Below are 144179 nucleotides of genomic sequence, written 5' to 3' on the forward strand. Positions count from 1 at the left end.
GAACCACAGAACACATCTCAGTACCAATGCTTTGTGGCTGATGTTTTGGTCACTTTTGAATGTTGGCTGTGCTTTCACACTCGTGGTAGCATAAGACGGACTCTAAACCCACACAAGTGGCTCAGGTAGTGCAGCTTTTCCAGGATGGCACATCAATGCGAGCTGTGGCAAGAAGGTTTGCGTAGTGTCTAGAGGATGGAAGCACTACCAGGAGACAGGCCAGTACACCAGGAGACGTGGAGGGCAACAACCCAGCAGCAGGACCGCTACCTCAGCCTTTGTGCAAGGAGGAACAGGAGGACCATTGCCAGAGCCCTGCAAAATGACCTCCAGCAGGCCACAAATGTGCATGTGTCTGCACAAACAGAAACCGACTCCATTAAGATGGTCTGAGTGCCCGATGTCCACAGATGGGGGTTGTGCTCACAGCCCAACACTGTACAGGACACTTAGCATTTGTCATAGAACACCAGGATTGGCAAATTCACCACTGGCGCCCTGTGCTCTTCACAGATGAAAGCAGGTTCACACTGAGCATATGTGACAGAGTCTGGAGATGCCGTGGAGAGCGATCTGCCTACAACATCCTTCAGCTTGACCAGTTTGGCAGTGGATCAGTAAGGGTGTGAGGTGGCATTTCTTTGGAGGGCTGCACAACCCTGTGTGCTCGCCAGAGATAGCCTTAGGTACCGAGATGAGATCCTCAGACCCCTTATGAGACCATATGCTGGTGCGGTTGGCCCTGGGTTCCTCCTAATGCAGGACAATGCCAGACCTCACGTCACATTGCACCAGACTGTCCAGGAGTTGGCGGATGCTTTAGTACAGGTCAGGGAGGAGATCCCTCAGGAGGCCATCCATCGCCTAATCAGGAGCATGCCCAGGCGTTGTAGGGAGGTCATACAGGGACGTGGAGTCCACACATATACTACTAAGCATCATTTCCAATATATATATCTTTATATTTCATAGAGAGAAAGATAGATTAGCCAGTAATTCATTTGTCTGCTTCTGTAAAATCAATGCAAGAGCCGACAGGATAGACGACATGGTTTACATACAGTAAATCCATGCAGAATAGGTAGACATATACGTATTCTTACCAATCCAATTAGTAGTGTGTGTGTGTGTGCAAATTAGGGGACATGTATGTAATCAATAAAAGATTCTTTTGTGTGGGAAAAGGAAAGTCAGCGACTGGGGGTAGATATTAACAGCCCAGGAAGGGACTATGGTTATTGCACCCTCCTCCCCCCGGCTAAAAACATCTGCCCCCAGCCGCGCCATAAATGGCGCATATGTAAGATGTGCCAATTCCATCACTTAGCCTTGCTCTTCCCACTGCCCTGTAGCGGTGGCATATGGGGTAATAGTTGGGATATTGATGTCACCTTTGTATTGTAAGGTGACATCAAGCCGGCTTAGTAATGGAGTAGTGTCAATAAGATACCTATCCATTACTAATCCTATAGTTGTTACAGGTTTAAATAAAGAGACAGCCGGAATAAAGTTTGTTAATGAAATAAAACACTAAACACAGTTTCCCATCTTTATTATTCAGCTAATCCATGTGACGCCTTCGATCTCCTGTAATAAACATAAAATAAAGCAACAATATACCCATACTTGTCTGCGTTGTGTCCCACGCAGTAATCCATACCTGGAGAAAATACAGTTTGCAACTGCAAACAGCGCTAAGATGCGACAACCCTGGCTGCAAACTACTGGTGAATGAATAGGATGCTGCCGATGCAGCATCAGTGACTAGCGGTGCCGTCACTGATGCTGCCCTCCCTGTCCCTGCCAGCCTGACCCACGCTGAACTCTGGAGCGTGGGAAAATGCCTGTACATTCTCATAGGTTTTATATGTTTTATGGCCAATGTGAACATGTGTTTATGTGCTGCATGTGTACCAACTTAAGTCAAGCTCAATTTTTGTGTTTTTTCTTTGTATTATTACATTCTGTGCAAGTTGTGGTGTGGCCTCCTTTTTCTGAGCTGGAGATTGTATATAAAGCTCCCCCAGGATGGTGTTCTACTGGTTGGGCCCAGTCCTGTTGTCTGCCCTTATTCACACTGAGGTCAACATTGACACCTGGTAAGGTTTTTAATATTAGACAATGTAGGACTGTCCCGATCAGAGTTACCTTGTCGTGATGGGATTGCTTTTATGTTATTTTTGATCAAAACCTGAATCACTAAAAACTGTGGTTTTAAAACGATGTGTATTACAATGTGATTTTAACACAAGCTTTTACATAGAGAGAACTGCTGTATGTAAAAGCTCATGTTAAAAACGCATTGCATACGGATACTAGATGCGAAGAAATCGCATTGCATACTGATTACACAAGGATCACCATACAGAGAACACTTGTGCGATTCTCAGCCGTCAAAATCGGACCGATTTTTTGTACGTTGAGTGTGACTCCCGGCCTAAAGAAGAACAAAGTCCTGGAAGTGCTGATATGGCCACCACAGTGCTCTGATCTCAACATCATCAATCTAGGATTACATGATGAAATGGAAGGATTTTCTCCATCCTACATCCACAGATCAGCGGTTAGTTTTGCAAGATGTTTGGAACAACCTTCCTGCTGAGTTCCTTCAACAACCATGTGTCTGACTGCTGCCTGACAGCCAAATAAATCGAAGCAAGATCGGAACACAGTGCACGAATTGGCCAGCGCCTCTCCCACTGGCACACTCAAATCAGGAGAGCTGCCGGCCAGTCCATGCACCGCTTTCCGATCTCCCTCCGAGTTATATGGCCATCTACCTGTGCTCTTAGTTTGTATCTAGAAGTGATGCTGTTTTGACTGCTAAGGGCAGTCACACCAAATATTGATTAGATTTAGGTTTCTCAGTTGTTCACTCACTTTGTATTTTGTTAATTCATAAAAATAAACTACTGTTTCTATTTTTGAACGCATTCTTACTTTGCAGCATTTTCCACTCTAAAACATTTGGACAGTATGATGTGTGCGTGTAAATATAATATATTTCTATCTGTGGTGCCCAATCAGCCCTGGCGTCACGGTCCCCGCCTCTCATTGAGCAGGAAGAGGAAGTCCAGGATTAGCTGCAGCCTGGACTTCCTCTATATGTTCAATTTGACCAAAAGCAGAGACAGTGACACCAGCACTAATTGGGGCGCCAGAATCACGTTTCACAACACCACACGAAAGGCCCAGGAAAAGCGAGTACTGACACCGCAGGAACGGTACAGGAGGGGAGTATAGGCTTTATTTTTTATGGGGGCCAAACATTTTGATGAAGAAGGTGTTGTCCTAGTAGTGGAAAACTCTTTTGAGGGGTTCTATGTCTCCAGAAGCATAAGCTGGGCACAATATACAGGTGCTTCTCACAAAATTAGAATATCCTCAAAGTGTTAATTTTTTTTTCAGTTTTTCAATACAAAAAGTGACACTCATTATATGAAGTCATTACAGAGTGATCTATTCCAAGTGTTTATTTCCGTTAATGTTGATGATTATGGCTTACAGCCAATGAAAACCCAAAAGTCATTATCTCAGTAAATTAGAATACTTTATAACACCAGCTTAAAAAATGATTTTAAAATCTGAAATGTTGGGTCTACTGAAATGTATGTTCACTAAATGCACTCAATACTTGGTCAGGGCTTCTTTAGCATCAATTACTGCATCAATGCGGCGTGGCATGGAGGCGAACAGCCTGTGGCATTGCTGAGGTGTTATGGAAGTCCAGGTTGCTTTGATAGCAGCATTCAGCTCGTCTGCATGGTTAGGTCTGGTGTCTCATCTTCCTCTTAACAATACCCTATAGATTCTCTATGGGATTAAGGTCTGTCGAGTTTGCTGGCCAATCAAGCACAGTGATACTGTTGTTTTTAAACCAGGTATTGGTACCTTTGGCAGTGTGGACGGGTGACAAGTCCTGCTGGAAAATGAAATTTCCATCTCCAAAAAAGCTTGTCAGCAGGGGGAAGCATGAAGTGCTCTAAAATTTCCTGGTAGAGGAATGCGCTGACTTTGGTCTTGATAAAAAAACAAAAAAAAAAAAAACAGTGGACCTACACCAACAGATGACATGGCTCCCCAAACCATCACTGATTGTGGAAACCTCACACTAGACCTCAAGCAGCTTGGGTTGTCTGTCTCTCCACTCTTCCTCCAGACTCTGGGACCTTGCTTTCCAAGTGAAATGCAAAACGTACTTTCATCTGAAAGCAACACCTTGGACCACGGAGCAACAGTTCAATTCTTTCTTACCTTGGCCCAAGTAAAACGCTTCTGGCGTTGTCTATTGGTCATGAGTGGTTTGACACAAGGAATGCGACACTTGTAGCCCATGTCCTGGATACGTCTGTATTGTGAATCTTGAAGCAATGACTCCAGCAGCAGTCCACTCCTTGTGAATCTCCCCAAATTTTTGAATGGCCTTTTCTTAATACTTTCAAGGCTGCGGCTATCCCGGTGGCTTGTGCACCTTTTTCTACCACACTTTTTCCTTCCATTCAACTTTCCATTAACATGCTTAGATAGAGCACTCTGTGAACAGCCAGCTTCTTTAGCAATGACCTTTTGTGACTTATCCTTCTTGTTGAGTGTGTCAATGTCTCCCTTCTGGGCATCTGTCAAGTCACCAGTCTTCCTCATGATTGTGGAGCCTACTGAAACTGATTAAGGGACCTTTTAAAATGCTTAGGAAGCCTTTGCAGGTGTTTTTGTTAATTATTCTAATTTACTGAGATAATGATTTTTGGGTTTTAATTGGTTATAAACCATAATCATCAAAATTAACAGAAATAAACACTTGAAATAGATCACTGTGTAATGACTATCAAATATATGAGTTTCACTTTTTGTATTGAAGAACTGAAATTAATTTTTTGACCTTCTAATTTTGTGAGAAGCACCTGTATTAAGTACTCAGCTGGCATGTAAGGCTACTTTCACACTAGCGTTGTTGGCTGCACGTCGTGATGCGTCGTTTTGGTGAAAAAACGCATCCTGCAAAGTTGGCTGCAGGATGCGTTTTTTTCCCCATAGACTAACATTAGCGACGCATTGCCACACTTCGCAACCGTCGTGCGACGGTTGCGTCGTCTTGTGGCAGACCGTCGGAACAAAAAAAGTTACATGTAACTTTTTTTTGTGCGTCGTGTCCGCCATTTCCGACCGCGCATGCGTGGCCGGAACTCCGCCCCTCCACCCCGCAACTCACAATGGGGAAGCGGATGCGTTGTAATAATGCATCCGCTGCCCCCATTGTGCTGCGTTGTCACAGGATGCGTCGATACGTCGGCCCGACGCACTGCGACGGGCCGACGCTAGTGTGAAAGTAGCCTTAGTGTTGCAGAGTAAAAACTGCACACTGTGCACTTGTTTCTTGAAAACACCTGTAGAGTCAAAATAGTTCCTACATCCATACATGAATTTCCAGGAGTGTAATTCAACATCACTTGAGGTAGGGTTTCTGATGTTCTGGCACTGGGGGCTCTAAGGACTCGCTCACAATATCGTATAACATAGACGAGTGCTACAGTGGGGCAAAAAAGTATTTAGTCAGTCAGCAATAGTGCAAGTTCCACCACTTAAAAAGATGAGAGGCGTCTGTAATTTACATCATAGGTAGACCTCAACTATGGGAGACAAACTGAGAAAAAAAAATCCAGAAAATCACATTGTCTGTTTTTTTAACATTTTATTTGCATATTATGGTGGAAAATAAGTATTTGGTCAGAAACAAACAATCAAGATTTCTGTCTCTCACAGACCTGTAACTTCTTCTTTAAGAGTCTCCTCTTTCCTCCACTCATTACCTGTAGTAATGGCACCTGTTTAAACTTGTTATCAGTATAAAAAGACACCTGTGCACACCCTCAAACAGTCTGACTCCAAACTCCACTATGGTGAAGACCAAAGAGCTGTCAAAGGACACCAGAAACAAAATTGTAGCCCTGCACCAGGCTGGGAAGACTGAATCTGCAATAGCCAACTAGCTTGGAATGAAGAAATCAACAGTGGGAGCAATAATTAGAAAATGGAAGACATACAAGACCACTGATAATCTCCCTCGATCTGGGGCTGCACGCAAAATCCCACCCCGTGGGGTCAGAATGATCACAAGAACGGTGAGCAAAAATCCCAGAACCGCGCGGGGGGACCTAGTGAATGAACTGCAGAGAGCTGGGACCAATGTAACAAGGCCTACCATAAGTAACACACTACGCCACCATGGACTCAGATCCTGCAGTGCCAGACGTTTCCCACTGCTTAAGCCAGTACATGTCCGGGCCCGTCTGAAGTTTGCTAGAGAGCATTTGGATGATCCAGAGGAGGTTTGGGAGAATGTCCTATGGTCTGATGAAACCAAACTGGAACTGTTTGGTAGAAACACAACTTGTCGTGTTTGGAGGAAAAAGAATACTGAGTTGCATCCATCAAACACCATACCTACTGTAAAGCATGGTGGTGGAAACATCATGCTTTGGGGCTGTTTCTCTGCAAAGGGGCCAGGACGACTGATCCGGGTACATGAAAGAATGAATGGGGCCATGTATCGTGAGATTTTGAGTGCAAACCTCCTTCCATCAGCAAGGGCATTGAAGATGAAACGTGGCTGGGTCTTTCAACATGACAATGATCCAAAGAACACCGCCAAGGCAACGAAGGAGTGGCTTCGTAAGAAGCATTTCAAGGTCCTGGAGTGGCCTAGCCAGTCTCCAGATCTCAACCCTATAGAAAACCTTTGGAGGGAGTTGAAAGTCCGTGTTGCCAAGCGAAAAGCCGAAAACATCACTGCTCTAGAGGAGATCTGCATGGCGGAATGGGCCAACATACCAACAACAGTGTGTGGCAACCTTGTGAAGACTTACAGAAAACGTTTGACCTCTGTCATTGCCAACAAAGGATATATTACAAAGTATTGAGATGAAATTTTGTTTTCTGACCAAATACTTATTTTCCACCATAATATGCAAATAAAATGTTAAAAAAACAGACCATGTGATTTTTTCTCAGTTTGTCTCCCATAGTTGAGGTCTACCTATGATGTAAATTACAGACGCCTCATCTTTTTAAGTGGTGGAACTTGCACTATTGCTGACTGACTAAATACTTTTTTGCCCCACTGTATCTGATGTTCTCCCATGCCGTTTATAGACTTTTCTATATCTTTGATAAAGGTTTGCTTGACATCACTGACTGTTGGGGTAAGCTCACATTAAGCGTTTTTTCTGCAGAAAAACCTGATCTCTTAACAGGAAAAAGTGTATGTTTTCCTTTTTTTTTCCCGCAGCGGTTTTCATGCGGTTTTTGTGGCGGGTTTGGCATGCTAGATTTGTCTCTTGTGCATGCTGATAAAGTTTAGTGCAGAAAAAAAAGTCTTATTCCACATAATCAGATTTTGGCACAAAAAAAACACAGTAAAATATGATACCTGCAGGTTTTTTTTTCACCCATTCAAGTCAATGGGTGAAAAACGATGAAAAAACGCTGAAAGAAGCGACATTCTTCAAAAAACATGCAAAACACAAAATACCAATGACAAAAAAACCAAGCTGTGTGCAGGAGATTTCTGAAATCTCATAGGCTTTGCTGGTACTGTAAAACCAAGTTGAAAATTAACACAAAAAACGCAGCAAAAATGCCTAACGCTGATTTTGGACCACATTGCCACTGAGAGTGCCGGGTTCTTTTCTATATATTGAAGGATTGGGACCCTATCCGAGCACCAACCATTTGCAGGAGTGCCGTACTTCTTTACAACACCATAAAGTACAATGCGTCAGGAAAAAACAGTCTCAGAATCACTGGGATATGTGGAAGCGTTCCAGAGTTATTACCTCATAAAGAGATATGTCATATTTGAAAAATCTGGTATGGACAGGAAGGTGAAAACCGTATTTGATGGGAGGGATTAATGGCATATGATATGTCAGAAATGCCTACAAGGTAAAATAAAGGAATCTTAAAAACAATTGGGATTGAAAAGAAATTTTATTCAGACATTACAGAAAGCACATTGAAAAGAAAAACTGAAGTACTTACTGGTACAATTCTATGCTAATCCCTCTCCATACAGTATATGTCCGAAATATTTCAAGGCTTTTATTACCATGGATGAATTGCCAGCAGGAATGGTAAGGTGGTACCATGCCGTTCTACATATATAGTCTGATGGAAGCAGAACTGCTCAGAAGAGATGCCAACGAAAGCCGGGTAATCACGTGTGATCCAAGGTACATGACACGGACCAGTGTAACTTACGTGGCGGCTTACACCATCTTTCTATAGAATTCACAAGATTGGAGGAATTCTATTACGATCAGTAAGAAAAGTAATAGACCACGTCAGTAAAGCTGCTTGTACTTACCGTGTGTGACAAATGCACACTGTGCAATCACAGTGCAAAGAATTACATACACAGCAACGTATATTCAAACGCTCCTGCAACAGAAAAAAATGCCAGAATCCTTCAGTAAGCCAGCCCGACATGTACGTGATCAAAATGGAAAACGCAGAAAAATAAAATACACCATAAAATGTAAACGTGTCAAATTTTCAGTTTACGCTGGATCCACAGTTCGTGCTTTTTTGCATTCACAGTCTGTCCTATGAAAGTATTTAGGAAAACATGTAATATAACTATAGTCCTATACACCGACATTTAACTCCACATAACCTCTTCATTGTAGCTCCCCTTTAACCCCTTAACGACCAAAGGTATTTCAGTTTTTGCATTTTCATTTTTTTGCTCCACTTCTTCCCCGAGCCATAACTTTTTTATTTTTAAAATGGTCATGTGAGGTCTTGTTTTTTTGCAGGATGAGTTGCACTTTTTAACGACACCATTGGTTTTACCATACAGTGTACTGGAAAACGGGAAAAAAATTCAGAGTGTGGTGAAATTGCAAAAAAAAAAAAAAAAAAGTGCAATTACCGTTTTGGGTGGTTTTTTTTTTTTACCATGTTCACCAAATGCTAAAACTGACCTGTCATTATGATTCTACAGGTCATTGCGAATTCACGGACACCAAACATGTAGGTTCTTTTTAAAGTGGTGATAAAAAATCCAAACTTTGGTAACAAAAAAAAAAAAAAAGGTGCCATTTTTCGAGACCTGTAGAGCTGCTCTTTTGCTGTGCTCTCTCACAAGGTTCATTATGGGTAAGATGACCTGATCCCCATCCACTATTCTTATTCATGTGGTTTATTTTAGCTTCCATATATATTTCTCTGTACTGGGTTAATATAAATTACAATAACACTACTCTAAGACCACTGAATAGGTCACTTATGCGACGCTGTCATCTTTGGGCATATATTATGGATACTAGACTTTTGGCATACACAGTCCATAGGGACATTAGGCCATTTTGACTTATCCATGGCCTAGACTTTTTTATGTGAGATTGCATTTTTGTGCCATTCTGTGCCATCACATTCTCCCTGTAATACTTTCCATTCTTTGTTATTGCATTATTATGTCTTTGTATATACAGGGTGGGCCATTTATATGGATGCACCTAAATAAAATGGGAATGGTTGGTGATATCAACTTCCTGTTTGTGGCACATTAGTTTATGGGAGGGGGAAAACATTTCAAGATGGCTTGTGACCATGGCGGCCATTTTGATGTAGGCTATTTTGGATCCAGCTTTATTTTTTCCAATGGGAAGAGGGTCAAGTGACACAGCAAACTTATTGAGAATCTCACAAGAATTACAGTGGTGTGCTTGGTTTTAACGTACCTTTATTCTTTCATGAGTTATTTACAAGTTTCTCTCTGTTTACAGCCATTGACATGTTGCAGAGGTTAACACGTGTGGAATGGATAGAAATGCAAAACACTCTACCCAAGAAAACGGTCACCATTCCCATGTTATTTACATGTATCCATATAAATGGCCCACCCAAAAAAGTTTGGCTCATCACTGAACATAATGTTCTGAGTAAACTGAGGGTCCTGTTCCAATTTTTGTTTTGCCCATTCTGCTAGTTCAGTGCGCCAATCTGGCATCAGTCGAACATCCCTTCGGCGGATATTAGCTACTCACATATGGCACCCTTACAAAATCCAGCTGCTGGAGCATCTCAATGAGGATGACCCAGATCGGCACGCTGAATTTGCAGAATGGGCAAAACAACAATTGGAACAGGTCATGGCCAAAAATGACACTCGTGCAGTGTTGTGACATGTGACGCCGGAGCCCAATCAGTGCTAGCGCCCATGTCTCCATCGTCAGACATTTGGAGCATGAAGAGGAAGTCAAAGATCAGATGCAGCCCGGACTTCCTCTTAATGTTCAAAACGTCCGAAGGCGAAGCCAGTGACGCCAGGGCTGAATGGGCGCCGGCATCATGGGTCACAACACCACATCACAGCCCTGGGGAGAGCAAGTGCTGACACCGCTGGAACGGTGCCGGCACAGGAGGCGAGTATTGGCTTTATTATTTTATCGGGGCCAAAGATTTTGATCAAGAAGGGGTTGTCCTAGTAGTGGACAACCCCTATAAGAGTAATTTTAGGCCATGCTCTCAGATGAAGGTAGCAAAAACCTGGTGACCGATTCAAGTGTTAAATATGCACCAAAAATGCATAATTAAAGGGAGAAACCATTTAAAAAGTACAAGAATTGGAGCAGATTGCTATTGTGCATTTTCAAACCGACTCCTATAGTAAAATAGCTGTGGGAAAGAAAAGCTTTTTTTTTTTTTTTTTTTTTTTTAACATGTGAACATGGCCTTAACCCCTTACCGGCATCGGACGTACTATACCGTCCGATGCCGGCTCCCCTGCTTTGATGCAGGGCTCCGCGGTGAGCCCGCACCAAAGCCGGGACATGTCAGCTGTTTTGAACAGCTGACATGTGCCCGTAATAGGTGCGGGCAGAATCGCGATCTGCCCGCACCTATTAACTAGTTAAATGCCGCTGTCAAACGCAGACAGCGGCATTTAACTACCGCTTCCGGCCGGGGGGCCGGAAATGACGTCATCGCCGACCCCCGTCACATGATCGGGGGTCGGCGATGCATCTGGATGGTAAAAAAAATTCGAAACGCCAGAATTACGTTTTTTTGGTCGCCGCGACATTGCATTAAAATGCAATAACGGGCGATCAAAATAACGTATCTGCACCGAAATGCTATCATTAAAAACGTCATCTCAGCACGCAAAAAATAAGCCCTCAACCGACCCCAGATCATGAAAAATGGAGACGCTACGAGTATCGGAAAATGGCGCAATTTTTTTTTTTTTTTTAGCAAAGTTTGGAATTTTTTTTCACCACTTAGATAAAAATTAACCTAGTCATGTTTGGTGTCTATGAACTCGTAATGACCTGGAGAATCATAATGGCAGGTCATTTTTAGCATTTAGTGAACCTAGCAAAAAAGCCAAACAAAAAACAAACTTTTTTTGCAATTTCACCGCACTTGGAATTTTTTTCCCGTTTTCTAGTACACGACATGCTAAAACCAATGATGTCGTTCAAAAGTACAACTCGTCCCGCAAAAAATAAGCCCTCACATGGCCAAATTGACAGAAAAATAAAAAAGTTATGGCTCTGGGAAGGAGGGGAGCGAAAAATGAACACGGAAAAACGAAAAATCCCCCGGTCATGAAGGGGTTAAGGAGTAACCATCGTTTTAATTTTTATTTCATAACTCAATAGTAGGCAGGAAAATAAGCAACTTTGTAATATATTTTTAGCAGAAAAAAATCTGATTCTTTCTTCGCCTGGACCTGGACTGATCATTCATTCTGTTTTCACAGGTAATATCTGTTTTGAGGGAATACAGATTTTCCCATTACCAAGATCGAAGATGACAGCTGGCGCTCAGAGTCCAATGGAAATGTCAGGAGAACGTGTCTGCCTCCAGCTCCCTCCTTCTGCCCGCACCATAGCATTTTGTTAGCACTAACTGTCATCTCAGTAATGGTAAACTATCTTCACCGAATACAGATTTTACTCATGAACTGAGAGTGAAAGATCAGTCTAGGCCAGTGTTTCCCAAACTCCAGCCCTCACGGACCCCACGGGTCATGTTTTGAGGATTTCCATAGTGTTGCACAGGTGAGACAATTCCTGATGCCTTGATGATACTTCCACTACTTGAGCAATGCTAAGGAAATCCTAAAAACATGACCTGTGGGGTCCGTGAGGATTCGAGTTTGGGAAACACTGGTCTAGGCAGAGAGAGAAGCACATGAAATAAAAAGGAGTTACTTTTTAATTCTCAATTATTAGACCTGCAGAACAAACTTCTTGGTTTATTTTTAAACTATATACCTTGGTGAAATAAAATACATAAAATCTTTATATATTGTATGGCGAGCAGCACATTTCCCTCCGCTATGGTCCATCAGGTAAAATGACAGCAGCCCGTTTTTTCTCTGCACAAGAATACTAGTTCTATGGATGCGAGATAAAGTAAAGTAAGACGGAAGGAGGTTTGGAGACCACCATATTATACATGAAGTTGTAATATTCCGTCATTACAGAGTAACCTCGGCTAGACCTAAAGCAGGCGAGACAAAAGTTTGGAATTAACACACAGGTTTTATTCAAAGACAGTGTACAAACAAATAACACAAGTTGTTCCTGCCAGTTGTTGTCATGGATTATGAGAGCTCTACCATGGCTGCCATAGTGAATACCTTTATTACTGGCTTATACAATTCAGAGTTGACAATGCCCCATATCGTTAATATTCCTGCTCAGGTGGCAATTTTCCTACTTGAAAAGAACCAAAAGAATGAGTCAAATCCACAAATTGAACAGAATCCACTTCAAAAAGTTGTCTGGTCTGGTTTTGCTGGAAAAGAAGTGTTCCTAAAATTTGCCAACCCTACACAACAGAAGTAACATCTTACTAAACCACCCATCAAAGGGGAGGTCTGGTACTTTTGTAAACCTTGGTTTACCCTTAAATAGGTCATCAATACCAGATCAGGTGCAACACCCGGGACGCCAACAAATCAACAGTTTTCAAAGCTGGTGACTGGCGAATATCCACCACCTATTTGGTGAATGGCGGACTTTCAGTACCCTGCTGTGGCCACCATACAGTTGATGGAGCTGTACTGTTCCGCTCTACAAGTGATCATATCCGGCACCATGAAGAGCTGATCGGTGTGGGTGCTGGGTGTCACACCCCACTGATTTGGTATTAATGACCTATCCTAAGGATAAGCCATGAATATAAAAGTAGCACATAAGCGCTTTAATGTAAGGTGCCACTTCTATTGCACAGGGTTAGTAAATTTTAGGTAAATGCCCAGCAAATATGATGCTACATGTAAAGGATATTGTGCAAATGAGAGCATCTGTCACATGTAGGATAAATAGTGGGCATAATCTAACTAGATGTACAATAATTACACTGTGTTCCAAATTATGATGCACAAAATTTAGGAGTGATAAGGTTAGAATTTTTTTGTTTGCTCTTTTAAATTCATTGATGGTGATGTGTGTCAGGGCTCTTTATATCACTGAAAGCAATTGCAGATACCTGTGCAAATTAGTTTGGCAGGTGTGTCCAAATAAAGGCAAGACTACTTAAGATGGCTGTTCCACATTATTTGGCCAAAATGGGAAAGAAAAAGGATGTGTCGGCTGCTGAGAAGCAACAAATTGTGGAGTATTTAGGTCAAGGCATGACATTGCCAAGACACTTCATCGTGATCATTGCACAATCCAGAAACATGTAGCTGATTCCCAGCACACACGTGTGCGTGCCGATAAGGAAAAATTGAGGACTCTTTCCAACAGGCAATTGCGTAAGGTTAAAAGAGCAGCTGCAAAAATGCCTTCATAGCAGCAGACAAGTTTTTGAAGCTGCTGGTTCCTCCAACGTCCTCCTTCAGAGGTTTGCAGCTGTGCGTAAGCCATCCTGTCGACCACTTCTATCCACTGCACACAAGCAGAAACGGCTCCAGTGGGCCAAACGATACATGAAGACTGACTTCCAACCTGTTTTGTTCACTGATGAGTGCCGTGCAACGCTCAATGGTCCAGATGGATGGAGCGGAGGATGGCTGGTTGATGGACACCCCATGAAAACACGGCTAAGGCGCCAACAAGGAGGAGGTGGAGTAACGTTTTGGGCTGGAATCATGGGGAGAGAGATTGTCGGCCCCTATATGATCCCTGAAGGGGTAAAGATGAACTCCATAATGTATGTGGAGTTTCTAAAACTACACTTCCTGCCATGGTTCAAGAGGAAGAACCGTGCTTTCCGCAGCAAGATCATTTTCATGCATGATAATGCACCGTCTCATGCTGCAAAAAACACATCTGCATCTCTGGCTACTATGGGCATAAAAGAGGACAAACTTATGGTGTGGCCACCATCTTCCCCTGACCTCAACCCCATTGAGAACCTCTGGAGCATCATCAAAAGGAGTGTCTATGATGGCGGGAGGCAGTTCACATCTATGCAACAGCTCTGGGAGGGTATTCTGTCCACATGCAAAACAATTGAAGCAGAAACCATCCAAAAACTGACAAATTCAATGGACGAGAGAGTTCAGAAGCTTCTTTCGAACAAGGGGTCCTATGTGCAAATGTAACATCACCTAGAATAAAGTTTTCACTTGAAAACTGTTTGATTTCATTTTGTAATAAGCTGATAATGCTTATAACTTCACAATTGACCATTTTTTTTGTTCAAAATTAAAAAAGGTTGAAAACTCTACATTTTGAGTATTTATTTTTTTTTAAAGATACTGTTTTCATAGGCAGTTTGTTCCAAAACATTGCAATTATACTAGAATAGTAGATGACTGGAAAATAACAATGACTGCAATTCAGATAGGTAATTTAGAGAAAATATGAGGAAATATTATTTGCATAATAATTTGGAACACAGTGTACATGTGCTGACGAATGCTGCAAAATATACTCCGAATGCAGTTTCACATTAAGACATTAAAATGTATTCAAATTCATCAACGGCGAAAAGAATGAACAGCGTAACTGGTGTACTTCCGAAGTGATCCAATAATGTTGAAAAAAGGCAAAGAAAATTGTGTAGATAAACATCAGCTCCGTCACATTAGCTACATACACATGGAAAGGAGGACAAGGCACAGTTAAGGTTATTAGGAATATTGATGAAGGTTTACCAAAACTAGCGCAAAAAAAAAACAAAACAAAAAAAAAAACACATAGAAACCAGATTTCAGCTCATTTTCTAATGGCCCATAGCAACTAGTCAGATGCCAGCTCTTATCTGGTACCTATGGGCCGCAAGAACATTCCAGCTCTCCTTTTCTAGTGGTCATTAGCAGCCAGTCAGATTCCTGCTCTCATTCCCTAGTGACACAACTATTCAGATTTCAGTTCTCACCTTCTAGTGGCAGTTCGGACAATAAAAAATGCAAAGCTTCGCTTTTCCTTAGCGTCACTGTTGGTAAATCTCCCTAATTATTTCAAGGTGCAGGTGACCGTGGGGAAATTATTGCCGTTTCGTTAATACACTTCCATAAAGGTCAAGAAGGCAACTTCAATTATGTAATTCTGGGCAAATGTAGGGTGGCTAGAAAGGCATGATGGGACTTCTGCACACTTTTTTTTTTATATCCATATGTAATTCGATAGTAGTGATGATCGAACGTGCTAGGATGATGTCTTATCCGAGTACTCTTGGGTGTTATCTGAGAATCTGGGCGTGCTTGTACACTACCGTTCAAAAGTTTAGGGTCACTTAGAAAGGTCCTTATTTTTGAAAGAAAAGCACAGTTTTTCCCAATGAAGCGAACAAAAAATGATTCAGAAATACACTCTATACATTGTTAATGTGGTACATGACCTAGCTGCAAACGTCTGGTTTGTAATGCAATATCTTCATATGTGTATAGAGGCCCACTTCCAACAACCATCACTCCAGTGTTCTTACGGTACTTTGTGTTTGCTGTGTAAGAAGGCTAATGGATGGTTAGAATACTCTTGTGCAAGTAGGTTAGAACAGCTGAAAACAGTTTGGCTGATTAGAGAACCTATAAACCTGACCTTCCTTTGAGCTAGTTGACAATCTGGAGCATTACATTTGTTGGTTCCATTAAACTCTCAAAATGGCCAGAAAAAAAGAACTTTCATGTGAAACTTGACAGTCTATTCTTGTTCTTAGAAATGAAGGCTATTCCATGCGAGAAATTGCCAAGAAACTGAAGATTTCCTACAGCCATGTTTCCGCCCTATGTCTGGCTGCAGTGATAAAGTCACTTACAGTACATTCACGTTACCTCTGCGGGGATGTAAAAAGATAAATGGGGATCAGCGGCAGGGAGGAGTTGCAGTGGCAGGGGACAGACTAGGTAACCAAGGTAATTAGGTAAAATTATTCCTAAAAGTATTATTCTCAACACACTTATCACAACTAAAGTAGGAATAAATTATTCCATTCTCGGATCATAGTGTCCGCTCACAGCGGAGACAAGAAAGCAAGGCTTGATTCTCATATGTTAGACATCACTAGCACCAAAAGACCCTACTGATTTATGGTCCACCATTTTACGGAAGGCATAAGTATGTAAGGCCCCTTTCAAACATCGTTTTTTTGCCATCAGTCGCAATCTGTCGAATTTTGAACAAAACGGATCCGGCGACTGATGCCGCCGGATCTGTTTTTCTCAGAGACTTGTATTAGCGACAGATGGCCTCACGTTTCATCTGTTTTTCGCCGAATCGGTCAAAAATTGTTTGTCCAGTGGCCGGAGACAACGGACAAAGTAACGTTTTTTGTGTCCGTCGAATAAACGGACAGCGACAGATCCGTCGCCGTCCGTCGTTTGCTAGAATGGAAGCCTATGGTGCCGGATGCGTCAAATGACGGAATCCGGGGTTTTTGTTTTTTGTTTTTTTTTTTAACTGAGCATGCTCCAATTTTTTTAGGATCCAATTAGCTGGATCAGCTGGTCGGATCCGGCGAAAAACAGATCCGTCGCATCAGTGTTTCACAATCTGTGACAGATCTGTTTTTTTTCAAAAGTCGACGGATTGCGACTGATGGCAAAAAACGGATGTGTGAAAGGGACCCGAGTCATGCATGATGGAATTTCCAATGAAGGCTACAATGCAAATACAAAAAAAAGCCTTAGAGAATGTATCAAATGGTAGAGGTCCCATTCCAAACTGGACCCACCCTGTTTAACAAGCTTATTCTCCTCTGTTCTGTTATCAGAAATCTTCAGCTGCAGTATTAAATAACTTTTATTAAAGAGACAGGAATGTATATTTGGCTGGTTTTCTGCCACTGGTGTTCTAGAAATGAAGACCCTCACCCAAATTGCAAAATTCAGACATACGCACGGATATTAGTATCAGGAGGGGAAAAAAAAGCAATCACATAGTAGAAGGGTCCCTTGAAATATTCCACATATTTGATATCAGCTAGGAGGTTAAAATGGTCCTGGAAGATAAATAACTCATGACGGTTGAAATAAAAATACTTTTCAGTGTGAGATTCTACAGTTACTGAAAAAATTAGGAAAAAACTAAGTTATTTTACATATAAATTCATCAACTCTTATGTACAAGACAAGTCATTGCCATATTTACAAGATGCCCATGAACACAAGAAAAGTCATGTTCATGGTGCTATAGAATTTTTACACTTTTTAATTAATTAACAATTAAATGAACTAAAAAAGAAAAAATGGACTCTGTGACCTTCAAGTTGCGTCAGGAAGATAAAAGATGTGCCATATTGATGGGTGGGTGGTGACTCGCTTCCTCTTCATGATCAAACGTATAGCTCTTATATTACACGGAAGAACGTTTGTATATTAGGCGGATGCCATGGTCCATCATCCACCTCGGTAGATGGAGGTTAGTCGCTGCAGTTCTTTACAATTATCCATGGATATTGACTCTGCTTTCAGTTTTAGTCTATTGTCCCGGTAGACCTTTGCTGCATGTATTAAATCCGCTTCTAAAGCAAGAACACAAAAATCATAAAAGGAATAACCAGGTAAGGAACATTACATTTTAACATCTCAAATGTAAGACACAAATATTACAAAGAATTGGTCACCAGTTTTCTGCTACTTCATCTGAAAGCAAAAATGATGTAGGGACAGAGACCCTGATTCCAGCAATGGATTACTTACTGGGCTGCTTGCTGCAGTTTTGATAAAATCACTTACCTGCCGCAGATTTACGAGCTCTCTGAATGCTCAGCTCTGTATAACCCCACCAATGTACAACACCACTCACTTACAGTTTTCGGTCAGTGGAGGGGTTACACAGAGCTCATGAATATGGAGGACTACATGACAGTGATAATCTCCTGCTGATAAAAGGGATTTAAAAAAAAATTACAGTAAGCAGCCCAATGAGTGACATATAGCTGGAATTAGGGTCTCTACATTATGCTGCGTTCAGATTATGTGGTAAAAATCTGGTGACAAATTCCCTTTAAAGGGATTGTCAAGGCACGTACTAGTGATGACCTACTGTATCCTCTGGATAGGTAATCAATATCAGATGGGTGCAAATTGTTTTGTAGGACCTGGTCCAGCAGTCATGTCAGTAATTTATAACCGCTGGAGAGGAGCCTTCCTACCTGCCACCATTTGCGGCTCTTCTTTTGATTTGCCAGCCTGGCGCAGACATGTGCATCATGCCGCAAAGATGATATCGCACCAGTCCAGCTAAACAAAAGAGGAGCTGGGGACGCCGTAAGATTAGAGGTTGCTCTCAAGGCTCCCGTCTGGCAGCCAAAGGTTACGGACGTGGACAGATTTACAGAATGGGTCCTATGAGCCACTTCACACTCTCCATTTGGGATTCCCACATCCAACACCCCCATTTATCACCTATGCGCTTGGTCAGCAGCCAAATGGAAACATTGCAAGGGTCTGCCGCTGCCGGAGACTATAGATCAGCCCCATTTGTAGTGAATAGGTGCTGATGTCCAGTTTGTGGCATCAAACAGAGCTGTGCTGTAGAGCCCGGTACAAGAGCTAATAACAGGTCACCAATGGGGGGTGCTAGATACCGGACCCTCATCAATCTGATATTAATGGGCTATTCAAAAGGCTAGATCACCAATGTTAGAAGCCCAGATAGCTCCTTTATGTATTCTCATTTAAGGCACATTCACAGCTTAATGCATGTGGTGTTATTTTATGTACTGTTTATTACCGTTTTATTTTGGTTGCTATACTGTGAGGACCTGGGTTAGCAGGGAACATGTGAACTCTATGTTATCTACGAATAGGTCACGATTAGTGATCTGTATACAAAAGATGTGCAGAGAAGGTGTACACAGCCGCAGAACCTAGATCAGTGAAAGCCAGACCCTGCTGATGGTACATGGCCCATGCCATGAGCCGGTTACTTTACACAGTGCTCGGGATGTGGTCCTGGCCTTTACAGTGTGCTAATAATGGGAGTCCCGATGGCGCTATTAGAATTCATCAGCATTTTCACCAAGAGGAGGGTGGTTTCAATAGTGAAAACTAATATAAAACAGTAAATGAACAATACGTACATCAGGAGGAGACTTGTATTGTTCATGATTATTGTGCCTGTTTTTATTATGTACTCCCCTTTTCACATGTAAATCGCCATTGAATAAATGGCACTATAATAATAAATAATATCTTCATCATTTGATGACTTATCATTTCAGGCACTATGGCTCTGTCAGGAGGTCCATTCGATTCCTGTGTTTATTAGCATTCAGACAGAACCCCTGACGTCACTGCAGAAATGCAGTATGAACAGGTCCTATCTAAACCAATCGGTAAGATAAGCCTTCGATGTGCAGATTCCCAAATGTGGGCAGAACAACACTACATGTTGTCAGATCCATCTCATGTAAAATCGGTTTTCAGGCTGGTTTCATAAAGTATTCTAATTTACTGAGATAATGACTTGTGTTTTCATTGGCTGTAAGTGATAATCATCAACATTAACAGAAAGAAACACTTGAAATAGATCACTCTGTAATGACTTCATATAATATATGAGATTCGCTTTTTGAATGGAAGAACTGAAATAAATTAACTTTTTGAGGACATTCTAATTTTGTGAGATGCACCTGTATATCTAAACCTTCAGGTAACTTTTCAGAACAAGCAGTCGTGTGTATACATGAGGAATTATGCCATTTCTGTTCATTATAGCCTGCATTTTCACCAGCTTTCCCCTCTGCTGACTACTGATAATAGATGGAGACAACATAGTACACAGACAGGGATTTCGGCATTTCTTAATGTAGCAGATGTTCAGCATCAGCACGGAGTATTATACAGTACTACTGAGCAGTGCAGCTGTGAATCCAGCTCTGGGATAAGCTAGAACACCTGCTAGCAGCAGCACCACAATCCATTTTACTGTTTGAATCTCCAATGCCACTTTCTCTGTTCCTTTCTCCTGTTACCTCTCTTTTCCATAGAATTTAATAGAAACTAGAACCCAATACTTCAGCCAATTGGTATGCGGTCTGGTCTTGAGCAAGAAAAATTCTGCAGTTGTTCAGAATGATGATGAGCTCAGAAGGCAGTGGGACAGGAAGAAGTGGCTCATAAGTGTAGAAAGAAGATGATTTCTTATAATTGCTTACACTATACATATATGCAAAGTTTGTTCAAATGACAGTGACCATTTAAATCCAGGACACAGATATATTTGTGTGTTAGTACAGATAGTGGCTGGTAACATTCCCATAGCTCTGTAACAGCATCCTAGAGAGATGTCTGTGGTGAATAGGTGTTGGGTGGGTCACCTAGAAATATGTCCCCTTCCATGTTTTACACAGCACGCTAGAACGCTGACAGGCACTTACTCTGCTGTCTTTCCCGCCAGCAGTTATTCCGGACATTGGCCACATAATCCTCTTCGATGTTCTTCTCCAACTTCTTTAGTAACATCCCACTGTATTCGGACTGAAAGTCCTTGCTGACATAATAAGCTACATGAAGATTTTCGGTCACACGCTTCATGGTTTGACCGCTGTAATGAGAGAGGCACACACTTAACACCGTCACTTCAGTGTTTATCTCTTCAAGACCAAAACTCTTATTTTAAAAAGTACAGAAAATTCAAAAACATATGCCGCCCAAGAAAAATTAGTAAGCACCCCAAAATAATAGAATTTCCACACAAAACAGGCAGCCAGAGAGACCTTTACTGAATGAATGCAGGTTGGGAATATATATATATATATATATATATATATATATATATATATATATATATATATATATATATATATATATATATATATATATATATATATATATATAATATTTTTATTTTATTTTTTTCAGTTTTTTTATTGTATTTTTTTTGTCTTTGGACAGAGAAATGGATCCCATAAAGAGAAGCAAAGATCCATAGATAAAAATGCCTTATTGTCATCTGACATTGTATATCTGTATGGAAACTAAAGCTCCCAAAATAACATCGTAGGATTGTGCGTATATTACAGGGAACCTGATACCAGTAACTTCTGCAGGCAATTACAATACTGTTGGGCGCTAAACTATACGTTTTGCTGTATAGCACAGCCTGCAGCCATAAACATGGTAGAAAGGGAGTATTCCAGAGTAAGCCTTATTAGCAGAGCTTACATGTGGATTAGTTAACCACTAATATCAAACCTGTAGCTGGTGAACATTGGAATCTTATCACCATCGTTTCATATCCTTTTACCCTCCCCTTCTTTCTTTTAACATCTCCTTCTTGGCTGCCGTTTTCCTTCTTTTTTGGAGGCTTTTGCCCTGTCTTTTTAAATTATTTTAGTCTCTGGAATTGTGTTTATAATTGAGCCAAAAAAAAAATTATTTATTTTATTTTGAATAGCTTCTGGTCAACTGGGGCTGCCCTCCCATATGACTTAATTGACTTTTTTTTCTTTAGGGAGTTGTAAGGGTTAAAAGTTAAACAGCGATTTCTCATTTTTTCAACAACTTTTATAAAACCATTTTTTGTAGGGACCACATCATATTTGAAGTCACTTTGAGAGGCTTATAGGATTTAAAATACCCAAAAGTGACACCATTCTAAAAACTACACCCCCCGAGGTACTCAAAACCACATTCAAGAAGTTTATTAACCCTTCAGGTGCTTCACAGGAATTAACGGAATGTGGAAGGAAAAAAATAACATTTAACTTTTTTTTCCACATAATGATCTTTTAGCAACATTTTTTTTATCTTCACAAGTGTAAAAGGAGAAAATGGACCACTAAAGTTGTTGAACAATTTATCCTGAATACACTGATACCCCATATGTGGGGGAAAACCACTGTTTGGGCACACGGCAGGGCTCGGAAGGGAAGGAGCGCCATTTGACTTTTACAAACCAAAATTGGCTGGAATTGAGATCGGACACCATGTCCCGTTTGGAGAGCCCCTGATGTGCCTAAACAGTGGAAAACCGCCACAAGTGACCCCATTTTGGAAACTAGACCCTTCAAGGAACTTATCTAGCTATGTGGTGAGCACATTGAACCCCCAGGTGCTTCACAAAAGTTTAGAACGTAGAGGCGTGAAAATAAAAATTTACATTCTTTCCCCAAAAATGATCTTTTAACAACAATTTTTTTATCTTCACAAGTGTAAAAGGAGAAAATGGACCACTAAAGTTGTTGACCAATTTATCCTGAATACACTGATACCCCATATGTGGGGGGAAACTACTGTTTGGGCACACGGCAGGGCTCGGAAGGGAAGGAGCGCCTTTTGACTTTTACAAACCAAAATTGGCTGGAATTGAGATCGGACACCATGTCCCGTTTGGAGAGCCCCTGATGTGCCTAAACAGTGGAAAACCGCCACAAGTGACCCCATTTTGGAAACTAGACCCTTCAAGGAACTTATCTAGCTATGTGATGAGCACCGTGAACCTCCAAGTGCCTCACCAAAAATTATAACGATGAGTCGTAAAAAAAAAATAGAACACATTTTTTCCACAAAAATGATCTTTAGCAATGTTTTTTTTGTTTTCCCAAGGGTTATAGGACAAAATAGAAAGAAAAAAATGTTGTGCAATTTTTCACGAGTACGCTGATACCCCATATGTGGGGAAAAACCACTGTTTGTGCGCATGGCAGAGCTCGGAAGGGAAGGAGCACCATTTGGAATGCAGACTTAGATGGATTGGTCTGCAGGCGTCACGTTGCATTTGCAGAGCCCCTGATGTACCTAAACAGTGGAAATCCTCCACAAGTGACCCCATTTTGAAAACTGGACCTCCCAAGGAATTTATTTAGATATGTGGTGAGCACCGTAAACCTCCAAGTGCCTCACTCCACAAGTGACCCCATTTTGAAAACTGGACCTCCCAAGGAATTTATTTAGATATGTGGTGAGCACCGTAAACCTCCAAGTGCCTCACTCCACAAGTGACCCCATGTTGGAAACTACACAGTGTGTTGTGTCAACAGGGTATAAACTAATTTTTATTAATTTGTGGACGTGTGGTATGCTTTGAAGCAATCCTTAATGCAAAGGCCAGGTTTCTCAGGGCAGGTTTCACAATGGTAAATTGTGTCCTTTCGGATTCCCCTCTTGGAACATACTCTGCACCGTTTTTGTGATCGTCCTGTCCTCGCTGTTTGGGGAACCTGTCCTGGGAAATGTTGACCTTGGACAATACGGGCACTATCAGATTCAGAAGTACTGGGACCCTCACCTCCCTGAGTGCCAAACATTAGGGCCTTGATGACTACCTCCTGAAACTGAAGGAAGGTCCCCGTATTGCCTGCAGATCGGGACAGCACAAAAGCATTGTACAGTGCCATCTGTACAATGTGCACGGCCAATTTTTTGTACCATACGTAAGCTTTTCGCATGGCACTGTATGGTTGGAGGACCTGATCCGAGAGATCCACACCCCCCATGTACCGATTGTAATCCAGGATACAATCTGGCTTTGGGACTTGTGTTGTGGTCCCACGAACAGTGACAAGGGTGCTGTTGTCACGGTGTATGGTGGTCAGGATAAGGACATCCCTTTTGTCCTTATACTTAACCACCAGCATTATGTCGCTGCATTTGGCTCTGCTTTCCCCTTTTCTCAGCGTTTGCCCAATTAGCGGCTTAGGGAGGCCTCGCTGATTTTTTCGCACGGTGCCACATGCAGCTGTACCTCTGGCAGAGAGGGCCTTGAAGAGTGGGATGCTGGTGTAAAAGTTGTCAATATAAAGGTGATAACCCTTATCCAGCAGTGGGTGCAGCAATTCCCACACAATTTTCCCACTCACCCCCAGGATGGGGGGGCATTCAGGGGGGTTAATCTGGGTGTCCTTACCCTCGTAGACCCTAAATCTGTGGGTGTACCCTGAGGTACTCTCGCACAGTTTGTACAGCTTTATTCCGTACCTGGACCTCTTACTGGGCAGGTACTGTCGGAATTTTAGCCTCCCTTTGAAATGAACGAAAGATTCATCAATAGCGATGTCCCTCTGGGGTGTGTACGCCTCAGCAAATTTTCTGCTGAAGTGGTCAACCACTGGACGAATTTTATATAGACGATCAAAGTTTGGATCGTCTCGGGGAGGACACTGCGCATTATCACTGAAATGCAAAAATTTTTGGATCGCTTCAAATCGTGTCCTTTTCATGGCCATGCGGAATACCGGTGTACTGTAGAGTATGTCAGTACTCCAGTATTGCCGAAGCTTTGGCTTTTTGATTAGGCCCATATGCAGCACAATTCCCCAAAATGTCATCATCTCTGCTGCATTTACGGGGGTCCATCTGGCATAAGATGACGTGGGATTTTGGGTAAAAAATTGTTGGGCATACAGGTTCGTCTGGGCCACCATAATATTTATTATTTCATCACTGAAAAAGAATTTGAAGAAGTCAATTTCAGTGAGGCCAGTCGTGTCAAACTGGATTCCTGAGCTGCTGCTGAAATCCGGAATGACGGGCTGAAAATTTTCCGGGGGTGCAATCCATACGGGATCGATTGCTGCAGGAGTTGCCTGGGTCCTACGGCGCCTTATTAGGGGTCTTTCCTCACAGGAGGAGAAGGAGGAGGAGGAGGAGGAATAGAGGAATGTGGGATCTTCCTCACTGGCTGAATCCGTGTCGGACGCAAGGATGGCGTAAGCCTCCTCTGGTGAATAGCGCCTTGTTGACGAATGGGCCATTTTTTTTTCCCCAAACCCTGGGTATGTGTGTGTAAGTGGTGCTTTTACACGTGTAATGTGTGGGGCTTGTGTATAGGGTACTCTTTATTAAAACCAATCAGAGAGAAAAAACAAGTAGTGAGAAAAAATGTAGAAGAAACAAGAAAAAAAGATGAAAAGAAAAATCAATGTAAAAAAATAAGTTTGTATAAAAAAAAAAGTATAAATTTACCCTACGCAACTAAATATTTTTTTTTACAAAAGAAAAGCGAACGCCACTAACAGTGTGACGTACGCTCCCCTAATGCACTAGAGATTATCCGGCGATAGCAGATTTTTTTTATGCACAAGACGCTACCTCCCTACCTATAAAACTCAGTACGATTTTTTTTTTTCTAAAAGATGATCGGTCGTCACTAACGCTGTGACGCTGGCTACACTAACACGCCACCACTAAACTACTCTGTACAATTTTTTTTTTCTCTAAAAAAAAAAAAAAAAGACCGGTCGTCACGAACGCTGTGACACCAGCTAATCTACGTCTAAAGGCCCCTTCACATTAAGCGACGCTGCAGCGATACCGACAACAATCCGGATCGCTGCAGCGTCGCTGTTTGGTCGCTGGAGAGCTGTCACCAGCGACCAACGATGCCGGTAACCAGGGTAAACATCGGGTAACTAAGCGCAGGGCCGCGCTTAGTAACCCGATGTTTACCCTGGTTACCATGCTAAAAGTAAAAAAAAAACTAACACTAGATACTTACCTACCGCTGTCTGTCCTCCAGCGCTGCGCTCTGCTTCTCTGCTCTCCTCCTGTACTGGCTGTGAGCCGGAAACGTCACCGCTCTGCTTTCCGGCTCACAGCCAGTACAGGAGCAGTGCAGAGCACAGCGCTGGAGGACAGACGGCTGTAGGTAAGTATCTAGTGTTTGTTTTTTTTTACTTTTAGCATGGTAACCAGGGTAAACATCGGGTTACTAAGCGCGGCCCTGCGCTTAGTTACCCGATGTTTACCCTGGTTACCAGTGAAGACATCGCTGGATCGGTGTCACACACGCCGATCCAGCGATGTCAGCAGGAGTCCAGCGACGAAATAAAGTTCTGGACTTTCTTCAGCGACCAACGATCTCCCAGTAGGGGCCTGATCGTTGGTCGCTGTCACACATAACGATTTCATTAACGATATCGTTGCTACGTCACAAATAGCAACGATATCGTTAACAATATCGTTATGTGTGAAGGTACCTTTAGACTACACTGTACTAACTACTATTATATTTTTGTAAAAGAAAAAAAAAAAAAAATTGGACGTTGCTTAGACTGCGAAGTCCGTTACACTAACTAGCTAAAAAATAAAAGTCCTGTGGCGCAGTCTCTGATCAGCAGCGATACTGATCAAAGAGCTGCGGACACAGGAAAAGCACGAATGCTCTGCGCGGGACGCCGCGCACAGGAAAAAAAGCGCAAAAAAGTGCGCAAAAAATTGAATTGGAGGGGGGTACTTGAACAGGGATGGAGGGACGTCACCAAACACTGACGCCGGCTACGCTACCTTGTTACGTCTAAAACTACACTGTACTAACTACAATTTTTTTTCTAAAAAAAAAAAAAAAAAACGGACGTCGCTTAGACTGCAATGTCCGCTACACTAACTAACTAAAAAAAAAGTCCTGTGGCGCAGTCTCTGATCAGCAGCGATACTGATCAGAGCGCTGCGGACACAGCAAGAGCACGAATGCTCTGCGCGGGACGCCGCGCACAGGAAAAAAAGCGCAAAAAAGTGCGCAAAAAATTTCAATTGGAGGGTGGGGGAGGGAGGGGGTACTGGAACAGGGATGGGGGGATGGGAAAGGGGTGGGGGAGGTGCTGCTGCTGCTGTGATCACAGGAGTCACACAGCAGGCAGATGGCAGCAGAGAGCACACAGCACGGAGCACAAGATGGAGCAGGAGATCAGCACAGGAGGCAGGAGATCGCAGGGAGGATCGCACTGGCCACCAATGGATTCTCTATCTCAGGTGACACAGAGGGGCTCAGACCACCGCTCTGCACGCCAAATCTGAGAGAAAGATGGCGTGCAGGGCGGTGATCGGTATTTTAAATTAACCCCTTTGGCGCTGATTGGCTAGAAGCTATTGTTCAGCCAATCAGTGCCATAGGGGTTAATCAGGTGAGGTGACGTGTGAATCACCCCACCTACTGTGACGGCTGTGATTGGTGCGACGTCACACAGCACCAATCACAGCCTGTCACATGCTTTTTTTTTTTTTGCAACTTTATTGTCACATCGCTGTGATTGGCTGGTCAGAATTGACCAGCCAATCACAGCGATCGCTGATGCGGGGGGGCGGTGCAGGCACCCGGGGCTGCATGCAGGGATTGTCTGCTGTCAGGAACAGCAGACACCGGAACCCGTTCACCGCGCGATGCCGCGCGGTGACCGGAAAATGGCGGCGCCGTACTAGTACTGCGGCTGGCACTAATGCAGTGCCGGCAGCGCAGTACTAGTACGGCGCATGGCGCAAAGGGGTTAAGGCTGTGTGCACACGTAGCAGATTTTTCGCTGTTTTTTGCTATAAAAACGCTATAAAACCGCGAAAAAAAACACTCACATTAAGCATCCTATTTAATAGAATGCAATCCGCATTTTTTGTGCACATGCTGAATTTTTTTCCTGAGCGGATTCGCATTCCAGAAAAAAACGCAGCATGTTCGTTAAATTTGCGGAATTGCGGGGATTCCGCACACCTAGGAATGCATTGATCTGCTTACTTCCCGCATGGGGCTACGCCCACCGGGAAGTAAGCAGATCATGTGCGGTTGGGTACCCAGGGTGGAGGAGAGGAGACTCCCTCCACGGACTGGGCACCATATAATTGGTAAAAAAAAAAAAAAAAAAAAGAATTAAAATAAAAAATCGCGATATACTCACCTCTGATGGCCCCCGGACTCTTCCTGCCTCTCAGCGCTGCACGCGGCCGCTTCCGTTCCTGTAGATGGTGTGTGAAGGACCTGCGATGACGTCGCGGATGACGTCGCGGTCACGTGACCGCAACGTCATCGAAGGTCCTGCACACACCATCTACAGGAACGGAAGCCGCTGAGGCGATCGGCTGTTTGCGGTAGGTGAGTATAACCATTTTTTTATTTTTTTTAATTATTTTTCTATCTTTTACTATTGATGCGGCATAGGCTGCATCAATAGTAAAAAGTTGGTCACACTTGTCAAACCTGTCAATCAGTTTTCCAAGCGATGCTACAGATCGCTTGGAAAGCGCTAGCATTCTGCAAGCTAATTATGCTTGCAAAACACTAGTTTTCTGCGGGAATATGCATGCCAATTCCGCATGCGATATACCCGCGGCAGGAGGCGCAGAATTGCCGCGGAAATTTCCGCGGCAATTCTGCAACGTGTGCACTTAGCCTAAATGATAGTCAGCTTCCTGAGCACGTATCTGAAATATCTGATCATCATTTTTAACAAATTATTTCATTAAAAAAATGTGCACAGAATAGGCAGAAAAGATAAAAATTGGAATATTTTAATCCCCGTTATAGACTGTTACTACACAAGCCGCTGTAGGGGAAACCTGTGCAAAGCCGTCATCAAAGCAAAAGGTGGCTACTTTGAAGAACCTAGAATATAAGACAATTTCAGTTGTTTCACACTTTTTTGTTAAGCATATAATTCCACATGTGTTAATTCATAGTAAAATCTTTAAATGAGAAGGTGTGTCCAAACTTTGGTCTGTACTGTAGGTGTATGATCATGGATTTGGATCATTGGCCGATAGTGGTTAATGAATAATATAGATCGTTCTGTTTATGAGAAGGCAGGTTATATAGCTTTTGAATCCTATGTGATAATTCATAGTTTTGATGCCTTCAGTGTGAATGTACAATTTTCATAGTCATGAAAATACAGAAAAATCTTTAAATGAGAAGGCGAATCCAAACTTCTGGTCTGTACTGTATATCATCTGACAAAACCCACTTTGATCATTATTTCCTCATACAACCCTCAAATCAAGGAGGTATAATACCGTTTTACGCTATTCCAGAAAGCATATTTTGTTGCCTCCATATTAACAAGTCTTTATGACAATATACAGATGTAACCACAAGAATAGATAAATTAATGCAACCTATCAAAACCCTTATGATGGATAATGTGGATTAACCCCTTCATGACCCAGCCTATTTTGACCTTAATGACCTGGCCGTTTTTTGCAATTCTGACCAGTGTCCATTTATGAGGTAATAACTCAGGAACGCTTCAACGGATCCTAGCGGTTCTGAGAATGTTTTTTCGTGACATATTGGGCTTCATGTTAGTGGTAAATTTAGGTCGATAATTTTTGCGTTTATTTGTGAAAAAAAAAATGGAAATTTGGCGAAAAGTTAGAAAATTTAGCAATTTTCAAATTTTTAATTTTTATTCTGTTAAACGAGAGAGTTATGTGACACAAAATAGTTAATAAATAACCTTACCTACATATCTACTTTACATTAGCACAATTTTGGAAACAACATTTTTTTTGCTAGGAAGTTATAAGGGTTAAAATTTGACCAGCGATTTCTCATTTTACCCTTCGCCATGACAGCACCCACTGGAGAGATAGGGATCCGCCCCAAGGAACAGGAAACCTACAGAGACATAAAAGGGGGCGGTCCCCCTCTCCTCCTCAGTTTAGGTTTCCTGTTCCCAGGGGACAGGATCGCTGGATTCTCCAAGGAAAATCTACAACCATACCTGGGCCTCAAGCATCCGCCTGTGCGGTCTCTGCGGGAACGGCAGGGGATGCGGTCCTGAAGCAGCGTCGGGGGAGACTCCGTTAGACGGCTCCCCCCTCGTCTGGCCGGCATGTGGGATGGCTGGGTCCATAGGGGCTGGCCGAATCCCGGTGCGACGCTGCGGGAGTGCGGCCGAAGGAGGCGCCAGACGCGGACCGGCTTATAGGAGGTCCGCGATTTGTGGCTCTGCAGCAGCGGCAGCCGGCACACCGCTCCCAGCTGCAGCCGGAATAATAGCGGCCGCACATGCGCGGAGCGGTGGAAGATTCCCCTGGCTAACCCGGAGGTAATGGTATACTTCCGGGTCACTCACACAGCGGTGAGGGGAAGCGCGGTTCGCGCAGGCGCAGTACACCGCTGTGTGGGGCTGAATGAAAAAAAAAAAAAAAAATCCGGATCTTGGCTTATAAAAAGGGGATGGTTGCAAACGCACAGGCGATGCAACATGTCGTCCCCAGGCAAGACGGTGGACCCAGCAGGGGAGCCACCCAGCAGGAGGTCCTCGGATGCCTGCTGCAGAAGCGAAGCCTCAGGTTCCAGATCCAGGAAGGCGCTTCAGCAACCTGACCCGGTACCGTACAGCATCACTGGGTGAGTGTTAAAACCCCTCTGCCTATAAAGCTGACACTCTTTCCCTCAAATCTTTTTCACCCAGGCCAAAAAGAGACAAAAATCTAAGCACAAACAGTGTGCATTATGTGACGAGCCTCTCCCAGATGCCCACCCCAAAAAACTCTGCAACCAGTGTATCACCGAAACAATGCAGAGTCCATCTATGTCAGTTACGGATATACGGGCCATAATTAGGGAAGAGTTGCAGGCCATTACACAAGCCAGTGCACCCCCTAAAAAATCCAGTAAAGACAAGGCTGTATCCAGCTCTGAGTCCGATGAGGAAGGTGTCATCCACTCAGATTCCTCACATTCATCATCCTCTTCCTCCACACAATCTGACATCGGAGGTCGAGCTTGTTTCCCCCTTGATGGGGTTGACAACCTGGTAAAATCCATCAGGAATACGATAGGTTGTGAGGATACAAAAGACGACCAAACTGCACAAGACATCATGTTTGCAGGGTTGGCAGAAAGGAAGAGAAGAGCCTTCCCAGTAATTCCTGCCGTTAAGGCACTAATAAGGAGGGAATGGGAAAAACAGGACCAGAGGGGTTTTCTCCCATCAGCCTTCAAAAGGAAGTACCCCTTTAGTGACAAGGAATTAAATATATGGACCAAAATTCCTAAAGTGGACGCAGCTGTGGCCTCCACTTCTAAACAGTCAGCCTTACCAGTCGAGGATGCAGGCCTACTTTCTGATCCTCTAGATCGAAAAGCAGAGTCGTCACTGAAAAGGTCATGGGAAGCTTCCACGGGCATATTTAAGCCAACGATTGCCAGCACGTGCACAGCTAGATCCATGCTTGTTTGGATCGACCAGTTAGATCAACAGATTGAGCAGGGGGTCTCCAGAAAAAAATTGCGGGATGCACTGCCATTAATTAGAGGAGCAGCAGCATTCATGGCCGATGCGTCAGCCGACTCTCTACGCCTCGCAGCAAGGTCAGCAGGCCTAGTGAATAATGCCAGACGTGCGTTGTGGATGAAGAGTTGGAAGGGGGATACACATTCGAAAGCTAAGATTTGTGGTATCCCGTGTGAGGGTGAGTTTCTGTTTGGAAAAGCTTTAGATGATATCCTCAAAAAAGCAAAGGAGAGGAAAAAAGCCTTCCCTGACCCCCCGATTCCTTTCTATAGGAAGACCTTTAGGAGAAGACCGTTCGGGAAAAGAACGCAAAATGAAAGACCATCACGGTGGGCCACAAAAGAGGGAAAACAGAGTGGCACTATGTTTAAAGGGCCCCCCTTCCGTAGAGACAACAAATATTAATGTACCAGTTACCCCAGTAGGGGGCAGGTTAAAAAAATTTTTTCCCCAATGGCGAAAGATTACGTCAAATTCCTGGGTTCTGAATATTATTAAAGAAGGAATGAAAATAGAATTCCTCCAAATTCCCCATAATTCTTTTGTTTTAACAGCCCTTTCCTCACCAGTTCAACAAAGGGCCCTTGAACTGGAAATCCAAAATCTCATAGTAAAAAATGTCTTAGTTAAAGTGCCGAAGGGACAAGAGGGTAGAGGGTTCTACTCTCCGTTATTTTTAATCCCTAAACCCGATGGTTCCTTTAGAACAATTATAAATCTTAAAAAACTCAATACGTTTATTAAAAATTATACGTTTAAAATGGAATCTATTAGATCTGCCATTAAACTCCTCTATCCAAATTGTAAAATGGGCGGCATTGATTTAAAAGATGCCTACTACCATCTCCCTATTCACAGCAGATATCAAAAATACTTAAGAGTGGCGGTAACTCTTGAGGGGGAGATTCATCATTTCCAATACACAGCCATGCCCTTTGGTCTCTCCACAGCTCCAAGGATTTTCACCAAAGTTATGTTAGAAGTGATGGCCTACCTCCGCCAAAAAGACACCTTAATCATCCCCTATTTGGATGATTTTTTGGTAGTTGGAAATTCGTCCGTTCAGTGTGCTGAGCGGTTAGCTGACACTGTCTCATCCCTAAAAAACTGGGCTGAATCATCAACTATGAAAAGTCCAGACTCATCCCACTTTCTCTCCAGACATTCCTAGGTTTCCTTTTAGACTCCACAAAACAAAAGTGTCTACTCCCACAAGTAAAGGTATCACTAATAGAGGAGAAAGTAGCGGCGGCCATTCAAAAACCCCAGATGTCCTTGAGGGCAGGAATGTCCTTATTAGGATCCCTTTCCTCCTGTACTCCAGCTGTTCAGTGGGCACAACTTCATACCCGAACATTGCAACATCAGATACTTCGGGAACAGAGGCAATTTTTAGGGCACCTTGAATCAAAAATAACATTATCAGGGAAAGTGTTATCTTCTTTGTCATGGTGGTTGGATAGCAAAAACTTAACGGAAGGTGTCCCTTGGGTGATAACACCATCCCACACGGTAACCACTGATGCTAGTCCCCACGGGTGGGGTGCACACATGGGGGATAAATTCTGCCAGGGAATATGGAATAAGAAGGAGATTTTAGATTCATCAAATTTGAAAGAATTGAAGGCAGTAAACTATGCACTGCGTCAATTTCTCCCACAGTTACGAGGAAACCACGTCAGAGTCTGTTCAGACAACACTACGACAGTGGCGTATTTAAACAAACAAGGCGGCACACGATCAGACGCTCTAATGTCTTCCGCAAAGAATATCTTAACCCTGGCCGAAAATCATCTATTGTCCCTCTCTGCGGTCCACATCAAAGGAGAGAACAATCAACAAGCGGACTTTCTAAGTCGACACACTCTACATCAAGGAGAGTGGTGTCTAAATCCTCACATATTCCACAAAGTGACATTATTATGGGGCAGGCCCCAGATAGACCTGTTTGCTACGGAACAGAACAGACAAGTCCAGAAATTTGCATCTCGGTTCCGTGCAGACCACCCGGACATTCTAGATGCTCTTCAAACACCCTGGCAATTCAAGCTGGCATATGCCTTCCCTCCGATAATTCTGCTTCCACAAGTAATACGGAAGATCAGGGAAGAACAAGCCAGGATAATATTGATTGCACCATTCTGGCCCAAAAGACCATGGTTCTCGTGTCTGCAGTCAATGTCAGTGACAGATCCATGGGTCCTTCCCTCAATCCCAGACCTTCTCTCTCAGGGACCTTTCTTCCACCCTCAGGTGGACAGCCTCCACTTGACGGCCTGGAATTTGAAAGGCAGATACTAAATTCCAGGGGGTTCTCAAAAGGCCTCATTGATACACTCCTGCTTAGCAGGAAACCATCTACAACTAAAATTTATACCAAGATATGGAAAAAGTTTCTTCAGTTCCATACAGGCTCAAACCCCTCTGAAGTTCCAATAAAATCTATCCTAGAGTTTCTACAGAAAGGGAAAGAATTAGGTCTGTCAGTTAACACACTAAAAGTTCAGGTGTCCGCTCTGGGAGCCCTCTATGGCCATAATATTGCGGGTAATAAATGGGTATCCCGATTTATCACGGCTTGTGAGCGAGCTACTCCGGTCCACATACCTAGAATAGCTCCTTGGGACCTAAACCTAGTTCTAGACTCTCTAACGGAACCTCCATTTGAGCCTATAGACACAATATCCCTGAAACACTTATCACTAAAGACAGCCTTCTTAGTAGCCTTAACATCGGCTAGAAGAGTCAGCGACATTCAGGCCTTGTCGATAGATCAACCTTACCTTCTCACATTTCATGACAGACTAGTTTTAAAACCAGACCCCTTATACCTTCCTAAGGTAGCAGGGAAATTCCACAGGTCACAAGAAATACACCTTCCTACTTTCTTTAAAGACCCCTCTACTCCTGAAGAACAAAAATTTCACACTTTAGATGTCAGGAGAATAGTCTTACAATATATTGAAAAAACTAGTAGTTGGAGGCAGAGTAGGGCTCTGTTCATTTCCTTTCAGGGAAGAAGGAAAGGGTATGGAGTCACGAAAGCAACATTGTCCAGGTGGATAAGAGATGCTATCCGGTTGGCCTACTCCATCAAGAATATAGAACCTCCGGAGGGCATTAAAGCACATTCCACTAGAGCCATGGCTTCCTCCTGGGCCGAAAAAGGGAACGTTCCAATTGAGGACATATGTAAGGCCGCAACCTGGTTGGCTCCTTCCACTTTCTATAATCACTACAGGCTTAATCTTTCATCAGACTCTGACCTACACTTTGGCAGGACTATCCTCAGCACGGTGGTCCCCCCCTAGGTGTTGGTCTCTGGATATCTCTCCAGTGGGTGCTGTCATGGCGAAGGGTAAATAGCCGTATTACTTACGGTAATGCTCTTTTAATGAGTCCATGACAGCACCCAGTCACATCCCTCCCTAAATAGATAAAAGCCAATGTAATTACTTCTATGAAGTTTATAACCTGATGATAGGTTGCAATATATGACTAACACTGGCGGTCCTCCGGGTACTCTGAAATTAAACTGAGGAGGAGAGGGGGACCGCCCCCTTTTATGTCTCTGTAGGTTTCCTGTTCCTTGGGGCGGATCCCTATCTCTCCAGTGGGTGCTGTCATGGACTCATTAAAAGAGCATTACCGTAAGTAATACGGCTATTTTACAACGAAATTTACAAAACCATTTTTTTTTTTTTAGGTACGACCTCACATTTGAAGTCAGTTTGAGGGGTCTATATGGCTGAAAATACCCAAAAGTGACACCATTCTAAAAACTGCACCCCTCAAGGTGCTCAAAACCACATTCAAAAAGTTTATTAACCCTTCAGGTGCTTCACAGCAGCAGAAGTAACATGGAAGGAAAAAATGAACATTTAACTTTTTAGTCACAAAAATGATCTTTTAGCGACAATTTTTTTATTTTCCCAAGGGTAAAAACAGAAACTGGCCCCCAAAATTAATTGTACAATTTGTCCTAAGTATGCCGATACCCCATATGTGAGGGGAACCACTGTTTGGGCGCACGACAGGGCTCGGAAGGGAAGGAGCGCCATTTGACTTTTTCAATGAAAAATTGGCTCCATGTCGCGTTTAGAGAGCCTCTGTGTGCCTAAACATTGAAACCCCCCACAAGTGACACCATTTTGGAAAGTAGACCCCCTAAGGAATTTATCAAGATGCATAGTGAGCACTTTGAACCCCCAGGTGCTTCACAAATTGATCCGTAAAAATGAAAAAGTACTTTTTTTTTTTTTTCACAAAAATTTCTTTTAGCCTCAAATTTTTCATTTTCACATGGGCAACAGGATAAAATGGATCCTAAAACGTGTTGGGCAATTTCTCCTGAGTACAGTGATACCTCACATGTGGGGGTAAACCACTTTTTGGGCACACGACAGGGCTTGGAAGGGAAGGAGCGCCATTTGACTTTTTTGAATGAAAAATTTGCTCCTATCGTTAGCGGACACCATGTCGCGTTTGGAGAGCCCCTGTGTGCCTAAACATGGGAGCTCCCCCACATGTGTCCCCATTTTGGAAACTAGACCTCCCATGGAACTAATCTAGATGTGCGGTGACCACTTTAAACCCCCAAATGCTTCACAGAAGTTTAGAACGCAGAGCCGTGAAAATAAAAAAATAATTTTTCTTTCATCAAAAATTATTTTTTAGCCTGCAATTTTTTGTTTTCACAAGAGTAACAGGAGAAATTGGACCTCAATATTTGTTGCCCAGTTTGTCCTGTGTACGCCGATACCCCATATGTGGGGGTAAACCACTGATTGGGCCCACGTCGGGGCTCAGAAGGGAAGTAATGACGTTTTGAAATGCAGACTTTGATGGAACGGTCTGCGGGCATCACGTTGCATTTGCAGAGCCCCTGATGTGCCTAAACAGGAGAACCCCCCACAAGTGACCCCATTTTGGAAGCTAGACCCCCCAAGGAACTTATCTAGATGTGTGGTGAGCACTTTGAACCCCCAAGTGCTTCACAGAAGTTTATAACGCAGAGCCGTGAAAATAAAAAATAATTTTTCTTTCCTCAAAAATTATGTTTTAGCAAGCAATTTTTTTATTTTCACAAGGGTAACAGGAGAAATTGGACCCCAATAGTTGTTGCCCAGTTTGTCCTGAGTATGCTGGTACCCCATATGTGGGAGTAAACCACTGTTTGGGCGCACGTCAGGGCTCAGAAAGGAGGGAGCACCATTTGACTTTTTGAACGCAAGATTGGCTGGAATCAATGGTGGCGCCATGTTGCGTTTGGAGACCCCTGATGTGCCTGAATAGTGTAAACCCCTCAATTCTAACTCCAACACTAACCCCAACACACCCCTAACCCTAATCTCAACTCTAGCCATAACCCTAATCACAACCCTAACCCCAACACACCCCTAACCACAACCCTAACCCCAACACACCTGTAACCCTAATCCTAATCCCAACCCGAACCACAACTTTAACTCCAACACACCCCTAACCCTAACCACAAGCCTAATCTTAACCCTATTTGCAACCCTAGCCCCAATTCCAACCCTAAGGCTATGTGTCCACGTTGCGGATTCGTGTGAGATTTTTCCGCACCATTTTTGAAAAATCCGCAGGTAAAAGGCACTGCGTTTTACCTGCGGATTTACCGCAGATTTCCAGTGTTTTTTGTGTGGATTTCACCTGCGGATTCCTATTGAGGAACAGGTGTAAAACGCTGTGGAATCCGCACAAAGAATTGACATGCTGCAGAAAATACAACGCAGCGTTTCCACGCGGTATTTTCCGCACCATGGGCACAGCGGATTTGGTTTTCCATAGGTTTACATGGTACTGTAAACCTAATGGAACACCGCTACGAATCCGCAGCGGCCAATCCGCAGCCAAATCCGCACTGTGTGCACATATTCTAATTCTAACCCTAACCCTAATTCTAACCCTAACCAAGGGTGGGAAAAAAAATATTTTCTTTATTTTATTATTGTCCCTACCTATGGGGGTGATAAAGGAGGAGGGGGGGGGGAATTAGGTTTTATCACAGTGATCAAAATGTACCAGGAATGAATCTGCCGGCCGGCCGATTCGGCGAGCGCACTGCGCTTGCGCCCGCCATTTTGGAAGATGGCGGCGCCCATGGAGAAGACGGACGGACACCGGGAGGCTCGGTAAGTATGAGGGGGAGATCGGAGCACAGGGGTGGGATCAGAGCACTGGGGAGCGGACAGGACGACGGAGGGGAGTGGAGCACAGGACGGAGGACTGGGGAGGAGATCGGTGGCGGTGGGGGGGCAGATCAGGTTTTCCAGCCATGGCCGATGGTAATGCAGCATCGGCCATGGCTGGATTGTAATATTTCACCGGTTTTCATAGGTGAAATATTACAAATCGCTCTGATTGGCTGTTGAAAGTTAAACTGCCAATCAGAGCAATCATAGCCACGGGGGGTTTGAAGCCCCGTCCCTGCAGATCACGTGAAATTGGAGTTAACCCTTTCACCCGATCTGCAGGGACGCGATCCCTCCATGACGCCACATAGGCGTCACAGGTCGGATTGGCACCGACTTTCATGACGCCTACGTGGCGTCACAGGTCGGGAAGGGGTTAATATGCCAATAATCAGGTTACATTTATTTTACGCCAATAACAGATACAATTTACATTCATTTGATATTTATCTTTAGTATATATGACCCTCATATTACCTGCTTTGGCACAAGTATAAATCTTTATAACTATATGCTTATCATTCCTAATATAGATCTTTTTCATGACCGGAACCTACCATGTACAATTTATGAAACCTCATAATCAATGGGTTTGTTAAAATCAGAGACAACACAGCCACCACTAATACCGTCATATCATATCAATTCAAATGAGGGCCTTCAGTCCTGAACAAAGGCCGAAAAGTAAAACCCTCATTGAGTCCATAGGGGCTACACGATCTCAACCTATGAATCCATCTACATTCCTCTTGATGGAGCATCTGATCCAAATTTCCCTTACAGGGGGGGGGACCTAATGTCAAGTGTCTAATTCCCCATATTTTCAAATTAAGGGGGTTATTACTATGTGTGTATCTCATATGTATCGATAGGGGTATATCAGTCTTTGTATTAATTGAACTGATATGTTTTGAGACTCCTCCTCAATTCTTGTCTTGTTTTCCCTACATATAATTTCGGGCATGGACACATTACTATATACACATCCCTCTTGGTCTTACAATTTATATTGTCCTTTATGTAGAATTTTTTTTATTATCCACACACTTACAAAAACTAGAAGACCTACAGGGATGAGACCCCTCCTTCCAATTCCTAGTTCCAATATCGACCTCATCTCTTTGTGGGGTGAAATGGCTGTGTGTTAGAATACCGCTAAGGTTTTTCCCCTACGATGCACAATAGAAGGATGCTCACCAGTAATATTCCTTAAATCCGGAGCAGCTCTTATAAGGGGCCAGTATTTACGCAAGATGTTATTTATTCCAGTAGCCTTTTCATCATATGTACCCATGAACCTCACAATTGACTTCTCTATCCTCCCGGGGGACACATCCAATAGACTATCTCTTGGTGTAATATTTGCCCTATTAAAGGCACGATGTAGGACCCTTTTCGGGTATCCTCTTGAAGAAAACCTTTGGGAGAGATTTTTACTTTCTTCACTAAATAGGTGATCATTAGAACAATTAAGCCTTGAACTTAGGTATTGTCCAACCGGTATACCGGCTTTCAAAGACGGGGGTTGCCAGCTTTCCCAATTTTCCTTAATATATGTGAGCCTTCATGACACATATCATGGGTAGGTGACCACCATCAGATTCTGGAGGCTTTTTTTTAATCAGATATGAAATAGGCTGACTGCACCGAGCAAGACGAAATGCTATATGTATGAGCAACCACCGCTATAGCCAAGCCAATGTTAATCTAAGGCCCCAGTATACTTTGGATTAAAGTCAACTAAATTTACAAATTCATAGAATTGAACTCGCACTTCCAACAACAATAGCAGCCTATGCGCTCTGAGTGATCTAGTATAGATCTCTGGGTGTGCATCATTTACTTTACTGTGCCTATGTAAACAGGCATACAAACAACCGGCGGTCAAATCATGCCACCAATTGGCCGGAGTAAACAGACCCCTACTCTATTCTCCCCAAAGAAAATAGAAACATTGAGCCGAGCAGACTGGGATAACAAAGTTAAAGTACTTTCACTTGGCATTGTAAATTCATGTACATCAAAAAGAACAGTGTCACAGTTTCTTGGAATAACATGTTACTTACGATCTGGGATATAGACTGTATGGAGGATTGGAGACCAATAACTGGCTAAGCAAGGACACAAGTATTAGTACAATTATAGGCAGCAGTTGTATGAGCATGGAGAAACCACCCTAAAGGGGAAAAACAAAAGACCCCTATTAATATAGATGGTGAAGCAAGGAAGACTAATATGAGGGAAAATACTTACATCTCCCCTCTCATCTTCTCTTTCGTGACCGCTGTGATGCTGATGTTGGTGGTGGTTACATGTTGTCCGTCCATTAGAAAATGTCCGAACATTTCCTGAATAGAATAAGATCCATGTGTTTATTTTCTACATTTTACTTACGGGAATTAAATGCCTTGTCAGCATGGCATCAGTGACAGTCTCTAATCGCCACAACCTCACCTTACAATGCACACCAACAGTGTGCTCTGTTGTCGGCTTGTCATTCCTAATCCGAGCCAGTGAGGGAGCGCACCATCACTGTGCATGGAGGAGAATACTGCACAGTAACAAGGAAACTCGTACTGAGCATACATCGGAATTGACAACAGATGCATGCTAGGAAGAGCAGGGACTAGCCCAGACCCTGAAATGGACATCACTGATGAACCTTCATTACAGGGTGGTGACAGAGGACATGACTGCGACTGCAGCTTGTCCCCTGATGACATCACATTTGAGTATCGCAGCATGCATTGGGGATTCTCAAATGAAGCATCATTAAAATTGAAAAAAACAAAGTAGTTAGATTAGAGAGGTAATGGGACAGACATTTTAAATTGCACAACATTATAAAAACAATTATTAAAATACCGTATTTTTCAAACCATAAGAGGTACTTTAATAGCACGCACAGTGTCAGCCACCAGCTTTCTGCTGCTACCGGAGGTCACATGTGCTGCTACTTAAAAGAATTAAATATTCACCTCTCTCCAGGCCCAGAGAGGTGAATATTCATTTCTCTTAAGTAGCAGCACACGTGACCGCCGGCAGCAATAGAAAGCTGGTGGCGGACACTGTGCGTGCTACAGTGAAGAGCAATGAATACTCACTGCTCTCTGCGCACATAGTCCCAGCATGCAGAGCGGTGAGTATTCCAGCAGCTGTGCTGATGAGATGGGGGCCCTGCATAGCAGGACAAGATGGGGGCCCTGCATAGCAGGACAAGATGGGGGCCCTGCATAGCAGGACGAGATGGGGGCCCTGCATAACAGGACAAGATAAGGGCCCTGCATACTAGTATAGGGATGAGGGGGGACCATTCCTACCAGGATAGGGATGAGGGGGGACCATTCCTACCAGGATAGGGATGAGGGGGGACCATTCCTACCAGGATAGGGATGAGGGGGGACCATTCCTACCAGGATAGGGATGAGGGGGGACCATTCCTACCAGGATAGGGATGAGGGGGGACCATTCCTACCAGGATAGGGATGAGGGGGGACCATTCCTACCAGGATAGGGATGAGGGGGGACCATTCCTACCAGGATAGGGATGAGGGGGGACCATTCCTACCAGGATAGGGATGAGGGGGGACCATTCCTACCAGGATAGGGATGAGGGGGGACCATTCCTACCAGGATAGGGATGAGGGGGGACCATTCCTACCAGGATAGGGATGAGGGGGGACCATTCCTACCAGGATAGGGATGAGGGGGGACCATTCCTACCAGGATAGGGATGAGGGGGGACCATTCCTACCAGGATAGGGATGAGGGGGGACCATTCCTACCAGGATAGGGATGAGGGGGGACCATTCCTACCAGGATAGGGATGAGGGGGGACCATTCCTACCAGGATAGGGATGAGGGGGGACCATTCCTACCAGGATAGGGATGAGGGGGGACCATTCCTACCAGGATAGGGATGAGGGGGACCATTCCTACCAGGATAGGGATGAGGGGGACCATTCCTACCAGGATAGGGATGAGGGGGACCATTCCTACCAGGATAGGGATGAGGGGGACCATTCCTACCAGGATAGGGATGAGGGGGCCATGCACACCAGGATAGGGATGAGGGGGCCATGCACACCAGGATAGGGATGAGGGGGCCATGCACACCAGGATAGGGATGAGGGGGCCATGCACACCAGGATAGGGATGAGGAGGCCATGCATACAGGGATGAAGGGGCCATGTGTATCAGGATGGGGATGAGGGGGACCGTATATACCAGGATAGGGGATATTAAGTACAGAATTGACCACAATTTTTGCTTCATTTTTTTTTTTCCTAATTTCCTCCTCTAAAACCTAGGTGCGTCTTATGGTCCAGTGTGTCTTATAGTCCGAAAAATATGGTAAATAGAGAGACATTTAGGATGAAAATCAATATTTATTTCGGACCACCCCTTTATGTCAAACATACCTGATGGGAAGCCTCCCCCAAAGAACATGTTAAACAGATCTTCTGGAGTTATATCGGCTTCGAATCCTCGGTGGTAGTCAAACCCACCATTTCTGTGGTTGCTGTGTACATGCTCCTCACTTCCAGTTAGGTCATATTGCTTGCGTTTCTCTGGATTGCCTAGTACTGCATATGCATTTCCAATCTCTGAGAAAAAGAGAGCACTAAGTAATTGGAATAATCCACTACAAAGTCACACGTTACTGTGGAGCCCGTAAGAGGCAGTCCGGTGCGCAAATCAAAGCAGAAATCGGTGCAATAAGCAGCACTTGCATAGAGGCTACACATTTACAATTACAGCACATAGTATGGCATCTATATTCCTCTGCTACATGGTAACTAGACAAATACGGTACAGAGTAGTTTTACGTAAAATACTGATGCACACACTGAATAAGGGTGGCTGCATGTTACTATTTCTGCCATTCCTCATCCCGATATGGCAAGTGGCGGATCTCCTGTAAGAACAAAGATTTCAGGCATGTTGAAGTTGAACATGCACAATCCTTTTTCACACTTAAATCGGCCCTTGAGGAGTTTGGACTGTTCCAATACACATTAAGGCTGTGTTTCCACGGTCAGGAAACGCTGCGTGTTTGATGCTGCATAGAGCCGCAGTGTCAAACATGCAATGTCCAGATGTTACAGCATAGTGGAGGGGATTTCATGAAATCCTGTCTCCACTATGCGTTAAAACAAGCATGCGGCAGACCTGCGTAAACGGACATGCGGCGCGTCTTTTCAGAATGCATCATGTCTGTTTACAATGCGGCGACGCTCTCTAAATTTCCCATAGACAATCATTAGATGCGGTAAAACCGTATCTAATGATTAGTCACATGTGTAGTAACTGCGTTAATCGAGCTTACTACGCATGTCGGCTAATTAACATATGTTGAGTTCCCTTGTCACATTTTTTTTGTAAATTAATAGCCCTCTGCGCGATGCCCAGCTGCTTACCGGAAGAGATGCGCCGGTTGTCATGTGGAATGGATTTCTCGCAGCCAGCTGATAGTACAGGTGACCGGCCATTACCCTCTCCCTGGCGGTGTAGTGTATTTCTCACGGCAAGCTTATCGCGATAAGTTCCGTGCATGTGACTGCCGAGGACGGGGTTATCTCTGGTCACCTGTACTCTCGCGATAAGCTGGCCGTGAAAAATGCATTCGACGTGACCGACGGGGAATCTCCTCCGGTAAGCAGCTCTGCTGTGTCTGGATGTCAGGCTTAGCCTGGCATCCAGATCTAGCAGAGCTGGACTCATCGTGGGACCTTCGTTATGTTGGACAACGGCGGAACAGGGAGTATACTGTTGGTTTGGTTTTTTGGGGTTTTTTTTTTTTTTTTTTTAACAGGAGATCGAGGGCTTCACAGGAAAGAGTACAAAAAAAAAAAAAGATGGTAAAACGGTGTTGTATTTTATTTCATTAAAATATTTTATTTTGGCTGTGTATTTTTTTTAAACCATTTACAAACTTTGGATTAACCCCTTTCTGACCTCGGACGGGATAGTACGTTCGAGGTCAGATCCCCTGCTTTGATGTGGGCTCCGGCGGTGAGCCCACATCAAAGCAGCGACATGTCAGCTGTGTTGTACAGCTGAATGTGCGCGCAATAGCGTCGAGTGGAATCGCGATCCACCCGCCGCTATTAACTAGTTAAATGCCGCTTTTTTTGTGAAAAAAAAGTTAAATGTTCATTTTTATTTAAACATTCCAAAAATTCCTGTGAAACACCTGAAGGGTTAATAAACTTCTTGAATGTGGTTTTGAGCACCTTTAGGGGATTCAGTTTTTAGAATGGTGTCACATTTGGGTATTTTCTATCATATAGACCCCTCAAAATGACTTCAAATGAGATGTGGTCCCTAAAAAAAAAAATGGTGTTGTAAAAATGAGAAATTGCTGGTCAACTTTTAACCCTTATAACTCCCTAACAAAAAAAATACGGTAGTTACTTACCGATAACGGTATTTCTCAGAGCCCATGACAGCACTACCAGAGAGAGGGAATCCGCCCTTCAGGACAGGAAACCTACAGGATAAAAAGGGCGGTACCTCTCTCCTGCGTCAGTTTGGTTTACATAGCATCAGAGGTCCTCCAGGTTAGTGACAACAGGAAAATATACAATTTTAACAAAATACTTATCAGGATTACACCGTGTCTAAATTAGAAACACACATTTCATATAATAAGGTGCTCACCGCACACGTGATAGGGTGGGAATAAGCAGGTGCTGTCATGGGCTCTGAGAAATACCGTTATCGGTAAGTAACTACCGTATTCTCAGTCGCCCATGACAGCACTACCAGAGAGAATTACAGAGATCATTGCTTTAGGGAGGGACCACAGCCTGCAAGACCCTTCTTCCGAAGGCTAAGTCAGACGAAGAGGCCAAGTCTAAGCGGTAGTGCCTAAAGAAGGTTGAAGGTGATGACCAGGTGGCCGCCTTGCAGATTTTGTCTATTGGTACCTCCGACCTTTCGGCCCAGGAGGTCGCCATGGCTCTTGTAGAATGCGCCTTGAGCCCCTCAGGAACTGCGTTTCCCGTGGACGAGTATGCCAAGGCTATCGCATCAGTTACCCAGCGAGCTATAGTGCTTTTGGAGGCTTTGAGTCCTTTCCTAGGTCCCTGAAAACAGATAAAGAGAGACCCTTCCTTCCTATACTGTCGGGAGGACTCTAAGTAGTGTATTAAACACCTTCTCACATCTAAGTTGTGGAACTTTTCCTCTTTTTTATTTTTAGGGTTTGGACAAAAGGAGGGAAGGATTATTTCTTGGGACCTGTGGAAATTGGAAGCAACCTTGGGTAGATAAGCGGGATCTGTTTTTAGTATTACCCTATCATCCATGATTTGTGTGAATGGAGGGTTCGCAGATAGAGCCTGGAGGTCACTAATTCTACGGGCAGATGTCAACGCTGTGAGAAGGGCCGTTTTGAGAGATAAGATTTTAATTGGTAATGAATCTATGGGTTCGAATGGAGGTTCTGTCAGAGCGGATAGGACTAAATTTAAGTCCCAGGTCGGAAGGCTTCTGATTTTTAAAGGTTTAGACCGTATTGCAGCTTTAATAAACCTTGTTACCCATGGGTTAGAGGCAATACTCTCACTGTACAATGCACCTAAGGCCGCTATTTGCACTTTTAAGGTGCTCACCGAGAGGCCCATATCTAAGCCTTTTTGCAGAAACTCTAATATCATATGTTTTGGCGACGATTCACCCCCTCCTCCAGGGCTGCGTTCCCGGAAAGCGCTGATCCCCCTTGGATCACTGAGCATGCGCGCTCTGCCCGGGACCCGGAAGTAGTACCTTCTATATCCGGTGCGGCGGCCATCTTGGTGTCCTTACACACACCACGCCACCGCTCCGAATCAGGAAGTGCCTGCTCACCGCCGAGGCACACCGGGTCCCCGAAGCCCCTACCCCAATCTGGGGAGGCGGCCGCGCTTCCCTCCGCGCACTCTGCAGCCCCATCGGACCCAGCAGCGGCAGCGTCGGATACCGCGCCAGCCGTGACAGGGGCCTCCCCGCCGTCATAGGTCGACTGGTCGGCTCCGGATCTCAGGTACCATCCTAGAGGGTTCCCTGTCAGGACAGGAAACAAAAACTGACGCAGGAGAGAGGTACCGCCCTTTTTATCCTGTAGGTTTCCTGTCCTGAAGGGCGGATTCCCTCTCTCTGGTAGTGCTGTCATGGGCGACTGAGAAATTTTGGTTCCAAAATTGTGCTGATGTAAAGTAGACATGTGGGAAATGTTACTTATTAAGTATTTTGTGTGACATATCTCTGTGATTTAATTGCATAAAAATTCAAAGTTGCAAAATTTTTGCCAAATTTCCGTTTTTTTCACAAATAAACGCAGGTAATATCAAATAAATTTTACCACTATCATGAAGTACAATATGTCACGAGAAAACAATGTCAGAATCACCGGGATCCATTGAAGCGTTCCAGAGTTATAACCCCATAAAGGGACAGTGGTCAGAATTGTAAAAATTGGCCCGGTCCATAACGTGCAAACCACCCTTGGGGGTAAAGGGGTTAAAGGTTTTTTGTTCCCCTTCATGGAAAGTTAATCTCTGGCTGTAGGCGAGTACACCGGCAAGTCTTGACACTGCTTCCCGGTGTGTGGCATTGGCCAGGTCGGCAGCTAATCGGTGAGCTAAGCAGCTCTGAGTGGGGCATTCTGCCTACATGGTAATGCCCTGCTCAGGATCACTGATTAGCTGCCACGCTGTGGACATGATAACAATGCCAGAAACTGGCAGAGACTCAATGCTGCACCCAGAGAGAGCCGCTACATGACTGCAGACTTCTGAATCATGACAGCATGTGGATTCACCGGTACTGCAGATGAGAGCGGACTATCAAGTGACCGCTTTGCATACATAGGGTCACGTGCCGACTAGACATGCTCGGCTTCTCATTTTCAATTGTTTTGAGAGAAGCGAGTCAGAATGTGACTGAAAGTATACAAATCGCATAGTTACAGTCACATAATAACCTGCTCTCACTGGCAATACTGGTGAACCCTGATAGCGTGCAGGCTTATTAGAAACAGGCAACCCCTTTCATTCCAACTGCAGCCGGGCAAGATGGGTTTCCCAAAACCAGAAGATCCCTTTATGAAAATATCAGATCCAGCATCCCTGAGGCTTTATAATGTGACCCCATTACAATATGAAAAATGATCATATAAAGACTATTGAGTCAGCCAATGATGGATGCAATGCCATCCATTCCCAATATATTCACTACTGTACTCTGAGTAAATGGGAACGAAACATACACAGCGTACGACTGTATACAAGATAATAAGCAATAGATGTCATCAGCGTGTGGGTAGCATGGAAGCGGGCATATCCTGCATGGCAGACGCTCAGGAATAGCAGTGTGTGTGCATGCGTCTATAGAGGAGGCATGCGCAATTCCTGGAAGAATAGAAGACGCCCAGCTAGCCCTTGAAGCATTCATTTTCAGATCCTGCTGTGAGGGAGCATTTGATGCTTGTACGGTGGCTCAGCATTGCAGGATCTCGGAAAACTGATCAAGTGATTAGATGATGATGGACATGCATGCTGACAAACCAGCCGCACTTACTCTTAAATGCATCCGTGGCTCCTGGAGCATGATTTTTATCTGGATGAAACTTAAGGGCAAGTTTCCGATAGGCTTTCTTCAAGTCCTCCTCTCCTGCATCTTTACTCACTCCCAGTACCTCATAATAGGTTTTACAGCACTTTATCCTGCAAAAGAAACATAAGCAGAACACATGAGAAACCAAGGATTGATCTGCAGGCTTTTCTGATAAAAGATGGCAGTGATCGATACTGAAAGAGGCCTACAGGACATGCTCCCACACTCTGCCAGGACAAGGTTAGCCATCACTCTCTATAAGGAGACATCTGAAGAGATGTGTGATCGCCAAGAGAGATCAGCAATTCCGAGGTACTCCCCAAATAGCCTGTTATTCCCCAGATCTGTGGGGTCTGATCTCTGGAGCCAAGAGCGATCCTGAGAACACGACTCTGGAACAGTGTGTGGAGCCTGGTTCCCATCTCCACGCACGGCCGACTATCTGATCGCTGGTACCTGGAGCAGAGATGCACATGCTCGACGTCTGCCATACATGGATAAGTACTGCAACTCACTTTCTACAAAAATCCCATAGGCCGTGAATGAAGCAGAGGGTGAGCATGCGCATATCCACTCTAGGTCCCAGAGATAGGACAATCAGTAAGCCATCCTCTATCCTATTTAAGGTGTCATTGAAAATCACTTCTGTGTAATCCAAATACATAACCATTGTTACTGCTGCTTTTTATTTCCCCCTTGAGGCCCTTTCTCAGTGTTCCAGTACATTATCACAAGCTGTTAAAGGGGTCCTCCACTTGTTACAATGTTCCCTTGTTAATAGGCCGATCCTGCTGGCACCCACAGCTACCAGCTGTAATCTGGGTTCAAATTCTCTACAGCGTCACCTCAGGGGGGACTGTAGTATTACACTATACTCCGCTATAGGTTATCAGTGTATGGCAGGACAGGAAAGTTCCACTAGTTAAAAACAATGTTCTATGGACTCCAAAACCTCTCTGTGCCAGAAGTGAACACTATGGGATCTTCAGAAGAGACTCTTTATACAGAGCACATCATAGGAAAAAACATAGTTCCATTCAAAAAATATTATGAAGAAATAGTCTAGTTACAGATACTCTTCTAAGGCCCTGATTGAATGATCAGCCCAAAAATGTGTCAATGGCGCTCAAGACATTCAGGGAGACAAAAAAGTGCAACGGAATGGTGCAAACAATAAATTCTGTGGAGCTAAAATGTCATCTTACCCATCTGGCATTGAAAATAAATTAAAAAACAGACCACCATAAATTCTATTACCATATTACTAATGGTGCTGTATATCAAATAGACCAACATAATTACATGTAAATTTAATAGAGCATATATCTAGTGTACAGACAACCACAATCTGCCCGGTGGCAGCCTTCACAACAGACTGCTTCACTTAAGGTACTGTCACATTAAGTGACGCTGCAGCGATCTAGACAACGATGCCGATCGCTGCAGCATCGCTGTTTCGTCGCTGTGTGGTCGCTGGAGAGCTGTCACACAGACCGCTCTCCAGCGACCAACGATGCCGAAGTCCCCTGGTAACCAGGGTAAACATCGGGTTATTAAGCACAGGGCCACGCTTTGTAACCCGGTGTCTGTCCCCCGGCCTTAGCTTCCCTGCACTGTGTCAGCGCCGGCCGTAAAGCAGAGCGGTGACGTCACCGCTGTGCTTTACGGACGGCCGGCGCTCACAGTCAGTGCGGGAAGCTGACGGCGAGGGGACAGACACCGGAATGCAAGTATGTAGTGTTTTTTTTTTTTACATTTACAATGGTAACCAGGGTAAACATCGGGTTACTAAGCGCGGCCCTGCGCTTAGTAACCCGATATTTACCCTGGTACCAGTGAAGACATCACTGATTCGGCGTCACACACGCCGAGTCAGCGATGTCTGCGGGTGATCCAGCGAAGAAAAAAAGTTCTGGCCTTTCTGCTCCGACCAACGATGTCACAGCAGGATCCAGATCGCTGCTGCGTGTCAAACACAACGATATCGCTATCCAGGACGCTGCAACGTCACAGATCGCTAGCGATATCGTTACTAAGTCGCTTAGTGTGAAGGTACCTTTACCAGAGCATTGACAGAACACAGTGGGCTCTATATTCTGGCTACCTGTAGCTGCCATTAGAAGCATTACAGGAGCTTATTGTGCACCATTAAACGTTAAAAGGGTTATACCAAGTTTGGAAGTTATCCTCTAAGGCTACGTTCACATTAGCGTTTTGCGTGTTTGCGTCGGGCGACGCATGCGTCATGCGCCCCTATATTTAACATGGGGGACGCATGGATATGCGTTGTGCGATGCATGCGGGGTTTTTTTGCCGCAAGCGTCAGGCGCAGAAAACGCAACAAGTTGTATTTTTCTTGCGTCCAAATTTCGGCAAAAAACGACGCATGCGTCGCAAAACGCAGCGTTTTTGCGTGCGTTTTGGTGCGTTTTTATTTGTGTTGTGCGTTGCGTCGCCGGCGCAGCGGCGCACAACGCAAATGTGAACGTAGCCTAACCTGTGGATAGTGAATACTTTCCTGATGGCTCCAGCATGTGCACACGTTGCGGATTTGGCTGCGGATCTGCAGCAGTTTTCCATGCGGTGTACAGTACCATGTAAACCTTTCGAAAACAAAAACCGCTGTGCACATGCTGAGGGAAAAAACATGCGGATTCACAGCTTTTTTTTTTCCCGCAGCATGTCAATTCTTTGTGCGGAACTGCAGCATTTCTGCACCCATTGACTTCAATTGCGTCAGGCCAATAAGCAGCAAACCCGCAGATGTAAAAAAGATCTGCAGTTTTGCTGCAGTTGTGGGCTGAGGCCCGGGAGGAGGGAAGTGTGTGGGCGGTGACTGTGTGCGTGTGGGGCTGTGTGCGTGCGTGCGCATGCGCGCGCGCAGGCATCGTCCGATGGGACTACAAGTCCCATCCAGCTATACCTGCTACAGTGATTGACACATTAGCCAATGATGGTAGAGTAGTAGTCCCATCATCCGGCTAATGTGTTGAATGTAAAAAAAAAAAAAAAAAAAAAAACACACACATACAGTACATATATAGTTCATACTCACCATCTATACCCAATTCCCGAAGCCATCACTCACCTGAAAAAAAGTTAAAATAAACCAACAATATACTCTCTGTGTCTGATGTAATCCAATAAATATGATTGTCCCACGACTATCTCATGTGGAGAGCTGTCACATCAGCTGATGTGTTAGCTCTCCAGGGACTCCGGGATACAATGATGGAAGGTATCCTTCCACACTGTATCCCTCCACCACGGCGAGTACAGTATAGTTCATACTGTAACTTGTGTCAGAGCTGCGTGGGAAAATTCCCACGCAGCATTGCCATAAAGCAAGACAATGAACTAAAGTAACCTCTTCAGTGATACACTGCAGGAGCCATTGTCTCCTGTCAGTGTGTCACTGGAGGCCTATAGAGCTGTCACATCTTCTGATGTGACAGCTCTATAGGGGAGATCACTGTGGGACACTCGCTATTAATTGGACTGCATCGGACAGGGAGTATACGGTTGGTTTATTATTTTTTTATTTCTTTTTAGGCAATCAAGGGCGTCGCTGGAATTAGGCGTGGTTGTAAGTATGGTGAAATTAAAAATATTAAAATACTTTTTCTGGCTGTGTCTTTTAACTCTTTCACTACTATAGGATTAGTAATTGATAGGTGTCTTATTGACGCCTCTCCATTACTAACTGGACTTAATGTCACCTTACAATTGCAAGGTGACATTATCCCCTTATTACCCCATATACGACCACTACACAGCAGTGGGAAGAGAGGGTCTAAGTGCCAGAATTGGCGCATCATACAGATGCGCCATTTCTGTGACGGCTGCAGGCTGGTGTTTGTAGCGGGGGGGGGGGCGGGGCGGGGGGGGGCGGGGCGGGGGGGGGGGGGGTTTGGCAATATTCATGTCCCCTTCTTAAAGGGAACCTGTCACCCCGTTTTTTCAGATTGAGATAAAAAATACTGTTAAATAGGGCCTGCGCTGTGCGTTACAATAGTGTATGTAGTGTACCCTGATTCCCCACCTATGCTGCGAAATACATTACCAAAGTCTCCGTTTTCGCCTGTCAATCAGACTGGTCAGGTAAGGTGGGCGTGGTGACATCGCTCTTTTCTTCCCCAGCTTTCCGTTGGTGGCGTAGTGGTGTGCGCATGTCCAAGTGCCGAATCCACTGCGCGCACGTGAAGAAACAGCGCGCGATCTGCGCTATTACCCCTGTCATCGGTGGGGGCGGCCATCTTCCTGGGGCCGCGCGTGCGCAGATGGAGTGCTCTGCTGCACGGGGCTTCAGGAAAATGGCCGCGGGATGCCGCGCGTGCGCAGATGGAGATCGCGGCAGCCATTTTCCTGAAGCCGAGATGCAAACTCGGCTTTGGGACAATGGCCGCCGCCGCGATATCCATCTGCGCACGCGCGGCATCCCGCGGCCATTTTCCTGAAGCCCCGTGCAGCAGAGCACTCCATCTGCGCACGCGCGGCCCCAGGAAGATGGCCGCCCCCACCGATGACAGGGGTAATAGCGCAGATCGCGCGCTGTTTCTTCAGGTGCGCGCAGTGGATTCGGCACTTGGACATGCGCACACCACTACGCCACCAACGGAAAGCTGGGGAAGAAAAGAGCGATGTCACCACGCCCACCTGACCTGACCAGCCTGATTGACAGGTGAAAACGGCGACTTTGGTAATGTATTTCGCAGCATAGGTGGGGAATCAGGGTACACAAAATACACTATAGTAACGCACAGCGCAGGCCCTATTTAACAGTATTTTTATCTCAATCTGAAAAAACTGGGTGACAGGTTCCCTTTAAGCTATGAATATCAGCCTTTCTGGCTATAAAATATAGGGGGCCCAACGTTGTTTTTTTGGGGAGGTCCCCCTATTTTAATGGCCAGTAAAGGCTATGCAGAAAGCTGCGGGCTGATATTCATAGCCTGGGAAGGGGCAATGGGTATTGCCCCCTTCGCATGCTCCAAATATTGGCCCCCAGCCGTCGGCTTTCCCCCTCCGGCGCAGAAAATTGTGTGGGAGCCCAAGCCATTTCCTTTTTTTTTTTTAATTAAACATTGTTCATTAATAAACATTGGCCTTGCTATTATATATCCATGGATATATCCATGAATATATATCTATAGATATAACTACGGATATATCTAGAGAGATAGAGATGTAGCCATCCATAGATCTAGCCATCCATAGATCTATAGATATATGAATAGATCTATCTATCTCTCATTCCTTCCATCTATAGGAATCAGATTGAAGGAATCAGATTGAAGGAATCAGATTGAAGGAATCAGATTGAAGGAATCAGATTGAAGGAATCAGATTGAAGGAATCAGATTGAAATAATGAGATAGATATATAGATAGATCTATAAATAATATTGATCTATGTATCTATCCGTCTATCTATCCGTCTATCTATCCGTCTATCTATCCGTCTGTGTGTAATGGAGTGTGGGTTGGACAAATGTAAAAGAGGAGGTTGGACAAGAAATTACATCACAAACCTTTTTTTTTTGTTCAATAATACATCTTTATTTAGCTTTCAAAAACGTATTAAAAAAAAAACACGCATGATAAATGCATCAAATCTGCGTGGATTTTTACCTGCGTTTTCTGCCAAGAGATGCGGATTCAGTGCGGAAAAATCGGCAAATCCGCAACGTGTGCACATACCTTAATTCTGTGTAGGATGGTCAGAAAGTCCAGCAATACCATAACAAGGCCAGACCGTTCCTCAGTTACTGAAAAATCGACATATGAATTGATATGCAAATCAGGCTGTATATCTGAAGCCTCTGTCACTACAGCTCTATTCTCCACCCAACACCTACTCCTCATGCTTGACTAATGACTTTTTTGCCATCAGCACAAAGGCTGTCAGACTAACAGGAGGAGGTGGCGCACTGGGCAGGGAATAGAGCTTGCACAGGAATTCAAATGCTTATTTCTCTACCAGAGGAACACACATGCCCATATAAATAGGCTAGTAAGCAAAATCTTGCTGACAGATTCCCTTTAAAAAAATACCGTACTTTGACAACTTTGCCTCCCAAATCTAAAAATGTTGAATCTAAATTATATTTTTTGGTTGCAATTACCACCATTTTAATTACTATATTAAGCCCTGCTGGGGAACCTAGATTTTACAAATTCTTTACATCCTGCTCATTTACTTGTTCATCTGCTTATTGACATGTGACCTGCATTTCACACATGGGTGTATGTAGCCAGCTCAGGAAGTGAGCCTACCACATAGAGGTCAGGTGTCGGCTAGGTTCACATAAGCTAACAAAACACTGAAAAGAATAAATATAACTGTGTCCATGTAAAAAAAAAAAATGCTGTTCACATGTTCATGCTTTGGAGCATTTTTTTAATAGCTTCAGGTTTCCAGAGACACCAAATGGTTAAAAAGTGACATGACCATTTTTCAGGTGTCTTCCGCTCTGAAGACACTCCATACTATACAAGTTAATGGAAAAGCTCAAAAGTTACCCAAAAAACACCAGAGAGTCTGAGAGTTTTTTCAGCTTTTCTGTTTCAAAAAACACTCTTCATTGATGAATGGAATTTTAAAAAGTCCAGAAAACAACAGTACAAAAGACAACCAAAAACCACTGGAAAAACTGTCAAAAACTGTCATGAAACACTAACAAAAAAAAAAAAAAGTTTACTGAAGCATCCCTTTCTAGAAAAACAGTGTTTTTGACCGCCTGAGGAAAAAAAAAAATGTTATGTGAACATACCTTTAGGGTATGTGCACATGTTGCAGATTTCCTGCGGATCCGCAGCGTTTTTTTCCACGCAGAAAAGCTGCAGATCTGAAGTGATTTACAGTACAATGTAAAAAAAAAAATGCTGTGCTAATGGTGCGGAAAATTCCGCACAGAAAAAAAAAAAAAAAATCGCAGCGGATTAAAAGGAGCATGTCAATTCTTTGTGCAGATCTGCCTCGTTTCTGCACCCATTCCTTTCAAATAATTTTTATTAAGCATTTTGAAATTTAATATTGTGTTTTGTAGATAATCATATATTCAACTTTCAAGGAAATAAGGGTGGAGAGAGGGCGGGAGGTGAGGGAAGTGGGAATGGGAAAAGGGTAAGAGAAACATTGTGGACATGCTGTCCAGTCATAACAGAATTTGATTAATTATTAACAATTGTTAACAGGTTAACATATATTACCTTCACAGGTATACATTAATTGTCACCTTTCCTTTTAATGTGGTAAGATGGGATATACCTCAACCCATTTCTTCCATTTCTTATCATATTTCTTATAATAGTTGTTTGCTATTGCGAAGTTCTCTTCATATGCTTTATGTAGATTAATTTGGTCTATGATTTCAGTAAAGGCTGGTAAAATTGGATTTTTCCAATGGAATGCTATAATTTGTTTAACCACTAAACAAATGTGGATTATAATAGGTCTCGCATTTGTGTCAACGCTTTCCCACTGTAAAGACAACAAGGCCATTGCTGGGGTAAAGGTACCGTCACACTTTAGCGACGCTGCAGCGATACAGACAACGATCCGGATCGCTGCAGCGTCGCTGTTTGGTCGCTGGAGAGCTGTCACGCAGACAGCTCTCCAGCGACCAACGATCCCGAGGTCCCCGGTAACCAGGGTAAACATCGGGTTACTAAGCGCAGGGCCGCGCTTAGTAACCCGATGTTTACCCTGGTTACCATCGTTAAAGTAAAAAAACAAACGCTACATACTTACCTACCGCTGTCTGTCCCCGGCGCTCTGCTTCTCTGGTCTGGCTGTGAGCGGCAGGCAGCCGGAAAGCAGAGAGGTGACGTCACCGCTCTGCTTTCCGGCCGCTGTGCTCACAGCCAGACCAGAGAAGCAGAGCGCCGAGGACAGACAGCGGTAGGTAAGTATGTAGCGTTTGTTTTTTTTACTTTAACGATGGTAACCAGGGTAAACATCGGGTTACTAAGCGCGGCCCTGCGCTTAGTAACCCGATGTTTACCCTGGTTACCGGGGACCTCGGGATCGTCACACACGCCGATTCAGCGATGTCAGCGGGACCTCAACGATCAAAAAATGGCCCAGGCCATTCCGACACGACCAGCGATCTCACAGCAGGGGCCTGATCGCTGGTACGTGTCACACATAGCGAGATCGCTACTGAGATCGCTGTTGCATCACAAAACTTGTGACTCAGCAGCGATCTCGCTATGTGTGACGGGGCCTTAACTATGATGTTATCTTTTAAGATTTTGTTGATTAGTTTTGTGGCCTGTCTCCATAGGGGTTTCACCCTTGGACACTTCCAAAACATATGTAGCAAACTTCCGTATTCTCCACATTCTCTCCAGCACAGGGGAGACCCTCCCGAAGGTAGATGGGAGAGGCGAGCCGGAGTGAAGTACCACCTTGTGATGATTTTAAAATATGCTTCTTGTAGTGTCATGCAAATATTTGATGCATAGGTGAAATGGATCGCGTTTTCCCACTGTTCTGGAGTAAATGTCGTATTCAAATCATTTTCCCATTTATTCATGTAAGATAACTTGTCAAATTTAGTGTCGCTGTTGAACCACCGATAAATTTGCTTATTACTCCAAAATAAGTAATGTTTGGGGTTTTTTAATAAATTAGTAGTAGCTTCGGAGATTTTTGGTTTTTTAATGATAAAATTTTGGGCTTGTTCTTTCAGTGTCATATAAGGAAAAAAGGCTGAGGAGGGAATTTTAAATTTTTCTTTCAAGGAGCTGAAACTGATAAATTTAACCCCATCATGAATATCGCTTAATTTTAGGATCCATTTTTCTCGCCACATGGGAGAGGGGTCAGCATTTTGGGTAAGCGTAATAATATCTATAGGGGTATTGTAGAGAAGAATTTTCTTGTTGGATCCTCTTTTCCTCTTAGAAAGTTTGTCCCATGCATATATAATGGAAGAGAAAATAGGGTGTTTAACGTGAATATTGTTGGTTCTGTTTAGAATATGGTTGAAGACTAATTCTTTGGGAGATTTATTATGATTGTGGGTAATTTCTAGATCAAGCCAATTTGGATAGTCCTCTTGCATGAACCAATATTGGCTTTGTTTGATAAGGTTCGATAAGTATAAGGCGGTTATATTGGGTAGGCCTATACCCCCAAATTCTTTGCACTTATATAATATGTTTGTGGGTATTCGGGCCCTTTTTTTATTCCAGATGAACAAATTAATTGTGGATTGTATACTGGTTAGATAAGATGTGTTGACTTTTAGGGGGAGTGTTCTTAGTATATAAGAGATTTTTGGGATGATAAAAATTTTGATAACCAATATTCTACCCCACCATGATAGGTCTTTTGTACCAAAGAAATTAAGGTCATTGTTAATTGTCTCTAAGAGTTTGTCCAGATTTTTCTTCATTATTGCCTCTAGGTTTTTTGAGATGATCGTGCCTAGATATTCTAAGTCCCCCTCTGACCAGCTTAGTGAAGATAAAATCTCAATTTTCTTTGTTTCTAAGTCGCTCAAATAAAAGGGCAAGATTGATTTATTTTCGTTAATCTTAAAAAAGGAAATTTGAGAAAGTTTTAAGGGTTTTTTGCAGTTCTGTGATTGATTCGTAAGGATCAGTCAGGATAAATATCAGGTTGTCAGCAAAAAGGCCAATCTTATACTGACGTGTTTGTGTTTTCAAACCTTTTATGTTATTGTTTTGTCTGATCGATTGCGCCAATGGTTCCATTGACAGTATAGAAAGAAGTGGAGAAAGGGGGCAACCTTATCTTGTACCATTTGATATGTCAAATAGTGCAGAAGAATAATTGTTAGTATATATTCTGGCTTTTGGCCTAGAGTAAAGTGCCATGATGCTGTTAATATATTTTTCATTAAAACCAAATTTACTTAGAACTGATGTTAGATAGAGCCAATTTAGGCGGTCAAAAGCCTTTTCGGCGTCTAAAGTTATAATTACCGTTGGCAATTTAGAGGAGTGTATCAGCTTGATTGAATTAATCAGTCTTCTAGTGCCATCTGTCGCTTGACGACCTTTGATAAAGCCGATCTGATCCTTATTTATCAATGATGGTAGGTAGGATTTGAGCCTATTCGCTATTAATTTGGAGTATATCTTCAAATCTGCATTTATGAGGGAAATTGGTCTGTAATTATTTACAACAGTCACGTCAGAATTGTGTTTGGGGATCAATATTATTGTGGATTCTAACATTTCTTCTGGGAAATTTCCTGAAGGACCAGCTATATTAAAGATTTTTTGTAAGTGTGGGGAAAGTATTTTCGTGAAGGATTTGTAGTATTCATTCCCGAAACCGTCCGGGCCTGGTGATTTAAAATCTTTGAGTTGAAGAATGGTCTTTTCAATTTCTTCTTGGGAGAATGGGGAAGTAAGGTTTTCTAAATCGTCATGGGTCAGTTTGGGGAGTTCAATTGTGGACAAGAATTTTTCAATGTCAGAGGTATTGGGTTTTGGGGTAAAAGTTTGTGACTGTAAATTGTATCATTTATTATAAAAATCAGCGAAGGAATTAGCTATGTCTTGAGGATGAGATACCGTTATTCCATTTTGTTTTTTTATTTTGTTGATCCTATTTGATTGTCTAGTCTTTTTGAATCTATTAACAATGTATCGTGTTGGCTTATTTATTGAAGAGTATTGCTTCATTTTGGAGTTTTTGACCATGGTATGGTATGATGAAAATATTATTCTTTTGAGATCCTGCCTGAGTTTTAGTAAAATCAATTTTGATTTGTGTAGAGGGGGAATTTAAATTTATTTGCTCGTTTTCCTTGTCTTTTATTTTGTTTTGAAGGTCCTCAATCTGAGTCCTAAATTTTCTTTTCCTTTTGGCAGAGATCTGTATCATGGTACCTCTTATAACCGCCTTATGGGCGCACCAATTTATGAATGGGGTTGAATCTGTAGGAGAGTTTTCTGTAAAATAATTTATTAATGATTTTTCTATTGGTAATCTATATTCAGGGTGGTGTAACAGATTAGAGTCGCATTTCCATAATGAATTTTTGTTAATTGTGTGGCCTATTTGTACTTCAGCTGATACTGGAGAGTGGTCCGAGAAGGTTTTCCTTTCTATATTAATTCTATGGAACTTGGGAAGTGTAAAAATGTCTGATAAAATTAAGTCAAAACGTGACGCTGATTGGTGAGGGTCAGAAAAATGAGAGAATTCAATTGATGTGGTGTTAAGACACCTAAAGATGTCAAATAATTCGTTATGATGGATAAAGTTGTCTAAATTGTTTGGTCTGTATCTACATAGTAACATAGTAACATAGTTAGTAAGGCCGAAAAAAGACATTTGTCCATCCAGTTCAGCCTATATTCCATCATAATAAATCCCCAGATCTACGTCCTTCTACAGAACCTAATAATTGTATGATACAATATTGTTCTGCTCCAGGAAGACATCCAGGCCTCTCTTGAACCCCTCGACTGAGTTCGCCATCACCACCTATCTATATCTATTTGGGGTGGAGGAGTCCATATTTGCGTTTGGGACCAGATTGAAATCTCCCAGCCAAATCATGGCACCTCTCTTAACTGACATGACTTTATTTATTTTGTCCAGGAAATTTATTTGACCCGTATTGGGAGCGTAGATATTGATAATTGTGCATACCTGGTTGTTTAATGAACAAATAAGAATATGGAATCTACGTTTAACATCTTTGACCTCCTCTATGGATTCAAATGAAATTGTGCCTTTGATGATTGTGATCACACCGGCTTTCTTTTTCACATTGTCAGACTTGTAAATATATGGGAAATTTTTATGTGAGAATTTTGGGTTGGCCTTGTCTTTGAATTTGGATTCCTGTATGCAAATTATTTCAGCTTGACTTTTACTTATTTCTTTCCAAAGTGTATTCTTTTGTGTGGACTATTAAGTCCTCTTACATTGTAGGATAGTAGTTTTAAGCTCATTATGATCTAAATTATATGGATGCCTATTTTGCAAACCTGTGAAGAAAATCTTAACAAACCTATACAGTGGGGCAAAAAAGTATTTAGTCAGTCAGCAATAGTGCAAGTTCCACCACTCAAAAAGATGAGAGGCGTCTGTAATTTACATCATAGGTAGACCTCAACTATGGGAGACAAACTGAGAAAAAAAATCCAGAAAATCACATTGTTTTTTTTAACATTTTATTTGCATATTATGGTGGAAAATAAGTATTTGGTCAGAAACAAAATTTCATCTCAATACTTTGAAATACATCCTTTGTTGGCAATGACAGAGGTCAAACGTTTTCTGTAAGTCTTCACAAGGTTGCCACACACTGTTGTTGGTATGTTGGCCCATTCCTCCATGCAGATCTCCTCTAGAGCAGTGATGTTTTTGGCTTTTCGCTTGGCAACACGGACTTTCAACTCCCTCCAAAGGTTTTCTATAGGGTTGAGATCTGGAGACTGGCTAGGCCACTCCAGGACCTTGAAATGCTTCTTACGAAGCCACTCCTTCGTTGCCCTGGCGGTGTGCTTTGGATCATTGTCATGTTGAAAGACCCAGCCATGTTTCATCTTCAATGCCCTTGCTGATGGAAGGCGGTTTGCACTCAAAATCTCACGATACATGGCCCCATTCATTCTTTCATGTACCCGGATCAGTCGTCCTGGCCCCTTTGCAGAGAAACAGCCCCAAAGCATGATGTTTCCACCACCATGCTTTACAGTAGGTATGGTGTTTGATGGATGCAACTCAGTATTCTTTTTCCTCCAAACACGACAAGTTGTGTTTCTACCAAACAGTTCCAGTTTGGTTTCACCAGACCATAGGACATTATCCCAAAACTCCTCTGGATCATCCAAATGCTCTCTAGCAAACTTCAGATGGGCCCGGACATGTACTGGCTTAAGCAGTGGGACACGTCTGGCACTGCAGGATCTGAGTCCATGGTGGCGTAGTGTGTTACTTATGGTAGGCCTTGTTACATTGGTCCCAGCTCTCTGCAGTTCATTCACTAGGTCCCCCCGCGTGGTTCTGGGATTTTTGCTCACCGTTCTTGTGATCATTCTGACCCCACGGGGTGGGATTTTGCGTGGAGCCCCAGATCGAGGGAGATTATCAGTGGTCTTGTATGTCTTCCATTTTCTAATTATTGCTCCCACTGTTGATTTCTTCACTCCAAGCTGGTTGGCTATTGCAGATTCAGTCTTCCCAGCCTGGTGCAGGGCTACAATTTTGTTTCTGGTGTCCTTTGACAGCTCTTTGGTCTTCACCATAGTGGAGTTTGGAGTCAGACTGTTTGAGGGTGTGCACAGGTGTCTTTTTATACTGATAACAAGTTTAAACAGGTGCCATTACTACAGGTAATGAGTGGAGGAAAGAGGAGACTCTTAAAGAAGAAGTTACAGGTCTGTGAGAGACAGAAATCTTGATTGTTTGTTTCTGACCAAATACTTATTTTCCACCATAATATGCAAATAAAATGTTAAAAAAACAGACAATGTGATTTTCTGGATTTTTTTTTCTCAGTTTGTCTCCCATAGTTGAGGTCTACCTATGATGTAAATTACAGACGCCTCTCATCTTTTTAAGTGGTGGAACTTGCACTATTGCTGACTGACTAAATACTTTTTTGCCCCACTGTAAGTGTTTAATACAAGTGGTAACAATAAATAATAAACTGGAATGTCCACTTGAAGGGGTTCACTTCAGTGAACCTGACTTCACCTGTTGGGGGAAAAAGTCCGTGTTACTCGCTCCCGAGCAACATCCTCTTTGTTGATGAACATAAACTCAATATACGTATTAAATACATAAACTCGTTACTAACAATAACAGATTAATAGAATAGTTAAACATCCTAGGGTAAGGTATAGCATTGTATCACTCAATATAAATATATCAAAACCCTTTCATGTCTTGCTGTCAGAATCAGGGTGAACTTTGTGTCGTGAATATAATGGGATATTGATGGATTTTAAGAAGTACCTGCCTTCCTCTGGGGAGTTTAGGGCGATAACATTGCCTCTGTAATTTACTAATAATTTTAGCGGGAATCCCCACTTATAAGAGATCTCATTGTCTCTGAGAGGTACGGTGATATTCTGGAAAGCCTTCCTCCCTTCGATCGTACCTCTGGAGAGATCGGCATATAATTTGAGTTTTTCGAATGGCTCAGGGAAGTTTTTATTTTCTTTAAAGTAATTTTGAATTTTTTCTTTTGTTTTGAAAAAGTGGATTCTCATTAACATGTCTCTAGGTAGATCTTTAGGAATAGTGGGCGGTTTTCGCAACCTGTGGATTCTGTCTATTTCTAGTTCTTGATCAGTCAGGGTAGGGATTATTTTTCTGAATAACTTCTTGGTGTACTCTTCCAATTTATTTGGGCCTATATTCTCAGGAATCCCCCTAATTTTGATGTTATTTCTCCGGTTCCGGTCTTCCAGATCTGCTACCTTAAGCTTTAGCTTATGCATCTCTCTGATGATGTCATTATTTACTTTTGATATATTATCTGGCCTCTCCTCTATCTTTTTAATTCTATGTTCAAATTTGTCCATCCTATTGCTGAGGAGGGATAATGATTCTTTGAACATTTTATTTTGCTTATCAAACCTTTCGTTCATGCGGTTTTCAAACTTATCCATTTTTTCTGTTAAATTAGACAGAAGTTTCCCAACAGAATTCATATCAAATCCTTGAGTATCGTCGGGGTTTGGATTACTTTTTTGGGGGTTTGGCTTGGCGGGGCTTGTATTAGGAGAGAAGATCTCTGAGACCTCGTCAGATGAATCATTAGGAGTGGCGTATTTCTCTCCTATAGCCCCTGGAGTTTTCCTCTTTAAAGATGTAGAGGAGTCCATCTCTACAAAAGTGTTTGGGAGGTTCTTTTTTACTCTGTTTGAATTGGGGAGTTTATCATAATATAATTCCTCATCGTCTTTTAATGGAGACCTGGATCTATTGGGACTTATTGTGGTTATTAAGTCCTTTGATGGATTGCGCCCAGACCCTTTGTACCTTTAGGGTTTTTGAGGTATAGATGAGGCCATGTTTAAGAATTGGGGTTTAGACGAGTTCTTGCTCATTGTTATCCCCAAGCAATAGCCTGATTTGCAGAGAGTGTCTACTTAGGACGGTCTCAGAATAAAGATTAAAGATTTTCCACAAATAGCTGCAAGGAAAGCTGGAATTGTAGACAATGTCCTCTATGTTGATCTCAGGTTAATCCTGGTGAGGCTGGCCCTGGTGTATAAAAAGTCCCCACAAAGTGGTCTCAAACAGCAAAAGTGGAGCAACTATGGAAATACCCCTGTGAGTGTGGTAATAGAAATCATCCGAATATAAACAAGCAATTAGCTGTGTCAACAGGTGGCGTATATAGTTTCACAGTAATTACAGAAGAATATGCTTAGATAATACCTAGCACCTGAGAATTAAAAAGTGCAGATTAAATCACTGGGGCATACAAATAGATTTTTCCTAACAGAGCATGCTTATATAACACTTTGTGTTTGTTAGTTAAAGGGTGCAGGTTAATTCCCCAAAACAAACAAATATCTTTCAAGAACTGATTGTTCTCCTAGAGACATGTGCTAATAAGGAAGGAACCAGGGTAGAAATAAAACTCTCCAAATAATATGACTGGATTTAGGACTTCCCAGTCAGCTTCACTAAAATAGCCAGTTACCTGGATTAGATCCTGCCAGAGACTGATATAGTAGGCTGTAGCTCTTTTGTTTTGTGAGCCCTGCAGGGCTCCTAGCTGTTTCAACAACAGTTTATGCTGCACTGGAGTCTTCCTGTCGCTCCTGCAGAGATGGCTGTCTGTGTGGTTCCACCGTTGTCCTGCACAGGAGCCGTCGGTCGTCGCTGTCTTCCCCGCTGGACCGCCGGTGTATTTTCGTTCCCAGCAGGGGGCCGGAACTTACCGCTGTTTGAGTCCGGTGGTGCTTGGATCCGGAGCCTGCGATGTGTTGACCAGCGCAGATGATCTTCTTTGCTGTCGCTGGTGTCTCTCACGCCTTCTGATCTGTCGCCGTCCACCAATAAAATGGCAGCCGTTTTTGCCCGCCTTTTGTTCCAAGGTCTGGGGGAGTGTCAGAGTCGGCTTCTGTGTGGAGCTGATATCACGTCACTGCTCCGGGTCTTCCCCGATGCTTCTGGATCGCTTTCTTCTGCCTCCGTCTTTCAATCCGGGGAGGCTTAGCACTTTATGCTAATGAGCACAGGGCGGTATATCCCCAGGGAATAGGGGAGGGAGCAGCAGCTGTGCAGAGACTGCTCCACAGTGTGTGCCTGTAGCCGTCACTTCCCTCCTCCTCACTACCAAAGCCAAAGAGGGAGTTTATAATAAAATCTGATGTTTTTACCTCAGGTCCTTTGGCTTATTAGCTGAGCCGCTTGTTAGAAGGTATTAGCTTCCTGAGGCTGGATTACCTCAACCCTGTAGTTTGAAGGCCCAAACTTTCCTAGGGCTGATTTCTAAAATTTATGTGGTAAAATTAAAATAATTTTCGGATCATAGTGACCCAGATGAGGCACTGGATAAGATCCAACCAAGGATTTGACAATAAAAACGGTTTTTAGGCGATTTTGGTTGATTATAGAGGATTTTCCTCAGGAGCTCCAGCACCGCACAACCTACACCATAGCAGTCCAGGCCACGCCCCCCTTCTGTACCCATTCCATTATAGAAATCCATAGGGGTAAAAACGCATGAAATCCACACAGAATCCGCAGTAAATTCGCAACAAAAACATCATAAAAAAAAGGGGCGGATTTTGACCTGTGTTTTCTGCTAAGAGATGCAGAATCCGCACAGAAAATTCCATAGCAAATCCGCAACGTGTGCACATACCCTTATAGCAACTATTGGAAGTAGATCTGATTGGTATTCTTTAACCGCTTCCCGACCTGTGACACCATAAAGGCATCATGAAAGTCGGTGCCAATCCGACCTGTGACGCTTATGTGGTGTCATGGCGGGATTGCGTTCCTGCCGATCGGGTGAACGGTTTAACTGAAATGTCACCCGATTTACAGGTACGGGAGGACTTGTACTTGAGCCCAGGGGACGTGGCTTTGCCCGCCCCCGTGGATATGATCGCTTCTGGTGACCCTTTTTGTCACCCCCTCAGATCTGATTGGAGCTAGTGTCCATGTGACGCTAGCTCTCCAATCAGATGTGGAGGGGCGGAGTAAAGTATGGCAGCCTTGTTCTCCAGCTTCATCCAGTCCCTGGAAGTTGAAAAGCGACGTGCCTGCATGCTGTCCTGCCGCCGATCGCCGCCGCCAGAATCAGGTACTCCCCTCTGCTGGCCTACGCTCCCCCCGCTGTCCGATTCCCCCCCCCCCCCCAAACCTCCGCTCGCTCCCCCGGTGATCACCCCCTGCGCCCACCCCCGCTGCCGGCTCTGCCTCCATCTCCTCAGCCCGCTCCTGCCCCCCCCCGCACCTGACAGCCCCCCTCTTGCCCCCGGTGATCACCCCCCCACCCTAGTGATCACCCCCTGATCACCCTATGATCGCCCCCCTGCCCCGGCAATGGCCCCCCTGATCACCCCCTGCCCCGGCGACCGCCTCCTGCCCCGCTGATAACCCCCTGCCCCGCTGATCACCCCCTGCCTACCCTGCTGATGGCCCCCCTCCCCCAACGATCACCCCCTGCCCCGGTGATCGCCCCCTCCACCCCAGTTTACCCATTAGGGTTAGAGTTGGGCTAAAGTGCGTTGGGCTAAAGTTATGGTTGGGATTAGGCTCAGAGGTATGTTAGCGTTAGGTTTGTGGTTAGGGTTGGGATTAGGGGTGTGTTAGGGTTAGGTTTGTGGTTAGGGTTGGAATTAGGGGTGTGTTGGGGTTAGGGTTCGAGTTAGAATTGGGGGGGTCTCCACTGTTTAGGCACATCAGGGGCTCTGCAAACACGACATGATGCCCGCAGACCATTCCATCAAAGTCTGCATTCCAAAACGTCACTATTTCCTTTCCAAGTCCCGACGTGTGCCCATACAGTAGTTTTCTCCCACATATGGGGTATCAGCGTACTCAGGACAAATTGAACAACAAATTTTGGGGTCCAATTTCTCCTGTTAATCTTGGGGAAAAAAATTGGGGCTAAAAGATCATGTTTGCGGAAAAAAAAATGTTCACGCCCGGGCGCTATAAAGTTTAGTGAAACACCTGGGGGTTCAAAGTGCTCACCACACATCTAGACAAGTTCCTTGGTGGGATCTAGTTTCCAAAATGGGGTCTCTTGTGGGGGAGATCCAATGTTTAGGCACACAGGGGCTCTCCATACACGACACGTATGTCAAAAGGCGCTACTTCCCTTCCAAGCCCTGCCGTGCGCCCAAAACATTGGTTTACCCCCACATGTGAGGTATCGGTGTACTCAGGAGAAATTGCCCAACAAATTTTAGGATCCATTTTATCCCGTTGCTCATGTGAAAATGAAAAAAATTGAGGCTAAAAACATTTTTGTTGGAAAAATTAAAATGTCCATTTTTTCCTTCCACGTTCCTTTACGTAGTTCCTGTGAAGCACCTGAAGGGTTAATAATCATCTTGAATGTAGTTTTGAGTAGCTTGAGGGGTGCAGTTTTTGGAATGGTGTGACTTTTGGGTGTTTTATAGGCCCCTCAAAGGGACTTCAAATGTGAGGTGGTCACAAAAAAATGGTTTTGTAAATTTTGCAGGAAAAATGAGAAATTGCTGATAAACTTTGAACCCTTGTAACTTCCTAACAAAATTTTTTTTTTGCCAAAACTGTGCTGATGTAAAGTAGACATGTGGGAATGTTATCTATTTTGTGTCACATAACTCTGGTTTAAGTGAAAAAAAAAAAAAAAAAAAATCAAAATTTGAAAATTGCAAAATGTTCAAACTTTTTGCCAAATTTCCGTTTTTTTTTTCCACAAATAAACGTAAAAATTTATCGACCTAAATTTACCACTAACATGAAGCCCGATATGTCACGAAAAAACAGTCTCAGAATCGCTAGGATCCGTTGAAGCGTTCTTGAGTTATCTATATATATCTACTATAAAATTATCTAAGGGTCACTTCCGTCCTTCTTTCTGTCGCGGATATTCATTGGTCCCGGCCTCTGCCTGTCATGGAAATCAAGTCGCTGATTGGTCGTGGCAAAATGCCAACGACCATTGCCACAACCAATCAGCGACGGGAGCAGTCCGGCGGCAACATGGCCGCTCCTTTCTCCCCGCAGTCAGCGCCCGCTCCATACTCCCCTCCAGTCAGCACTCACACAGGGTTAATGGCAGCGCTAATGGACCGCGTTATGCCGCGGTGTAACGCACTCCATTAACGCTGCTATTAACCCTGTGTGACCAACTTTTTTACTATTGATGCGGCCTATGCAATATACTACGCGCGCTGATTGATTGGTCGCGACGGGCTGGGCGACAGGCACAGTCCGGCCACGAATTGGCCCCTCCCTGCTCCCCTCCAGTCAATGCCCCCTCCAAACTCCCCTCCTCCAGTCAGCGCCCACATAGCGTTTTAGCAGCTCATTAAACGGACTGCGTTACACCGCTTATGCAGCATCAATAGTAAAAACATATAATGTTAAAAATAATAATAAAAAAACTAAACATTATATTCTCACCTTCCGGCGTCCGCGGCAGCCTTTCCTGCTCCTTGCGATGCTCCGGTCCCAAGAATGCATTGCGGCAATGACCCCAGATGACGTAGTGGTCTCGCGAGACCACTACATCATCACAGGTTATTGCCGCAAGGCATTACTGGGAACCGAGGATCACCTAAAGGCCTGGGCTGGATCCGGGGGCTGCCGGAAGGCGAGTATATAACCTTTTTATTTTAATTTTTTTATTTTTTAACAAGGATATAGTGCCCACACAGCTATATACTACGTGGGCCGTGCTATATACTGCGTGGGCCGTGAGACTCTTTTGCCCGGGGCCCTCAAAAACCTGGAGCTGGCCCTGGCTTCACTGATTGGTCGCGCCTGGCCGATTAAAAAAAAAAAAGAGGGTATCCCCATTCATTGTTGCACGAAGCCACTTTGAGAACCAATACTGAGGGTAGAAATCGCATAAGAAAGAGCCCAGGTGAAAAACGTTTTACGTTCTGTTTTCAGTTTATTCCAATGGACCAACAAATACGCGCCGCTATCAGGAAAAGTTGCCATCTTTTGCAACAAGTTAGAGATTTGTCAGAGATAGTAATGAGAGGTCCGCTTATATCTAATAAGCGTAGTACTAGATTGAGAGACGTGTTGGTACGTAATCGAATATCTGTAGACACCAATAATTGGCTTGAAAACAGTGCTCCTAAAGGTAATCACCGCTGTGGCCATTGTCCATACTGTCGCTATCACATTATAGGCCAAAGTCTCTATATAGGCCCAATCAGTCAGACAGTCAATACCTTTATATCCTGCAAGACAAAAAACGTGGTGTACGTGATATACTGTCCATGTGGACGTTTTTACATAGGTGCCTGTACATACGATTCCGCGAACATTTTAAATCGGTAAGTACAAGAAAAGGAGTACCTCGCCTCATCAGTCATATTAGAGACACTCATGGAGGAGATCCCAATGTCCTGACCTTTGCAGGAATTGAGAAAGTGACTCTACCCCCTAGGGGGGGTGATTTACATAACATGCTATTAAAGAGAGAGGCAAGATGGATTCTACGGACAGGTGCCACGGGCCCGTTAGGTCTAAATGACCGGGCCGACATGTCTATATTCCTGTGACTCTAAGGTTAGCGGGTTTCTCTATCACTATATGTACATTACATTTTTAATGTGAAATATACTAGTACATTATATGGTTATCATGGTAGCACAAATTTGCCCCGTTTTTGGCCTCCTGTGCATTGGCACTAGAAGGTCCATAACAGAAATAAGGAATGTTAATAGCTTGTCTCATTCACTTGGTTGAAATAGATGGTAGAGGTGAACGATTACAAACATTGACGAGAATGTTTGCCCGTTGATGATTTATCAGCTTACTTATAGTGGCGATTTGTAAATATTTGTGTTTTTTAATGTGTATTCATGTTTTTGAACATCACGTTTATTGTAGTGGGCGTATTTGCAGTGCGGGTGATGCGGAGGGGGAGGTTTTTACTTCCGCTCACCTATATCTCCTAGCACAGCGTGCGCTCATTTACTGACCCGTAGAAGCGCCAGGTAGGCGCGAAACGGCCGTCAGCCCCTGCCACACTCTGTACCCCTGCCGTGAAGATTTTATGTGAGTAAATAAAGACACCTGCTTCTGAAGATCGGTGAGTGCTGCCTTCTTTTTTCTCTGCATTTTTGGATTCATCGGTTTGTTTCCCGGCTATAGCACCCGACATCTGCCGGCTTGACTCCTTACTGCCAGTGGACGGACACAGTATATATATATATATATATATATATATATATATATATATATATATATATATATATATATATATATATATATATATATATATATATATATAACGGTGGTGCGGTTAGCGGTTATCTCTATTTTTGGACATATTCTAGAATACCTGATGCGTTAGAATCGGGCCACCATCGAGTTACCTCATAAAGGGACTCTGATCAGAATTGCAAAAAATGGCCAAGTCACTAAGGTCAAAATAGACTGGGTCATGAAGAGGTTACTCAAAGCGGAAGCTGGACACTGGTGTGTGTCACAACCTCCCAGACAAGAGAGGGGAGAGCAGTGAGGAGCTGCTGCTGTCACACTGAATTACAAGTGTTCTAAAGATAATAGCAGTGCACTGCCATCTCATCTTTATAGTTTATGAGGACAGGGACAGAACACATTTGTTTTATCTCCCTGGAGTACCCCTTTAAAATGCTGCCATCACTCTCTCAAGGCTGAATTTAAATGGTTTTAACAGGTGTGGGCATCTGTTCAAGCATGCATTGCCCACAGCCAACAACCACAATACAGTCCCGGGGTGCCGAGAGCATTTTATGGCAGTCGCCTGCCTACTAAAAGCATCTGTCACTGCCATCCCTTGTACTTTTATGAAGCCTTCTTAAAAGGTTACGTTTACTGGAACTTGAACACCATTTAAAAAAAAAAAAAAAGAAAATGGAATTATGCTTTTTTCAACAAATCTCCTCAGCTGGACTCCTCCCATCTTTCAATACATTATTTGGTAAAATTAATTATGTCATTCAAAACTACAATTCAATTCAGCCATATGAAGGCTTCATTTTTGCCAGATACATTGAAAAAAAAAAAAAAAAAATAGTTATGATTCTTGAAGAAAGGCAAAAAAAAAAAAAAAAAAATGATGGGTCAGATGGGAAAGGGCTGAAGGGAGAAATTGTATTAAATTGCATACCTTTTCACACCATCCACTTGGTCCTTAGTAAAGCTTTTGCCACTATCACCAGTGGTGCTGTCCTTTTCTGAACTAGTTTTATTTTGCTCCACCCCATTCGGCATTTCTGTGCATTTTGGTCCATTCCCCGTTGCTCCATGTTTTTCAAGCCTTTCTAGCAGCTCTTAGAAGAAAATAATAGTAAAGAAGGAAAGTGAGCAATGAAAGCCATAAAACACATTTCAGATTTGCTTTTAACGAGACCATTATAATGCAAAATAATCTAATTAGTAGTGATGAGCGAATATACTCGTTACTCAAGATTTCCCGAGCACGCTCGGGTGTCCTCCGAGTATTTTTTAGTGTTCGGAGATTTAGTTTTCCTCACCTGAATGATTTAGGGTATGTGCACACGTTCAGGATTTCTTGCAGAAATTTCCTGACAAAAAACCGGACATTTCTGCAAGAAATCCGCATGCGTTTTTTTGCGCGTTTTTTTCCAGAGCTTTCCCAATGCATTAAATAGCAGGAAAACCGTGAAAAATCCACAAAATTAATGAACATGCTGCTTTTTTTTACCGCAATGCGTTTTTTTTTCGCGGAAAAAAACGCATCATGTGCACAAAAATTGCAGAATGCATTCTAAATGATAGGATGCATATGTATGCTTTTTTATGCATTTTTATCGCATTTTTATAGCGAAAAAACACAAAAAATCCTGAACGTGTGCACATACCCTTACAGCTATTAGCCAGGCTAAGTACATTGGGGGGGTTGCCTGGTTGCTAGGCAACTCCCACATGTAATTCAGCTGGCTAATAGCTGCAAATCATTCAGCTGCGGTGAGGAAAACTAAATCTCCGAGCACTAAAAAAAATACTCAGACCACCCAAGCGTGCTCGAACCCTGAAACAGCTGTCTGTGGATGGATACCATGCTTGGCATAGGTGGTTTTCCTTTATTGGATGTTTTCCTTTATTGGATGCTGCCCTTCCCGTGGTTGTTCCTTCCCGGGGAAAGACCTGGCTATTCATTGCTTGCGTTGAGAAACACGTGATGGGGTCTCCGCAGCTTACTTTACATGCATTTGCATATTTCCCATAAGGGATGGGGGCAGTGTTCTGGATCACTGCGTTGAGAAACACGTGATGGTGTCTCCGCGGTGTTGGATGTTTTGGTCTCCCCGAGGTCATTCATCTGTACCTTCACAGCATAATACAAATTCTAACAGTATATTCAGTAGGACTATCAGCTGTGTATCCACCAGACTTCTGCACAACACAACTGATGGTCTCAAACCCATTTATAAGGCAAGAAATCCCACTTATTAAACCTGACAGGGCACACCTGTGAAGTGAAAACCATGCCCGGTGACTACCTCTTGAAGCTCATCAAGAGAATGCCAAGAGTGTGCAAAGCAGTCATCAAAGCAAAAGGTGGCTACTTTGAAGAACCTAGAATATAAGACATAATTTCAGTTGTTTCACACTTTTTGTTAAGTAAATAATTCCACATGTGTTAATTCATAGTTTTGATGCCTTCAGTGTGAATGTAAAATTTTCAGAGTCATGAAAACACAGAAAAATCTTTAAATGATTTGGGTGTCCAAACTTTTGGTCTATACACACATGCACATATATACACATTAAATTGGGTACAGTAGTACAATGCAGTATGTGATTTAAATGTTTTCATAAGAATTTGGGAAAGTTATGAAATGTCCTATAAATGGCTGTTCCTGATCTAGTTGAGATGAATCTGTGTTGCCCTGTATGTACATGCTCAGTACTACTCCGCAAGATGGTGGAGTGAGTGGTGGAGTCAGGCTTGGCTTACCGACTCCACAGCCTTAGATGCAACAGCAAGCAGGTAACGGGATGAGCTATGAACATTATAAGTGTAAATCCAGAGGCTGAGTACAGGCCCCATGCACTGGGATGAAAGCTCTATTACAGTACTGTACAAATAGCCATGTTCATGAAGTTTTATGCACACATATTAGCCTAATCTTTGATGAACCCACCAATATAGACGAGTTCGGACGATGGTACAATGTGTATGGGGGTCACTGACCGACCGAGGGTTGGGACAGATGTCAATCGAGCATGTCCGATTTTGGACTGCCAATCATATTGTTGTTACGGAGATAAGCCGCCAGCCTATGTGTCAGTCTGGCTTTCTCATAGAGTTGGCTGTCAGCCAAGTGATTGGCCGTAACATCATTTGACCGACAGCCATCTAATGTGTATGGTTAGCTTAAATGGAATTTTGGCCGATATAAGATATGGCCATCACCTTTCAGGGCTGATATACAGCATTCTATAATGCTGGAAAAGGTCAAAGAGCCCCGGAACCTGCACACTGCAGTACTTTGCTCTGCCATCAACAGGGCAGATAAGTACATCTGTGCTGGAGTGCGATGCCGGGGAGCCTGTGTGGATGATGCAGGGGATGCGTCATCCACACGAAGCAAGCGGGAGGGCGGCATCACAAGATGGGAGGTGCCGGACCAAGAGGAGCGACACCCCTCGGACCGGACCACCCCACAGGTGAGTATAATAAGAGTTATTTTTCTTCTCTTGCAGGACGGGTTGGGGGCTTATATACAGCATTATAGAATGGTGATGGCCCTGTAAGAGGTGGAGCTGACAGCGCTCACTGTGGTGCACTAGCTGCTCAAAAGGTAGGACTGCCAATGTGTCCACCAATATCTCCATATTTGAATGTAGCCAGCAAATAGCAGCTCAGATTGTTGGCGTTGAACTCATTCCCGTGTGACAGCTAAGACCATGCCCTACATGGCCAGATCTCTTTCTGAACAGGAGCTGAGGGATTTATGGGTAATAACTGTAGTCCTCAAATGGAATGTGTCACTATTTTTTAAGTTGGAATTTACCGTATGTAATTTTATGACTGTTTAAAATTAACTGATATTTGCTTACACAGAAAATATGACCGCCATAAGAGACAAGGTCCGTGTCCGGCCGCCACAGGAGACAAGGTCCGTGTCCGGCCGCCACAGGAGACAAGGTCCGTGTCCGGCCGCCACAGGAGACAAGGTCCGTGTCCGGCCGCCACAGGAGACAAGGTCCGTGTCCGGCCGCCACAGGAGACAAGGTCCGTGTCCGGTCGCCACAGGAGACAAGGTCCGTGTCCGGCCGCCACAGGAGACAAGGTCAGTGTCCGGCCGCCACAGGAGACAAGGTCAGTGTCCGACCACAATCTCCTGCACTGTGGCTACCTAAGCAATGAACTGGGCATGCAGAGTTCACAGCTCTAGGTAGAACCCGGAATTATTTTATTGTAGCCTTGTACATAGCTGGGTTACAATGTCCCTCTGCCACCAGTACCTACTGATCAGAGCAGAGTCATCAAATCATTGCCAGCTGCAGGTCAGATCAGTGTAGTTACCGGTGAGCACGTACCAGTCCTATGGACGAGGGTGGTGGCAGTAACTTCATCCAGCAGTGAATACACATCACTGGATGAACTTAGCTCCACCGAGCTGGTGGACTAAAACATCTAGGTAAAGTGGAGAATATTAAATGTGTCTAACAAAAAAGATTATCATCCAATAAAAAAAAATCTATACTTTATTAATACCTTATTAAAAAGGAAGCTATACATGTGTTCCTGGTGAAAAAGCAACAGTCTCAAAACAATGGCCTTCATTTATAGATAGTCCTATGTAGAGACATTAGGCCACATATAAAAACCAGAGTTTAAAAAGGTGGGTTTGGGAAGGGGAGGGAAAAATTAATGAGGAAGTTGGCACCCTAATAAAGCGTGCAAGTTTATGGCACACCCCACTCACAGTCATCTTACCCTGGTAACCCTAGATAGTCCTAAAGTTTATTGGTCAATGATTATATTATAGGCTATAATGTTGACTTGTGTATATTTCTAAACCTGTGATGGGTTCTATACCTAGGACTATCTAGGTTTTACCAGGGTAATGATTGTGAGGGGGGCGCCATAAACTTGCGTGCTTTATTAGGGGGCCAACCACCGCAATTAGGTATATTAAATGGTTCACAGGAATATTCATTGGAAAAAAAGTAAGTAGAAGTGTCAATAGTATATTTACTATCCGGATGATTTATGATCCAAAATGTACAAAAGAAGAAACTCCATGTGCATGACTATACAAAAGAAAGAACATAGGAGGAGAGTGGACTTCATAAATGTAATGCACTGTTGACTTATAAATTACATATAAGGCTACTTTCACACTAGCGTTTTCTGGCGTATGTCGCAATGCGTCGTTTTGGTGAAAAAACGCATCCTGCGTTGTAAAACTGCATCCGCTGCCCCCGTTCATTTTTTTTCACAGCTTGCGTCGGTACGTCGGGACGACGCATAGCGACGGCCCCGTACCGACGCTAGTGTGAAAGTAGCCTTAGGGTACAGTACAAACCACAATAAATAACAAGAGGTAAACAAAAAGATTCATGTACTCACCCTGGGAAAGACGATTTGGGTAGGAAGGGTCATTAATCATATCATGTGGGTATAGGAAGCTAAACTCTCAGACCCCGTTTTTTTGAGTATACAAAGATTATTTGGTACATGAAAACCACTAGTTGGCGTAAACTATTACATTGTTATTAACTGAAGTCCAAAAGCACACCTCATTATAAGCCGCACAAGATTCAATGAAGCCAAGTGGCAAGACAAGAGGCAGAATAGTAAAGTGCAGCGTGCATGTGACAAAGAGTATCAATATTGGGATCAACAACATTAGCCTCTTTCACACTTCAGTCTTTTTGTTTCAGTCAAAATCCGTCATTTTGTGAAAAAAACGGATCCAGCGAATTTGCCTAGTGGATCCGTCTTTTTCTCATAGACTTGAATTAGCGACGGATTACGACGGATGGCCTTATGTTTCGTCCATCATGCGCTGGATCCGTCGGAATGTTTATCCGTTGTCTGGAGAGGACGGACAAAGTAACGTTTTTTGTCTGTGTCGAAAAGTCGGATCCAGCGGCGTCCGTCATTGGCTAGAATGAAAACCTTAGGACGCAGGATCCGTCGCTGTCCGTCAAATGACGGAATCCAGAGACGGATTCAGTTTTGTTTTTTTTTTGTTTTTTTACACGGAGCATGCTCAAAATCTGTATTTAGTAGTCAACTGGCCAGACAGCCCCAAATCTATATAAACCTGCCACGTGGCTTCATTCCTCAATGTGCCAGCAAGAAGCATACAAGAAGCTTGCCAGCAGCCTGCCTGATGGATAGATGCATAGGTCACAATATTTGCCAGAACTCCTTCCATTTCTGCCACTTGCTCTACAACCTCTCAAAAATGGGGTGTTAAAACACTCAATATATAGGTTTCCATTATTTTCTGGTAGCCAATCACATTTGGGAGCCTCCCATTTGGAGGTATGGAAAAACAGATCCATCGAAAAAAATGGAAGAAACGGATGTGGTTTTTCGACGGAAAACCGCATCTGTTTCTTCTGTTTTTCACTATTTTTGACGGATCTATCGCGACGATGGATTTTGACTGACGCCAGAAGACTGAAGTGTGAAAGAGGCCTTACCCATGGTAATATGCAAGTGCACAAATAGAAATCGAAGGGGCACCCTGGACGCACGATTCGCATTAGCTTTTTCAACAGGGACTGCGGTTAGGTAGGAGCATAACTAGGGGATAGCTTTAGGGAAAGTACTGAGGTTTAATTTTTCCCTCCCCTCCCCTCCCCCACCTACCTTTAAACCTTGGTTTGTATATGTGGCCTAATGTCTATACATATTACTATCTACAAATTAAGGCTATTTTGAGAGTGTTGCTTTTTTGACCGGGAACACACAGTTTCCATTAAAATAAGGTATTAATAAATGATAGATTTGTTTATTGGATGAGAATCTCCACAGCGCTGGTGCCCAGACCTGCACTCCGGTAATTACGGTGATATGACTGCTGCGCAGCACAGCTCTGACCAACTGCCCCCTCTACCGAGAGTCTCCTTCTCCATAGCAATGAAGATCTTCAGATCTGGTCTTTCTAAATTACCACACTTTCCCTGGAACAGATACAACTAACTGTTGCCAAAAAATCTTGTAACATAGGAGGCATTATAGGGAAATGAGGTCGTAAGCGCGCCTGGCCTTTACTAAAAATTTTATTTTCCTCCCTCACCCAATTAAAAAAAAAAAAAAACAATTGGTATCACCACATCCGTAAAAGTCTGGTCTACCAACGTATAAGATTGACCCACACTGCAAATGCCATAAACCGAAAAATAATCGACGTAACAAAATTGCTGTTTTTCAGTTACATGACCGAAGAGGGGAAAAAGAGGTGAGCAGCTAATGGGCTTGGTTTTCTCACCTTGTGATTATCATGGTCTGGACTATGTCAGCTCCAGCAGCCTCTTGTGATAAGCAGCTCACGTCTATAGAATTTGCACATACAGAGCCTGCTGGTGCGTGGTTAGCTTCCTCAGCTCTGCTGCATTGCTAAATCTAACAACTCTGTGTCAGAACCGCTGTACCCACTAAGTTGTATTGTTGGATTCAGGGTCTCTTTGCCTACATCAGGCTGCTCTCAGGATAGGAAGCAAAAATCTGCTGAAAGATTCCCTTTAAAATAATAATATGCATGTTCAAATGACCAAGAGTCGTGCTGATTTATCAAGTTTTTCTTTTTGCCATCTCACCAAGCTATTGATATTAAAGCCATCGGCAATATTTGGGCAGGCCGTGTTGTACCCCGATATGTGTATCTGAATCACTGACTCCATCAGCCGATGTCTTGTCCAATCAGGAACAGTTTGAATGAACTATGTGCAGGATGGCAGAACAATTCAAAGCCTACTACTCCGATACCACATCATGGTGTCCTCGTGGAGGGGACCCTATTGAGAAAGATTATAGTAGTAGCCCTTTTTCACCCACACATTAAAAACCCTACAATACAGATGATACAAGGAGCTTTTACTTTGTGCCGAATAGATGATCGCCCAAACTTAACGAATGTGGAACTGTAGACAGGATCTCAGTAGTGTTAATTAATTAATCCCCAGAGTCCTATTACTAAGTGAGAAGCCAAGTCTGCATCTAGTACAGACACCATCGCCTGAGCCAGTCTAAACTGTCAGGAACTTACTCCGGTCACAAACTAGCAAGACTTTGGAATGTCGATGTTTACACGAAAACACATGCAATGGGCAAATCAAAAATAATATACAGAGGGGACTCCATCACCATTGGCTAGAACAAGGTTGGCCGTTTTCTGTCATTGTCATTTTACCAAAAACAAAAAACAAACAGCACAGCATGCAAAACAGTGCTCCAAACACAAGGAACTGCACGAGACCCCTACATGACAGACAGAACCCCTAGGACATTTACAGAAGCTTTTGTCATGACCTGCCGTTCGAAATTCACAGATATTTATATGGAGTGGATTTCCTGTGTCTAAAGCGCTGCCATCTACTGAATTGTGTTCACTAAACCACGCAGATTTACCGCATTCATTTCTATTGATGTCATTTCTGTAAGGGTATGTGTCCACTTTCAGGATGGCCGGCGGTATCGCCGGAGCGGCTTAGCCGCTCTGCGGTAAGCCCCGCCCCCTTTCTGGGACGCGATGATGCCGGATGTGTTCACAGCACACATCCGGCATCATCGCTCCCCACCATAGGGCCCTGTGCTATATCTTGCGGCGACGCAGCGTCGCCGCAAGATATACGGACATGCTGCGATCTGAAAAGACGCGCAGCATGTCCGGAGTCGCAGGGCCGCCACGTCCGTGTTACCACGCATAGTGGAGACGGGATTTCATTAAATCCCCTCCACTATGCTGTAACATCTGGACGGTGCTTGTCTGACGCTGCGTCCCTATTCAGCGTCAAACACGCAGCGTTTACTGCACGTGGACACATACCCTCACCCGCAAGAGAAACAGGCATGCTGCGGTCTGGGAAGACACGCCGCATGTCCGTCTCCGAGGGTGATCAGCGGGAGTCTGGACGCATAGTGGCCATGGGATGTCTGGAAATCCCATCCACAATACTGTAATACCTCGCCATTGCGGGTTTGATGCCGCATAAATACGCAGTGTCAAACTCGCAGAAACATCGGAACGTGGGCACAGCCCCTTAGATTTCATTTCACTTGAACTAAAGGTCCGTTTGTCTGCACTTCATGGCGGAGTTGTGGAAGTGTCAAGGAACCGCAGCTTTTCAATATTACTACTCACAGCTGATCATGGAATATTTAGTAGGAAAGAAAAGCCAACTGACTTGTTGTAACAGTGACCTCCTGTTACAGTACCAAGCTCAAATTCAGTGAGCTCTTTAGAAGGAGCCATTATTTCAAAAACATTAGTAAAGGCAGACGGCATGGCCAGGAACAGCATCATATACACACATGGGACTGAATCAAAACATGAATTCAAGGCCTGAGAGGTGCCCCGACACTTGTCTATAGTGTGTCTGAAGACCATTTGGACTCAGCACTAGGATAACAGGCATTTCTATTGGACACACGTTGATGGGTTATGATTAAATTGGATATTTGGCCTCCTGCATAAAAATAGTTCTACCACTTGCCAGAGCTGCCTGTAAAAACACATGGAACTTAACCCTGATTATTTACACAGACGATATGACAGCAGTGACCAGTCACTATTAGTTTTGCTATAATAATTTATATGAATCAGAAAGTAATACACAGCTTCCCTTTATATCAATGGTCCTCAACCTTTCTGACCTTGAGAGCTACATTAAGCTTTCAGAGAGGGTCACAAGTCACATCCAGATCCTGCCCCTTCACAGTAGTGACAACCAGACCCCCCATTTCCAGTGATCAGAACTAAAGCTTTTCTACAGAAATCACACCAAGGCAGTATACCAGGATCCAGGGGTTCCCACAATACCCCCATTCAGTATTCTCCCATCAAGAACTCCCACCACACTGTGGCTTCCAGCTTCAAGCACCTACTATGACAGGTGGTGTCATCCGATTTCCAGCTTACCATAAATGCAGGATATAATGAACGGAAATGGCATAATTCCTCATGTATACACACGAATGCGTGTTCTAAAAAGTTACCTGAAAGTATAGATATACAGGTGCTTCTCACAAAATTAGAATATCCTCAAAAAGTTAATTTATTTCAGTTCTTCAATGCAAAAAGTGAAACTCCTATAGTATATAGAGTCATTACAAACAGTGATATTTCATGTGTTTATTTGTTAATGTTGATGATTATGGCTTACAGCCAATGACAACCCAAAAGTCAATATGTCAGTAAATTAGAATACTTTATAACACCTGCTTGAAAAATGATTTTAAAAGCTGAAATGTTGGCCTATTGAAATGTATATTCAGTAAATGCACTCAATACTTGGTCAGGGCTCCTTTTGCATCAGTTTCTGCATCAATGCGGCGTGGCATGTAGGAGATCAGTCTGTGGCACTGCTGAGGTGTTATGGAAGCCCAGGTTGCTTTGATAGCTGCCTTCAGCTCATGTGTCTCTCATCTTCCTCTTGACAATACTCCATAGATTCTCTATGGGGTTAAGGTCAGGTGAGTTTGCTGCCAATCAAGCACAGTGATACTGTTTGTAAACCAGGTATTGGTACTTTTGAAAGTGTAGACGGGTGACAAGTCCTGTTGGGGAATGAAATTTCCAATTCCAAAAAAGCTTGTCTGCAGAGGTAAGCATGAGGTGCTCTAAAATTTCCTGGTAGACGGCTGCTCTGACTTTGGTCTTGACAAAACACAGTGGACCTACGCCAGCAGATGAAATGGCTCCCAAACCATCATTGATTGTGGAAACTTCACACTAGACCTCACACAGCTTGGATTGTGGCCTCTCCACTCTTCCTCCAGACTCTGGGACCTTGATTTCCAAATGAAATGCAAAATTTAGTTTCATCTGAAAACACCTTGGACCACTGAGCAACAGTCCAGTTCTTTTTCTCCTTGGCTCCAGTAAGACGCTTCTGGCGTTGTCTATTGGTCATGAGTGGCCTGACACAAGGAATGCGACACTTGTAGCCCATGTCCTGGATACGTCTGTGTGGTGGCTCTTGAAGCAATGACTCCAGCAGCAGTTCACTCCTTGTGAATCTACCCCAAATCTTTGAATGGCCTTTTCTTAATCATTTCAAGGCTGTGATTATCCCGGTTGCTTGTGCACCTTTTTCTACCACACTTTTTCCTTCCACTCAACTTTCCATTAACCCCTTCCCGACCTTTGACGCATACGCTGCGTCATGAAAGTCGGTGCCATTCCGACCCATGACGCAGCATATGCGTCATGGAAAGATCGCGTCCCTGCAGATCGGGTGAAAGGGTTAACTCCCATTTCATCCGATCTGCAGGGACAGGGGGAGTGGCAGTTTAGCCCAGGGGGGGCTTCACCCCCCCCCCCCCCCGTAGCTACGATCGCTCTGATTGGCTGTTGAAAGTGAAACTGCCAATCAGAGCGATTTGTAATATTTCACCTAAAAAAATGGTGAAATATTACAATCCAGCCATGGCCGATGCTGCAATATCATCGGCCATGGCTGGAAACACTAATGTGCACCCACCCCACCCATCCGATCGCCCCCCCATCTGTGGTCCGCTCCCCTCGGTCCTGTGCTCCGCTCCCCCGTCCTCCTGTCCGCTCCCCCCGTGCTCCAATCACACCCCCCGTGCTCCAATCACACCCCCCGTGCTCCAATCAAACCCCCCGTGCTCCAATCAAACCCCCCCCGCACAGCGATCTCCCCCCGTGCTCCGATCCACCCGCCCGCACAGCGATCCCCCACTCCGTGCTCCAATCCACCACCCCCGTGTTCCGATCCACCCCCCCGTGCTCCGACGCCCCCCCCCCCCGTGCCCTGATCTCCCCCCCTTATACTTACCTGGCCTCCCGGGGACCGTCCGTCTTCTTTCCTGGGCGCCGCCATCTTCCAAAATGGCGGGCGCATGTGCAGTGCGCCCGCCGAATCTGCCGGCCGGCAGATTCGTTCCAGAGTGAATTTTGATCACTGAGATACAGTGGGGCAAAAAAGTATTTAGTCAGTCAGCAATAGTGCAAGTTCCACCACTTAAAAAGATGAGAGGCGTCTGTAATTTACATCATAGGTAGACCTCAACTATGGGAGACAAACTGAGAAAAAAAAATCCAGAAAATCACATTGTCTGTTTTTTTATCATTTTATTTGCATATTATGGTGGAAAATAAGTATTTGGTCAGAAACAAACAATCAAGATTTCTGTCTCTCACAGACCTGTAACTTCTTCTTTAAGAGTCTCCTCTTTCCTCCACTCATTACCTGTAGTAATGGCACCTGTTTAAACTTGTTATCAGTATAAAAAGACACCTGTGCACACCCTCAAACAGTCTGACTCCAAACTCTACTATGGTGAAGACCAAAGAGCTGTCAAAGGACACCAGAAACAAAATTGTAGCCCTGCACCAGGCTGGGAAGACTGAATCTGCAATAGCCAACCAGCTTGGAGTGAAGAAATCAACAGTGGGAGCAATAATTAGAAAATGGAAGACATACAAGATCACTGATAATCTCCCTCGATCTGGGGCTCCACGCAAAATCCCACCCCGTGGGGTCAGAATGATCACAAGAACGGTGAGCAAAAATCCCAGAACCACGCGGGGGGACCTAGTGAATGAACTGCAGAGAGCTGGGACCAATGTAACAAGGCCTACCATAAGTAACACACTGCGCCACCATGGACTCAGATCCTGCAGTGCCAGACGTGTCCCACTGCTTAAGCCAGTACATGTCCGGGCCCGTCTGAAGTTTGCTAGAGAGCATTTGGATGATCCAGAGGAGTTTTGGGAGAATGTCCTATGGTCTGATGAAACCAAACTGGAACTGTTTGGTAGAAACACAACTTGTCGTGTTTGGAGGAAAAAGAATACTGAGTTGCATCCATCAAACACCATACCTACTGTAAAGCATGGTGGTGGAAACATCATGCTTTGGGGCTGTTTCTCTGCAAAGGGGCTAGGACGACTGATCCGGTACATGAAAGAATGAATGGGGCCATGTATCGTGAGATTTTGAGTGCAAACCTCCTTCCATCAGCAAGGGCATTGAAGATGAAACATGGCTGGGTCTTTCAACATGACAATGATCCAAAGCACACCGCCAGGGCAACGAAGGAGTGGCTTCGTAAGAAGCATTTCAAGGTCCTGGAGTGGCCTAGCCAGTCTCCAGATCTCAACCCTATAGAAAACCTTTGGAGGGAGTTGAAAGTCCGTGTTGCCAAGCGAAAAGCCAAAAACATCACTGCTCTAGAGGAGATCTGCATGGAGGAATGGGCCAACATACCAACAACAGTGTGTGGCAACCTTGTGAAGACTTACAGAAAACGTTTGACCTCTGTCATTGCAAACAAAGGACATATTACAAAGTATTGAGATGAAATTTTGTTTCTGACCAAATACTTATTTTCCACCATAATATGCAAAAAAAATGATAAAAAAACAGACTGTGATTTTCTGGATTTTTTTTTCTCAGTTTGTCTCCCATAGTTGAGGTCTACCTATGATGTAAATTACAGACGCCTCTCATCTTTTTAAGTGGTGGAACTTGCACTATTGCTGACTGACTAAATACTTTTTTGCCCCACTGTAGGTTATATCTCAGTGATAAAAAAAAAAAAAGTAAGTGACCCCCCCTTCCCTTTGTCACCCCCATAGGTAGGGACAATAAAAAAAATAAATATTTTTTTTTTCCACTAAGGTTGGGGTAAGAACTAGGGGTAGGGTTAGGGGTAGGGTTAGGGGTAGGGGTAGGGGTAGAGTTAGGGTTCGGGATGTGCACACGTATTCTGGTCCTATGCGGATTTTTCCGCAGAGGATTTGATAAATCCGCAGTGCTAAACCGCTGCGGATTTATGGCGGATTTACCATGTTTTTTCTGCGCATTTCAATGCGGTTTTACAACTGCGATTTTCTATTTGAGCAGTTGTAAAACCGCTGCGGAATCCGCAGAAAGAAGTGACATGCTGCGGAATGTGTACAGCGATTTTTGTTTCCCATAGGTTTACATTGAACTGTAAGCTCATGTGAAACTGCTGCGGATCCGCAGCGTTTTCCGCAGCGTGTGCACATACCTTTAGAATTAGGCTATGTGCACACGGTGCGGATTGGCCGCTGCGGATTCGCAGCAGTGTTCCATCAGGTTTACAGTACCATGTAACATATGGAAAGCCAAATCCGCTGTGCCCATGGTGCGGAAAATACCGCGCGGGAACGCTGCGTTGTATTTTCCGCAGCATGTCAATTCTTTGTGCGGATTCCGCAGCGTTATACACCTGTTCCTCAATAGGAATCCGCAGGTGAAATCCGGACAAAAAACACTGGAAATCCACGGTAAATCCGCAGGTAAAACGCAGTGCCTTTTACCCGCGGATTTTTCAAAAATGGTGCTGAAAAATCTCATACGAATCCGCAACGTTGGCACATAGCCTTAGGGTTAGGGTTGTGGGTGTGTTGGGGTTACGGGTGTGTTGGGGTTAGGGTTGTGATTAGGGTTACGGCTACAATTGGGATAAGGTTTAGGGGTGTGTTGGAGTTAGAATTGAGGGGTTTCCACTGTTTAGGCACATCAGGGGGTTTCCAAACGCAACATGGCGCCACCATTGATTCCAGCCAATCTTGTATTCAAAAAGTCAAATGGTGCTCCCTCACTTCCGAGCCCCGACGTGTGCCCAAACAGTGGTTTACCCCCACATATGGGGTACCAGCATACTCAGGACAAACTGCGCAACAATTACTGGGGTCCAATTTCTCCTGTTACCCTTGAGAAAATAAAAAATGCTTGCTAAAACATCATTTTTGAGGAAAGAAAACGTATTTATTATTTTCACGGCTCTGCGTTATAAACTTCTGTAAAGCACTTGGGGGTTGAAAGTGCTCACCACATATCTAGATAAGTTCCTTTGGGGGTCTAGTTTCCAAAATGGGGTCACTTGTGTGGGGTTTCTACTGTTTAGGCACACCAGGGGCTCTGCAAACGCAACGTGACGCCCGCAGACCATTCCATCAAAGTCTGCATTTCAAAAGTCACTACTTCCCTTCTGAGCCCCCACGTGTGCCCAAACAGTGGTTTACCCCCACACATGGGGTATCAGCTTACTCAGGAGAAACTGGACAACAACTTTTGTGGTCCAATTTCTCCTGTTACCCTTGGGAAAATAAAAAATTGCGGGCTAAAAAATCATTTTTGAGAAAAGAATTTTTTATTTTTATTTTCATGGCTCTGCGTTATAAACTTCTGTGAAGCACTTGAGGGTTCAAAGTGCTCAACACACATCTAGATTAGTTCCTTTGGGGGTCTAGTTTCCAAAATGGGGTCATTTGTGGGGGATCTCCAATGTTTAGGCACACAGGGGCTCTCCAAACGCAACATGGTGTCCGCTAATGATTGGAGCTAATTTTCCATTTAAAAAGCCAAATGGCGTGCCTTCCCTTCTGAGCCCTGCCGTGCGCCCAAACAGTGGTTTACCCCCACATATGGGGTATCTGCGTACTCAGGACAAACTGGACAACAACATTTATGGTCCAATTTCTCCTATTACCATTGGCAAAATAGGAAATTCCAGGCTAAAAAATCATTTTTGAGAAAAGAAAAATTATTTTTTATTTTCATGGCCCTGCATTATAAACTTCTGTGAAGCACCTGGGGGTTTAAAGTGCTCAATATGCATCTAGATAAGTTCCTTGGGGGGTCTAGTTTCCAAAATGGGGTCACTTGTGGGGGAGCTCCATTGCATAGGCACACAGGGGCTCTCCAAATGCGACATGGTGTCCGCTAACAATTGGAGCTAATTTTCCATTCAAAAAGTCAAAAGGCGCGCCTTCCCTTCCGAGCCCTGCCGTGTGCCCAAACAGTGGTTTACCCCCACATATGAGGTATCGGCGTACTCGGGAGAAATTGCTCAGCAAATTTTAGGATCCATTTTATCCTATTGCCCATGTGAAAATGAAAAAATTGAGGCTAAAAGAATTTTGTGTGTGAAAAAAATAGTACTTTTTCATTTTTACGGATCAATTTGTGAAGCAGCTGGGGGTTTAAAGGGCTCACTATGCATCTAGACAAGTTCCTTGGGGCGTCTAGTTTCCAAAATGGGGTCACTTGTGGGGGAGCTCCAATTTTTAGGCACACGGGGGCTCTCCAAACTTGACATGGTGTCCGCTAAAGAGTGCAGCCAATTTTTCATTCAAAAAGTCAAATGGCGCTCCTTCCCTTCCAAGCCCTGCCGTGCGCCCAAACAGTGGTTTACCCCCACATATGAGGTATCAGCGTACTGAGGACAAATTGGACAACAACTTTCGTTGTTCAGTTTCTCCTTTTACCATTGGGAAAATACAAAAATTGTTGCTGAAAAATCATTTTTGTGACTAAAAAGTTAAATGTTCATTTTTTCCTTCCATGTTGCTTCTGCTGCTGTGAAGCACCTGAAGGGTTAATAAACTTCTGGAATGTGGTTTTGTGCACCTTGAGGAGTGCAGTTTTTAGAATGGTGTCACTTTTGGGTATTTTCAGCCATAAAGACCCCTCAAACTGACTTCAAATGTGAGGTGGTCCCTAAAAAAAATGGTTTTGTAAATTTTGTTGTAAAAATGAGAAATCGCTGGTCAAATTTTAACCCTTATAACTTCCTAGCAAAAAAAAATTTTGTTTCCAAAATTGTGCTGATGTAAAGTAGACGTGTGGGAAATGTTATTTATTAACTATTTTGTGTCACATACCTCTCTGGTTTAACAGAATAAAAATTCAAAATGTGAAAATTGCGAAATTTTCAAAATTTTCGCCAAATTTCCGTTTTTATCACAAATAAACACAGAATTTATTGACCTAAATTTACCACTAACATGAAGCCCAATATGTCACGAAAAAACAATCTCAGAACCGCTAGGATCCATTGAAGCGTTCCTGAGTTATTACCTCATAAAGGGACACTGGTCAGAATTGCAAAAAACGGCAAGGTAACATAGTAACATAGTTAGTAAGGCCGAAAAAAGACATTTGTCCATCCAGTTCAGCCTATATTCCATCATAATAAATCCCCAGATCTACGTCCTTCTACAGAACCTAATAATTGTATGATACAATATTGTTCTGCTCCAGGAAGACATCCAGGCCTCTCTTGAACCCCTCGACTGAGTTCGCCATCACCACCTCCTCAGGCAAGCAATTCCAGATTCTCACTGCCCTAACAGTAAAGAATCCTCTTCTATGTTGGTGGAAAAACCTTCTCTCCTCCAGACGCAAAGAATGCCCCCTTGTGCCCGTCACCTTCCTTGGTATAAACAGATCCTCAGCGAGATATTTGTATTGTCCCCTTATATACTTATACATGGTTATTAGATCGCCCCTCAGTCATCTTTTTTCTAGACTAAATAATCCTAATTTCGCTAATCTATCTGGGTATTGTAGTTCTCCCATCCCCTTTATTAATTTTGTTGCCCTCCTTTGTACTCTCTCTAGTTCCATTATATCCTTCCTGAGCACCGGTGCCCAGAACTGGACACAGTAGTCCATGTGCGGTCTAACTAGGGATTTGTACAGAGGCAGTATAATGCTCTCATCATGTGTATCCAGACCTCTTTTAATGCACCCCATGATCCTGTTTGCCTTGGCAGCTGCTGCCTGGCACTGGCTGCTCCAGGTAAGTTTATCATTAACTAGGATCCCCAAGTCCTTCTCCCTGTCAGATTTACCCAGTGGTTTCCCGTTCAGTGTGTAATGGTGATATTGATTCCTTCTTCCCATGTGTATAACCTTACATTTATCATTGTTAAACCTCATCTGCCACCTTTCAGCCCAAGTTTCCAACTTATCCAGATCCATCTGTAGCAGAATACTATCTTCTCTTGTATTAACTGCTTTACATAGTTTTGTATCATCTGCAAATATCGATATTTTACTGTGTAAACCTTCTACCAGATCATTAATGAATATGTTGAAGAGAACAGGTCCCAATACCGACCCCTGCGGTACCCCACTGGTCACAGCGACCCAGTTAGAGACTATACCATTTATAACCACCCTCTGCTTTCTATCACTAAGCCAGTTACTAACCCATTTACACACATTTTCCCCCAGACCAAGCATTCTCATTTTGTGTACCAACCTCTTGTGCGGCACGGTATCAAACGCTTTGGAAAAATCGAGATATACCACGTCCAATGACTCACCGTGGTCCAGCCTATAGCTTACCTCTTCATAAAAACTGATTAGATTGGTCTGACAGGAGCGGTCTTTAAAGGGACTCTGTCACCTGAATTTGGTGGGACTTGTTTTGGGTCATATGGGCGGAGTTTTCGGGTGTTTGATTCACCCTTTCCTTACCCGCTGGCTGCAATATTGGATTGAAGTTCATTCTCTGTCCTCCATAGTACACGCCTGTGCAAAGCAATCTTGCCTTGTGCAGGCGTGTACTATGGAGGACAGAGAATGAACTTCAATCCAATATTGCAGCCAGCATGCAGCCAGCGGGTAAGGAAAGGGTGAATCAAACACCCAAAAACTCCGCCCATATGACCCAAAACCAGTCCCGCCAAATTCAGGTGACAGGTTCCCTTTAAGGTCTTTAAGGTCAAAATAGGCTGGGTCATGAAAGGGTTAATATGCTTGGATACAGCGCTCTGTGAACAGCCAGCTTCTTCAGCAATGACCTTTTGTGGCTTACCCTCCTTGTGGAGAGTGTCAATGTCTGCCTTCTGGACATGTGTCAAGTCAGCAGTTTTCCAGGAAAAAGGCAGAGACGCTTACCTGCCCAGGCCTCAAAACAAATGCACTAACAGGGCGCAGTGGACCCATTTAAAGATGGCGGCTACACAGGTGCAATAAAACCGATAAGACAGCCAGCCTACAATCAGGGGATTGGCCATTTGGAACACCAGTGCACAAATAATACAGTCTGTACGTGGCAATGTTCACAAAGAAAATGCAGAGCATCTGGCTCACAGCCTATTAATGACGCCATATGGCGGGCTAACCAGTGCTGACTAATGCCTCCCATTTGAACAGACGCCACAGTTTACAAAGCCATCTGAGCCCAACTTCACCCTGAAAAGATAAAAAGTGCAAAAAAACACATAGCAATATATGTGAGGTATTAGTTGATATTCTGGCCAAAATACAGAAGCTCACAACCCACGTCACGGGTCCTCACGCTTCTGAGTCCTACTCTAACAACAAAACCACAAAAAGAGGATGTGAGAATCTTTTCAGGGTGGCCTGGCTGCAGGTCCCATATGTGCCTGTATATACTGCCCCCATGGTCCTGTGTATGGTGGGGGCAGCACTATGTGTCAGGCCTGGCTGCAGGTCCCATATGTGCCTGTATATACTGCCCCCATACTCCTGTGTATGGTGTGGACAGCACTATGTGTCAGGCCTGGCTGCAGGTCCATTATGTGCCTGTATATACTGCCCCCATACTCCTGTGTATGGTGTGGACAGCACTATGTGTCAGGCCTGGCTGCAGGTCCCATATGTGCCTGTATATACTGCCCCCATGGTCCTGTGTATGGTGGTGGCAGCCCTATGTCAGGCCTGGCTGCAGGTCCCATATGTGCCTGTATATACTGCCCCCATGCTCCTGTGTATGGTGGGGACAGCCCTATGTCAGGCCTGGCTGCAGGTCCCATATGTGCCTGTATATACTGCCCCCATGCTCCTGTGTATGGTGTGGACAGCACTATGTGTCAGGCCTGGCTGCAGGTCCCATATGTGCCTGTATATACTGCCCCCATACTCCTGTGTATGGTGTGGACAGCACTATGTGTCAGGCCTGGCTGCAGGTCCTATATGTGCCTGTATATTCTGCCCCCATGCTCCTGTGTATGGTGGTGGTAGCACTATGTCAGGCCCGGCTGCAGGTCCCATATGTGACTGTATATACTGCCCCCATGGTCCTGTGTATGGTGGGGACAGCACTATGTGTCAGGCCTGGCTGCAGATCCTATATGTGCCTGTATATTCTGCCCTCATGCTCCTGTGTATGGTGGGGACAGCACTATGTGTCAGGCCTGGCTGCAGGTCCCATATGTGCCTGTATATTCTGCCCTCATGCTCCTGTTTATGGTGGGGACAGCACTATGTGTCAGGCCTGGCTGCAGGTCCCATATGTGCCTGTATATTCTGCCCTCATACTCCTGTGTATGGTGGGGACAGCCCTATGTCAGGCCCGGCTGCAGGTCCCATATGTGCCTGTATATACTGCCCCCATGCTCCTGTGTATGGTGGGGACAGCACTATGTGTCAGGCCCGGCTGCAGGTCCCATATGTGCCTGTATATTCTGCCCTCATGCTCCTGTGTATGGTGGGGACAGCACTATGTGTCAGGCCTGGCTGCAGGTCCTATATGTGCCTGTATATACTGCCCCCATGCTCCTGTGTATGGTGGGGACAGCCCTATGTCAGGCCCGGCTGCAGGTCCCATATGTGCCTGTATATACTGCCCCCATGCTCCTGTGTATGGTGGTGGCAGCACTATGTCAGGCCCGGCTGCAGGTCCCATATGTGCCTGTATATACTGCCCCCATGCTCCTGTGTATGGTGGGGACAGCCCTATGTCAGGCCTGGCTGCAGGTCCATATGTGCCTGTATATACTGCCCCCATGCTCCTGCGTATGGTGGTGGCAGCACTATGTGTCAGGCCTGGCTGCAGGTCCTATATGTGCCTGTATATACTGCCCCCATGCTCCTGTGTATGGTGGTGGCAGCTCTATGTGTCAGGCCTGGCTGCAGGTCCCATATGTGCCTGTATATACTGCCCCCATGCTCCTGTGTATGGTGGTGGCAGCACTATGTGTCAGGCCTGGCTGCAGGTCCCATATGTGCCTGTATATACTGCCCCCATGCTCCTGTGTATGGTGGGGACAGCCCTATGTCAGGCCTGGCTGCAGGTCCATATGTGCCTGTATATACTGCCCCCATGCTCCTGTGTATGGTGGGGACAGCCCTATGTCAGGCCTGGCTGCAGGTCCCATATGTGCCTGTATATACTGCCCCCATGCTCCTGTGTATGGTGGTGGCAGCACTATGTGTCAGGCCTGGCTGCAGGTCCCATATGTGCCTGTATATACTGCCTCCATGGTCCTGTGTATGGTGGGGACAGCCCTATGTCAGGCCTGGCTGCAGGTCCCATATGTGCCTGTATATACTGCCTTCATGGTCCTGTGTATGGTGGTGGCAGCCCTATGTCAGGCCTGGCTGCAGGTCCCATATGTGCCTGTATATACTGCCCCCATGCTCCTGTGTATGGTGGGGACAGCCCTATGTCAGGCCTGGCTGCAGGTCCTATATGTGCCTGTATATACTGCCTCCATGGTCCTGTGTATGGTGGTGGCAGCCCTATGTCAGGCCTGGCTGCAGGTCCCATATGTGCCTGTATATACTGCCCCCATGCTCCTGTGTATAGTGGGGACAGCCCTATGTCAGGCCCGGCTGCAGGTCCTATATGTGCCTGTATATACTGCCCCCATGGTCCTGTGTATGGTGGTGGCAGCACTATGTCAGGCCTGGCTGCAGGTCCTATATGTGCCTGTATATACTGCCCCCATGCTCCTGTGTATGGTGGGGACAGCCCTATGTCAGGCCCGGCTACAGGTTCCATATGTGCCTGTATATACTGCCCCCATGCTCCTGTGTATGGTGGTGGCAGCACTATGTGTCAGGCCTGGCTGCAGGTCCTATATGTGCCTGTATATACTGCCCCCATGCTCCTGTGTATGGTGGTGGCAGCTCTATGTGTCAGGCCTGGCTGCAGGTCCCATATGTGCCTGTATATACTGCCCCCATGCTCCTGTGTATGGTGGTGGCAGCACTATGTGTCAGGCCTGGCTGCAGGTCCCATATGTGCCTGTATATACTGCCCCCATGCTCCTGTGTATGGTGGGGACAGCCCTATGTCAGGCCTGGCTGCAGGTCCATATGTGCCTGTATATACTGCCCCCATGCTCCTGTGTATGGTGGGGACAGCCCTATGTCAGGCCTGGCTGCAGGTCCCATATGTGCCTGTATATACTGCCTCCATGGTCCTGTGTATGGTGGGGACAGCCCTATGTCAGGCCTGGCTGCAGGTCCTATATGTGCCTGTATATACTGCCCCCATGGTCCTGTGTATGGTGGTGGCAGCACTATGTCAGGCCTGGCTGCAGGTCCTATATGTGCCTGTATATACTGCCCCCATGCTCCTGTGTATGGTGGGGACAGCCCTATGTCAGGCCCGGCTACAGGTTCCATATGTGCCTGTATATACTGCCCCCATGCTCCTGTGTATGGTGGTGGCAGCACTATGTGTCAGGCCTGGCTGCAGGTCCTATATGTGCCTGTATATACTGCCCCCATGCTCCTGTGTATGGTGGTGGCAGCTCTATGTGTCAGGCCTGGCTGCAGGTCCTATATGTGCCTGTATATACTGCCCCCATGCTCCTGTGTATGGTGGTGGCAGCACTATGTGTCAGGCCTGGCTGCAGGTCCTATATGTGCCTGTATATACTGCCCCCATGCTCCTGTGTATGGTGGTGGCAGCTCTATGTGTCAGGCCTGGCTGCAGGTCCCATATGTGCCTGTATATACTGCCCCCATGCTCCTGTGTATGGTGGTGGCAGCACTATGTGTCAGGCCTGGCTGCAGGTCCCATATGTGCCTGTATATACTGCCCCCATGCTCCTGTGTATGGTGGGGACAGCCCTATGTCAGGCCTGGCTGCAGGTCCCATATGTGCCTGTATATACTGCCCCCATGCTCCTGTGTATGGTGGTGGCAGCACTATGTGTCAGGCCTGGCTGCAGGTCCCATATGTGCCTGTATATACTGCCTCCATGGTCCGGTGTATGGTGGGGACAGCCCTATGTCAGGCCTGGCTGCAGGTCCCATATGTGCCTGTATATACTGCCTTCATGGTCCTGTGTATGGTGGTGGCAGCCCTATGTCAGGCCTGGCTGCAGGTCCCATATGTGCCTGTATATACTGCCCCCATGCTCCTGTGTATGGTGGGGACAGCCCTATGTCAGGCCTGGCTGCAGGTCCTATATGTGCCTGTATATACTGCCTCCATGGTCCTGTGTATGGTGGTGGCAGCCCTATGTCAGGCCTGGCTGCAGGTCCCATATGTGCCTGTATATACTGCCCCCATGCTCCTGTGTATGGTGGGGACAGCCCTATGTCAGGCCCGGCTGCAGGTCCTATATGTGCCTGTATATACTGCCCCCATGGTCCTGTGTATGGTGGTGGCAGCACTATGTCAGGCCTGGCTGCAGGTCCTATATGTGCCTGTATATACTGCCCCCATGCTCCTGTGTATGGTGGGGACAGCCCTATGTCAGGCCCGGCTACAGGTCCTATATGTGCCTGTATATACTGCCCCCATGCTCCTGTGTATGGTGGTGGCAGCTCTATGTGTCAGGCCTGGCTGCAGGTCCCATATGTGCCTGTATATACTGCCCCCATGCTCCTGTGTATGGTGGTGGCAGCACTATGTGTCAGGCCTGGCTGCAGGTCCCATATGTGCCTGTATATACTGCCCCCATGCTCCTGTGTATGGTGGGGACAGCCCTATGTCAGGCCTGGCTGCAGGTCCATATGTGCCTGTATATACTGCCCCCATGCTCCTGTGTATGGTGGGGACAGCCCTATGTCAGGCCTGGCTGCAGGTCCCATATGTGCCTGTATATACTGCCTCCATGGTCCTGTGTATGGTGGGGACAGCCCTATGTCAGGCCTGGCTGCAGGTTCCATATGTGCCTGTATATACTGCCCCCATGCTCCTGTGTATGCTGGTGGCAGCACTATGTCAGGCCTGGCTGCAGGTCCCATATGTGCCTGTATATACTGCCTCCATGCTCCTGTGTATGGTGGTGGCAGCACTATGTGTCAGGCCTGGCTGCAGGTCCTATATGTGCCTGTATATACTGCCCCCATGCTCCTGTGTATGGTGGTGGGAGCACTATGTCAGGCCTGGTTGCAGGTCCATATGTGCCTGTATATACTGCCCCCATGCTCCTGTGTATGGTGGTGGCAGCAGCACTATGTGTCAGGCCTGGCTGCAGGTCCTATATGTGCCTGTATATACTGCCCCCATGCTCCTGTGTATGGTGGTGGCAGCTCTATGTGTCAGGCCTGGCTGCAGGTCCCATATGTGCCTGTATATACTGCCCCCATGCTCCTGTGTATGGTGTGGACAGCTCTATGTGTCAGGCCTGGCTGCAGGTCCCATATGTGCCTGTATATACTGCCCCCATGCTCCTGTGTATGGTGTGGACAGCACTATGTGTCAGGCCTGGCTGCAGGTCCTATATGTGCCTGTATATACTGCCCCCATGCTCCTGTATATGGTGGTGACAGCACTATGTGTCAGGCCTGGCTGCAGGTCCCATATGTGCCTGTATATACTGCCCCCATACTCCTGTGTATGGTGGGGACAGCACTATGTGTCAGGCCTGGCTGCAGGTCCTATATGTGCCTGTATATACTGCCCCCATGCTCCTGTGTATGGTGGTGGCAGCACTATGTGTCAGGCCTGGCTGCAGGTCCTATATGTGCCTGTATATACTGCCTCCATGCTCCTGTGTATGGTGGTGGCAGCACTATGTGTCAGGCCTGGCTGCAGGTCCCATATGTGCCTGTATATACTGCCCCCATGCTCCTGTGTATGGTGGTGGCAGCACTATGTGTCAGGCCTGGCTGCAGGTCCTATATGTGACTGTATATACTGCCCCCATGCTCCTGTGTATGGTGGTGGCAGCACTATGTCAGGCCTGGCTGCAGGTCCTATATGTGCCTGTATATACTGCCCCCATGCTCCTGTGTATGGTGGGGACAGCACTATGTCAGGCCTGGCTGCAGGTCCTATATGTGACTGTATATACTGCCCCCATGCTCCTGTGTATGGTGGTGGCAGCACTATGTCAGGCCTGGCTGCAGGTCCTATATGTGCCTGTATATACTGCCCCCATGCTCCTGTGTATGGTGGTGGCAGCACTATGTCAGGCCTGGCTGCAGGTCCTATATGTGCCTGTATATACTGCCCCCATGCTCCTGTGTATGGTGGGGGCAGCACTATGTGTCAGGCCTCGCTGCAGGTCCTATATGTGCCTGTATATACTGCCCCCATGCTCCTGTGTATGGTGGTGGCAGCACTATGTGTCAGGCCTGGCTGCAGGTCCCATATGTGCCTGTATATACTGCCTCCATGGTCCTGTGTATGGTGGGGACAGCCCTATGTCAGGCCTGGCTGCAGGTCCCATATGTGCCTGTATATACTGCCCCCATGCTCCTGTGTATGGTGTGGACAGCACTATGTGTCAGGCCTGGCTGCAGGTCCATATGTGCCTGTATATACTGCCCCCATGCTCCTGTGTATGGTGGGGACAGCCCTATGTCAGGCCTGGCTGCAGGTCCATATGTGCCTGTATATACTGCCCCCATGCTCCTGTGTATGGTGGGGACAGCCCTATGTCAGGCCTGGCTGCAGGTCCCATATGTGCCTGTATATACTGCCTCCATGGTCCTGTGTATGGTGGGGACAGCCCTATGTCAGGCCTGGCTGCAGGTTCCATATGTGCCTGTATATACTGCCCCCATGCTCCTGTGTATGCTGGTGGCAGCACTATGTCAGGCCTGGCTGCAGGTCCCATATGTGCCTGTATATACTGCCTCCATGCTCCTGTGTATGGTGGTGGGAGCACTATGTCAGGCCTGGTTGCAGGTCCATATGTGCCTGTATATACTGCCCCCATGCTCCTGTGTATGGTGGTGGCAGCACTATGTGTCAGGCCTGGCTGCAGGTCCTATATGTGCCTGTATATACTGCCCCCATGCTCCTGTGTATGGTGGTGGCAGCTCTATGTGTCAGGCCTGGCTGCAGGTCCCATATGTGCCTGTATATACTGCCCCCATGCTCCTGTGTATGGTGTGGACAGCACTATGTGTCAGGCCTGGCTGCAGGTCCCATATGTGCCTGTATATACTGCCCCCATGCTCCTGTGTATGGTGTGGACAGCACTATGTGTCAGGCCTGGCTGCAGGTCCTATATGTGCCTGTATATACTGCCCCCATGCTCCTGTATATGGTGGTGGCAGCACTATGTGTCAGGCCTGGCTGCAGGTCCCATATGTGCCTGTATATACTGCCTCCATGCTCCTGTGTATGGTGGTGGCAGCACTATGTGTCAGGCCTGGCTGCAGGTCCCATATGTGCCTGTATATACTGCCCCCATGCTCCTGTGTATGGTGGTGGCAGCACTATGTGTCAGGCCTGGCTGCAGGTCCTATATGTGACTGTATATACTGCCCCCATGCTCCTGTGTATGGTGGTGGCAGCACTATGTCAGGCCTGGCTGCAGGTCCTATATGTGCCTGTATATACTGCCCCCATGCTCCTGTGTATGGTGGGGACAGCACTATGTCAGGCCTGGCTGCAGGTCCTATATGTGACTGTATATACTGCCCCCATGCTCCTGTGTATGGTGGTGGCAGCACTATGTCAGGCCTGGCTGCAGGTCCTATATGTGCCTGTATATACTGCCCCCATGCTCCTGTGTATGGTGGTGGCAGCACTATGTCAGGCCTGGCTGCAGGTCCTATATGTGCCTGTATATACTGCCCCCATGCTCCTGTGTATGGTGGGGACAGCACTATGTGTCAGGCCTGGCTGCAGGTCCTATATGTGCCTGTATATACTGCCCCCATGCTCCTGTGTATGGTGGTGGCAGCACTATGTGTCAGGCCTGGCTGCAGGTCCCATATGTGCCTGTATATACTGCCCCCATGCTCCTGTGTATGGTGGTGGCAGCACTATGTCAGGCCTGGCTGCAGGTCCTATATGTGCCTGTATATACTGCCCCCATGGTCCTGTGTATGGTGGTGGCAGCACTATGTGTCAGGCCTGGCTGCAGGTCCTATATGTGCCTGTATATACTGCCCCCATACTCCTGTGTATGGTGGTGGCAGCACTATGTGTCAGGCCTGGCTGCAGGTCCTATATGTGCCTGTATATACTGCCCCCATGCTCCTGTGTATGGTGGGGACAGCACTATGTCAGGCCTGGCTGCAGGTCCCATATGTGCCTGTATATACTGCCTCCATGCTCCTGTGTATGGTGGTGGCAGCACTATGTGTCAGGCCTGGCTGCAGGTCCTATATGTGCCTGTATATACTGCCCCCATGCTCCTGTGTATGGTGGGGACAGCACTATGTCAGGCCTGGCTGCAGGTCCCATATGTGCCTGTATATACTGCCTCCATGCTCCTGTGTATGGTGGTGGCAGCACTATGTCAGGCCTGGCTGCAGGTCCTATATGTGCCTGTATATACTGCCCCCATGCTCCTGTGTATGGTGGTGGCAGCACTATGTGTCAGGCCTGGCTGCAGGTCCTATATGTGCCTGTATATACTGCCCCCATGCTCCTGTGTATGGTGGTGGCAGCACTATGTCAGGCCTGGCTGCAGGTCCTATATGTGCCTGTATATACTGCCCCCATGCTCCTGTGTATGGTGGGGACAGCACTATGTGTCAGGCCTGGCTGCAGGTCCTATATGTGCCTGTATATACTGCCCCCATGCTCCTGTGTATGGTGGTGGCAGCACTATGTGTCAGGCCTGGCTGCAGGTCCCATATGTGCCTGTATATACTGCCTCCATGGTCCTGTGTATGGTGGTGGCAGCACTATGTCAGGCCTGGCTGCAGGTCCATATGTGCCTGTATATACTGCCCCCATGCTCCTGTGTATGGTGGTGGCAGCACTATGTCAGGCCTGGCTGCAGGTCCATATGTGCCTGTATATCCTCCTGTGTGTGGCGATGCCAGCTCTACTCTTGCCCACATATACATACACGGAATGTCGGGCACAGCTCAGGCCGCCCCGCTCACCTCGGGCTTCCGTGCTCGGGTAGAGCCGCTCCGCTTTGCTGACAAATTTGCGGCCCTTCTCCCGGTCCCCCACCAGCAGCGCAGCCTTCCCGATCTGCAGGCACCGGTCGGCCTCATCCTTGTTGCCCTCCATGGGCCCGGGGCTGCTCTGCTCCTCCGACCCCGGCAGGTCAGACAGTGGTAGGATGAAGAGTGGGAGGGGCTAAGCCGGAAGGAAGCTCCGCCTCTGTGTCGCCATACTAAAACTACTCCCCTAGATCCTGCTGTGTCGCCGTAGCTCCTCCCTGCAGGCGCCATCTTTCTACTCCCACAACTTGTGTCCTGTGAGGCCACTGCCAAAGTCGTCTCTGTCTTACCACACCCACCGTCATGTGTACGCGGAAGTGAAGGGACTGGTGCATGAAGGGTTAACTACACATGGGCAGGGGGTTAGTACTAGCTTGTCAGTCTCTTCTGGGGGAGACATGTACTAAACCTCTTCACATATGTAGTTAACCCCTGAGAGTGGGAGAGAAGAGAGAGCAAGCCCTGGTGTACACCCCTTTCCAACTTGGGAAATTCATGCTCTGACATTTTGATACCATTTTGGGACAGAAACAACATTTGATCACTTGTTATTGCATTTTGTTTTCAGGGTTGCGACAATGATCAAACCCAAATTTTTCTGTTCTTTACCAAGCTTTCTACGTATTTACACAAGCAGAACCATGCTTTCTATGTAGGTACGGAAACACAGGAAAATACATAGCTACAGAAGCAGAAACCAAGGTTACTATACGCTATAGGCACAGAATCAAGCTTAATACATAGATACGGGAACAGAACCAAACTTGTCTTGCCCCCTGGGAGAAGACAAGCGCCGAAACGCATGTAGGGGACCCGCTGTACACTTACACTTGGGTAATTACTCTCTACAATCTCTACCTGTATTGCATTTTATTATATGTACCCATGCAGCACATGTATGGACTAGAAATTGCATCTTATCTTGAGGCTTTTTGTCGGTACCAGCTACTTATTGTGTTCTTATAAAATTTAGGAGACTGAGGAGCACTCAGGTGAATAAGATAAAAGATACAATTTTTATTAGAAAAATAGTATAAAAGTTAAAGAACAAAGTAGCGTGACCCATTCTAGGAATCAACAGAAATACCAGGATCACCACAAACTGTTCCAAAAATATTGCACATGTCCCATGCATCCAACAATGGATGCCTAAGGTGCTGATATGACAGTAAATAAGCTATGGCAAGAAGCACCCAAGAAAGGTATCATCATATAACGCAGCAAAATAGTAAGTATAAATCCCATGTAAGGATGGTGCTTACCAGGCTAGGAGAAGTGGGACCCTGGGCCTGGTGGCGATACCCCGACGCGCGTTTTGCGTGTTTACCACACCGCTTTATCAAGGGGATGCGATGCGGTGGTTATGCTGACGGGACCTTCTTAAGGCCCAGGTGATATGTCACATGGTCGCAAGTGACCAATGACGGCGGCGTATTGTGCCCGCCAGGTCCCGACAGATGCGGCATAGGCATCCAGCATCACTGCACACGCGCGGGGAGAGAAAAGTTACCCGAGCGTGCGCAGGAGGCAGAAAGGACGCCCAGCCACACACCGGACATCAGGAGCAACAAATTCCACGCGTGCAGCCGCAAAAAATAGATCAGTAAACCCATTGGCCAGAGCATTTTAAAGGTACAATAGAATAAATAAACGATCATAGAAAACTGATGACAGAGCAATAAAACATCACAAAAGCAATTAATTACAGCATAATACAGCAGTTTCTTCAGCAGAGCACCCAGTCGGGAGTGCATTGTAGAGAAGGCCAATGGGAAGGGCAGATTGTAAGGTTCTGTCAGTCAGGAGGTTACTCTAGCTAGAAAAACGTAAGAAACAAAAGCAACTATGAATATACAGATAAAAAAACCATACAAAATTAACATAAGTAAAACATCCGGATACGAGTGTGTTGACGACAAGCAAAGAAAAAGCAGGACAACTCATCAATTCAAGGAATGTAATAATGATTATTACAAAAACGAGGAGAAGCCGAGAGTTTCATTCAGAGCTCTAGGAGTCAGTGTCCAGGGTCACTATCCATTTTGCTTCAATATGAGCTAGTATTTGCTTGTTATTCCCCCCCCCATACCGATATCTATTGTATCAATCCCTCTAACCAGAAGAGTCTTGGCCTCTCAGTTGTGATGTAGCCTAAAATGCTGATGGATAGTTTTTTAAATTGGAGGGACCGGCCACTGTCTTGGCCGTGCAAATTTCCCGCAATGCTCGCGTACCCGCACTCTCAGGTCTTTAGAGGTTAGGCCAATATATATTTTAGGACATCCACATGTGGCATAATAGATTACATTAGTACTGCCACAAGATATGCGGTGTCGAATATCGAATTGTTTTGTGCCATCTGAAGACTGAAAGGTGGAGCAGTGCAGGACAGTTTTGCAGGCAAGACAGTGGCCGCAAGGTATCGATCCCGGGGTGGGACCCCTAGAGCCAAATGGATTAGCGGGAGCCGAGAGGTAATGACTCCTGACCAACAATTCGTTTAGATTTTTGGATCTCCTAGAGGTCATAGGAGAATCCCCCAAATCGAACCCCAATGAGGCTCAGCCCCAAGAATAGCCCAGTGTTTTATCAAGATCTGCCTCATGCTTTCCGATTCATGATTATAGGTAGAGGTCCATCCCTGTCAACATTTGGATAGCCCTTATTGGAGTGCAAGAGGCTACTGCGTGGGGTCTTTCTAGCCCTATCGTACCCCTGTTTGATACAACTGCGTCTCTATCCACGAGCCTGAAAATGTGTTTTTTTTCGGAGGCTTGTGCTTCAAATGTTTCATCGGAAGAACAGATCCACCTCATCCTTAGGAACTGTCCTACCAGGACGGCCCAAATGGTGGCTGGGTTGTGAGCTGATTTAGCGTGAGTCAATGCGTTGACGGTCATGGGTTTCCTGCAGACATTGGTCTGGATGCGTCCATGGGTGTCCACCTCCATAGTCAAAGTTGTAAGTAACATGAATATTGTAGAATTTATGATTTAAGTCGTCATAAAGTCCTCGAGTTGGTGCACCGTCCCGTCCCACAAAAATAGAATGTCATCAATATATCTATGCCAGCACAGCACATGGGAGGCGGCCCAAGCGCCCCCATCGCCAAACAAGAATCTCTCCCAGGACCCCAGGAAGAGATTAGCGTATGAGGCCGTGCCACACTTCTGTAGGTAGAATGTAAAGACACACACTATGTGTCTTTCTATGGGTCGCCGCACGTGAAACGAAGGACAGCCAGGGAATGCATGGACACCACAGTCCTCTAGGAAATGCGGAGCAGGACCAGGCAGACCACGTGACGGCCGGGAAGGCGCAGGGGCGGAGCAAAGCTCCGAGAACGGATGGGAACCGACAGCTAGGAGAACGCTGGGTATGTAGTCAGGCAAGCCGAGGTCAGAAGCCGGGAAGACGAGCAGTATACAGGGACTAGACAGAAGGATGGTGGGGACAAGCCGATTTCGGTAGCCAAACGGGAGCGCAGGAGAGAAGAACAAGACAGAAAGTGGTCAAAGACAGGGCCGGGGGTCAGAGCCAGAGAGTACAGAACAATACCGAATCAAGAAACAGAAACAGAGTCTAAGACGGGTCATACACTGGAAACACAAGCACACAGAGGCACAACGATATCAGAATGATAACCAACTAATTTCTCTCGGGATCAATAAAGTGTATCATATCGTATCATAACTCAAGCCGGGTAAGCAAAAGTATCACTGACACAGAACCAGGCCAACAGCAGACCCAAAATGCCCTCCCTGAACCAAAGAGAGGCTAAACAAGGTTAACTGTTGTGAATTCTGTTGTCAAGCTCCCTCCTGTGGTCATGAATGGTACTTCGGCTGGTTCTGTCCATGGGCTTCCTCTGGTGGTTGTGAGTGGAGCTGCGGCTTCTGAGTTTCCTTCTACAGGTGACGAGGTTAATTCGTTAGCTGGCTGCTCTATTTAACTCCACTTAGATCATTGCTCCATGCCACCTGTCAATGTTCCAGTATTGGTCTAGCTCTCTCCTGGATCGTTCTTGTGACCTGTCTTCCCAGCTGAAGCTAAGTTACTGCTTGTTTTTCTCTGGTTTGCTATTTTTCTGTCCAGCTTGCTATTTTGATTTTTGTCTTGCTTGCTGGAAGCTCTGGGACGCAGAGGGAGCGCCTCCGCACCGTGAGTCGGTGCGGAGGGTCTTTTTGCGCCCCCTGCGTGGTCTTTTTGTAGGTTTTTGTGCTGACCGCAAAGTTACCTTTCCTATCCTCTGTCTGTTCAGTAAGTCGGGCCTAACTGTGCGAAATCTATTTCATTTCTGTGTTTGTAATTTTCATCTTTACTCACAGTCATTATATGTGGGGGGCTGCCTTTTCCTTTGGGGAATTTCTCTGAGGCAAGGTAGGCTTTATTTTTCCTATCTCTAGGGCTAGCTAGTTTCTTAGGCTGTGTCGAGTTGCATAGGGAGCGTTAGGAGCAATCCACGGCTATTTCTAGTGTGTGTGATAGGATTAGGGATTGCGGTCAGCAGAGTTCCCACGTCTCAGAGCTCGTCCTATATTATTAGTAACTATTAGGTCATTCCATGTGCTCTTACCGACTAGGTGCATTATTGTCCTTACCACCAGGTCATAACAGTACAGGTGGCCTAAAGTATTAATGCATCTCAATAGAGGGATAAGAGAACTTCTGAGACCATTTTTTTTTCTTTGCATTGTGTTTTGTTTCTCTTTTCCCCTAGACCTTTGGGTGGTTCAGGACGCAGGTGTAGGTATGGACATTCAAGGTCTGTCCTCTTGTGTGGATCATCTCACTGCAAGGGTACAAAACATTCAAGATTTTGTGGTTCAGAATCCTATGTTAGAGCCTAGAATTCCTATTCCTGACTTATTTTCTGGGGATAGATCTAGGTTCTTGAATTTCAAAAATAATTGTAAACTGTTTCTAGCTTTGAAACCCCGCTCCTCTGGTGACCCCGCTCAACAAGTAAAAATCATTATTTCTTTGTTGCGTGGTGACCCTCAAGACTGGGCATTTTCCCTTGCGCCAGGAGATCCTGTATTGCGTGATGTTGATGCGTTTTTTCTGGCGCTTGGATTGCTTTATGATGAACCTAATTCAGTGGATCAGGCAGAGAAAATCTTGCTGGCTTTGTGTCAGGGTCAGGATGAAGCGGAGGTGTACTGTCAGAAGTTTAGAAAGTGGTCTGTGCTTACTCAGTGGAATGAATATGCCCTGGCAGCAATTTTCAGAAAGGGTCTTTCTGAAGCCCTTAAGGATGTCATGGTGGGATTTCCCACGCCTGCTGGTCTGAATGAGTCTATGTCTTTGGCCATTCAGATCGATCGGCGCATGCGTGAGTGCAAAGCTGTGCACCATCTGGCGGTGTTCTCTGAGCATAGGCCTGAGCCTATGCAGTGTGATAGAACTTTGACCAGAGCTGAAAGGCAAGAACACAGACGTCGGAATGGGCTGTGTTTTTACTGTGGTGAATCCACTCATGCTATCTCCGATTGTCCTAAGCGCACTAAGCGGTTCGCTAGGTCTGCTACCATTGGTACGGTACAGTCGAAATTTCTTTTGTCCGTTACTCTGATTTGCTCTTTGTCATCCTATTCTGTTATGGCATTTGTGGATTCAGGCGCTGCCCTGAATTTGATGGACTTGGAGTTTGCCAGGCGCTGTGGTTTTTTCTTGGAGCCCTTGCAGTATCCTATTCCATTGAGAGGAATTGATGCTACGCCTTTGGCCAAGAATAAGCCTCAGTACTGGACCCAATTGACCATGTACATGGCTCCTGCACATCAGGAGGATATTCGCTTTTTGGTGTTGCATAATCTGCATGATGTGGTCATTTTGAGGTTGCCATGGCTACAGGTCCATAATCCAGTATTGGATTGGAAATCTATGTCTGTGTCCAGCTGGGGTTGTCAGGGGGTACATGGTGATGTTCCATTTTTGTCTATTTCGTCATCCACCCCTTCTGAAGTCCCGGAGTTTTTGTCGGATTACCGGGATGTATTTGATGAGCCCAAATCCAGTGCCCTACCTCCTCGTAGGGATTGCGATTGTGCTATCAATTTGATTCCTGGTAGTAAGTTTCCTAAGGGCCGACTGTTCAATTTATCTGTGCCAGAGCACGCCGCTATGCGGAGTTATGTAAAGGAATCCTTGGAGAAGGGTCATATTCGCCCGTCGTCGTCACCATTGGGAGCAGGGTTCTTTTTTGTGGCCAAGAAGGATGGTTCTTTGAGACCTTGTATTGATTACCGCCTTCTTAATAAGATCACAGTCAAATTTCAGTACCCTTTGCCGCTGCTGTCAGATTTATTTGCTCGGATTAAGGGGGCTAGTTGGTTCACCAAGATAGATCTTCGTGGTGCATATAATCTTGTGCGTATTAAACAGGGCGATGAATGGAAAACAGCATTTAATACGCCCAAGGGCCATTTTGAGTACCTGGTTATGCCATTCGGGCTTTCCAATGCTCCATCAGTGTTTCAGTCCTTTATGCATGACATCTTCCGAGAGTACCTGGATAAATTGCTGATTGTATATTTGGATGATATTTTGGTCTTCTCGGATGATTGGGAGTCTCACGTGAAGCAGGTCAGAATGGTGTTCCAGGTCCTTCGTGCGAATTCTTTGTTTGTGAAGGGGTCAAAGTGTCTCTTTGGAGTTCAGAAGGTTTCATTTTTGGGTTTCATTTTTCCCCTTCTACTATCGAGATGGACCCTGTTAAAGTCCAGGCCATTTATGATTGGACTCAGCCAACATCTGTGAAGAGTCTGCAAAAGTTCCTGGGCTTTGCTAATTTTTATCGTCGCTTCATCAGTAATTTTTCTAGTGTTGCTAAACCGTTGACTGATTTGACCAAGAAGGGTGCTGATGTGGTCAATTGGTCTTCTGCGGCTGTGGAAGCTTTTCAGGAGTTGAAGCGTCGTTTTTCTTCTGCCCCTGTGTTGTGCCAGCCAGATGTTTCGCTTCCGTTTCAGGTCGAGGTTGATGCTTCGGAGATTGGAGCAGGGGCTGTTTTGTCGCAAAAAAGTTCTGATGGCTCGGTGATGAAGCCATGTGCCTTCTTTTCTAGAAAGTTTTCGCCTGCTGAGCGCAATTATGATGTTGGCAATCGAGAGTTGTTGGCCATGAAGTGGGCATTCGAGGAGTGGCATCATTGGCTTGAAGGAGCCAAGCATCGCGTGGTGGTCTTGACGGATCACAAGAATTTGACTTATCTCGAGTCTGCCAAACGGTTGAATCCTAGACAGGCTCGTTGGTCGCTATTTTTCTCCCGTTTTGATTTTGTGGTTTCGTACCTTCAAGGCTCTAAGAATGTGAAGGCTGATGCCCTGTCAAGGAGTTTTGTGCCCGACTCTCCGGGTGTTCCTGAGCCGGCGGGTATTCTCAAAGAGGGGGTAATTTTGTCTGCCATCTCCCCTGATTTGCGGCGGGTGCTGCAAAAATTTCAGGCTGATAGACCTGACCGTTGCCCAGCGGAGAAACTGTTTGTCCCTGATAAATGGACTAGTAGAGTTATCTCTGAGGTTCATTGTTCGGTGTTGGCTGGTCATCCTGGAATCTTTGGTACCAAAGATTTGGTGGCTAGATCCTTTTGGTGGCCATCTTTGTCGCGGGATGTGCATTCTTTTGTGCAGTCCTGTGGGACTTGTGCTCGGGCTAAGCCCTGCTGTTCTCGTGCCAGTGGGTTGCTTTTGCCCTTGCCGGTCCCGAAGAGGCCCTGGACGCATATCTCTATGGATTTTATTTCGGATCTCCCTGTCTCTCAAAAGATGTCGGTCATTTGGGTGGTTTGTGATCGCTTCTCTAAGATGGTCCATTTGGTACCCTTGTCTAAATTGCCTTCCTCCTCTGATTTGGTGCCATTGTTTTTCCAGCATGTGGTTCGTTTACATGGCATTCCGGAGAATATCGTTTCAGACAGAGGTTCCCAGTTTGTTTCGAGGTTTTGGCGAGCCTTTTGTGCTAGGATGGGCATTGATTTGTCTTTTTCCTCGGCTTTCCACCCTCAGACAAATGGCCAAACCGAACGAACTAATCAGACTTTGGAAACATATCTGAGATGCTTTGTTTCTGCTGATCAGGATGATTGGGTGTCCTTTTTGCCTTTGGCTGAGTTCGCCCTTAATAATCGGGCCAGCTCGGCTACTTTGGTTTCGCCGTTTTTCTGCAATTCTGGTTTCCATCCTCGTTTCTCTTCAGGGCAGGTTGAGTCTTCAGACTGTCCTGGTGTAGATACTGTGGTGGATAGGTTGCAGCAGATTTGGACTCATGTGGTGGACAATTTGACATTGTCCCAGGAGAAGGCTTAACGTTTCGCTAACCGCCGGCGCTGTGTGGGTCCCCGACTTCGTGTTGGGGATTTGGTTTGGTTGTCGTCTCATTATGTTCCTATGAAGGTTTCCTCTCCTAAGTTTAAGCCTCGTTTCATTGGTCCGTATAAGATTTCTGAGGTTCTCAATCCTGTGTCGTTTCGTTTGACCCTTCCAGCTTCTTTTGCCATCCATAATGTATTCCATAGGTCATTGTTGCGGAGATACGTGGCGCCTGTGGTTCCATCCGTTGATCCTCCTGCCCCGGTGTTGGTTGAGGGGGAGTTGGAGTATGTGGTGGAGAAGATTTTGGATTCTCGTATTTCGAGACGGAAACTCCAGTACCTGGTCAAGTGGAAGAGTTATGGTCAGGAAGATAATTCCTGGGTCTTTGCCTCCGATGTTCATGCTGCCGATCTGGTTCGTGCCTTTCATTTGGCTCGTCCTGGTCGGCCTGGGGGCTCTGGTGAGGGTTCGGTGACCCCTCCTCAAGGGGGGGTACTGTTGTGAATTCTGTTGTCAAGCTCCCTCCTGTGGTCATGAATGGTACTTCGGCTGGTTCTGTCCATGGGCTTCCTCTGGTGGTTGTGAGTGGAGCTGCGGCTTCTGAGTTTCCTTCTACAGGTGACGAGGTTAATTCGTTAGCTGGCTGCTCTATTTAACTCCACTTAGATCATTGCTCCATGCCACCTGTCAATGTTCCAGTATTGGTCTAGCTCTCTCCTGGATCGTTCTTGTGACCTGTCTTCCCAGCTGAAGCTAAGTTACTGCTTGTTTTTCTCTGGTTTGCTATTTTTCTGTCCAGCTCGCTATTTTGATTTTTGTCTTGCTTGCTGGAAGCTCTGGGACGCAGAGGGAGCGCCTCCGCACCGTGAGTCGGTGCGGAGGGTCTTTTTTCGCCCTCTGCGTGGTCTTTTTGTAGGTTTTTGTGCTGACCGCAAAGTTACCTTTCCTATCCTCTGTCTGTTCAGTAAGTCGGGCCTAACTGTGCGAAATCTATTTCATTTCTGTGTTTGTAATTTTCATCTTTACTCACAGTCATTATATGTGGGGGGCTGCCTTTTCCTTTGGGGAATTTCTCTGAGGCAAGGTAGGCTTTATTTTTCTATCTCTAGGGCTAGCTAGTTTCTTAGGCTGTGTCGAGTTGCATAGGGAGCGTTAGGAGCAATCCACGGCTATTTCTAGTGTGTGTGATAGGATTAGGGATTGCGGTTAGCAGAGTTCCCACGTCTCAGAGCTTGTCCTATATTATTAGTAACTATTAGGTCATTCCGTGTGCTCTTACCCACTAGGTCCATTATTGTCCTTACCACCAGGTCATAACAGTTAACCCCTACCTGACCAGGATGGGAGAAAAGCCCCATACTGAGTCATGACATAGAAATTATCCTTAAATACAAAGAAATTGTGAGTAAGGACAAAGTGCACCAACTCAAGAATAAGCTCACACAAAGGACCGTCCAGGTCTGAGGTCCCCAAGAAGAGACGATCTGCATCGAGGTCATGTGAATGATTGATGCAGGTGTACAAACTCGCAACATCTGCAGTGACGAGTAGAGTATTATTGTCCACAAGGAGTGTTGGCATGTGCAACAGATTGGGACTTATTATAAGTAAAAGGAGGACTTTATACTAACCAGACAGCAGATGGCGATAGTGTGTAAAGTCATATACTTGCTGTAATGTGGGGAGGGAAGCTCTCAGTGGTTGGTTGCTTTCTTACTTTCGGTTTTGCTTTTCTTCATGAATGTGTTGTCTTCAGTGCACGGACTGTGTGACACTGAATTGTATCTCATGTTTATCCAGTATGAAGTAAATACTGTTTATTCAAGATATCTTGCTGATTGAAGCTCTCCTAAGTACAGCGGTGACTGCAAGAAGACGCACTCTGCAACAGGTTATGGGCCCAGGCATCCCAGATAATCCCAGATAACCCCAGGCACCCCAGACACTACAGGTCTGCACTACAAGCTCAGGCAGAAGGATCCTGGTTTATAGCCCAGATAACGGAGCACACAGATAAGCTCTGTAAACAGAAGGAACTAAATCCAGATACAGAGTGACAGAGGAATTCAGCATCCCAGGAGCTGGATATAATTGCAGAGAATTCACAGGACATACAGGAGAATATCTTCAGTACAACTCTCTAAACAAGTAAGACTATATAAAGATGATGAGTAACACAGAACTGAAATTTACAGTAGCTAAACTGAATAGTGAAAATTATCAGTTATGGAAATTCAAAGTAGAGATGTTGTTATCTAAGGATGATCTATGGGAAGTAATTGTTACAGCAAGACCAGATCAAGATAATCAGATATGGGATAAGAAGGATATAAAAGCGAGAGCCACCATTAGTTTATTAGTGGATGATGCTAAATTAATACATATAAGAAATGAAGAAACAGCTAAGGGAATGTGGGAAGCATTAAGAAAACTGTATGAAAGACCTAGCTTGAATCACAAGTTATTTTTATTTAGAAAGCTGTACAGTATGAGATTGAGTGCAAATGACGATATGCAGAAGCACATATTCTCAATGATGGAAGTGATATCACAGCTAAGATTTATTGGTGAAGATATTAAAGAAAGTCATGTAGCAGCTATATTGTTGTGCAGTTTACCAGATTCGTATACAGCCTTGATAAATGCCCTTGAGACGAGACCAGAAACTGACATTACATTAGATTTTGTGAAAACAAGACTAATAGATGAATGTCAGAGAAGAAAAGAACAAAGAAATTATTCTTCTACTGAAAAGGACAGTGAAAACGCTCTTAAAGCAACAGAATTCAAAAAACCCTATAATAAAGAGACAAGAGAATGCTTCAGATGTAAGAAAAAAGGTCATTTAAAGAAAGACTGTACCATATGGAAAGCAGAACAACAAAAATTACAACATAATAAGCATACAGAGAAAGTAAAAAACACAATTTCCGATTCATGTGAGAATAATTGGAATGGCACATTTAAAGTAACAGACAAGAAATCATCACTTGGTTGGTTTATTGATTCAGGAGCAACAAGTCATATGACAAGTGACAAGAATTTCTTTACTGATCTTGATTTAGATAAGAAAGAAGCCATTTATCTCGCAGATGGAAGCAAAATAACCGCAGAAGGTATCGGACAAGGTATGCTAAATTATTCAAACAAGTTCGGACCAGATTCAAAGATACTTGTACAAGATGTGTTGTATGTTCCAAAATTGGAAGGCGGATTATTATCTGTGAAACGTTTAACAGCAAAAGGACTTACAGTGAAATTCAAAGACAATGAGTGTGCAATTATTGCAGGAAACAAGGTGATAACCAAAGTCAAGGCAGATGAACAATTATATAATTTTGACACACCAAAGGAACAGATGAAGGTATGTACACATGATCACAAAAACTGTATTCACATGTGGCATAGACGTCTAGGACATAGACACCCTGACAGTATAAGGGAACTACAGAGAAAATAATTGACAAAAGATTTAAAGATATCAGATTGCTCAATTACCATAAGATGTGATTGTTGTATAAAATCCAAAGCCACAAGGATATCTATTCCAAAAGAAAGTGAGATGAAAAGCGAAAGACCACTTGATTTGGTGCATACTGACGTATGTGGACCCATGAAAGTGACTACATCAGGAGGCAATAGATACATGTTGACTTTTATAGACGATTACTCAAGATACACAGTCACATACTTAATTAAAAACAAAAGTGAAGTTTTTGATAAACTTGTAGACTATGTAACAAGATCAAGTAACAAATTTCAAAGGAAGCCAATTGTCATCAGAAGTGATAATGGAGGTGAATTTACAAGTCACAAAATAGAAGACTACTTAAGACAAAATGGGATAGAACACCAGAAAACTGTTCCATACACACCTGAACAAAATGGAGTAGCAGAAAGGAAAAACAGAACTCTAACAGAGATGATAAGATGTATGCTGACGGATTCCAAACTACCAGAGAAATATTGGGGTGAGGCAGCAATGACAGCTACTTATCTACAGAACAGACTTTTTTCCAGAAAACTGACGAAAACTCCATATGAACTGTGGCAAGGTATGAAACCAAGTGTCAATCATTTAAAAGTTTTTGGATGTAAAGTTTTCATATTCATTCCAACAGAAAAACATTCCAAACTTCAAAACAGATCCATGGAAGGAATATTTGTTGGATATAGTGAAAATTGCAAAGGATACAGAATCCTAGATCCCAAAACAGACAGAGTTACGGTGAGTAACAGTGTGACATTCATTGAAGATTTGAATGAAGATATTATGATTTCAGTTGAAACAAAAAATGAGAAAACCAATAATGACACAACTGAAAAAATATCTGATGAGAAAGAAGCAGAAGTTAATGAAGAACAAAATACTGAAAGTGAAGAATCACAACTACAAACAGACACAGAACCAAGAAGTTCAATGAGAGAGAACAAAGGAAAACCACCAAAACGTCTCTCATACAAGACAAGCACAAGAAAAATCTATGAGCCTACTTCTTGGGAGGAAATTTCTAAACTTCCAGTAGAAGAAGCTAATAAATGGATAGAAGCAACAGAAACAGTCAATTGGGACACTATCTTCAACAGAAGCAGAATATGTTGCAGCAGCACACGCGAGTCAAGAAGTACTGTGGTTAAGACAATTGTTGACAGAATTAGGACAACCACAGTTGGCACCAACAAAACTAAAAGAGGACAATCAAGGATGTCTTGTTCTTGCTCAGATGGAGTCAATCCAAGAACCAAGCATATTGATGTGAAATATCATTTCTTGAGAGATCATCAGGAACAAGGAGTCTTGAAGTTAGAGTACTGTCCTACTGAAGAAATGACAGCAGACATTTTCACGAAGGCGTTGAATGCTGATAAACATCAGAGACTAATAAAAAAGTTGGGTTTGATTGAATAAGTCCTTACTGTTGAGAAAGGGTGTTGGCATATGCAACAGATTGGGACTTATTATAAGTAAAAGGAGGACTTTATACTAACCAGACAGCAGATGGCGATAGTGTGTAAAGTCATATACTTGCTGTAATGTGGGGAGGGAAGCTCTCAGTGGTTGGTTGCTTTCTTACTTTCGGTTTTGCTTTTCTTCATGAATGTGTTGTCTTCAGTGGACGGACTGTGTGACACTGAATTGTATCTCATGTTTATCCAGTATGAAGTAAATACTGTTTACTCAAGATATCTTGCTGATTGAAGCTCTCCTAAGTACAGCGGTGACTGCAAGAAGACGCACTCTGCAACAAGGAGACCATCAACCCGCGCCAGGGCGTCCGTAGTGTCACAAATGTAAGATGGCAATGTTTCCACAAGGGGCTATAGGTAGAAAACAAATTTGCAAATGGGGTCACACAGACCCCCAATCCCTGAGGCAATGGGGCGCCCCCGGGGGTTAAAGGCATCCTTGTCGATTTTGGGTAGTAAGTAGAAGGTGGGAATCTTTGGGGACTTACACCATTTTCAAATGCCCTGATGAGGATCTGCTGGAGGAGATCGAGTGAGAAAGAGGACACAGGGTTAAACGATAATTTTGTGTATGTACTGGGGTCTCTCAATTGGCGAAAGGCCTCACGTTCATATTTCACGTTTGGCCAGACCACGATGTTCCCCCCCTTGTCTGCTGGTTTGAAAACATCAGAGAGCGACTGTAATTGTGCCAAAGCTTGACAATCCTTGTAAGTCAAGTTATATCTCTGTCTCGAAGATAATTTCTTAAAGTCCTCTGATACAAGCTTAGTAAAAACTTCAATCGCTGGGCTCAGGGACAAGGGGGTAAACCTCGTGGACTTGGGTAACATAAAGGATGGAAATCTACTTGGTTGTTGGTTGGCCTGTTCGCCAAGGAGATCCTCTAGGTTGTGTAGTGCCTACCTCTCAATCTCACTCATAGGTTCCTGTAATAGATTTTTGCTATGGAATTATTTCAGCAGCAGTTTACGAGAGTAGAGTTGCAAATCCTTCAGGGATGATGGGGCCTTTCCCCCTGATGTTTTATTTCTTAGTAGTTTCTCTAGTCACTGTCCATTTGACAGCGAATTCAGAGGTAGATTGGCCCCCGTGAAACACTTATGTATTCACTGTGAAACTTACCAATACTCACAAACTGGTTTATCGTCTCTGTATTGTTGCCCTCTGTGCTGCATTTAAATGCAGAGGCATTTTCACTACATATTGTACCCCAAGTATTATGACTTTGTTGTGCACCGCTGCATTGGTTCAGCTGGTAAATTTTCGTTTTTAGTTATTTTGTCATTATTATTCAATAAAAGTTTGTATTTGTATCTATATATGTTCGTGTTTGTTATATATTGTGAGGCTGTGGCCTCTGATACAGCTAGGGGGCGCTGTTTGTTCTCCCCAGAATGTCCATGCAGACGGATGAAGTCCATAGGTGTGCATGAGAGTCATGGATTGGCCACAGGTTGGTGTGTTTAAAAGCCCTGCAGTAAGGGGTATGAGTGTGTCAGGTGTCTGACCAGGTGTGCGAGGTGCACGTCAGTGTCAGTCTGGTGTGTGCTGGTCTGCAGAGTGCATGGAGGCCAGCAGAGCCAGCACCCAGGGCAGCTGAATAGCCTGGCACGCGCAGCGTACACAGAGATGCAAGTCGTCCATGGTACTGGTCTCGGATGTGGACAGTCCTGTGCCCGGAGGTGGATATCCTGTGCCCATAGGAGTCGGATGTGGATAGTCCTGTGCCCGGAGGTGGATGTCCTGTGCCCGAAAGAGGACTAGCATGTGCAACGATTGCAAACAGGTGTATATGGGGCCCGGCTGCTATCCGGAGGATATCCTGAACTGTGTACGACTGTGTGAGTAATGAGTCTGTAAGAGACTGTGATACAGCGATGCAGGACACCCACGAGAACTAGTCAGAGGAGGGCTGGCGTGAGTAGTGTCTGCAACATATGAGGCTGTGTGTGCGGAGACGTATATATACTGTGAGATGGCGTGCGGTCGCCCAGGGAAACTGGACAAGGGAAGTGTGGCCTGTTTAGGGACCACAAATCTAAAGCCATGTGATATGCATTACTTTGAACTGGTGTAAACTGATCACTGAAGTTATATGCATTTATGTGAAGTGGACTTTAATGCTGTGAAGAAACACATTAAAAGAGACTTTTGTGTTTGAATTTGTGGGTCACTGCTTCTTCACTGCGTACGAAGCTACTGCAGCTTTACAATCTATATACACTGCTCAAAAAATAAAGGGAACACTTAAACAACAGAATATAAATTCAAGTAAATCAAACTTCTGTGAAATCAAACTGTCCACTTAGGAAGCAACACTGTTTGACAATCAATTTCACATGCTGTTGTGCAAATGGAATAGACAACAGATGGAAATTATTGGCAATTACAAAACACTCAATAAAGGAGTGGTTCTGCAGGTGGGGACAACAGAACACATCTCAGTACCCATGGTTTCTGGATGATGTTTTGGCTACTTTTGAATGTTGTTGGTGCTTTCACACTCGTGGTAGCATGAGACGGACTATACAACCCGCACAAGTGGCTCAGGTAGTGCAGCTCATCCAGGATGGCACATTAATGTGAGCTGTGGCAAGAAGGTTTGCTGTGTCTGTCAGCGTAGTGTCCAAAGGCTGGCGGCACTACCAGGAGACAGGCCAGGACACCAGGAGATGTGGAGGGGGCTGTAAGAGGGCAACAGTGCAGCAGCAGGACCACTACCTCAGCCTTTGTGCAAGGAGGAACAGGAGGAGCACTGCCAGAGCCCTGCAAAATTACCTCCAGCAGGCCACGGTTAGAAACCCGACTCCATGAGGATGGTCTGAGTGCCCGACGTCCACAGATAAGGGTTGTGCACACAGCCCAACACCATGCAGGATGCTTGGCTTTTGCCACAGAACACCAGAATTGGCAAATTCGCCACTGGCGCCCTGTGCTCTTCACAGATGAAAGCAGGTTCACACTGAGCACATGTGACAGACGTGACAGAGTCTGGAGACGCCATGGAGATCGATATGCTGCCAGCTTTTTTATAGTACAGAAAATCTTGGATTCTGTGCTAAAAAATGCAACAGCGTTTTTTTTTTTGTTCATGTGTTTTTTTTTTTTTTCAGAAGAAACCGATAGAGAAAAAATATACACACACTACAGAGTTCAGCAGCGTCTTTAGATACACCAAGGGGGTAGATTTTATGGAATCACATGTGCTTAACGATTTAGACTTTGTTCACATGTAGTATAAATGTTGCATATTTTCTGTACAGAAATTCTGCTGCAACTGTCGAAGCAAAGTGGATGCAACTTCATGAGAACTGCGTCAAAAGACGTGGCTGAAGTGTGCGGCTTTGGTGCTTTTTTTCCCTCTCATCTATGTGGAACCTTAAAAAAAAATGCATGTAAAATACTGATATTATGTTTTTAAGTGCAGAATCAAAACTTTTTTATACTATAAAAAAAAAAAAAAAAACACAGCCCACATCTGCACCAAAAATGCATCAAATAAGGGGGAGAAGATTGTTTCTGTTTTCTACAGGATCTACAAAAAACTACTAAAAACACAGTATTTCTGCAATGTATGAACATGGCCTACAGAGACAAAAAGCCAGATGTCACATAGTGAAGCTACATAAAGATGAGAAAGTTCTGGGGGGTCCAACTATGAATGAATGAACAAAAAGTAAAGTAACAAGTCCCAATTAGAGATGAGCAGAACGCACCTATGATGCTGCACCAGCCCTGGCCAATCAAAAGTCGTGCCAGGGATGCCGAAGGTTCGATACTCGCAGCCTCCCATCCAGCTGCCAGGTAGCACTGACCTGTACGCTGGACCGGTACCCCCTGGATACAGCGGACAGTCCCAGATTTGGGTCTATGCCCCTACAGTCTCAGACATCTGCTGAATGCCCCTTCCACGTGAGAAAGAAATGGTAAATGGGCATGGATTGGGGTCCCTCTTTCTGTTCTTCAAAAGTTGAGAGGCACAGTGGGTATGGAAAGTATTCAGACCCCTTTAATTTTTTCACAATTTGTTTCATTGCAGCCATCTGGCAAATTCAAAAAAGTAATTTTTTTTCACATTAACCCCTTCCCGACCCATAGGCGTCATGAAAGTCGGTGCCAATCCGACCCATGACGCCTATGTGGCGTCATGGAAAGATCGCGTCCCTGCAGATCGGGTGAAAGGGTTAACTCCAATTTCACCCGATCTGCAGGGACAGGGGGAGTGGTACTTTAGCCCAGGGGGGTGGCTTCACCCCCCCCATGGCTACGATCGCTCTGATTGACAGTTTCACTTTCAACAGCCAATCAGAGCGATTTGTAATATTTCACCTAATAAACTGGTGAAATATTACAATCCAGCCATGGCCAATGCCGCAATATCATCGGCCATGGCTGGAAACACTGATGTGCCCCCACCCCACCCCACCGATCTTCCCCCCAGTCCTCTGATCTGTAGTCCGCTCCCCTCTGTCCTGTGCTCTGCTCCCCTGTCCTCCTGTCTGCTCCTCCCGTGCTCCTATGCCACCCCCCATGCTCCGACGCCCCCCCCCCCTGTGCCCCGATCTCCCCACCCTTATACTTACCGAGGCTCCTGGTGTCCGTCCGTCTTCTCCATGGGCGCCGCCATCTTCCAAAATGGCGGGCGCATGCGCAGTGCGCCCGCCGAATCTGCCGACCGGCAGATTCGTTCCATGTACATTTTGATCACTGTGATAGGTTTTATAACAGTGATCAAAATAAAAAAAAAGTAAATGAACCCCCCCTTTATCACCCCCATAGGTAGGAACAATAATAAAATAAAGAAATTTTTTTTTTCCACTACAGTTAGAACTAGGGTTAGGGTTAGGGTTAGGGAATGTGCACACATATTCCGGTCCTCTGCGGATTTTTCCGCAACGGTTTTTATAAATCCACAGTGCAAAACCGGTGATTTCACTGCGGTTTTCTATTGGAGCAGTTGTAAAACCGCTACGGAATCCGTAGAAAGAAGTGAAATGTGCAGAATGTAAACCGCTGCGTTTCCGCGCAGTGTTTTTCCGCAGCATGTGCGCAGCGTTTTTGTAAACTCATGGGAAACTGCTGCGGACTCGCAGCGGCGGAAACGCTGTGGATCCGCAGCGTTTTCCGCATCGTGTGCACATACCCTTAGAATTAGGCTATGTGCACACGGTGCGGATTTGGCTGCAGATCCGCAGCGGATTGGCCACTGCGGATTCGTAGCAGTTTTCCATCAGCTTTACAGTTCCCTGTAAACCTATGGAAAACCAAATCCGCTGTGTCCATGGTGCGGAAAATACTGCACGGGAACGCTGTGTTGTATTTTCCGCAGCATGTCAATTCTTTGTGCGGATTCCGCAGCGTTTTACACCTGTTCCTCAATAGGAATCTGCAGGTGAAATCTGTACAAAAAACACTGGAAATCCGCGGTAAATCCGCAGGTAAAACGCAGTGCCTTTTACCCGCGGATTTTTCAAAAATGGTGCGGAAAAATCTCACACGAATCTGCAACGTGGGCACATAGCCTTAGGGTTAGGGTTGGAATTAGAGTTAGGGTTGGAATTAGGGCTAGGGTTGGAAATAGGGTTAAGATTAGGCTTGTGGTTAGGGTTGTGGTTAGGGGTGTGTTGGGGTTAGGGTTTGGATTAGGGTTAGGATTATGGTTAGGGTTGGGATTAGGGTTAGGGGTGTGTTGGGGTTAGGGTTGTGATTAGGGTTATGGCTAGAGTTGAGATTAGGGTTAGGGGTGTGTTGGGGTTAGTGTTGGAAGTAGAATTGAGGGGTTTCCACTGTTTAGGCACATCAGGGGTCTCCAAATGCAACATGGCGCCACCATTGATTCCAGCCAATCTTGCGTTCAAAAAGACAAATGGTGCTCCCTCCCTTCCGAGCCCCGACGTGCGCCAAAACAGTGGTTTACCCCCACATATGGGATACCAACATACTCGGGACAAACTGGGCAACAACTATTGGGGTCCAATTTCTCCTGCTACCCTTGAGAAAATAAAAAACTGCTTTCTAAAACATCATTTTTGAGGAAAGAAAAATTATTTTTTTATTTTCACGGCTATGCGTTATAAACTTCTGTGAAGCACTTGGGGGTTCAAAGTGCTCACCACATATCTAAATAAGTTCCTTTGGGGGTCTAGTTTCCAAAATAGGGTTACTTGTGGGGGAGTTTTACTGTTTATCCACATCAGGGGCTCTGCAAATGCAACGTGACGCCCGCAGACCATTCCATCAAAGTCTGCATTTCAAAACGCCACTACTTCCCTTCCGAGCCCCGACGTGTGCCCAAACAGTGGTTTACCCCCACATATGGGGTACCAGCATACTCAGTGCAAACTGGGCAACAACTATTGGGGTCAAATTTCTCCTGTTACCCTTGTGAAAATAAAAAATTGCTTGCTAAAACATAATTTTGAGGAAAGAAAAATTATTTTTTTATTTTCACGGCTCTGCGTTGTAAACTTCTGTGAAGCACTTGGGGGTTCAAAGTGCTCACCACATATCTAGATAAGTTCCTTGGGTGGTCTAGTTTTCAAAATGGGGTCACTTGTGGGGAGTTTCTACTGTTTAGGCACATCAGTGGCTCTGCAAACATAACATGATGCCCGCAGACCATTCCATCAAAGTCTGCATTCCAAAACGTCACTACTTCCCTTCTGAGCCCCGATGTGTGCCCAAACAGTGGTTCCCTCCCACATATGGGGTATCAACGTATTCAGGACAAACTGGACAACTTTTGGGGTCCAATTTCTCCTGTTACTCTTGTGAAAATAAAAAATTGCGGGCTAAAAAATAATTTTTGAGGAAAGAAAAATGATTTTTTATTTTCACGGCTCTGCGTTATAAACTTCTGTGAAGCACTTGGGGGTTTAAAGTGGTCACCGCACGTCTAGGTTAGTTCCATGGGAGGTCTAGTTTCCAAAATGGGGTCACTTGTGGGGGAGCTCCAATGTTTAGGCACACAGGGGCTCTCCAAACGCGACATGGTGTCTGCTAACGATTGGAGCTAATTTTTCATTCAAAAAGTCAAATGGCGCTCCTTCCCTTCCGAGCCCTGCCGTGTGCCCAAACAGTGGTTTACCCCCACATGTGAGGTATCAGTGTACTCAGGAGAAATTGCCCAATAAATTTTAGGATGCATCTTATCCTGTTGCCCATGTGGAAATGAACAAATTGAGGCAAAAAAAATTTTTGTGAAAAAAAAAGTACTTTTTCATTTTTACGGATCAATTTGTGAAGCACCTGCGGGTTCAAAGTGCTCACTATGCATCTAGATAAGTTCCTTGGGGGGTCTACTTTCCAAAATGGGGTCACTTGTGGGGGAGCTTCAATGTTTAGGCACACAGGGGCTCTCCAAACGCGACATGGTGTCCGCTAAAGATTGGAGCCAATTTTTCATTGAAAAAGTCAAATGGCGTTCCTCCCTTCCGAGCCCTGTCGTGCGCCCAAACAGTAGTTCCCCCCACATATGGGGTATCGGCGTACTCAGGACAAATTGTACAATAACTTTTGGTGTCCAGTTTCTCCTTTTACCATTGGTAAAATAAAAAAATTGTTGCTAAAAGATCATTTTTGTGACTAAAGTTAAATGTTCATTTTTTCCTTCCATGTTGCTTCTGCTGCTGTGAAGCACCTGAAGGGTTAATAAACTTCTTGAATGTGGTTTTGAGCACCTTGAGGGGTGCAGTTTTTAGACTGGTGTCAGTTTTGGGCATTTTCAGCCTTATAGACCCCTCAAACTGACTTCAAATGTGAGGTGGTCCCTAAAAAAATGGTTTTGTAAATTTTGCTGTAAAAATGAGAAATCGCTGGTCAACTTTTAACCCTTATAACTTCCTAGCAAAAAAAAATTTTGTTTCCAAAATTGCGCTGATGTAAAGAAGACATGTGGGTAATGTTATTTATTAACTATTTTGTGTCACATAACTCTTGTTTAACAGAATAAAAATTCAAAATTTGAAAATTGCGAAATTTTCAAAATTTTAGCCAAATTTCCATTTTTTTTTTAACAAATAAACACAAAAATTATCGACCTAAATTTACCACTAACATGAAGCCCAATATGTCACGAAAAAACTTTCTCAGAACCTCTAGGATTTGTTGAAGCGTTCCTGAGTTATTACCTCATAAAGGGACACTGGTCAGATTTGCTTAAAACGGCCAGGTCATTAAGGTCAAAATAGGCTGGGTCATGAAGGGGTTAATGTATACTCCACACCCCATTTTGACAGAAAAAAAAAAAGCAGAAATGTAGAAATTTTTGCAAATTTAATAAAAAAGAAAAGCTGAAATATCACATGGTCATAAGTATTCAGACCCTTTGCTCAGACACTCATATTTAAGTCACATGCTGTCCATTTTCTTGTGATCCTCCTTGAGATGGTTCTACTCCTTCATTGGAATCCAGCTATGTTTAATTAAACTGATAGGACGTGATTTGGAAAAGCACACACCTGTCTATATAAGACCTCACAGCTCACAGTGCATATCAGACCAAATGAGAATCATGAGGTCAAAGGAACTGGCCAAGAAGCTCAGGGACAGAATTGTGGCAAGGCACAGATCTGGCCAAGGTTACAACAGAATTTCTGTAGTACTCAAGATTCCTAAAAGCACAGTTGCCTCCATAATCCTTAAATGGAAGAAGTTTGGGACCACCAGGAGTCTTCCTACACCTGGCCGTCCAGACAAACTGAGCAATCGTGGGAGAGGAGCCTTGGTGAGCAAGGTAAAGAAGATCTCCAAGATCACTGTGGCTGAGCTCCAAACATGCAGTGTCACACCAATGCAGGCGGAATGAGGTTAGTGAACCCACTGGACCACAGGGGATTCTGTGGAAGCTGAACCCTAGGAACCACCCTGACAAGCACGTCAGATAAATTGCAAGGCTTTATTTAGACCTTACTACAGAAGAAACCACAAGGGAGAACCACCTGGATCGCAACACCAAATTCCTCCAGGAGAGTACCGGCGAGCGAACCACTATACAGGGATTGTGCCAACATAACCCAAGAAGCTCTGATGCAGCGGTTCCCAGACCAGAGGGTCAGACCCAAGAGGCAAAGAGAAAACACAAAAGGAAGGGAGCGTGAGATCCAGGAAACCGGAGAAGGCAACCGAATGGTCCTGGAGATACCGCCAAGGTCCACAGGCAGGTGTAAGGCAGGTAGAACCACGGCACCAGGAGAGAATACCATGAATTAGTTCAAGGCAAGGCAACACAGAACAAATAGACGCTGGTATGGGACCTGAAAATGGCAACTGGAACTATGCACCAAAATTGCCCAGGCACTTCCCAAGGGAAGTGAGGACTTTAAATACACACAGATCTCTCAGCGATTGGCTGAGATATTACAGGGAAAATGTTACACTGGCCCTTTAAATCAATCACTTGCCAGCAGTGGGTGCGCGCCCTATGCTCGCTCTCCCTCAATCAGAAAGTGAAGGAGACATGCCGGGAGGACGCCACAGCCAGAGGGGGCCTAGCAGGAGCACTGGCAGGGTAAGACAGACTGCGGGGACCAAGGGCATACCTGCGGACGTCCAGAACCTGATCTCCCTGTACCTGGGAGATGGAACTCACCAGCCGGACAGCTACAGTACCCCTTCTCTTACTCCCCCTCCTTTTCAAGCTAGCCAGAAACCCATGCATGAGATGGGGAGCATTAATATTCTCTCTTGGTTCCCAAGACTGCTCCTCAGGACCAAAACCCTTCTGGTCGACTAAAAACAGCGTCTTGTTCCCTTTCCAATTCTTGTCAAGTATGGTCTTGACCTCGAAAACATCAGCAGCAGAAACAGGAGTGGGGGAATACCAGGATCCCGGAAGTAGCGTCCAAAGATGACAGGCTTAAGGAGAGAGACCTAAAAAGTGTTGTGGACTCACAAAGAGGGAGGCAACTTCAGCTGGTAGCATACTGCATTGATTTTTCGAAGCACCTCAAATGGGCCGATGAACCGAGGAGCAAATTTGTAGGAAGGAATCTTGAGGCGAATGTGCCTAGAAGAGAGCCATACCTTATCCCCAGGTTGGAACGGAGGAGAATCTAGACGTCTCTTGTCTGCATGATTTTTCATCTGTGCGGACACCTGTTCCAAGGAGGCCTTTGTCTCAGACTAGATCTTGGAGAAGTCCCTAGCCAGACTCTCGGCTGCAAGAGGGAATGTTCAAGGAAGTCGGAGTCCTAGGGTGACATCCATAAACCACAAAGAATGGAGAATTGAAAGAGGACTCACCAGCATGATTGTTAAAAGAGAACTCCACCCATGGCAACAAGGCAACCCAGTCACTGTGGTGTGCATTGACGAAGTGTTGCAGGTAGTTGGTGAGTACCTGATTCACCAGTTCTACCTGGCCATTGGATTGCTGGTGATATGCCGAGGAGAAATCCAGAGAGACATCCAGCTGCTTGCAGAGGGATCGCCAGAATCGGGTTACGAACTGCACTCCCTTGTCAGACACAATATGAAGAGGTAAACCATGAAGACGAAGAATATGTTGAACAAATAACTCAACCAGCTTGGATGTGGAGGGAAGACCAGACAAAGGAACGAAGTGACCCATCTTGGAGAATCGATCCACCACGACTCATATCACGGTACAACCGAAAGACATTGGCAAGTCAGTGATGAAGTCCATCGCAATATGCCTCCAAGGAGCAAACAGAATGGGAAGAGGCAAAAGACGACCTGCACTGAGCCTTTTGGGGACCTTGTTGCAAGCACATGAAGGACTCCAGGGGGAAGAAGTAACCCAAGTCACTTTCTGACGAGGAGGATTCCGAAGTATCCCGCCGAACGCCCTCGTCAGATGACATTGACGGTGAAGGAGATACTTTGGCCTTATCCCTTCTTGATGTTTTCCCCTGAAAGGTACCGGGAGTTAAATGAGTTCTCCGCCTTGGCTCTGATAAGAGATCTCAGGGTGGAAGAAAAGTCTGGGGTCTCATTAGCCAGCATGTTATTAATACACAGCTGGCATAATTTTTTGGGCCATGCGCTATCCAGATCCTTTCTGCATAGAGCACAGACTCTGTGCTTTGACTTCCCCGTACTCTTTCTAGGGGGCTCCTACCAGAAAGCCAGATAGAAAAAGGAGAGTGGGAGAGAGAGAGATTTCCATTATTAAAATGGCATTCTCGTAGCTCACTCAACACTCCGAGAAATTAAAGGGTACCGGAACAGGAGGCAGGATGTCTTCCGAAAGGTCTCCCTTCCTCTTTCATCCTGGAAGAACTGTACTTACTTGTCCTGGAATCCTTGGACCTGCATACCCCGCTGTAACGTCCGGAAATCCCAACCTGGTGAGGCTGACGACCGGGGTCGCAAAGGCTGCTCTGGCTCCCAATGTTGCTGCAGGCTCTGCTGCTGGTGCTGTGGAGAGGGCTGCTGTGCCTCCATTGCGGCACCTCCATCGCTGCACTGGTGCCCCTGCCTGGCAAGAGATCCTCCCGAGACCCCATCGGCCCCCCACAGCACTTCCAATACCACTGGTGCTGGCCGAAGCAGAGACTGTGCCCTACCGCCGCTGACTGGCCCAGGAACTCATCTTTCTTCTTCTTGCGATGCCGCCATACAGGTAAAGGATTTGCACATCAAGTACAGGAAACCACTGATGCGGAGAGAGGAGCTGCCCTTTTTATCTTTAGGCCGGGGTCAGACCCAACGTATAAAAATACTGTCAGTTTTTTACAGCCGATATACGCAGAAAAAGTTTCTGAACAGTGATCCATATTCAATGCGAGGATGCAATTTTTTTTTTCTCCAAAAAGTATCCGTGCGTCATCCGTATGGCGAGATTTTCTCGCCGGCTTGCAAAATGGACATATCCTGGATCCATGGGCTCAAATATTCGTGAAAACATATATACAGTCTATACATATGTCAGTGAGATATATATTTAATTCAGAGCTAGATAGCATAAAAGGCAGTAATTCGATTACTAGCTTTTGCTAACTCCTTACCAAACCCAACAGCTATGAGACATGGTTTACATACAGTAAACCATTTCATATCCGTTATATTTTTACATATCCCTCACTAATAAGGTTAGTAGTTTGTGTGTGCAAAATTTTGGAGCTCTATGTATTAAAAGAAAGTGTTAAATCGCGGAACAAACTGGTGTGGGCTCCTGCACAGTTTTCTCCACCATAGTTGAATATCAAAGAATAGAGGGGTCCCCACACCCTGTTTAATTATTAATTTATTTATTTATTTTTTTAAAGACAGTGTGGGGGGTTCCCCCCATTTTTGTCAAATAGCCTTGCTAAAGCTCACAGCTGGGGGCTGGTATTCTCAGGCTGGTAAGGGGCCATGGATATTGAACCCCCAGACTAAAAATAGCAACCCACAGCTGCCCAGAAAAGGAACATCTATTTGATGCGCCAACTCTGGGGCTTTGCCCGACTCTTCCCACTTGCGCTGTAGCAGTGACAAGTGGGGGTAATAGTTGTGGGGTTGATGTCACCAGTGACATCAAGCCCATGGCTTAGTAATAGAGAAGCATCTATAAGACACCTATCCATTACTAATCCTATAGCTGTAATATATATATATATATATATATATATATATATATATATATATATATATATATATATATTTTTTTTTTTATTTTTTTTTTTTTTTTTTCAGCCAGAATAAAGTCTTTTATTTGAAAAAATAAATAAAAAAAGACACCTATTATTCTTAAATAAACCATACTTACTGCAACGCCTAAGAAAAACCCTAGATCTCCTGTAATAAATGTAAAATAGAAACAAACAATATACCCATACCTGTCAGTCCTTCTGTCCCACGCCGTAATCCATATCTGGGGGATATACAGTTTTCTACCTGGAGGGTGCTAAGTTGCAACTGTCCCAGCTGAAAACCACAGGTGAATGAGCTGCTTGGGAGCTTAGCTTCAGTGACTGGGGTGATACCATAGATGTTACCTCCGGTCACTGAGCTCTGTTCCCAGCTGGGCTGAACGGTGATCCGATCCCCGCTAGCACAATGAGGGCTCATGGTGTTAGCAGGGGGGGCTCACAGCAGCTAATCCATGTGTTATGTGTATGCATGTGCACGGGACGTTAAAGGCTATGTGCATACATTACGGATTGGAGTGCAGATTCTTCTGCACTGTTTTTGCAAAATCCGCACTGCAGATTTCCTGCGTTTTTTGTGCGGATTCCTATTGAGGAGCAGGTGTAAACCGCTGTGGAATCCGCACAAAATTGACATGCTGCGGCAAAAACATCATTGCATTTCCAAGCGTTTTTTTACGCCGCATGTGCATTGTGGATTTTGTTTTCCCATAAGTTTACATGGGACTGTACAACGCATGGAAAACAGCTGCAGATCCGAAGCGTCAAATCCGCTGTGGATTTGCAGCAAAATCTGCAATGTGTGCACATATTGTTATGGCCCGTGCTGCAAAATAAAAAAAGTCTGCGTGTTTTACCCACAAACACATGGTCCATAGAAACACTGCCATGTGCACAGACCCATTCACTTGAATAGGCAAATAGCACTCCATTGCTCCCAAGTCTCTCCGTATGGCTAAGTAGCACTGTACAGCCACATATGGGGTATTGCCAGATTCAGTAGAAATTGTGGGACACATTTTGCCGCCATTTTTATCCACTTCTTGTGTGAAAATGTAAAATCTTTGGCTAAGACAAAACTTTGGTGGTAAAAATGTAGGTATTTTGTCCTCACTGCCAATGGTAAAAAAGAGAAATTCTGTGACACACCCATGGTGTCAATATGATCACTGCACCCCTAGATGATTTCATTGAGAGGTGTAATTCATAAAAATGGGGGGGGGGGGGTGTCACTTATGGGGTGGGGTTCTGCTGTTTTGGCACCTCATGGGCTCTCCCAGTGGGTCATGGCATCTGCAAACCATAACTAAAATCTGGCGCTCCTTCCCTTCTGAGCTCTGCCATGTGCCCAGCTAGTGGTTTATCCCCACCCATGGGGTGGGGCATCAGCATACTCAGGACAAATTGCACAATATCTTTTGGGGTCCAATATTTTCTGTTACCCTTGTGAAAACAAAAAGTTGGGGTGAAACACTTTGTTATAGACTTCTCTTAAGCACTTGGGGGTTCAAAGTGCTCATCACACATCTAGATAGACCCCTAAGGAACTACTTTCCAAAATTGTGTCATTTGTGGGGAGTTTCCACTGTTTAGGCACATCAGGGGCTCTCCAAATTCGACATGGCATCCGATCTCAATTCCAGCCAATTTTGCATTGAAAAGTCAAACAGCGCTCCTTCTGAGCTCTGCCATGCACCCAAACAGTTTACCTGCACATATTGGGTATTCGTGTACTCAGGAAAAAAAGCACAACAAATTATGTGGTCCAATTTCTCTTGTAGAAATAAAAACCATTTGTCTAAATTGAATACTAACTTTTCACAAAAAAAAAAAAAAGTTTATATATTTTTTAAAACATTCCATAAACTCATGTTAAGCACTTGAAGGGTTAATAAACATCTTGAATGTGGTTTAGCACCTTGGATGGGAGCAGTTTTTAGAATGGTGTCACTTTTTGGCATTCTCTGCCATATAGACCCCTCAAAGTGACTTCAAACGTTGAGGTGGACAAAAAAAAAAAAAAGTGGTGTTGTAAAAATGAGAAATAGCCGTTTAGCTTTTAACCCTTAAAAAAATAAATTTGGTTCCAAAATTGTGCCAATATAAATTAGACATGTGGGAAATGTTATTTGTTGTTGAGACAAATATGTCACACAAAATAGTTAAGGGCATAAAAATTAAGTTTGGAAATTTGCAAACTTTTTGCCAAATAGCAGCTTTGGTTTTTTTAAACAAACGCAAGTTATATTCAATAAATTTTACCACTCACGTGAAGTTAAATATGTCGTGAAAAAAAAAAAAAAAAAAAAAAGAGTCTAAGAATCCCCAAGATCTGTTGAAGCATTCCAGAGTTACCTTGCAGCGCCCCAAAGACCTGGTCGTTGCAGTAACGTCGCTCTGCCACAAAGGGGAGTGATGGTACATCTGATGCCCCTAAAGAAGTTCATCTGACCAGGTATCACCAGCACACATTACACTTCACACTCCGGCCACTAGGAGGAGCAAAAGGTTTTATTTATTAGGCCACTCCTCACACTCCTCACACTGGTAAAACTAGGGGTTGGATAGGAAGTTAGGCAGAAGCTGACTGGGTTGGATTCAGGCAACATCCCGTGGCAGGGGGTGTTGCAGGGGGAAGATTCAGGGGGGGTCCCTGTCAGGGGTGGGAACCTGGCAGGTACCTAGTGACAAGAACAGAACGTTTCGGAACCGCACCTGCACTACCCGCAGCGGTATCCTAAGAAAGAGACACGAAGCGAAGGATATTGTGGACAGTGAGAAACGAGATCAAGCACAAAGGAGAGCCAGTAGGAGTCATGCCCGAAGAACGGCAAAATCCTACTGAGGAGCGTAGCCGGTGCCCGGAACACCGAGGGAGTAACCGACTTTATGCCTTACTTCAAATACCGCAGGACAGTTAATTATAGGTTCACAACAGCGTCCTAGCCATAACATACCTGAGGGACAGAATAGAAAAAACTGGAACGAATGAGAATAGAAGTCGTGAGGACTATCCCGAATGCTCAGCAGGGAGGCACTACACAGGCGCTAGTGGTAGGCAACGATTTCCACCTGTAAAAGGGAACTGTGGATGTGCCTTTGGACCAGCTGGTCTCAGACAGCCTTGTTAACTGTGCTCTGGATTGCGGATCCTGAAGTCTTCAGTAAAGAGGTAAAGAGACTGCAACCCTGTGTCCTAGTTATTGTCTGCACCTCACACCATCCACCTTACTGGGAAGCCCTGGGGACATACTTCACCTGTGGGAAGGTTCACCATCTAGCTGCCATCACATCACCCTAGTGGACCCCAAGCAGCGTTGGTCACCCTGACCAAATACCACAGGTGGCGTCACAAAACCTTGACAGACTTGTATCACCTGTCATTGGATGCCCCTTAGCAGGGTCACGGACTGGGTCCAGCCACCATGACATCCCCAGAACTGAGCCAGCAGAGGACCGGTACCGAGTAACCCGTGGCCCTGTGTGTGTGGGGGGGGGGGGGAACTCCAACTTCATAAAGGGACGGTGGTTAGAATTGTAAAAATTGGCTTTGTCATCAACATGCAAACCACCCTCAGGGTAAAAGGGCTTAAAGTCTTAAGGTACCGTCACTCAGTGACGCTGCAGCGATATAGACAACGAGCCGACCTGAACTAGATCACTGGAGCGCTGCTGTTTAGGTCGCTGTAGAGACGTCAAACACAACAACTCCAGAACGATGCAGGAGCGATCCAGTGACGTAACGGCGACTCACTTCTTGTTCTCGCTGGTTGTTAGCTCCATGTCAAACAGCCGGAGTGTACCGATCCGACACACATCTAGGGGCCCTATGCTCGTTGCTTTTGATTTCAAACATGACGAATCATGCCAACCTGACGACGAAATAAAGTTCTGGAATTCTAGCTCTGACCAGCAATGGCACAGCGGGATCCAGATCGCTGCTGCGTGTCAAACACAACAAGATCGCTATCCAGGACGCTGCAACGTCACAGATTGTTGTCGTTCTCTTTGCAAAGTTGCTCAGTGTGAAGGTACCTTAACTGTGGCTTTCTAGTTAATGCAAATTGAGATTTGCCTTCACTCTGCTCAAGTGTAAATTGCAGTAAGAGAAAATAGAATTATTCTTACCGTTAATTCGGTTTCTAGGAGCCTTCCACGTGAGCCACCAGGAGGTTGTCTCCATTCCCTAATGGGGGACAGGAAGCACAAGAGGTTAAAAACCCCTCCCACCTCCCATTAACCAGTGATTTACAACAGAACCCATAGCACCGGTTACCTTTAGGTTCTCAGAAAAATATCCAAGAACATCGGGAGGGAATTAATGCTGTCGTGGAAGGCTCCTAGAAACCGAATTAACGGTAAGAATAATTCTATTTTCTCTAGTAGCCTTCCACGACAGCCACCAGGAGGAATGCCAACCCATTCTGTATTTAGGGAGGGACCACAGCTTGAAGAACCTTTCGGCCAAAAGCAAGATCCCGATTGGACCAGAAGTCCAATCTATAATGCTTAGTAAAAGTGTGTAGGGAAGACCATGTTGCTGCCCTGCAAATCTGCTCCGATGAAGCGCCAGCCCTTTCAGCCCAAGAGACAGAAGTAGATCTGGTGGAATGGGCTTTTAGGCCCGCAGGAACAGCAATATTCTGAGTTGAGTATGCTTCAGAAATGGCCTTTTTTATCCAGTTGGCAATGGTACTCTTCGCTACCTTCTTGCCTTTGTTTCTGCCAGAAAGATGAACGAAGAGATTTTTGTCAATTCTAAATGATTTAGTATGTTCTAAGTAATATAACACTATACGTCGTACATCCAAAGTATGGAATCTGTGTTCTTCCGGATTTGAAGGATTGTGACAGAACGATGGGAGGACTATATCCTGTGATCGATGAAATTCTGACACTACTTTCGGTAGGAAACAAGGATCTGGACGGAACACAATGGAATCATCTCTTATGGTAAGATAAGGTTCTCTTATTGAAAGGGATTGTATTTCCCCTACTCTTCTTGCGGTAGAAATTGCAACCAAGAAGGCCGTCTTGTAGGACAGAAGTTGCGAGGAACAAGATGATAATGGCTCAAATGGAGGAGCCGTAAGACCTTTTAGGACTATGTTTAAGTCCCACGATGGCACGAAAATTTGTCTTCTTGGACAATGTCTTGATGCTGCGACCATAAACCTCTTTATCCAACGATGACCCGCAAGGTCCCGATCAAAGACGGAACTTAAGGCTGACACTTGAACTTTCAAGGTACTTGGCTTCAGCCCCAACTCTAATCCTTTTTGTAAAAAATCTAATATTTGTGAAATATTAGGATGAAAAGGGTCAGGTTTATGAGGATGACACCACGAGGAGAATCTATTCCAGATTTTGCCATATATGGCATTGGTAATAGGTTTTCTAGATTTCTGTAGAATAGATATTACCGACTCTGAAAGGCCCCTAGCTCTTAGTACCTGGGCTTCAATAGCCAGGCTGCCAGTTTGAACTTCTGTGGTTCTGGATGATAAAAGGGGCCCTGGCAGAGGAGATCTTCTGATACTTGAAGAAAGACTGGACCGTCCACCTTCAGTTCTTCGATGAGGTGGTACCAGCTCCTCTTCGGCCATGCTGGAGCTACTAAGATAGTCTGGACCTGATCGTCCCGGATCTTCCGGAGGGTCTTCGCAAGTAACGGTATTGGAGGGAACCCGTATGCTAGATGGAACCTCCAAGTATGAGCAAAGGCGTCTACTCCTTGAGACCTGTCCTTGGGGTTTAGGGAGAAGTAGTTCTCGACTTGTGCATTCTGGCTGGACGCTAGAAGGTCTATATCGGGAAGACCCCACCTGTCTGTCAACATTTTGAAAACGTCCGCCTTCAGGCTCCACTCTCCTGGATGTAAGACGTGACGACTTAGGCGATCTGCCTGAACGTTCACCGACCCCTTGAGGTGTATCGCTGAAAGTGAGAGGAGATGTTTCTCTGCCCAGCAAAATATTCTGTTTGAAATTGCTTTCAGTTGGTTGAACTTTGGACTCCCCTGGTGTTTTAGATGCGCAACAGTCGTCATATTGTCCGAGTACACTCTGACATGTTGACCTATAACGAGACTGCTGGCTGCCAGAAGGGCCCTCTCCACTGCCAACAGTTCTCTGGAGTTGGAGGAACCGGAGCTTTCCTTCTGATTCCAGAGACCCTGGAATGGAATTTGCGAGACCACTGCTCCCCAACCTTTTTGACTGGCGTCCGTTGTTACTGTAATTAGCGGATCTTGCACCCAGTCGACCCCCTTCAGTAGGTTTGATTGGATCGTCCACCAGGTTAACGAGGCTTTTACCTTCCCTGGAGTGTAAACTCTTCTGTTTAGGGAATTTGGATTTCCGTTCCAGTTCCCTAAGATGTGCGCCTGCAAAACTCTGGAGTGGCTCTGAGCCCACTGGACTGATTGTATACAGGCCGTCATCGAACCCAGAAGAGACATCGCAACCCGTAAGGTCGGAGAACGTTGTTTCCTGAAGTGTGAGACCTTGGAAATTAGATTCATCCGATGTTCCTCTGGTAGGAAGGATTTTTGACCTTCTGAATCCAAGAGGACTCCGAGGAATTTCCTCACCTTTGATGGTGATAGCGGAGACTTTTTTAGATTTGGAATCCAACCCAAAAGCTGTAAGATGTTCAGAGTTTTGGAAATTCTCTGATTGAGAACTTCAGCGGAAGGACCAATTATTAACAGGTCATCCAAGTATGGTACTATAGCGATGTCTTGGCTCCTGATATGGGCAACTGCTTCCGCCATGACTCTGGAAAACACCCTTGGGGCTGAGGAGATCCCGAAGAGGAGAACATTGTACTGGAAATGTAAGATTTTTTGGTTGAATTGGACCGCAAATCTCAGGTATTTCCTGTGCCGAGGATGTATTGGAATATGGAAATAGGCATCCTTGAGGTCTATTGTTGCCATATATGAATGAGGAGCTATTAGAGGGATGGCTGTTTTTACTGATTCCATCTTGAACTTGCGGTAGGTTATGTATTTGTTGAGAGCTTTCATATTTATTATAATACGAGATTGCCCGGAAGGCTTTTTTATCATGAAGATACGGGAATAGTGTCCTTCCCCTTGCTCGTTCACCGGGACTATGGATATAGCTCTTGAGTCTAGCAAGTCCTGTATTCCAGCCATCATCAACTTTTGAGTCTCCCGAGATGACGGGGAGGTGACTCTTAAGATCCTGGGAGGAGGCGCATCGAACTCTATCAGTAGACCCTGTTGGATTACACTCACCACCCAGGGGCTGTTGGAGATATTCTGCCAACTGTGAACGAAGTTCGAAAGCCTCCCCCCCACCGGATCGGAGTCATTGCTTTTCTTGTTGTGTTTGTTGGGGAATAAGGATATTTTTAGGCTTCCCCTTAGCATAACTCCACCTCCCGGTTTTTCCTTTCCCTTTACCCTGGGAGGGCTGGGGCTGGGAGGGTCGAAAAAAACGCTTCCTGGGAGGTCTCTGCTCAGGAAGGGTTTTCTTTCTGTCTGTGGCTTTCTCCAAGATGTCATCTAAGGAGGGCCCAAACACGTAGTCACCCTTAAAGGGAATAGAACACAGTTTTATTTTTGACGTAACGTCTCCGCTCCACATCTTTAACCAGAGAGCTCTTCTGGCTGAATTTGTCTGGACCAAGGATCTGGCGGCCACCCAGATAGATTCCAGTGAGGCATCTGCAAGGAAACCTGTTGCCCTGTGTAAGATAGGCAAAGAGTCCAGTACCTCCTCTCTTGGGGTACCCTGAGAGATGTGGCTTTCTAACTCTTGTATCCAACGAAAGAGAGAGCGGGCCATGCAGGTGGATGCTATATTGTATCTGAGGGCTGAGGTAGACGTTTCCCAGGATTTTTTGAGAAGGCTCTCAATCTTCCTATCCAAGGGGTCTTTTAATTGGGAGGAATCCTTGAACGGCAGAGCCGTCTTTTTAGCCACTCTAGCCACCCTGGAGGCGTTGTTAGCCGTTTCTCAGGCAATTCCCATTCATTATTAATCATATCAATTATGCTTTTATGGACGGGGAACCCGGGTTGTTTTTCAGTATGTATGCCAAACAGTTCGTCTTGTATAGACTGAGGAACTGATTCCTCTTTTAGCCCCATAGTGTTCCTCACTGCAGATACCAATTCCTCAATATATTGAGGAAAAAAAAAAAAAAAAAAAAAGTGTATTTCCTAATTTCCGCAGATTTACGTGGTACCGCATCTTCCCATTTGACAGAGGAAGACGTATAAGACCCCTCAGACTCTGACTCAGAGTACTCCTGGATTTTCCTCTTTTTAGGGAGTGATGGACCAGGTGAGGATGGTGGTGGCGGTGGAGGTGGGGCGAGTGTGGCCAAAGAGGTTTGAACCTCCTGCCTAACCAAGGAGCGAATTTCATCAATCAAAGAAGGGTGTTCCGCTCTGACGATTTTATCCGTGCAAGGTTGGCATAACTTTTTCTCCCAATCTGGTGGCATTTTTACATTACAGGTGGCACATTTGCGCTTGGTAATGTTTTTAGGGCCAGGCTTGACTCCCTGCAATGAGAGAGGAAGCCGTGTAAGAAAAGGTATATTGAAAAATGTGCCTTTAAATGGGACCCCCTCTGCCGTACTTACTAGGGCTTGGGGAGCGCTGGGCTCTGCAGCTGCAGGGCAAGACGCATCCATGCTTACAGCAGCTTACCTGAGACGTCTTCGCAGCTTATGTAGAAAATAAGCCTGCACCAGCGCGTGGCAATTAGCCGCCCCTCCCCCTCCGGAGTCCCAGGCAGGCGTGCGAGGATGCAGCGTGCCTCGCATGCCGTTCGGTAATCCATTTCTCTGGCCTGTATCGCTCCTGCACAGGAGCGCCAACCCGGAAGTGGAGCGTCACCTGACTTCCGGGTCGCCGAACAGCGCGCGCTAGGAGGGGGAAACGCCGGAGAGCTCAGGGAGGCCTCCGGCGGGCACCCCGACCAGCTTTATCCCCGCAAGAGGACGCAGGAGGCCGGGGGAATGCGGTCCCAGAATCCCGAGGAGATGGGAGGCACAGCGCAGGAGGAAGCCGCGGGGGGCCCGACCTTAAGTGCCCGGCAAGAAATTTAACACAGGTACTCTGCTTAGAGCCGCCGCAGCAGCGCACCAGGAACCTCTCCATGCCCCATGGGGGACAGGAAAGACACTGGTTAATGGGAGGTGGGAGGGGTTTTTAACCTCTTGTGCTTCCTGTCCCCCATTAGGGAATGGAGACAACCTCCTGGTGGCTGTCGTGGAAGGCTACTAGAGAAATCAACTTTTCACAAGAGACGCCTTAAAATAGCAAAATTGTCAATAGCAAGGAGGAATGCTGTCATTTATTTAAAAGTTAGCAAGACATTTTTAGGTTAATAACAATAAAAGTTTAAAATCATTCCCAGCCATTACAGTCCAGGACTGGCTTTCCTTGTAGCTAAAACTGGTTACATTCCAAGTGTCAGGCTGCATCTCAGACAGGAACTGAAATTTCAGAGACAGACTCCATCCATGTTTGAGAGTTCAGTTAGATCCCCTTCTGTTGCTCTTTTTTGCCTATCAAGGACTTGTGAATATGAGGAATGACACCTAGAATGAAAATTAGAGGTTTTAAAGAACCACAATAACTGTAAGCTACATAATTATGTAATGCCCACCAATAGGTGAAGCACAGTTCTGTCATCAGGCCACCAAAAAAATAAATAAAAATAAACCAAAGCCTCAGGTTGTGTGTAGTATTGCAGTACATCCTCAGACAAACTGCTGTATTTAAAAAAAAAAAAAAAAAAAATTATATATATATATATATATATATATATATATATATATAAAATCTGACTGCTGCCTTCTTTCCAAGACCAAAAATTGTGAATACGCCCTGGTTCAGATGTCCACCCCCCCCTTGATACATATATGTCACTTGATCTCCATAATAAAGTAGTTAAAGCAAATCCCTCACAGTAATCTGCTGTAGATCTGAAAGTAACCATCAGCGTACTTACCACCACCAGCAATAGTAGCCTTAATGAGGGCATCCAGTTCTTCATCCCCTCTTATGGCGAGCTGCAAGTGACGTGGTGTTATACGCTTCACTTTGAGATCTTTTGAAGCGTTTCCTGCCAATTCAAGTACCTTAAAGTGAAGAGCAAAAAAATAAATAAAGTCTATATTACACATATACAAGACTATTTAGAGATCACAAGGCATTGTTGAATCATGCAATAAAAAATTGTTTATGACTTAAGAGTTCATGCTACCATTCACCCCAATGAAGTACAGTAAATGTTGCATAGTTTGGTCGCAGAAGAAACTTGTGAGTAGAATATATATATATATATATATATATATATATATATATATATATATATATATATATATATTAAATCAACTTTTATCTACACAGAAAATGAGGTACATGTATCAGCTTCTTAATACAGCATAACAGGAAGTCTGAAAGACCTTTTACCAGAGAGAGTGAAACCAGAGTACAACAAGTATATGCATTAACGGTATATCAGAAGAGAAAATATGGCACTCACCCCTAGAAATGCTGTGATGAAGTCCTTTATTTGCTACAAACAGCAATCAGGTACACATGGAGAGGCGGCAGGACGTGAACAGGAGAGGGTGCGGGGAACCGGTAAGGACTACGGCCGTTTTGCGCAAAGCGCTTTGCGCGAAACGGCCGTAGTCCTTACCGGTTCCCCGCACCCTCTCCTGTTCACGTCCTGCCGCCTCTCCATGTGTACCTGATTGCTGTTTGTAGCAAATAAAGGACTTCATCACAGCATTTCTAGGGGTGAGTGCCATATTTTCTCTTCTGATATACCGTCAGTGAAGCCTTTGGTCCTCTGTGGATTGTTCTGTGAGCACCACCCTGAGCTGTTTTCTCTGGATAGTGTTGCAGCCGCCGCTCATCCACACACCTGTGAAAAGTTGTGGTTCTAGTGCCGCACGGCTACCATTCTTTGGTTTGGTTCTGGTTACTAAGTATATGCATTACATTGAACTAATCATAACAGCAACATCACCATCTGTCAGAAAAGTGTAAATTCCTCCTGCACACTAAAGTCTGTAACTGTTGCACATCTGCCAATAGATTAGAGGGATCTTTCTGTACACAAAAAAAAAAAAGATCCCTCTACTCTAAGTGTACAGAAAAAGAAAACAAAAAACCTTGCACTTTAACTTTACAGGATAATCCCCACCCATGGAATGGCTGAACTTGTGGAATGGTTAAGGTACAAGAGATGGGGCCTGCACCAATATGGCAGGTTAGAGCCCTTATAATCCCCTCCTTGAAGGAAAGGGCAGCAGTGCACATGCTTGACCACTGCTCCGTTCATCTTCTATAGGGCTGCAGAGTGTTGCACTTTACTCTTCCATTCATTCCCTATGGGGTTTGCTGGGAAAGCAGTCAGGCATGTGCACTGCTGACCCATTTTCAGCAGGATAAGGTATTAATTTTACCAGTGATGTGGGGCACAGTCAATTGTTAAATGATAACTTGTTATCACTGGAGAACCTTTTTATTTCAGATTTATTAGCGTTCAGTGCACTCTGAACAGAAGATTTGCAGAATGCCATCAATAGCTGTAGATGCCATGCTTCTATGACTGAAAGTCAGGAGGAATAAAAATGATACCAGCTGTCAAACATACTAAACCTGTATGGCATCAAATACGTCTGGATTGTCCTGTCTGCACAACGAGGCGAATGTTCTGACCTGTCTGTTGGATCTTGTTGCAAATAAGTCAGGCACTCCCCATCGGGCAGTTATCAATTTGAAGATCTGTCTGTTGAGCACCCATTCTCCTTGATGAAGGGTGCGGCGGCTGAGAAAACAGGCAATTTTTGTGCAAATACCCCTGAACGGGACAAAAGAGGACTTTCTGCTAGATTCATGATGTCTGATGTAATGGACATGAGACTTGATGGTTTAAGTAAGATACTGAAGTGGTGTTGTCAGAAAGGATCCTTGTATGGGAGGATCCTTGTATGGGAGCCTCGCAGCTGTGGAAGAAAGTGGAGTATGGCATAATATATTGCCCTTAATTATTTTATATTCTGCTCTAGACCAAATACCCTGAACCATCTGCTCCTGAAAATGTGCACCCCAGCCCCAGGGACTAGCGTCTGGTCACTGTTTGAAGGAGTTATCCAAAGAACTTCACCTGAGATTTTTTTCGATCCAACCACCATATAAGGGATTGAACCACATCTAATGTTAGAAATACTGTTTGATCTAAATGTCCCTGCCTTCTAATGTCCTCCTCTAATACCAATCTCTGCAGTTCTCTAGTATGTAACTGTGCCCATTGTACTGCAGGAATACATGAAGTTAATGAACCTAGCAAGGACATGGCGTTTCTTAATGATATACTACGCTTCTCAACAGCTAGGCTCACCCTATTGACTATGGATGTCTTCTTATCCTCAGGAAGCAGACATTTTTTGGCTTACTGAGTCAAGAAGTCCAAGAAACCTTTGACACGTTACTGGTTGGAGTCTGGATTTTTCCCAATTGATAATCCAGCCAAGTTTTTGCAGAGAAACAACAACTTTCCCCCCAACCTCTGCTCACACTGAAGGGGGGGGGGGGGGGGGGAAATTCCATAATATTCTGGGAGCCATAGACAACCCAAAGGGCATTGCTCTAAATTGTAGATGACAAATCTGGCCCTCCAATACAACCGCCACTCTGAGGAATTGCTGGTGTGATTGGTGTATAGGAAGATAATACGCATCTTTAAGATCCAAAACCACCATATAGCAACCAGGAAACAGATTTTATAGCTGAATGTAAAGACTCCATCTTAGGCTGCAGTCACACTATTATTTGGTCAGTATTTCTCATCAGTATTTGTAAGCCAAAACCAGGAGTGGGTGATAGAAACAAGTCACCACTTCTGGATTTATTAGGCCGGGATCACAAATGCAAGAAACATGTCCATGTCTCGCATGTGAAATCCAAGCTCTGGTACCGACACTCCAGAGCGGAGCGTGTGGCTCCATGTGTTGCTTTGCGGCCGCACGCTCCACTCCCAAGTGCCGGCGCCAGAGCTTGGATTTCACATGCGAGACACGGACATGTTTCTCGCATGTGTGATCCCGGCCTCATACTTTTCCTCTGTTCCTCACCTGGCTTTGGCTTCCAAATACTGATAGTGTGACTGCAGCCTTAAAGGTCTTGGATCTTAAAGAGGTGTTTTAAAAAAAAAAAAAAAATTAGATTTATTATAGTCCTGAAGGATCCATCAGGTTTGGTAATCAGAAACAAGGAGTAGAATCCCTTCCATATTTGAGATGACAGAACCTCTGTTAACACCTGTTTAGCCAAGAGACAATTTCAAGCTCCAACGCCTCCTGCTGTGGTTTAGCTTTCAAGGAAGTCAAAGGAAGGAATCTGGAGGCCTCTGGATAAGGTCTAAAGGCCCCTTCACATTAAGCGACGCTGCAGCGATACCGACAACGATCCGGATCGCTACAGCGTCGCTGTTTGGTCGCTGGAAGCGCTCAGCTTCTCTGCACTCCTCCTGTACTGGCTGTGAGCACAGTGGCCGGAAAGCAGAGCGGTGATGTCACCGCTCTGCTTTCCGGCTGACCGACGCTCACAGCCAGTGCAGGAGGAGAGTAGAGCACAGCGCCGGGGACAGACAGTGGTAGGTAAGTATGTGGTGTTTGTTTTTTTTACTTTTACGCTGGTAACCAGGGTAAACATCGGGTTACTAAGCGCGGCCCTGCGCTTAGTTACCCGATGTTTACCCTGGTTACCAGTGAAGACATCGCTGGAGCGGTGTCACACGCCGATCCAGCGATGAAATAAAGTTCTGGACTTTGTTCAGCGACCAACGATCTCCCAGCAGGGGCCTGATCATTGGTCGCTGTCACACAGAACGATATCCTTAAAGATATCGTTGCTACGTCACAAAAAGCAACGATATCGTTATGTGTGAAGGTACCTTAAGGTTAGGCCAGATACTATATTGATGGCCCATGAATTAGTTGTCATTTCCTTCCATTGTTGAGAAAAATTAAGCAATCTACCCCCTACTGGCAGAAAAGAACAATCTGGATCTATCAACCGGCTTGAAGGGACGCCAATTAAATAGGTTCCCTTTCTGTCTGAACTCCATGTTATTCCAGCGGTCCTTAAAGTCTTTTCTCCTGCCAAATGGTGGCTTCCTGAATGCCCTTCTGTAAAGGTACTGTCACACTAGACGATATCGCTAGCGATCCGTGACGTTGCAGCGTCCTCGCTAGCGATATCGTCCAGTGTGACAGCGACAAACGATCAGGCCCCTGCTGGGAGATCGCTGGTCGGGGAAGAAAGTCCAGAACTTTATTTCGTCGCTGGACTCCCCGTAGACATCGCTGGATCGGCGTGTGTGACACCGATTCAGCGATGTCTTCGCTGGTAACCAGGGTAAACATCGGGTAACTAAGCGCAGGGCCGCGCTTAGTAACCCGATGTTTACCCTGGTTACCATCCTAAAAGTAAAAAAAACAAACACTACATACTTGCCTACAGCCGTCTGTCCTCCAGCGCTGTGCTCTGCTCTCCTCCTGCTCTGGCTGTGAGCGTCTGTCAGCCGGAAAGCAGAGCGGTGACGTCACCGCTCTGCTTTCTGGCTGCCCGGCGCTCACAGCCAGACCAGAGAAGCAGAGCGCCGAGGACAGACAGCGGAAGGTAAGTATGTAGCGTTTTTTTTTACTTTTTAGGATGGTAACCAGGGTAAACATCGGGTTACTAAGCGCGGCCCTGCGCTTAGTTACCCGATGTTTACCCTGGTTACCGGGGACCTCATGATCGTTGGTTGCTGGAGAGCGGTCTGTGTGACAGCTCTCCAGCGACCAAACAGCGACACTGCAGCGATCCGGATCGTTGTCGGTATCGCTGCAGCGTCGCTATGTGTGACGGTACCTTAAGAAGGAACAAAAGGATTAGGAAACCCTTTCTTCCTCTCGCCTGCTTTGGTTAGGATATCGTCCAGTACAGTCCCCAAAAGGTACTCATCCTGATAGGGTATCGCACACAGCTTAGATCTGGATTGAGCATCACCCTTCCAATTTTTTTTTACCATAATGCTCGCCGAGCTGTATTGGTTAGATTAGCTGTCCTGGCCGCCAAACAGTCTACTGAGGCATTTCATAAAAGCTGCAGCACCCTTAATCAAGGGAATAGAAACACGCAATTTTTCTCTGGACATACCATTCTTTATATTCTGATCCAGCATAGATCTACCAGTACATGTGGCCGAAATCGCCGGCTTGAATGTCATGATGCAAGCTTCCCAGGATCTCTTTAGAAGCGCATCTGATTTCCTATCCATCAGATCAGCTAGAGTTCCTGCGTCCTCTACAGGTAAGGAGGAGTGGCGAGAAGTGGAGGCTACAGCCACGTCTACCTTAGCCCAAGTCCTCATCATCGAATGGGTAGCGCCTTTTACAAGATATGGGCATGAAACCTTTCTGCCCCCGTTTGTCCCACTCCTTTTTAATCAGATCCTTAATAGTCTGAACAGGGAATACATGACCTTTTCGCTGGGAGAGACCTGCAAACAACCTCCTGCGGAGTCTGGGGTTCTTTGGATTCTGGTAACCCCATTGTGTTTCTAACAGATTTAACTACTGTAGATTATTAACCCCGTCAGTAGGAAAACAGTCCTCTTCATCTGAAGAACCCGACATCTGAGATATCCGAATCTCCCCACATGTGTCTGCTCTAGGTGAGGGTGCCCTTCTGCCTCTCCATATTCATAGAAGGGCTACTACTTAAGGACTGTAGCTCTTGACGGATCATTAAACGAATATCGTCCATTCTGACTGATCCTTCCTGTTGCAAGGTATTGCCTATGCAAATTTGACATAATCTCTTAGTATAGGAATCAGGCAGGGGTTCAGTACACAAAGCACACTGCTTATATTTAGTCTTTCCAGTCTTTTTACCTATGAAATAGACATAAAATAGGCCACCATGAGCTTCAGTGAAGCTTTTATATTCAGGTGAGCTCATTTAAAACCATATAAATACTGGCTGCAGGGTTGTTTGATTAGCCTGGGGTGCAGACCGGGTTGATTTTCTGTCTTTCTGATTTCTCAGTGGAATCGAATCACTCACTTAGAGTGTCCACTACCTTGCCTTCTAGTGTCACCAACTGGTAATATTAACTCCTCCAGTGGGCGCTCAGCATCATCCTCTTGGGACGACATGTTGGTGCACACTGCACCATCTCCAAATGATTTATATAGTGGATGAACTTCATACACCCTGCACAAAACACCCCTTTTTTTTACTCACCTGTTCCCAGCCACGGCTGACAGATCTGGGTCCCACCAATCACTACAATGGCATCCAAGGAAGGAATGCCATCCACCAACACTGTGCTCCCAGGAGTGTACCCATCTACTTCCAGGATGCTGCTTCGCGGCACTATGCGGCAGCGACTCTAACTGGACCTTTCAGGACGTAAGTGCTGCTCCACACTGATAATGCCGCCATATTCACTGTGGTTCCTGCGGGGAATCTCTCGTGACTGCACAGCAGACCGTCCAAACAGTGTCCCAGCAGGGAGACTTAACATAGGGGTTATCCTTCCTTATGCGACCAGAGTAGGGGGGAGCCAGCAGGAACATTTCCCCTGACCCCATCACCTGTATTGGAGCCCTTGCTGCTCAGCAGAGCCATACAGGCGACAATCTAGGCGGGTATTCCTTCACAATATCTTCAGAGAGTCTTCTCTGTAGGTTCCCAGCTAGGAACAGGAAGCCAACTGAGGAGCGAGGGGGCTGCCCCTTTTAGCTCTGTAGGTTTCCTGTTCCTAAGGGGTGGATCCCTTCTCAAGTGGGTGCTGTCATGGCAAATAGAAAATAAAAATTTTTTAGGAAAATGGTCCAGTCTAGCAGATAAGGAAGCAGATTCTTGTGATAAGATATATTGAAAGGTTGCTCATTTTCATGTAATGTTTGATTTACGAGAAAACAGTTACTCTTTCATAACTTGGTCTATGCGTCTTGGCCGACTAGTCCAAGGTTGGTCTGAGAGGTTCTCAGTAATCCACTCCCCTAGACTGACTTGGCTCTCTTTATGCATACATTACTGCAATAAGGCAGTCAGTGTTCAGTTGGTGTTGTCTATTTGGCAAGCAGGAATCTAATGGCAGGTTCCCTTTAGGCTAAGAGAAGTAGTCTAGTCAATTAATGACATGCAATGGATAGGTATTATCAAACTGGTGGTGCATCAGATTTCATCATACTTCACTAATTAGCTGTCAGCCATTGAACTTAAGTTCCAATTCAAGAGAGCTGATGGGTGGTCTGTTCAGGTACCGGTGTCAATCAGCAATTAATGACCTCTCCTTAGGATAAACCTGGAAAACCCCCAAGGCATGACAATGCATACACCTGCTTGGTTCATGGGTGCTCAAGTAGGGTTCCACCCCAAATGCATTATATACAAAGAACTTGGCACTCCATGTATTGTACAGTACTCACAAGCAAGTTTTGCTATACCACAGGGCTGATACTATAACCTCTGCAGAGAAAGTAGACAGATCAATCTGATTCTATAAGATGGAAACTAGGAGTTAGTCATACCGGTAACGGTATTTCCAGGAGTCCATCATGACAGCACCACAGGAGGTTGCTCTTCATATCCTTGATAGGGACAGGAACACAGAAGAGGTTAAATAGCCCCTCCCCACCTCCACCCCTCAGTGATTTTACAAAGTACCACATTAGGATGGATACAACACAATTTTATTGAACTTCCTCTCTACATGTTCATATCACATATCAGACAAGAGTTCAAGGGGGGGCAAATAATGGGTGCTGTCATGATGGACTCCTGGAAATACCGTTACCGGTATGACTAACTCCTAGTTTCCAGGTCGTCCACATGACAGCACCACAGGAGAAATACCAAATAACTCCTTTTAGGGCGGGATTACAGCTTGGAGGACTCTTCTCCCAAAGCTAGTCTGCTGCTTTGAGAGAACGTCCAGCTTGTAGTGCTTGCAAAAGGTATTTGAGCTAGACCAAGTTGCCGCCCGGCAAATTTGGTCCATGGATGCACCCGCACTCTCTGCCCATGAAGCAGATACTGCTCTCAGTGAGTGGGCTTTTAGGTGATCTGGAGGAGATTCACCGGCTGAAATATACGCAGCGCAAATGGTAGATTTGATCCATCTAGCCAGAGTTGCTTTTGAGGCTTTTTTGCCTCTATTCTTCCCGGACATCTGGATAAAGAGGTTTGAGTCAATTCTCCAGCTGTCTGTAAGTTTTAGATACTGCAATACTGTTCTCTTAACATCCAGGGAATGAAGAGAACGTTCTTTTTCGTTATTGTAGTTCTGGCAGAACGTAGGCAAAATTATTTCCTGGTTTCTGTGAAAGTCCGTCACAACTTTTGGAAGAAATGAAGGATCCAACTTTAAAACGATGCAATCTTCCTGTATCTTTAAGTAAGGATCTGTTATGGACAGGGCTTGAATTTCGCCTATTCGCCTTGCTGTCGTTATTGCGACGAGGAAAACAGTCTTGAATGTCACAGATTTTAGGTCTGCCTGATCAAGTGGCTCGTATGGAGTTTTCCGTAGCTCATTTAGTACCAAAGTGAGGTTCCATGAGGGTACTGAACTTCGTATTGTTGGTCTGATACGTTGTGTAGCTTTGATGTATCTCATTATCCAGGGATGATTCGCTAGTGGATAGTCATAAAAGGCAGTTAAAGCTGAGATTTGTACCTTTAGCGTACTAGGTCTCAGGCCCATATCAAACCCTGTTTGGAGAAAATTTAATATTTGAGGAATATCTGGTTGTTGGAGAACGGATATTGGAGCATTGGTCTGTGCACAAAATTTTTTCCCAAATCTTCTGGTATATAGCCGAGGTCACCGGCTTTCTACTTTTTTTCATAGTTGAGATAACTGACTCAGACAGTCCCTTTGATCTCAAGATCTCCCTTTCAAGATCCATGCTGAGAGTTGTAGCATCTTTAGATTTTGATGGACCAATGGTCCCTGTATTAGAAGATCCCGTCTCAGTGGTAGTAACACTGGGTCTTCCACCGCCATCCACTTCAGCAGAGGAAACCAGCTTCTCTTGGGCCAATATGGCACTATTAGGATCACTACTGCTAGACTTTCCTGGATTTTCCTCAGAACTCTGGGAATTAGGGCTAGTGGCGGGAACGCGTATGCGAGTTCCATGTCCCAATGTTGAGCCAATGCATCTATGCCAGTTGGATTGTCTCTTGGATTTAGCGAAAAGAATTCTTTCGTTTTTGTATTGCTCCTCGAGGCGAATAAGTCTATTTGTGGGGTGCCCCACTGTTGGATTAACTGAGTATAGATTTCCTCGTTTAGAGACCATTCTGACGGCTGTACCTTCTCTCTGCTGAGAAAGTCCGCTATTTGGTTCTGTGAACCTTTTAGGTGTACTGCTGTGATGGACTTTACTGTATTTTCCGCCCAGGAGAATATTTCTTCTGCTAGCGCCTGAAGTGGACGGTGCCTTGGTCCTCCTTGATGTAGGAGAAAGGCTACCGTGGTCGAGTTGTCTGAGAAGACTCGGATGTGGTGTCCCCGAATCTCGTGTTGGCACCTTTTTAGTGCTTCCCAGACCGCTCTGAGTTCCCTGTAGTTGGAGGAACTGTCGCGTATCGATGGTGGCCATGTCCCCTGAAGGTATCGACCTTCTATGTGGGCTCCCCAGCCCCTTGAGCTTGCATCGGTGGTTATATTTATGCATGGAGATATTTTCCATGGTTTTCCTCTTTTGAGGTTTTTTTATGTCGATCCACCATGAGAGGGACTGCTTTACCCTGCTGGGTAACCACATCCTGTTGTCTAGTGAATCTTTTGTTCCATTCCATACCGAAAGAACTTCCCTTTGAAGCGTTCTGGAGTGAAACTGGCTCCACTGTACACTGGGAATGCACGAGGTCATCAGACCTAGAATCCTCATTGCTTTCCTGATGGAGATGTATTTCCGTTTTTTTATTGATTGAATTTCTTTTTTTATTGACCGTTGTTTTTGGTCTGGTAGGAAGGAGTATTCTAGTTCGGAATTTAGTAATACCCCTAGAAATATCTTCTGCGTCTGTGGTTCGAGACTCGATTTTTTTGCATTTATTTCCCACCCCAGACGTTTCAGGAGTGACGTGGTAATTTCTAAGGATTCTTCCATCTGTTGGGATGAATCTGCGATCAGCAACAGATCGTCCAGATATGGTGCGATGAGAACTTCCTTCTCTCTTAAGTAGGCCATGACCTCCGTCATGAGCTTCGTAAATATCCTTGGGGCAGAGGAGAGACCAAATGGTAGGCACTGAAACTGGAAATGAAGTATTTTCTTGTGGTTTCTTAATGCGAACCTGAGGAATTTTTGATCTGAGGGATGGATGGGAACATGATAGTAAGCATGTTTGAGATCTAGCGTGCACATTACAGAGTTCTTTTTTATTAGTGGTGTAATTGATTTGAGAGATTCCATCTTGAAGCGTTTGTACGCCACCCATTTGTTTAATGGTTTTAAGTTTATTATTGTTCGGTAATCTCCGTTTGGTTTTCTTATGGAGAACAGACTGGAGTAATGCCCCTGAAAATGTTGATGATGGGGTACCGGTATTATGACGTTTAATTCTAAGAGTTCCTGTATGTCTGTTATCAGCCTTTGATGTACTGCTGATGACTCCGTCTGTGTTACGCAGAATCTCTTGGGGGGTGGATGAGTAAACTCTATCCTGTAACCCTGTGCCACTGTCTGTAGAATCCACTGATTCTGAGTTATGTTCTGCCATCCTTCTTGGAAGTATTGTAGTCTCCCTCCTATATTGTTGGCGTCATTGTTTACTGGGTCCTGTTGATTGGTCTTGAAAGGAACCTCTTCCTCTGCCTCCTTTAGGGTAGCTCCACCTACCGGACTTCCCCTTGCCTCTGTAGTCCTGTCTTGGGTGGGAGCGAGTTTTTCGGAAGAATTGCGGTTTCTTTGGCTTCTCCTCAGGGAAGCCTTTCTTCTTATCAGACGCTTTTTCAAGTAGCTCGTCAAGGACTGGACCAAAGACGTGAGAACCTGAGAATGGAATCGAACACAGCTTGTTCTTGGATTGGGTATCTCCCGTCCACGATCTCAGCCATAAGGCCCTTCTTGCTGCGTTTGACAGTGCATTATTCCTGGCAGCAAAGCGTACGGATTCCGCTGAAGCATCTGCCATGAAATCAGTCGCCATCTTTAAAACTGAAAATGATTTAAGGATTTCTTCCCTTGGAGTTCTATTTTTAATATGACTCTCCATCTCGTCCACCCAAAGACTCATGGACCTTGCTACAGAGGTAGCCGCTATATTCGTCTTCATAATGGCGGCTGACGATTCCCAGGCTTTCTTAAGAAGATCTTCTGACCTCTTATCCATTGGGTCTTTTAACCCTGACGAGTCCTCAAAGGGAATAGCAGTTTTCCTTGTGACTTTGGCCACAGGAATGTCGATCTTTGGAACCGACTCCCAGACTTTAATTTCTTCTGGGTCGAAGGGAAGACGGTATTTGAAGTCTCTCGGGACTACTAATTTTTTCCCCACATCTTCCCACTCTTCCATTATCATTGCAGTTATGTGATTGTTGACCGGGAAAACTCTATTCCTGCGAGTTCTCAGGCCCCCAAACATCTCGTCCTGAACTGATAAAGGCTCAGACGAGTCTTCTATTTTCATAGTGCTTCTTACTGCTTTTAGCAGTATATCCGTATTTTCGGATGAGAACAAGTATTTCTTTCGTTCTTCTGGAAGCACAGTAAATGTATTGTCCTCTTCATCCGAGCCGGGATCGGAATAACCTGAGACCTCTCCTTCCTCGGAACTCACATCTATATCCCATCTAGGCCTTTTAGGCCGCGGAGACTGGGGTGGCACCATTGTAGACACT

General features: G+C 45.0%; 2 protein-coding genes across 2 annotated transcripts in view; both read right to left on the reverse strand.

The window, feature by feature from the left end:
* Nucleotides 1-16863: 16863 nt before the first annotated feature.
* DNAJB14 (DnaJ heat shock protein family (Hsp40) member B14) lies at nt 16864-96526 on the reverse strand. The gene is made up of 8 exons (XM_069743628.1): nt 96318-96526; nt 69475-69637; nt 47139-47284; nt 41996-42181; nt 39828-39922; nt 39641-39750; nt 20788-20954; nt 16864-17925 (listed from the first exon to the last, which is right to left on the reverse strand). The coding sequence occupies exons 1-8, from the start codon at nt 96448-96450 to the stop codon at nt 17801-17803; spliced, it is 1125 nt and encodes a 374-aa protein (XP_069599729.1). The 5' UTR covers nt 96451-96526; the 3' UTR covers nt 16864-17800.
* A 35054-nt stretch (nt 96527-131580) lies between these two features.
* Nucleotides 131581-144179, reverse strand: part of LOC138655918 (histone H2A.Z-like) — a 16654-nt gene continuing 4055 nt past the window's right edge. Inside the window, exons 4-5 of the mRNA XM_069743630.1 lie at nt 132261-132390; nt 131581-131847 (exon numbers count right to left, since the gene is read on the reverse strand). Coding sequence (XP_069599731.1) covers nt 131786-131847; nt 132261-132390 — 192 coding nt within the window. The 3' untranslated portion in view covers nt 131581-131785. The remainder of the gene's footprint in view (nt 131848-132260; nt 132391-144179) is intronic.

The sequence above is a fragment of the Ranitomeya imitator genome, chromosome 1 (assembly GCF_032444005.1).
Source record: "Ranitomeya imitator isolate aRanImi1 chromosome 1, aRanImi1.pri, whole genome shotgun sequence".
NCBI classification, from domain to species: Eukaryota; Metazoa; Chordata; class Amphibia; order Anura; family Dendrobatidae; genus Ranitomeya; species Ranitomeya imitator.

What these genes read in the sequence shown, in the direction of transcription:
- DNAJB14 (XM_069743628.1), bottom strand. Translation starts at nt 96,450, where the DNA reads ATGGAGGGCAACAAGGATGAGGCCGACCGGTGCCTGCAGATCGGGAAG. An exon ending in CAAGTGGATGGTGTGAAAAG is followed by an intron (nt 47,285 to 69,474) that starts GTATGCAATTTA and finishes TTTCTTTTGCAG; the next exon opens with GATAAAGTGCTGTAAAACCT. An exon ending in TACAGTCTATATCCCAGATC is followed by an intron (nt 20,955 to 39,640) that starts GTAAGTAACATG and finishes CTCTCATTACAG; the next exon opens with CGGTCAAACCATGAAGCGTG.